Below are 144,179 nucleotides of genomic sequence, written 5' to 3' on the forward strand. Positions count from 1 at the left end.
GAAAAGTGCATTGCCATGCAAGTGGGTGTACAAGTTGAAGAGTAATCATAGTCACCCTAAGCCAACGTACAATACTAGATTGGTTGCAAAGGGTTTTAAGTAGGAGCATGGTGTTGATTTGATGAAGTCTTTTCTCCTGTAGTTAAGGTGACTATCATGTGCTTAGTCTTGGCCTTATTTGCTCAATTGAATTTGGAGCTTTATCAAATGGGTGTTAAGATGAAATTTTTACATGGGAACTTGCATGATTAGATTTATATGTAACAACTTAAGGGATTTGGAGAGAAAGGCAAGGAATGTCTAGTGTGTAAATTAAAGAAAAGTCTTTATAGGCTTAAGTAGGCACCTAGGGAGTGCTACCATAAGTTTGAGGCTTTCATGCATTCATAGGGGTATTTCCATAGTGATATGGATTTGTCCTTATACACAAAGAAGACTTGCGATGGTAGCCTTATCATATTCATGCTTTATGTTGGTGATATGCTTATTGTTGAGTGTCCTCATTTTGAGTTGGATGCTTTAAAGACTCAGCTCAAGAAGAGCTTTGAGATGAAGGACATGCGAGAGTCCTCACACATACTTGGTATGTGCATTATGTGCAACTGCTCTAAGGGATTTCTCTCCTTATCGTAGAAGGAGTACGTACATAGAGTACTTGGCTAGTGTTTCGTATGCATCCATAATGGGAAGTTTGATGTATGTCATGATAGCCACTTGTCTTGACATAGAATTTGTAGTGGGAGTTGTGGCACACTATATGGGTACACCTGGCAACCACCATTGGGATGCAATGAAGGGTGTGCTACACCTAAAAGGCATATTCAATATGTGCATTTGCTATAGTAACCATGATATAGGAGTCGTGGGCATTGACTTAGATTATCCAATAATGCATATAGTAGGAAGTCTATCTCTGGGTATGTCTTTACCTATGTTGGAGATACTATCTCTTAGATGTCTAGTGCATAGAAATGCACAACCTTGTCTACTACAAACGCCGAGTACATTGTAGCGATTGAAGCTTGCAAGGAGGCCCTATGGTTGTAAGTCTTAGTATGCCTATGACTTCTACACTGTATTCGGATTCAATGAGTACTATAACATTTGGATAGGGGGCTTTGCCTTTGAGTCGCTCTTTTTACTTGTGGAGGAACCCTACTTGTCTAAATCAATGCATAATAAAGGCTTGAATATATGGTGGATATATGGGATGTGGAAGCTTATGCTTTCTATAACTTAAAAGGTCTCCACAATAAATATTAGCTCACAAGTAATGAAGTGGAGTGTTTATCCTAGGTTATGGACATGAAAAAAGCATCTAGAATAGTCACCAAGATTATGGTGCAACTAGCAAGCTCCTGATTAGGGATATACTGATGGGTAAAATGGTAGTTGGCCCAATGTGTGTTGCACTACAAGGGTACACACATATAGCGACGCTAAGTAGCAACGATTTTTTTTTCTGGCATCACTATTTACGTCGCTAATCCTCGAAATATTTTAAGTCAAAAAATGTGTTGGTATTAGCATCGCTAAATAGCGACGCAAATAGTGACGAAAATAGGGACGCTAATAGCGACGACTTACTCTGGTAACATTTCACGAAAACCCGAATGTTTCTTTCAAACGTGCATGCAAACTGCAGAAGCAAGGCGAAGGCGGAGAGAAAGAGAAAGGGAGGTGAGCAAGGAAGCAAGCTGCGAGCCGCACATGAGGAGAGGAGCGTCGCCCGCACGAAGAGGTTGTGGAAGAAGAAGAGAGCACGACGGTATGCCCTGTTTTGGTTTCTTTACAATCTTTGTTTTGCTTTGCAATGTAGGTTAGAAAGTGTTGGTTTCTCTTTGATCTTTGTGTTGCTTTGCAATATAGGTTAGGAAGCATTGAAAGAGAGAGAAATGGAAGCGAGTGTTTTCAAATTTTTTGTTGTGTTGGTTTTTATTCTTTGCAATGTAGGTTAGAAAGTGTTTGTTTTTCTTCAATCTTTGTGTTGCTTTAATTTGCAATGTAGGTTAGGAAGTATTGAAAGAGAGAAATGGAAGAGAGTGTTTTTATATTTTTTCTTGTGTTGGTTCTCTTCAATCTTTGCAATGTATATAAGGTAGGAAGTGTTGAAAGAAAGAGAAATGGAAAGGAGTGTGAAGGGGGATGCTTGTTTTGCTTGATTATAATTTTAGAGAGAGAGTGAGAGAGATAGAGATGTAGAGAAAGAGAAATGAGATACTTGTTTTGTTTGGATTGCATCTTTTGCAAGATCTTTCTAAATTACATATTCATCCACAATGATATTTCTAGATGTAGAAATACTTCTTTTTCTAGGATCATAAAAGTAAAATGCTTTGGTGATGTTACTATTACTCATGAGAATACGTTTGAGAGATTTAGAGTCTAATTTCTTTCTATGAGCATAAGTAATGCTTCCAAAAACTTTCAAACAACTCACTACTAGCGTTTGACCAATAAAGGCTTCAAAAGGAGTTGTGCCTTTCAAGGAATAGTGGAAGATCTATTAATTGTTATAAAAATGTACGTGTGTGAGTATAGCTTAGAGCCGACCTCAAAGATAGATAAGTTTAGAGCCGAACTCAAAGAGATAGGTACGAAAATTTAAAAAAAAAAGACCTGAAATATATATAGTGGAGTGGTCCCAATATACAATATAGAATCGTTATTAAATTATCATTCCATTACATCGCAGTCAAGATGTCTAGCACTCACGACCAACATGGTGGGGATCGTGAGGCTTGGCTTAATCAACATGTCCCCTGTCCATGCACGCAATGCAAATTGGCCATTCGTCGGAAATGTCGTTTGTCTGTAGAGCATGTGCAGCGGTATGGAGAGTTTCGAGTTGAGATAATCGACCAAGCAGTCTTGAATTACGAGATTGCGGTAAGTTCTCTCATTACTATATGACATGTAATTGATTTAAGTATAACAGTTTGGGGTTATCTTAGAAGTTAGCTCCTTAACGTCCTTTACAGGGTTAGGGCCATGTCGATACATTGCAGTCCGCAGATCTCTTGCGTCCAATAAGACGGGTTCGTCCGTGCTCTATACAAATGCTGTCCGAGATAACTAACTGTCTCATAGAAGGTGATAACTCTCAACCCCCTTCTATGGGTGAGAATGCTAGAGACATGGACGATCCTCCTGCTTTTTTGGAGCTCGAGTTAGAGGACATGATCGAATCATTGCTTCTGACGGACTCGGAATCCCAAGATCCTTTAATTGCGGAGGCTGCCATTCCATTGTATGATGGAAGTCAGGTATCCCGTTTGAAGACACTTCTTGCATTGTTGAGCATACAAATAAAGTATGGATGGAGCGATGCGAGTGTGATAGAGCTATTAAGGTATATTATGAAGTGTATGATTCTTTATTGAAAGCCATTAAAATGTGCTATGTAGTACTTTAATAACGTGCTTCATTGCAATTTGTAGAACGTTGAAATCTTACATTTTGCCTACCCAAAACACGATGCCTGAGTCTCGTGATGATGCAAGATAAGTGCTGCGAAAGCTAGGCATGGATTATAATTGCATTCATGCTTGCCCCAATGATTGTGTTTTCTTCTGGGGAGAGTTTGAATTGTTGGCCACATGTCCCAAGTGCGGTGCGGACAAGTATTGAAATGACTTGCAAGGACAGATTGTTCCGCAGAAGGTTTTGAGGCACTTTCTGCTGATACTGCGTGTTCGTCACATTTTTCGGACCAAGAGTTTTGCAAAGTTGACTACAAGGCATGCGAAAAATCTATCCACTGATGGTGTACAACATGCACCAGCTGACTCAAAAGCATGGCATCACATTGACGAGACTTTCCTTGACTTTGCAAAGGAGGTGAGGAATCTACGATTTGGTCTTGCCATGGATGGGGTAAATCCTTTTGGTTTACGTTCCACCTCCTATAGTGTATGGCCCGTGGTCCTTGTTAACTGCAATATACCGCCATGGCTTTCCACCAAGAAAGGACACCTTTTGCTCAGCTTGCTTGTGCCTGGACGATACAAAGTCAAGAATATGGATGTCTACCTCTCTCCACTGATTGATGAGCTAAAGGAGTTGTGGGAGGGAATTGTAGTGGAGGACATAAGCAAACATATTGGTAGGCGATCCGCAAGTATAAGGGAAATTCTTATGTGGACCATGCATGACTTTCCAGGTTATGGAGAATGCTTTGGTAAAGCGTGTTTTCTTATTTTTCTTGCACTCCTTCACGTACCCCACCGATCACTCCTAGGGCCGACAAAAAGTACACGAAACCCACTCCTCCAAGTATGTATTTTCGCATCCTTTTTTGCAGTAGCACTTATCAATTTAAGTTGTGTTTGACACATTTGTATTAATGTCATGAAAGTACCCATTTGCAAAATCTTGTAGGTTACTCGTATCTCATATATAAGGCCACTGGCCATTTATACATGAATGATGAGGGAAAAGCTATCATCTCTAGAATGCATGAGTTGTGCCAACAAGTATTTTGGCACAACATTACAGACAAGTGGAAGGAGATCCCAAATGCCAGCAAGGAGTACATAATCGATACATTGTATCGAGAGTTCCCTCAGCCCTCTAGCAATGATAGATTTTCGAGAGGGTGGATGATGACGCGTATGCGTGACTATTAGTCGCATAGGCAGTCTGATGTACGCGAAGCAGTCAAGTAGGGCAAATCGAAGCCAGAGTGGCTGGATACAGAGGACTGGAGTAATCTCCAGGATGAGGCGACATCCACTCTAGACAAGTGGAAGCAGCAGAAGGACGCAACAAAGGCGTGCTTGGACACAGGATTAGTGCATCACCTTGGTAGCGGCAGCCACACAACATTCCTAGCAGATTTCGTAAGTATTAATAGGGTAGAGTACTCTAATTTAATGACATCCATGTTGATGTATGTATTTTGAACATGAATCTCAAGTACGTTGTTTTTCAATGTTTGTGTGTCACAACAAGGTTTTACAAATCGCGACCCGACTGCACTAGAGGTGACATACGGGGAGAGGCATGGCTTGAGTGCCCTGATCGAGAAGCTCTATGCTCGCGGAGGTTCAGTAAGTAGTAATAAATATCATTCCTAATTTGAGAAATCTATCATTATATGACAGTTTGTATTTGGTACTCACAATTATATATGTATTTGCTGTTGCAGGCTCCCTTCGGTATGCCATTACAGCGAGAGGAGTTGTTTGATGCGGATGAGTCGTAGAGAGCAGATTAGGCTACATAGGATTACTCCCCATCTTGTATTATGCAAGGCCTTATGGCCTCTATCCTCCATATGTAATAGCTAAGTGTATATGATTCGGACTTCTATGTTGTAGCATGACTCCATATACACATCTCCATGTTATTCACCACATATTGATGTACAGGTGTATACATATTTGCTTTGTCGCAGTAGCACTTTTCAATTTAAGTTATGTTATTTTCTTTATCAATGCAGTGCACATTTGTGTTAATTAATGTCATGAAAGTACTTGTTTGCAAAGTCTTGTCATTATTTGGGATCGATTGTCTAACTTCTTTGACAACAAGAATTGTCTCTTAGCCCTGTGTGGCTCTAACTGTGGCAGGGCTGCATCTACAGCGCTGCCACAAATTTTTTTCTGCAATCGTTGGTATTAGCGTCGAAAATTCATCTGTAACCGTCGCTAATCTGTAATCGTTGGTATCTGCAATCGACGAAATTAGCGACGAAAATAACGAGGCAAATAGCAACGGTTTTGTAGCGATACTAATAGCGACGACGGGGATATTTTTCATATATAAAGAAAACGTTGTTATAGCATGTATATGTTGTAGTGTTGTGTGGAAGGAAGGAGGAGTTAATAATTCATCTATTTTGGCAATACGTCAAAGTTAGGCCTATGTGGAGACAAGCAAAGAAATGGCTGGATGTGGCTAATTTTGACTCTTGCCTAGATGTGTGAACAACTCTTTTTGGAGACTAGAGGAACATTGATGAAGAATAAATTAAAGTCATTTATCTTTTGACATCCATGGTAATCAAATGTACTAGGCAGCATTGGAATGACCTTGTTTTTGGTAGGAATAAATATTATGAGCTTGTGGAACTACTCCCAAGCCTTAAAGACGACTTGATAGTTTTGCTCAAGAATCTAAAATGCAAGGCACTTACGTTCAAGGTTATGTACTAAAAGTTTAACACACAATCTTTTGCTTAGGAATCTAAAATGCAAGGCACATGTGTTTAAGGATATGTACTATAAAAGATTGACACACTATCTTTGGCTTGGGCATGGCAAATGCCATTTGGCATTATGATGTAATTACTTTACTCTAACATAATATAAGTACAGCAAAAAAAAAAAAAAACCTCTCCTCTAAGATTGCTTTCTCTTTGTTATCTTTATCACCCTTGTGCGTGCTAGACCTTCTCTCTTGTGCTTGCCACATGTATACCTAGGGTAGAGGGGCTATTATTAGAACCATTAAGTCGTTGCACGAAGCTCTCATCAACGGATATGAAATGGCCTTTTGCTCTGGATTTATTTGCAACGTCATGAGGAATCAACAAAGTAAATCTTTGCTTGCACGACGATGGACATTACTGATGTCCCACACATTGAAAATGAAACGATGTTTAAAAAAAAAAGCCATCCAAGTATTGGTTGTCAAACAATCGACAAGGTAGATCCAATAGTAAAACACGGGTTTGAACCCACGTTCATGCACAATGGCAATAGCCGCATATGCGTAATCCAATCACCACTCATGTGCTTTTGTGTTGCAAGTGATCATAAAGAGTTCTACTACTAGGCCCAAAATCAGCCGCATGACCTCAAAATTGGGCCCATTGCCCTATGAATTTATCACCGATCCAAGGGTTAATAAAATGAACTAAATCTAGGTGAAGTCAAACAATTGAAAGAAGTCAAAGGGAAGGGTTTGATTAAGAGGAGGATCTAAACATTGGAAGTTGGGGGGGATCAAGGCAGGCAGGCCTAGGCTAGTAGCCTAGTAGTAGGATCATGGTCCCCCGAGTTTGAAATATAAGAGGAAAAGGCAGCCAAAGAAAAATGGAAAAAAAAAAGAAAGAGGGCTAGCAACAAAACAGAAAAATGGGAGCGATGAGAAAGAGAAAAACATTAGGCGTAGGGGCCAGAGGCAATGGTTAAAATTTTGGAACTGTGGTGGCACTCGAGTTGATCCAGGGAAGATGAATGTTGGGTCATCGAGCACGGAAGCAGCAGCAGAGCAAGCAGCAGGACGCTCTTCTTCTCCCGCTGCTTCACCTTCCTCGTCTTCTCCTGCCGCAGCATCATCAATATCTTCATCATCATCCATATCATCATCACCATCACCATCACCATCAGCAGCAGCAGCAGCAGCAGCAGCAGCTTCCTCTTCGTCTCCCCCTTCATCCTCTCCCTCTCCCTCCCCTTCCCCCTCCTCGTGTCCCTCTGCCCCTGCCCCTGCCCCTGCCCCCGCCCCGGTCCGACTCTTTGTCCGGCGCGAGCCCTTCGAGTATGGCCTCCTCCCCCTACCCTCCCTCATCTTCTCCTCGCCCGATGCCGCATCCTCGGTTCTGCGGGCCCTGCGCGCCAGGCTTCTGCAGCAACCGGCCCAAGGATCTGCACCCTGGCCCCGTGTCAGCACCCCCGGCATCGCCCAAACCCTAGAGCTCCCCCTCTACCAAGCACGCCTTGTGCTGGAGACCTTGGCCTCCGTGCTGCCGGACCAAGGGCCTGACACAGATCCCCTGTGCCATGCCTTACCGGCTTTTATCGACTCTGTGGGAGCAAGTATCGACGACCTGCTGCTCTTCCTTTACCTCCAGAGCTACAAGAAGCCCATCATTCGCTCGCACAAGGATGCTGCTGCAGTTGCAGACGTATGGCCATCCAATTCAGCTTTTGATTCGCTGTTCTCTACCTTGTCGCCTCTCCAAGTAAGCTCCTTTCTAAGGCTATGGTTGTTCAAGGCTTTGAGAGCCGAATTTTAATGGCTTAAACTTCAGATCGAATGCATTAGGAAATGCATGTAAGCCTTGAAGCCTAAGCATGTGCGAGGTTTAAAAAAGTTGGAACATAGCAAAAGCAAAAATTACGACCTTCCATTCACATAATAGTTTGCACGATCAGGCAGCTCTGCATCAAATCGACGTCAGCATTTGGATTCTGTGTCCAGTTTTTGCTTGGTTAGAGGGGAGTGTATGCTGACAATAATTTGGGTGTCCTTCATTGCTGTGAGCAAGTCTGTCATCTTAGCAAACTGTGGCATTCTTCTTGCAGGTGCGAACAAGCAAAAGAAGTATGCCTTCTCAAGCAGATGAGGCAGCTCACCAGCTTGCTTATGTGCAGAAGCATTTGCCAGCACTGCTTTCTTTGTTGGCTGAGCCAACAGAAAACAACGATGCCAATTCACAGGTCACAGTTGATCGCTACCAGTCTTCGATATTCTGCTTGAAAAAGATAACAATAGCTCTTTAGGGCTGTGGTATTAAGTAGTCATTGTATGCTATGAAGTGAATCCTGTTCTTAAGTCATGTACAACTTTGATTCAACTGAGTCCCAAGACTTGCAGATAACAGTAGCTCCATGGAGCTGTGCCAATAACTAGTCAGTGTTTATTACGGGGACTTTCGTGGAGTTGTTGCAAAACTTTGATTCGATCGAGTTCCATCACACATTAATTATTCAAATGGCTTCGTGGTAGGAATCTTGGAGACGTGTTTTGTCTGGGGTTGATTTTTGGGGGAACCACCAAATATTTTGTGTGAGTCTAGCACTTGAAGTAGTTTACACATGGCATAGTCTTTGGTGCACCTATTGGAGACCAATACGTGCATGAAGTTTGGCAAGCCTTTTGTTGCCAGCTGCAAGGGTTGGCTAGCATCCTTACAATTCCAAGTTTGACAAGCCTTATTTTGATATGACTTTGGGTCCAAGAGCTCCCCAAGTCTTTTTGTTACTGGTTTTACGAGTGCCAAGCATCCTTACAACTTTGTGGAGGTTTCACAATGGACACTAAAGGAGATGATTGTTGGCCTTCCATAATCACATTGCTTTTTGATATTGCATATGCCAAAATAATTAAATCTAACTAGTGTACCTCTCGTGCATTCCCCTTATTGCATATCATGGGTTTGATACTTCAATACCCCCCTTCAAACTCATGATATACAGAGTTTTATGTATGGCTATCTTTTGCAATAGCTTGGTCACCACATGACTTACTTAGGGACACCCACCCACCTTTGAATAGCTTAGAGGCTTATTGGCTTGTCTACTCAAGATGATCAAAGGCATTCTTGACTTGATCACTCGTGGCTTAGAGGTGTGGATGGTTTAGCATACTAACATTAAGAGGAGCCTTTTGAGCTCCCTTCTTCTTAAAAGTCACGAAAAGTGTTTCATTATGCTTTTCTTCTTTTGGTTTTGGGTTTTTGTCTTCTTCTCCTTCTTGATCATTCTCTTGAATCATCTTCATAAGGAATACCTCTTGGGGTCTCTCTCTATTAAAGGAGTTTTTCTCCTCATGGCCAATTTTGTGACAAAAGTCACACAATCGGCTCATTGTGATTGATCTTGTTCTTCCCCTTGAATTTGGATTTGGTGTAGAGGGCTTTATGCTTAGGTGTTGCATTGACTTCTTGCTTGAACTTCAGTCTTTTCTCTTTGTCTAGAAGAAAGGCTTCAACTTCAACTAGCCTAGGAGGGGCATGTTGATAAGAGTAGTGATCACATGGTCATTCTCGGAGTTACTAAGCCTTATATATGATCCAAATGAGATGCAAGAGATGAGTCATGACCGGGGTTTCATTTTCAATCTGGAAAATTCAATGAGCAAGCTAAACTTTGAGCATTTGGATCGAGCTACAAAAGGTTTGTTGAGCTGGTTTCAAGTATCCTTTGCAGTGTCACATCCATCTACATGATGATTCATGAACATAGGTATCATTCAACTCTAGTTTGATAATGGTTTGAGCTTTTCATTGTTGACTCCCAATGCAGCTACTTGAATTGCTTTCCATGGCTTCTTCTCTTTCCCGTTGGCAATATTACATATTTTTTCCTTCATAAGAATTATTTTCATTCTTGTGTACCAGGCGTGAAATGCATACCCTTTGAACTTGGTAGTTCCCCATTGTGTATTACTAGATGACATGCTCGTTGTCTTGAGATGGTTGAATGTTATAAAGAACTTATGATACTGTTTTTAGAAACATAGGAGTAGAATAACATGGGCTGAACTAGCTCTGAAGTTTCAACAATATAGATGACAATAGTGTTGCGTATTGGAAATGGAGTAGCTGTAGCAAACAAAGTGATGATACTACATTGAAGATTTAGATGGAGTAACCATAGTACACTAATCTCATTTAGGATTTAGAGTCCAAGAGCTACCTTTGCAACTCTATTTCAGCAAATGATACCTTTCTTTTAGGGTAATCCAGCACGGCATTAAAGCAGAATACATGGCTTCAGAGAGGATCATCCAATAATTTTTGAACACACTATGAGTAGCAGCATATTGCAACTCTCTAGTGGAGTGACAACTTCAACACAGGAGGGTCCCCTCAAAGGGTAGTTATGGCATTATACTTTACTGTGACTGTGATTGCTGGAGCTATTTCATTTCAACTTAGAACCAATTGGGAATTTGAGAGTAGCAATGGCGGCTACACATCTAAGGTAACATCCAAATGTTTGAGTAGAAGCTAGACATAGCTCTTCAATGCTGAGTGATAAGGAGCATAGGATCTCGCCAACCATACCTCAATGCTATGCTCTAAGATACCTTGCTGAAATGTTGAGAGAGAGAGATGGAGAAGAGATGCAATGAGTACACAATGTGATAGAGTCAGCTTAAAATCGAAGCAAAGTGAATTGCTTATTTGTGAGAATGAAGTTCCTTTGTAACGGTTTTACAAATGGTGGTTTTGGAAGGTGGTTTTGTAGGTGCAATCTCACCTAACTAATTAAAATTTAAGTGGAACTAGTAGGTGAAAGGTGGGTTCTTATGATATAGTGGGTGTAGGGAACAAAGTTTGGGATAAAATAATTAAATCTAACTAGTGTGCTCCTTTTGCATTCCCTTCAATGCATATTATGATATTTCAAGATAGACAGCATGCACCGCACTCTTTTACATAAAGTTCTGTTATATCTTTCAGCCACCCCATTTGAAGAAGGGTTGTAAGGGGCTGTAAGCTCCCTCTTAATACAATGTAAGTCACAAAAGGAGTTGAATTCAGTTGATGTGAACTCACCCCCATTATCAGTTCTCAAGCATTTTAGCTTTCTACTTGTCTGAGTGGTCACAAATGCATGAAAAATTTTAAAAACAGCAAACACTGCACTTTTCTTTTTCAGCAAATACACCAAAATCTTCTTGGAACAATCATCAATAAAGGAGATAAAATATGCAGTACCACTCAACGATTTCACGGGCATACTACATACATCAAAATGCACTAAGTCCAAGACATTGGACTTACGTGAGACACTAGAGTAAAAGGAAAATTTTATTTGCTTTCCAATCTGACACTCATTACAAAAATCAAGTTTAGAGCCTTTTTCATCAACCCTCTTTAGAGAGGTAAAGACATCAAGTCCTTTTTGGCTCATATGGCCTAATCTCTTATGCCATAACTCCAAGTGGCTGCAAATTTCAACAACTGCAAGAAGCTTGCCATTCAAGGCTATACAGTGCAAGCAATACAAAGTGCCCTTCTTGGTTCCTTTTGCAATCAGCATGGAATCCTTTTTCACTTTGCACAAACCACCACCAAACAGTGTAGTGTAGCCATGCAAGTCAAGCTGACCAACAAATAGTAAACTCTTTTTAATGGCATACACATATCTGACATCTTTCAACACAAGCTCTTGACCATTGTCTAAAGACAAGTGTACTGTGCCAATCCCATGAATGCTACAAGCATGGTTATTTCCAAGATACACCTTTCCATAACTGCCTGCATTGAACATAGCAAAACACTCTAAGCAAGGAGTCACATGGAAAGAGGCACCAGTGTCTATAATCCAAGTCTGAGTGACACCATCATTAACTGACAAGAGTGCATCAATCACATCAGGCTTGGTAATCTGCATATCTTGCATGTGACATACAAGGGCATCATAATCAACTGCACACAATACATTAGTTTCTGTATTTGAAAGCTCTTCTATGACCACGCTAGAGGCCACATTGGCCTTCTCTTTGCCTTTGGTTGTCTTCGATGCATTTGACTTTTCTTCCTTATTCTTTTTCTCTCCTGCATTCTTCTTTCTCTCTTGTTCCTTCTTGTAATACCTGTTGTTAGGTTTCTTGTGGCCCTTCGAACCGCAATGAGAGCAAGTAATGTCACTCTTTCCTTTCCTTTGCTTTTGCTTCTGTTTCTCTGTCCTGCATTTGCATTTTTCTTTTCAGCCCTGCCTCTTACATTATAAGCTGAGTTGCTGTCTTTTCCACTAGACATACGTCTAATTTCTTCATTCAAGATAGAACCCCTCACCCCATCACATGAGAGATTGGGGTTATTGCTGAGTGAAACCACCAAGGTCTTCTAAGAGTCAAGCAGTGTTATGATAAAAAAGATCACCCTCAACTTATCATCAAAGTTTAAATTTGCATCTTTGAGTTGATTTAGAATCCCTGTAAATGCACTCAAGTGCTCAACTGTAGGCTTTGACTCATCCAGTTGTCTATTCACCAACTTGCGTATTAAATGGACTTGATTAATAGGTGTGGTGATCTCATAAGTAGTTTTCAGCTTCTCCCATATTGCATAATGTCATGAGGAGATGTATTTTTGAAACCTCACCTAACATGTGGATTAATTTTTAATCACATGATTAAGTAAATGATGCATATGTGAGGTGCAATTGGGATACTAAATTTATAAGCCCGACACCTGAAGAAATCACGAGATGTCAAAGGCAAAAGTTGCTATAAGTTATGCTGCATAGGTACTTGGTGGTATCTGGTGCTAGTTGTTGGCCTAGGTCATCCATTTGGCCATAAGTGTCAGTTGTGGTGACACTAGAGAAGTGACATTTAATGGTACCTAACACCAATCTGATGGTCGAAGATGGCCTAGAGATACTTGGGAATGAAAGTTGCCTAGCCAATTTAATTATTGGCCAGTCAGATTATTTTTCAGGGCATTGAAACAATTATTAGATTAATTTTCAGTATTTAAAGACTGAAAATTAATGTTTAATCATGAAAAATGCTGGAAAAACCATTTGAAAAGGCTGCCACTTGTCAAAAATGCCCATGCAAGACTGAAAAACGTCTTTAAAGGTTGGAGAGAAGCATTTCTATAAATTCAGCCTGCAAGGGAGAGGGAGGGGAGGCTGCTGGTTTGATTTGCAGCCATTGGAGGACGTTTTGAGGCAGCTAGGGTCAAAAGAAGACATATCAACAGCAGGAGACAACATCTATAGGTTGTTAAGGTAGGGCAGCAGTAGTAAATGATTGATTTTCTTCAGTTCTTTGCATCTACATGCTGTTGTGGTAGGGTAGCAGCTGCACTTGACTGATTTTCAGTCATTCTTCGGGACAAAACTCTGAATTTTCTCTCTATAGCTTTCGCTCTTATCTCCTAGCCATTTCATAGCGTTGTTCCAAAGATCTCAGCATTTGGACCCTTGGAGGCTGAGAAATTGCAAATTTCTCTGCTGTAAACTCTAATTTATAAATTAGGGTTTAGTAGCAGCCTTGGGAAGTGTGCTAGAAATTGGAGTCTCCAAGACTTGGATTCAACAAGGCCGAAGGTAAATTTCAGCTGAATTCAGGTGGAGGACTAACCAACCATTGAATTTGGGGCATTTTCCATCGTCTATGAAGTGGGTGAAGGCCAATTGAGTGCTCGAATCAAGGGGCAAAATAGATTGAAGACTTGCTGGTCGCTTTGGACAGCAAAGGGGAGTTGAAATACCGAAAGGGATTGGGAGAATCCCATTGTAAGTTAACTTTTTCTTCAATAAAGCTAAAGAAATACTAAAAGGGGCGCCAATTTTGGGGCCAATCGGGTGTGCATTGTCCAAGATCAGTAGGTAATTTTGTATTTTCAGATTCGCATTTATTGTTTGCTGTTGTAATTAAGTTGTAATCAGGGATTTACCACCCTATCTGAGGACTCAGGAGGAAGGTTGGTTTCACATAACATGTAAGCCCTTAATGTCTGTCAGAATGTCATCAGTGGCACCGATCTTTATGTAAGCCACAGCCTTTTTATTCACTCTGGCCCAATCTGCATCAGACATTAGTGCGGGTTTATCTTCCTGCAAAGTATCCTTACAATCCTTTAGGAACAAAATGCTCTGCATACGGTCTTTTCAAAGGTCAAAGCCATGACGATCAAACTGTCTGATCCCCATCAAACTCTTGATGTCTGAACTGGAAGAAGTTGCAGCCATTTTATCACGAACACAGGAGTAAATGCACTAATCTGCGGAAGCCCAAGCTGAACCAGCAAAATACATTACTGTTCTTCCTTAACCAAAAATAAATCTCTGCTGTTTGTACATGAACTAGCCACCAAATGGGCACCGAAATTTGCGCAAATCCCCAAAATTTCAAGTCCAAAATTGCATAAATGTCAGTCAATCCGACCTAGCTAAGTAAAGCTTTGCCAATACATGAAAAGCCCCAAGTTTCTGGGGTCCAATGTCAGGAAATTTTGCTCAAAGGGTCAAAATTTTGACTAATTTGGCAAAATCCCCAAATTAATTTGGGTCACCGCTAGCGATGTCTGCAATTTTTGACTCGATAGTCACTAACAGGCATGAATTATGTCAAATCTGGGAAAAGCCCCAAATTTCTGGCTCGAATTCTCATAGATCTGTGATCTGTGCTTTTGATGTGTGAACTACCGTAAAAAAAAGAGAGTAATTGTAAAATTAAAAGAAACTTTTAATTTTGGGAGATTGATAGGAGGACGTTGACCATTGATTGTCGCGTGCTTACACGCTACGTTGAAGTCGTCGTCTGCGTGTCACCCACGTGCTCGCCAGTCACCCGCATGCCCGCTGGTCGCCCGCCTATCGTGCAGTCGCCGCTTGTCTGCAGTTCGCCATGATGGTCCCTGGTCCCCTTCGTCACGACACGACTGCTATTCGAGTCCTCCGCGCACGCAATAGTCGGCGCCTAGTCCACGCTCGTCGCCCAGTCGCGAACAATTGCCGCCTGGAGTTACATCATCTGCTTGTTGTCGGCTCTGTTAGCTAGTCCCGTCAGGTCAGACCAGACTTGCATGCACAACCTGTGCTTTGATACCAGTTGTTGGACTAATAGGGGCACGGCTGAGAGAGAGATGGAGATTGAGCAGGAGTGAGCATGTGTGTGTGACGACTGAAGAGAGTTTTGAGTAGAGTGAATAGTACCAGACGATTAGAGTGTACAAACAATGTGTTGGTACACAAAGAATAAAATGTATTTATACCTAGGGCACGTAAAGGGTGCATTCACATGTATAATGTGTGTGTACTATACATAGAGGTTACTGGGCCTTTCTATCCCAACACATAGTGCCTCAAAGCTGCCTTGCTGATCCGGATGCTCTTCTTGATGGTCACAATGTTGGTTAGCAATCTACACATGTTGTACTTACATTCTCCATAGTCCTTGATATGTGAATGTTTTTGTTGGTGCATTGCTATTGTTGAGTGTTGGGATTGGTGACAAGTATGACACAGTCTTGAAGGTGTTCATGGTGTCCTTGATACCATTCTTAGTTGACCTCATTCTCGGTCCTCCACGTCAGAAGTGGATGCGGTGATGGAAGCATGGAAAACTGTTGTAATAGATTGTTGAACACAAGAGACAAAGGAAAGGAAAAAATAAACACTGCAAAAGAAAAGGCACTGCATAAAGTACTCAAAAGTGAAGAGATACTCGGGAAATGGAATCCATATACCAAGATATGAGACGATATAGAACCAATGTGAGTCACTAAGGCACTAGCACCTACTCCTCTCCCTCCACCGAAACCTGTTAGATGATGAATGATAGATGATATATGATACTTAAATGACTATGGAGGAGGAGCGTGAATAAATAGGCAAAAATTAATGCCATAAATGATGTCAGATCGGCTAGCATTAAATGCTGGTTGGCCAGCAATAAATGCCATAAACACCATCAAAATGACAAATAAGAAATGCCTAAAATATCTAGAATGTGCCCAACCCTCTTTGGTATGCATAGACTCAGCCATGAAGTGACATATTTGCTAACACCCTCTCTCAGATCAAGGGTGATTTGATACAATAGAATATACAATGATAATGTTCCATCATAGTACATACAACAAGGACCAACAGAGTAGAACCATGGATACCCAAGCAGTGGGTGCACAAGCCACCACCAAGGTGCCTTGAAGAGAACTTGATGTCGATGTCGATCGTATCAATGCTTGAAAATAGAGAAGAATCATAGCAGCTCTCAATATCTGTCAACAATGTCTCGTAGTAGCATACAAGACCAGCCTGTTAAAAATGCCTTTGAATATATGCGACCATGGGTTCCCTGCCTGCCTTTGGCCAACTGCCAAAGGATCCCCTTAGGTGAGCTCAGACTAGGAGCCAATCTCTATCTCTGTCAAATAACTAGCTCATCATGAACTTGGATGCCAATCCTAGCTCCAGGATTTGAATATGCTAGACTTTGGTCCATGCATCAGGGAAACCCCTCTCAGAAACTTGGGCACTTGTATACTTGTATAGATGAGGTGTACCAACCCCATCTCACCACCCTCTCACACTTCCTCTTTGGTATTGGAGAGTTGTGACGGTTGACCGCATCATTTGTACTAGCAACCTAGAAGGGAGGCCCTTGCAGCCATTGCCGGGGCCACATAGTTGGAGCCTAAACCTGGACATGGAGAGAAGGAACACCCACCGAGAGAGTTGTCACCCTTTGTCACCGTTTGCTCTTGCTCGTGTTGTAAAGTATGTAAAGTTGCTAATGTCTTGCAGTCCTTGCGATGTTGGCTCTTCTTGCTACAATAATAGCATTGAGATGTCGTCGTCTTCTGTCGTATGGCACCCTTCTCTAAAAGTGGAACATTTGAAGCACCAAGAGATAGCATCCTCATAGAAACTTGAAGCTAAACATAGCAAGTCTCGAATAGAACATTGGTAGATGAAGAAATAATGTTGGCATGCCGACCATTAGGAGGAGGTGTTGGAGGAGCCATGAGGAGGGAGATACAGAGAAGATGAAGAAAGACACCGGATTTTCAAGGGGAAAAATATGCTAAAAATATAGACTTACAAGGTTTACACAAGTTCAAAGTAGTAAAGAAAGCACATAGAGAAAAAGAGTAACTAGAGAGTAGTGATGAGAACACGACAATCGGATGCACACGAACTCCCTCTAAAGCTAGGCAGTGTATCACAGACGGAAAATTCGAATCAAACGGCCAAAAAATAGCCTGAAACCTATTGCCCAGCAGCCCATAGAAGCATAAAAGCAAAACACAGATGCTGGTCGGGAAAACACAGACAATAGCTGCATTAAAGGAAATCGACCTGCAGGAAAACAGGTCGCCTCAGCCTGCTGTCCCCAAAATGCAGATTGGGAAGGGTCAATAATAGGTCCCTACCCTTGAAATAGCCCTAGAAATCGGTAAATGCAAATGGTTGACTGCAAAATTGCAGCAGAACAGGCTGAAAATTAGCAGAGGAAGGTCACCTAGGCTGTAAATCAGTTGCAGCAGCAAGAACAGGTCCAAACAGCAGATGAAAAGTTGAAATTCAGACCTGAAACAGTGCAAAACAGCAGCAGGAACAATGATCTGCAATTTGATATCATGTCAGAAGTGGATGTAGTGATGGAAGTGTGGAAAACTGCTATAATAGACTGATGAACAAAAGAGACAAGGGAAAGAGAAAGAGAAACAGAAACATTGCAAAAGAAAAGAACACTGCACAGAGAACTTAGAAGCAAAGAGATACTTGGGAAATAGAATGCATATACCAAGATACGAGACAATACAGAACCAATGTGAGTCTCCAACTGTGTAGGCACTAGCACTTACTCCTCTTCCTCCTCCAGAACTTGTCAGATGAATGACAGATGATGCATGATACTTAATGACTGTGGAGGAGGAGCCTGAATGAATAGGCAAAAACAATGTCATAAATGATGTCAGGTCGGCCAGCAATAAATGCTATAAGTACCATCAAAATGACAAATAAAAAATGCCTAAAATATTTAGAATGTGCCCAGCCCTCTTGGCATGCATAGACTTAGCCATGAATAGACATATTTGCTAACACTTCAAACATGGAGGTTTGAGGCCCCTAGTTGTACGATACACATTCGCATTCATTCATTTTCATTGAGCATTCTACAAATTGTGTTTTACTATTGTATAGTTTGCATTTCTGTGTTTTCCCTAGTATTTCTTTACATGGTATTAGAGCTACGTGGTCTCAATTGACACCCGAGCCTCGATAGAAGGCTTAGCATTCGAGAGACATGAGAATGCAAGAAGAGATATATTAGTTCTCATCACCAAAGCAGTCTCTTTGAGCCTCTTTCCTTGGTGTTGATATCCCCCTCATTGCAGGTTTTTGAGAGAATGGTATTCACATTTTCATTCACAAACATAAGATTTTCATGAGTTGAAAGGTATTTCTCCAAGGTCCATGTATCTTCTTACCCAAGATGAATAGGTAGTGATTTTGAGGCAAAAATGTGCGAGTCAAACAAGGTTATAACCCTTATACTCAAGATTCACCTCATCATAGTCTTTTCCCTTTTGGGTATCATCTTAATGATCGGGTTTACATCTTGGAGGAAGGTGAGCCGCAGTCTGAGTTTGAAGTTGCCTCTCGACAAGTCTTCTTGCTTAGAGGTCTACTCCATGTTTCCATGTAGCCATTAGGTCAAGTGCATCATGGACAGTGGAGCTACTAATTATATGTTTCCCCTTCCAAGACATTTGTCTCTTGTGAGTTGGCATAGACAATGAATGTTACATGAAGAGTTTCTTGGCCAAGATTAGAGGCTTTTGTATCATTCGATATAAACTATGCAAGAGAGTCATCTCAACAAATGCTATGTGAAATGGAGTTCAAAATGCTTGTTGTCATTTTTAGGGTTTGGCAGGCTGAAGTGTTCACTTGCAGTTTTGAACCCTTTTGATGCAAGGCAATGAATTGCATTCAATTTGTGCCAAGCCGTTGTTACATCCACTTCAAAAGTGTTTGTGAGCCATTGAGAAGAGAAAACTTGTTTGAATTGCACCCATGTTGTTGGTGCCTTGCCTTGCATCAAAAGGGTTGTCCACCTCTGAAGTGCATTCCCTTTTAAGTGTTTGCCTTGTGCACTTTTGAAGGCTTTGAAAAATTGCCCCAAGAGTAGGTTGTATCAAATTGTTGAATGAAAGTCAAAGCCTTCAATCTAGCCTGCATACCATTAAAGGTTTCAAATTTGATTGCTGCCCCACTTTCTTTATAGTTTTTAACTTTATCCAAAGGAGTCAAGCTATTGTACACAAGTGGTTGTAAAAATGGTGCTCTTGGTGATGCCATTGCTGCATTTGCATTTGACATATGCTGAGTAGTGCCTCCCAAGTGACCGAACATTCCAGTTTGCACATCTGGCTGCATACTTGGCTGCGTACCAATGTTACTATACATGCCAATGTGCATTTGGGGCTGCATTGCCCCATGATAGTTCCTTGAATACCTAATATAGGTGGCTGAAAACTAGCTGCATTTTGCATGTCAACATTGGTTGGTGCAGTGGCATCCATAGTCTGAACACTAATCCACTCCCAAAATAATGTGGATGTGTAGATGGTGGGGGAATTGTTTGCTGTCCATGAGGAATATGTTGCACATTATTTCCTAATAGATGATCATGCTACTAAATTGAAGTTCCTTGCACATTTGGCATTGTAGATAGACCTGATAATTTACTTCACCATGCACTTGTATGTAATATCTTTGGTTGAAAAGTTTGCCTATGAGCCACACTTGGATGTTTAGAACGTGAAACAACATTTTTACCTTCAACATTAGGAACTGATTGCATAAATTCAACAAATTGAGGTTGCTGAATTAACTGTTGCAAGTTCATAACAAGACTTGCTAATTGTGCCATAAACATTACATTTGCTTCCTGAGCACCTTGGACTTGTGGAATTACATGTGATTGAGCTGTATGCTCATTGATTACATTTGTTGCTCGTTGTTCTGAAGTATGTTCAAGATTTGGAGACTCAAAACTATGTGTTAAGTGCCTTTCAAGAGGGGATTCATGTTGCTCACTCCTACTACCATTGTTGTGTGACATCTTTTACTGTTTGCCCCTTGTTGTACACAGTTTTCAGTGAGTATAAATCTTGTTGTAACTGAATTATTGTAAACCTAAATGCATGTGTTTGCTTGAGATAACCACAAGCTCACCTCCTTTAGAAAGTTGGTGATGTTCAAGCAACAGAACCATGAAACCAGCCTTTGGAAGCCCAAAGGGTAGTAAATGACATTTTAGCAAATGTTTAATTTAGCTTAACAGTAAATTCAGCAAGAAAATTCCACACATAGCTAGAGCTAGAGTGCTCGTGCTCACCACATTGACACTTGTTGGCCCCAAAGCTTGGCGCCCCTTTCAGTATTTCTTTGGATTATTGAACTATGCTCGAAATTGGTTACAAACGGTTGTATCTTAGTGATTTCTCGTAACATAATTGATCCACGGATGCATAATGGCCTTGACATCTTCATTACTAGCCTCCAACCAATTGTAGAGTGTTCAAAACTGCAAACGAACACTTCAGCCTGCCAAACCCTAAAAATGACAGTAAGCATTTCAACCCAATTTCATGGAGCGTTTGGTAAGATAACTCTCTTGCATATTGCATAGTCCCTATGCAGTCTCACGCTGTCTCTCTTACAAACAGAGAGGGTTTCTCATGAGGAAATTGTGAAAAGGTCTATTTCTTTGGGACAAAATTACGTAGAAAGTGCACTAGGCTTGATATCTCGAAGAAGAAGAAAGGATCTCAGCCCGTAGTACTGTCATAACTTGCTTTTGTGATATTTAGCTAAAAAACAGCAGCATACCTTACTGTACATGGAGTTACAAGACTACCCAATGAAATCCCTATGCCAAGAGGAGAAAAATTGGATGTTGTCCACACTTCATCTACGCTGTAAACTCATTCTATGGTTGAAATTTGCAAATTTTTGCGGCAAGAAAGAGAAGAGTGGTTGTCTCTAACTAAACTTGGGTTGTCCCAAATGAGAGAGAAGCCGCTCCAAATAGCCAAGATAAGCTTTCCAAATGAGTAACCACCCGCTCCTTAATCATATAATGTTTTTGATTTAACTAATTGATGTATCAATAACTCAAAATGAGATTCGTAGCCAAAGTGGCCTAGCCTATGGTGCCAAAGATGCTCATCATTAAAAGGTGATTTAGCCAAAGCCAAATCATATATGCCATGAAGCCTGAAGCTCTCAGTGGATGATCATAAAAGAAATTGTGACATCAGATAAAGGCCATAACAATATACTTTGCCTCAAGCATGGTTGTATGGAAACACATTCCTCAAGGTAGGAAACATTTGAAACAGTTAAGAAACATTTCTTGGTTGGAAAGTGATATTTTGGCCCGAAAAGTGACCCCTATTATGGAAGTATCTTTTTGCCTTGTGAAAGTGCTTGAAAGTGGCGTTTTTTTCCTTGCAATCATGTATTCTACTTGAAACTTTGGGATTCATGAATCGTGATAGACTACAACCCTTTCAGTCAATACGTGACAGTTTGCAATCTACGAACTTATGAGGAGCTTATGATACATCTTCGAGCTATAAGATACAACAACTCATACTTGTAATGTAGCTAGCAAAAGTATCATTGTAGCTACTGATGAGGATCTACTTGAGAGCTCTAACTCTTGCAACGAGAGTGATGAGGAGGATGAGAGATTGAGGACAATAAGGAGGACATTCAACCTGAGTCATGACTCATGATACATTCTCTAGGACTTAGGATTGACTTTTAGTAGTTTCCATAATCCATTTTGATAGAATCAGCCAATTCTAGGAGTAGTACCCAATGCTTTTAGTCTTTAGTTTTTTTTCAGTTCTTAGTGTGAACACAACAAAAGTTATAAGTTGTGTCACTACTCTTAAAGTGAGAGTTGGAGTTGGTTAACTCCAGTTGAGTTAGAGCTAGGTTTATCTTAGATCTATCTTGCACCTTTCATTCTCATTCTTTCAGTTTATGTACACTCTACTCTTTTGCTTTAGCACACTCTCATTGTCTCTCTTTTCTCTCCTCCATAGCTAGCTATCATTTTCCAACATTTGGTATCAAAGTAGGTTCTACGTGCGGATTTAGTTCAGCCACCGTCAGTCAGTGCCGCCTCGCCTAAGGTCATGTTGTTGTCAGCTAGCTATTTGCTCAAGGAAGAGAAGAGTGAGTTGCTGCTATGTGCAGCCCTACGTGCAGTCCGCACGCAGCCTGAGAAGCCACTGTTTTGGAGGAGTTGTTGCTGTTTTCAGCTCTGCCTCTTATTTTCTCACCTTTGCCTGCTATATTCTCAGCCTTTCCTACGATTTTTTGCAAACCCTAAAAAGTGCAGAAACCCTAATTTTCAGATTTGGGTTTTTTTCAAAATTTTTGCAATGTCCTATCTTGGCTATCTCTTTCCAAATCTCAGCTTGTGCTGGCCAAAAGTTGAGGCTTTTTGTCAATTTTCACTCGAAGTTCAAATTGACAATCAATTCGAAGAAATTTCACAATTTCTTTGACATTCACGCCAAAAAAATTTGGGTTTTGGCATGGTCTGTAGTCCCAGATATGAATCTTCATTGATAACGTCGACATTGCACAATTTCATAGACATTTGTGTAAGAAATTTGGGGCTTCTTATCCTAGAGCCATCATGTATCTTAAGGCAGATTTCAACTGTTGTTTGCTGTTGGCACGTACCCCAAGGTGACAATACTGCAGACATTCAAGCTGTAAGGTACAAAATTCTTTAATTTCTTTGAAATTTTTGGATGAAATCTGGGGCTTTTGATCAATACACATTCCAAGATAGCAGATAAGCGTTACAACAACATTTAATTGCTGTTACAATCAAATTGAGCAGAAAATTTGGGAAAATTTAGTAAATTTTGGTAAGAATATGCATTAATTTGTAATCTCTACTTTTGAGGATATGCATTACAAGGTAGATGTGGTACAACCATAATTACACTCGTACCTAGTACGAACTGGTTCGTACTATACGGTTCGTACCGTACGAATTTGTAAAAAAAAACAAGCGTTTTTTGTTTTGTTTTGTTTTTTTTTTTGCGTGGCTGGTGTTGTTGGTGGTGGTTTGGGTTGTTGACTATTGTTGTGGTGGTGGTGGTGGTGATTTTGTAGCCTTGATCGATCGACCAAGAAAGGGGGTGGAAGCTTGATTAGACTCCTCATACATGTTTTGTTATGATTTATCCTAGAGCCAAAGGCCATGCATAAGGTATTCAAGCAGTTCCAAACGTTTCTAATTGATGTCCCATCATTTTTCATAATATGTTAGTGTCATCAATAAATAAATTCAGCACCATTTGAGAATCATCAAGTAGCTTAATTCTATTGATTTTACCTTTGTTCACAGTTCATTTTGCACCACCCAACCCAAAGCATTAGTATACATTGCTAATAAAGCTAGGCCAGAGGATAGCTTGGCCTAATGTACCTTTCGAGAGTACATGAATTAGTGAATGTACCATCGGTAGCTACTTTAACCTTAGCAATGCCAAACAAAACCATAACAAAATTCATAAATCTTTTACCAAAACCTTTGGTGGTTTGTTTGGTAATTGTTGGTCTCACAGGTCATTTTGGCCTCTTGTAGACGTTAATAAAGCATCTCATGTCATTTCATCTCTCTCTCTCTCTCTCTCTCTCTCTCTAGCCTCTCCCTCTCTCTCAACCTTCTCTCTCTCAAGCATACATACCTTTTATTTGTATAATCATTCATGTATGATGTATCCACTCTTATGTATGTACTTGTAAGTTGTAGCGCATGTTGCACATGCGGCATATGCCATAGAGGTTTTGGCGTGTTACCCTCAAGTATTCATCTTATATACTCCAGTCTCCAATAGCATTGCTATTTAGACTTTAAACATTTGTTCTATCATCTATAGTTCAAAATAATGAAGTTAAATTTTTTTTCGTACTAATATCGTACCGTACCTTATAAAATCTTAAGGTACCATTTAGTACCGTATTTTATCGTACCGTACTGTACCGTACTTTTGGTACCTGACAACTATGGACTAGACAAACTTGTATGTTAGCTTTGTATCGAAAACAAAGTTTGCAAAAGAGTAAGATTTGAAATCATAGAGGTCAATAGTGAGATGCTCTAAAAAGAAAAACAAAATTGAGATGAAAAATGAACGGAATGAACAAATGCAATAATGCAAATGTGTATGTGTGTGTAAATGTAGCGAAAGACTTGAAAATGAAAGGCTAAGTATGTAGCAACCATTGGTGGGGAAGAAGGCCTAGAAGGTGCAGTGTAGTTTCTAGGAAGGGATGCGTAAAGTGCAATAGGATCGATGCTAGCAGACCAATCAGTCAACCCCTCAGGAGGAGAGTAGGATGGCCGTTGAGGCAATTCGTGTGCCACATGCCCAACAGCCGTGGGGGCTGAATGAGTAGATGGGGCAGCAGTGAGAGGCATAGCCCCACTAGACTATGTAGTCGTAGTAGTCTACTAAACCCTAGGAGGAAGACCTTGGGCCTTAGTACATCTCTCCTCGTCCACATTGTCCAACCTCTGCCAGTGGGTGCGAAATCTATTTTCTTGAGGAATTTGTTGCCAAAGGGATTGAGGTTCTTTGTTTCTATCGGAGGAAGTGGTGTCACTCTTGTTTTGGCTTGCCTTTGTATCTTGCGAGTTTTTGCCACTGTTGGTTTTCCCTCTCGAAGAAGAGGCAACCGACTAATGTACTGGATAAAATTGAAGTATTTGTCAAGCAACTTGTTTAAGAATAACATGACTTGATCGTCATTTGACTTCGGAGAGCCAATAGTGGCGAACTTGGCTAGTAACCTTCGATATTCGGCCAACTTAACTTTTAGATCATCCCCTTTCTTAATGGAAAATTCTCGAAGCTCAAAGTTGATGTTGATACGTCGAGTACGATCTCTGGCCACATAGCGGTCAATGAGATGACTCCAACTTTCCGATGCAAGAGGGAAGTGCTGTAATTGAGAGTGAAACTTAAGAAGCAAACCCTGCATCAGCTCGACATTGGCTGTGGCATTGTGAGCTCTGCATAGACGAACATAATCAAGGCGGGCTAGGTGAGGGTGAGGCATAGGCTCAAGACCAACAGCAAGGTCCCAAAGACCTTGAGACTCAAGCACTTGATGCACATAGTTCGACCAAGTAGTGAAATTTGACCCATTGAAACGAGTCTTATTTGTGAAGGCATTCTTGGCTGAGGCAACAAGAGTGGTAGTGCTTGGATAAGGTGGATAGGGTGGGTATTGTGGTGGAAAGGAGTACACTTGGGAATGGGTCCCATAGTGCCCGCTAGGCATTTGAGAAGCGTGCATGGTGAATCCAAATGTGTGCACGGGATGACTAGGCATGGGCATTGTGACTGCATGAGGACCCCATGGTGGAGGGATAGGGACATGTGGAGCAGAGGATGGATATCCTTATGTAGGAGTGACCCATGGAAAGTGAGACAAAGCACCATAAGTAGAGGAAGAAAATTTGTGCATCTGAGAGGTCATGGTATGTGTGTAGCTAGGGGTAATGAGGGGGATGCCCATCATAGTTGTCCCGGTAGGAAAATATATATCTACATGAGGAAAGGTAGAGGAAACTGTGTTAGAGGGTGGCATTCCTTGTAACGAAGTCTCATAGTGCGGAATGGCTTGTAGAAAAGGGTAGGTGACAATGTTATTTTCTAACATTAGAAACTCCTCACCAACATGCATTCCTATGTCAAGCCTTGAGTGGCTCTTCTTCCAAAAGTTTTTCCTTGAGCAACTAGAACAACTTTCCTTTGAATTTACCATGAGAAACAACTACATAAAATGACCACCACAACTCTTGAAAATACACTATAATTGGGTATAAGAGAGTGAATAAAATTCTCAATGTCTTTCAAAGTTCAGTGTACAAATCAGTTTCACTTGCTCTAAAGACAACCTATGTTTCCTAAACTTCATAAGAGTAAGTAATGCAAGCAAAGAGGTGGAATGCCCCTAACGAGGCATCATGATGTGAATATGGAATAGAGATTGAGAATGTGTTAGGAGCGGAGATAGAAGGTCCAACTTCCAGTGTGGTAGAGGGAGATGTGGAATGCAAGACGAGGTTTTGAAATGTGTGTGATATGGCTTCAAGAGAAGAGGGTGGGGTGGGAAGGAGAGAAGAAGAGTAATTGACTTGCTCAAATAAAATAGGAGAGGGTTTTGGTTTGAATGACTCAAAAGGGTTGTACTTGATATAGGGCTTGGCAAAGATGATGAAGATGGATTGCCAGTTGTTCCAAATGTCATATTGCCTCCATGATTAGAAAGGTGGCCAGCCTTACCAACCGGTCCAGAAGGAGTAGCAAAATTGGAAGAAGGGATGTCTTTTGGTCCATACTTATTGTGTAGGTACTCCTCAAATTGCTCCTCTGTGAGTTAATGAAATCTGGCATATCTGGCATGGGTGTAAACATAGAGGGTGTGGTTAGGGTGAATATGGAGTATCGTCTTCCTCGCCGAGCCCATAATGCCTCCTCAAGGCCTCCAGTGATGGAGAAGCCTGGTAAGACATCATGGGGTCACGAGAAGGTCTTTGAGACATTATGATTCGGTTATGAGTCGTATTGTGTGCCTCATGCAAAGACTAGCACCCCACAATATCCGTAGGATACTCTTTATAAGAGCACTAGCTCTGATACCATGTGAAAAAGAGTGTGGAGGCACTACTAGGGTTTGCATTGAGAAAACACAGTGTACGACCACGATAGAAGCACAACGAGAAAAAAATAGACATAGAAAGCAAAACTCAAACCCTAAACGTAAGACTCAAAACTCAAACACAAACAGAAGAAGGGATAGAAAGAACACAACTCTGAAGTGAATGAATGCTGTAAATGAATGTAAGAGTATATAGTGTGCCCAAGGGGAGAGCAGTGTGTTGGAGAGTGATGTCCATTGCAGACAGATCCCAAATGCTATGACGATGACTCAGTGATAGAGTGAGAGAAACATTGAACGCTGATCACGAGTGTGAGCAGATTGATGCGACTGCAGAGGATGATGCTTGATGATGTGGACGAAGTAGCAAAATATAGCAGTAGAATGCCGCAATAAAATGTGGTAGTAAAACATAGCAATAGGATGCCGTAGTAGAGGAGCAAACGAGGTGATGGTGACAGTTGCGAAGGCTGGACCGCCACGTGGTGGAAGATTGATGGCTGAGATCTGCACACAAGGGTGAGAAACTTGCACGGAAGAGATGAGATTGAATGGGTGCAACTTGTCTATTTATAGATGAGGATGGACCCTACCAAATTAGTGTTTCACTGAACTCTCTCGAACCGCTCCTTGTTTTAGGGTTTTTTATTAAATTAAGCTTGTTTTGGGGTTGTTTAAATGGCTTATCAGCATGGAATGCATTTCTAGGGTGAGAAACCTGCACGGAAGAGATGAGACTGAATGGGGGCAGCTTGTCTATTTATAGATGAGGATGGACTCTACCAAATTAGGGTTTCACTGAACTCTATCGAACTGCTCCGTGTTTTAGGGTTTTTCATTAAATTAAGCTTGTTTTGGGGCTGTTTAAGTGGCTAATCAGCATGGAATGCATTTTGTAGCATGTGTCCTCTCCCCCCCCTCCAAAAAAAAAAAAAAGAGGAAACAGAAAATCAACCAATTAAGCCTCATCAATGAATTTGAAGCATTTCAGCAGTAAATTTGCTACTTATAGACTTGATTTTAGTAGAAATTAGGGGCTTGGGATGCATCCCAGCAATCTTAGCATGCATGAAGGATTGTGGTTGTCAAATTGAAGATCTGTAGTAGATTTGAAGAGATTTGGTCATTTACAGACAGTAACAGCAAGAGTGACCTGTACGCAAATTGAAGAGTTAGTTTGGCTCTTTGAGCCTAGAAACAAGGGACAAAATTGAGATTAATGATGCTGGTCACTACCTTTAGACTGAAAATTAATGCTGGTTAGTGTTTTAGAGCTGAAAATCAGAAATTTCTCTCTCTATTCATTTTCCTTCATTTATGTCACATGCATGTTGAATTCGGCATTAGAAATTGGAGATTTGATCCTTCTATCTGAACTTGATGTGTTGTGATTGGGAATCTGGTGATCCTAGTCTGAAACCAGCAAGGTTTAGGGCTTTCATGGCATTGTTGGAATCATAGTTACCAGGAATGGGGAATGGGAACGGAAACAGGATATATATATATATATATATATATAGAGAGAGAGAGAGAATCAACACTTGAGTCTCAGAATCTAGAGAGAGATATCATATCAACCATAATTGGTGAAATTAGAGACATAATAATCAAGTTTCATCAATAATAAAGATTCAAAACATTGTAATCAGAAATAAATTATCGCATTCATGATTCAACATTGTAATCAACAATGTTGCATAAGTCCAACAAGTGTACATTGCAAAGACACAAAATATGCACTAAACTTTAAAGTCTAAAGATCCAAGTTACAAGAGCCCCAATTTCCAAGTCAATACTCTTAAGTTTCAAAAGGCTAGCTGCTAAGGCTTAAGCACTTTGATTCATGGAAGATGGCTCCACTGTGCCTGAATGCTCATCCTGCTGAACAACATTCTCGCCATCACCATCACCATCATCATTGTCATCGTCATCTTTTTTCCAACGTATAAAAGAATCAGCCTTTGCAAGTGATGTACGAGCTAGCAAGCAAAGATTGGAGCTCACATAAACTAGGTAATTTGTCTTCATTGTACCAAGACGATTTCTCTTCTTTGAGTGAATGTGATTGAATGAGCTCCATAGTTGCTCTAAACAAGAAGAGCTAATTGTGTGGCTAAGAATACGAATAGCCAAACTCTGCAACTCTGGAGCTTCTGCCCCATAGTCCTCCCACCATAAAGCAGCCCCAATATTTCTCCTATCCTCTAATGTATGCTCTGTACCAAACATCCCTAATGTTTGCCGGTACACAGAGAGCCAATTTTTAATTTTGCGTTGCATTTCACGGCTAAGATAAAGTCTGGCAAGCAATGTGTTCCAAGCCTTGACCACCTCAAGGTCTCTTTCTTGCATTTTTCCTTGAAACTCAGGATCAAGTACATATGCTGCAGCATGCATAGGAGAGTCATACTCATTCCATCTGTTGATGCATAACTCCTTGATCTGCTCATACTTGTCTGCATTTGGTTCCAAACTCTCCAACCTCTCAATCATGTGATCCATACCTTCATAGATCTTTCCAATTCATGGATCCATGCCATCTGCAAGCCTCAACATGTGCATAATAGGATCAACCATTTTGTTGGTGCAATTCACCTAATCCCAAAAATCTCTATTAGAGACAAATGCATTGCATAACACAACTGTAGCAATGGCAGCCCCAATCCAATTTTCATACTCATCACTAGCAAATAGCTCCCTAATTACACCTTTGCAATAGTGCAATCGACCAAGCATAAGAAAGCTATATGCAAATCGTGTATTCGAGTATTTGAGAAGTTCTTTGTCACTTCTCTTGCGGAACTCAGCATGCAAGTATTGATGATTACATATAAATGTGATAATCTTGTTGCCTTTCGTAACAAGAGATGCAATCCATGGCAAGTCCCCAATATCCTTCAACAAGTTATTCAAGCAATGCGCCATGCATGGACTAAAGGTGATATGTGGATACATTGCCATTAAAATGTTTCATGCTGCCCTGTTTGTAGGTTCACCATCTGCCACAAACTGCACTACATTTTCTGCCCCAACAGCCTGCACTGCCTCGTACCACTCGGATGCCAATACATCTGCACTCTTTCCAGTCTCTGAAGCATCATGACTATCAATAAAGTATACATCTCCACGAGAATATGCGACAATGCTATGTATGGACCTATGGCGTGTGTCACTCCATCCATCTGCTATCAATGTCACTCCATTTCTTGCCCATTGATTGCGAATATTTGTTGTTGCAATCTCTATGGCTGCTTTCTCCTTTTGAAGCAATGTAGTCCTCATAGTTTCTGATGAAGGGGGCTTATATGTGGATCTATACTCTGCAATCTTTGTCAGCATATTTAAAAAATAAGGTGACCTGGCTGATTTGAATGCAATATGGTCATGGTAAAAAAAGCGTGTCACTGTTGCATGTGTTTCCTCTTTTTTCTTTGGTTCCCATGAAGTGTGCAATGAACTCTGTCTAACACCACGACCTACTGCCATTGATGGCCCACGAGAAGGTTGTGTAGCCAATAAACCTGGTGGTCTTCTACATGAAGCACCATGCCCTACTGGCCTTGGAGTCCATGTTGTTGGATCCACTGCTATATTTGGAGTCCTCCTGGCATGTGAATTCCCCATAGAAGTGGCTATGCGGTCAAGTAACTCCTGCCTTTTCTCAATTGATACTCCCCTCCTCGTGTAGAAGATGGGCTCTCACTTTATCAGCTCCACTAGTGTGAGCATAAGAGCAAAGTTTGCATTTCCAAGGGCGAGCCCCTCCACCTCTCAATGGCACCCCTGCATCTACCTCATCCCACCATGACCAAGTAGTGCTTCGACTTCGTCCAATTGTTGACGAAGTACCTGCTGAGGATAATGAAGATCCCATAGATGTCAATGCTGCCATCTATATAAAAGTGACAAATAATCAGTAAAGTTCAATAAAATTGCAGAAATTTGCAGCCAAAATTTCAACATGCGTGTGTTAAATTTTTAGCAATGCTAAAAATGCTAGAACTTTGGTGCTACTTCAGCCTGCATTCTTTTTACTGAAAATGCCACAAATTTGGGGCATTCTAGCCTACATTCCCTTGCTGAAAATACCCCAAAATTTGGAGTATTTTCAGCTCCCAAACTTGGGGCAATGACTGACTCAAAATGCCCCAAATTTGGGGCATTCCAGCCTACATTCCCTTGCTGAAAATGCCCCAAAATTTGGCTCATTTTCAGCTCCCAAATTTGGGACAATGATTGATTTAAAATGCCCCAAATTTGGGGACATTGCAACCAAATTTAAGTCCCAAATTCCAATCCTTGAGAAAGGCCCAAATTTTGGGGCAACTACCAACAATTGAAGTTTGACCCAAAATGCCCCAAATTTGGGGGAGAATCGAGATAACGATCCTCCAGATCTCACTTGATCGCAGGCAGGAGTCACGCCAGGCAAGAGAGGTGGGCCATGTAGGCGGGTCCTGAGAGCAGGTGGGAGTAGGCAGTGGGGGCAGGCGAGATAGTTGGTGGGACAGTCGGTAGGGCAAGCGGAGCAGGTGGAGCGGTCGGCTGGATCAACGTGAGCCAGGGATAGTCGGTGGGAGTGCAATCGGCAAGCAGGAGCAACAACGCAGTTGACGGGAGTGCAGTCGGCACAGTCGGTGCGAAACGGGCCAAGCAGTTGGCGCGAAACGGGCAACAGGCGTCAAACGAGCCCGCTCAAATAAAGGTAAAAATAAAAAATTAAAAAAAATTCTTGTGTTGGAACAGTTGTTCCAAACAGGGAATGGCTCTGGAACGGACAGGGAACAGACCGGAACGGGAGGGAATGGGTCAGGAAACGGGCTGGAACGTTCCGCCAGTGTTTCTTGGGCTCAAACCTCTCGGAACGCGTTAATCCGTTCCTATGTGCTGGAATAGGTGTTCCTTGTCTCTATGGTTGGAATGCATGCATGTGTACATTAATGATTGAGGAAGTTGTTGATGCAAATTCGGACAGTGGACGATAGAATTGGTAAGATTCTAGAGGTCTATAGGAGGGCTGATTTGCATGCAACACACACACACACACACACACACACAGACTCTCTCTCTCTCTCTCTCTCTCTCTCTCTCTCTGTGCGACACCCAAAAAAAAACTCACGGGGACATCATTTGTCTTTGAAACTCTTTTGGCTTGTCCAAGACATTGCATAAGTTGTGCTGGACATGGGCAAGCCCATCAGTTGCTACGGTTTTGTGGATTAACTATAAATTAAGTGATGTTAAGTTTGTGTGCAAATTTAATTCATTCAAGTTAATGAATCTTAATGAGGAAGTCTCGTATAATTCATCAAGTCTAGATGTGGGCCAAAGTTTGGGGTTGGGACTCTTAAAATTCAAAAATTCATGGCTGAATAATTAAAAATTTTCATTGCATTTAATTCTTTAGTCGAAAAGTTGAAAAAACACATGGAAAGCAGGAAAGGGCAATGAAAGGCATGAAAACATAGCTTTTTTCATTGTGAAGATTTAAAAGATGGATTGTGGTTGCCAATACACAATGTATTTCTTGCTTTGCTGATTATGCTGATCTATAAGCATACGGTGCTGTCCTCCAATGTCGCGAAGCTGTCCTTCATTTTGTTGTTCTACAGGTTGGCGATGCTGTTTTAGGGTAGGGGAAGGGATCTTTGGGCAAGTGATCAATATCCCATACAGGGTGATGTTGTTCTGGGCTGAGCACTTTGGAAATGTTGATTGGTTCTAGAGCTGTTTTGGACTTTCCTGCAGGATTTTGTGCTTTTTTAGCTGTGATTCGTGGTGTCCTGGTCCTCTTATGCCTTCGTGGAATCATAGTTGTGTTTTCCTTGGATCTAGTGTTCTTGGTCTTGGCTCATGGGAGCAGTGGGAGATAGCTATTATAGCATTGTAGGCTTGTGAGTTGTTTTATTGGATTGGCTTGTTGATGGATGAGTTTGCTATCTTGGCTAAAGACCTACAAACTGATTTTTGAGCCTATTGCATAGAAATTGAGGCAAAAATTGTCATGAACAAAGCAAAAACTGCCACAAAGAGCCATGAACTTGTGTTAGCCAGCTATTTCAAAGCTTGTTTGGCTTTGGGGAGCTTGTGCACTTCTGAAGAAGGTAATATGACAATGATGATGATCATGCTGATGATGGTGATTTTGATGTTGATGATGATGATGCTCCTATTGATGTTGACTTTAGGCTGAGGGATACTTAATTTTAAAGTTTACAACCTTATTCTTTCTCCGCCTATGGCCTATAATTTTCAGCTTTTAGATTATTGTGTTGGTAAGTGTTTCCTAGACTTATCACTTCTCTTTAAAGTTTTTGGTTTTATGATGCTTCAATCCACTCTCAACTCTCTGCCGCTCTCGTAAATGAAAAGCAAGAAGATAAGTATACAATATAACATAAGCTATGATTGAGATACTAGTTGTTAAATACGATTTGCATGGGAGGGATTCCAGATTTTAAAAATTGATGTCCTAAAAGTGTTATAAAATTTGCTCTTTGACAAAAAATTTGTGGGCTTCCTTTCTTGAGCTTCTTACTCGACCAGTGATGTATTTGGTGACAAATGTTTAATGAACCATCAAGTGGCAAGTCTACTGCCTCCTAATGTTTTTGGATTTGTAATCTCTTTATGGTTTAAGATCCATTTTTGCTATGCTTAAAGTATAAAATTTTTTAGGGCCTATGTATGTTTTAGTTGGGATAGTGAATCATATTTTTTCCTTGCTTCCACACTGATATGCATTTTCTACGTAGAAGTGTGTGGAAAAAACTATAGTCTAGATGCCATCTTTCCCACTGTGAGGCCTAGGAAGATCGAAAATAAGAGCCTATAACAATACTCCCTCATGGGCTACTTGATATCGATAAAAGCTGAAGTATACTAGGAGCTTTTTCCCTACCATACTTCACCTTTAAACATTCTTGCACAATGGAATAAACAGATTGTCTCAAGGTGGGCCAATAAAAGAGAGCCTCCAATGTCTTCATTATTACTTTAATGCTCTTGTGGCTTGCATATGGTGGTGCACGACTTCCAATAATGGTCTCCAATCTCAAAGGCCTAGTGATGTATAATTTACCATGCAACAACAAGAATTTGTCTCTAAGCATGTAAAATTATACTATTTCCCACTAAGACATTTGATCATAGACCATGTCAAAGTATTTCTCTTGTATTTGATTAAGCTCATGATACAATACAAGGGAGACTATTGAAGATCGGGGCTTCCTAGACAATGCATCAAACACCTCATTCTTCTTGCCATCCACATGTACAAATCCAAAGAAACATGGACAAGAACCTCACATGCTTTTTCGACAACTTAGATCAAATAAGGAAATATCTAGAAGTTTGATAATTTGTATGTATTGTGAAATCAACTCCTTTAGCATGTATATGGCATAGTCACATGGAACTAGAATGTAAAGATGAAATGAGAATCCTTTTCAGAATGGGGATGAGGGTACTAAATATATTTTGAAATGCCACGTCACTATGATATATTAGCAAGCTTTGCAACATAAGATGATACAAGGCCCAAAACATGTAACTATTCCAATGTAGCATTGTACGACATGATTAAGAAGTGATTTAAGTTGAGAATTCCATCCACATACACCCTAAGGTAGCTTCATCACACTCCATGATTGTGATGCTTATGATATGCTCCCATGTTTCTTCAGTCATAGAATGGAGTTCCATGTGACTATGGCATATGGTGGTGTATGACTTCCAATAATGGCCTTCAATCTCAAAGGCCTAGTGATGAACAATTCACCATGCAACAACAACAATACATCTCTAAGCATGTAAATATGATACTATTTTCCACCAGACACTTGATCATAGACCGTCTCAAATTATTGCTCTTGTATCTAATCAAGCTCGTGATGCAACACACGAGGTGGTTGAAGATTGATGTTTCCTAGATAAAGGATGAGTGATGTTCCTTTCCTTCCCTTCGGGGCGTAGTGGATGCAGCTCGTCTTGGAGCTATTGTCTGACTTAGAGTTGCTACCCACATAGTCGGAGGTTTGCCGAGTCAGCTTGTGCTATCACCCACAATGGTAGGCAGCTGCCCAGTCCATAGGAGCAACTGCCCACCCGCATTTTTCAGGTTCTGCGATCCTTGAAGTTGTGTTCCATCAGCTCTTGTAGTTGCCACATCATCAACATCTTTGTTTTTCATCTTCTGCCCATTTTGGAGGCTATTGCTTTTGAAGATATGCTAGGGTTTTCTTTGAGAAAACTCAAGAGTGTACACACATGACTTTAATTTTAATAACTTGGACAAAAATACTAAAATGCAAAGAGAGAAGAAAGATAACTCTCAAGTAAGCGAGGACACTCCTTTCGGTATTTCTTTATTGTTTTTCAAAGCTTGCTGCAATCACAAGTGACTTGCTATAAAAAACTATCAGTCTCTCAATGCCAATGATTCCCCTTTGTTTTGCTCTTGAATTAGCCAAACTACCTCTTGCATGGTGTCCTTAGTAACTCAATTGCTCTCAGCAACCTTGACCAAATGCATGCCTAACATGTTTGTTCACACTTTAACAAGTGTAATGTATATTAAGACATGCTGTTCTTAGTCTAGTTGCCTTGCAAAGGGACATGCTGTTCTTAGTCTAGTTGCATTGCAAATGATGTGTAATACATGCAATCTTAGCTCCACATTGATTTGAGAGCTTTACGAAGCCTTAGACATGCTTATGCTATTAGCAGATTAGTCAGCTCATGGGTGAGTTTGTGCATGTGTATTTGTGGGTTGGGCACAAGAGATTATTTAAATCACTTTTTTGGTGCTTATTTTTGTGGTTTCTTGCATTATTTTATGGCTGACCAGCATTTTATGATTATTTTATTGCTGGTTATGCCTATTAATTGGGGCTCCTTCCTACTCAATCATTCACTTGCAGTCTTCTAGGGTAGGTCCTATTGGAGAGAGGGAACCAATGCTAGTGCTCACGCAGCTAGTGACTCACTATTGTACGTGACTGTCTCATGTTTGGTATATGGATTCCGTTTCCGGAGCATTTTTCTAAGTTCTTGTTTGCAGTGTTCTTTTGTTTCTCTTCTTTCTTGTGTTGTGTAGTCTATTAAATTAGTCTTCTATGCTTCCATTGCTGCACTCACTTTTGACGTAGTATTAGATGTCTGTGTTTGGGCCCTAGGTGCTGTTTTCTGCTGTGGACAGTTTGCCCTCACACCTTTTTGCTGTTGATCAGCTTTCGACTGCTAGTTGGTGCTAGGTGACTTCAATCTGCAGCGAATTGGCTTGTTTTTCAGTCATCTTGACTCTGTTTTTTGTGAACAACAGCTTGCGTTTCTATTTTTTGCATTTGTTTGATCTTGTACGGCTGCATTTAATGATCAGATTGCATTCATTTTTGCTACAGCTGCCTGTGTTTTCCTGTTTTTGGCTTTGTGCAGGTTGGGTGACAGTATTTTCAGGCTTTTCTCAGTGTTTTTGGTTGCTATCTTCCTTTTCTATCCTTTGTTGTTTGTCTTTGATCAGTTTTTGCCTTCTTTAAGTAATCGTTTTCTGATCAATTGTCTATCCAATGCGTGTGAACTCATGATCTTTTAGTGCAATCGGTGCTATGTTTGGTTGTACTCTCTCTCTCTCTCTCTCTCTCTCTCTCTCTTTTCCTTAATCTTCTCATCCTAGCCTCTTTGAATGGCACCTCCTTGTTGCTCTATTGATGATAAACTTCATGGCCTCGAGTATTTAACTTGGATTGTTATCATGAAACCATGGTTTGTGCACAATACGTGGTTTTAGGAGCTATTGAGCTCTTCTTTTAGATGATTGGGACCTTGTCAACCAAGAGAAAGTTGTGCTTACATAGGATTATGATGATGCGTGTGCATACTTTGCTCTTTTCGGATGTATCTCTAAAGAGGCTCTATCAAGGATTACCTCCCAGAGAATAGCTTCAACGGTATGGAAGAAGCTTGAGACGTTGAACGAGGCTCCATTGACTATGCGTATAGTTACTCTCTATGGACAGCTCGAGTAGATCAAGTTTGAGCCTAAAGATATTGTTTAGTCTGAGGCTCATCTTGTGGGGATTGTGCTCTTTAAGTTCCCTTCAAAGTTTGATGGAGTGACCAATGCTTTGTGGGCCTAGACATCATCGATGCTAGTGAGTTTCACACATATGTCCTTGATGTTGCTTGAGCGTGAGGGGTCATTGAGATTACAAGGGAGGTTGCCATCTCAGTATGGTGGCCATGATGGGGCATTTGCAGCTTCAAAAGGGGTGATAGGAAGAAGAAGTCGAAGGTGGAGTGCTATCAATGTGGTAAGAAGGGACATTTGCGCAAGGATTGTAAAGAGTTAGTGAATTTGTGGAAGAAGAAGGGGAAGAAGAAGAAGCAGGATATGGACTGCTTAGATGATTCATCCTTATCCTCCTCTGACTCCGACTGAGATCCTTTGGCCAAGCGAAGGCAAAGGTGCGGAAGGGGTCATCTTCAAAAAAAGGGGAAGGGCTAGTTGCCTCTCTCTTTGTTGCTTTTTGGTGCAAGTGATGTGGTTATCCCTCACGATACTCTAGTGTCAAAGAGGGAGTGTGGGAGGGTGGTGAGATGGGGCCGGTGAGCCTCATCTAGATTCTATGAAGGTATATAGGTGCAAAGGATCTAGAGAGGGACTTCCCTTTCTCATTGACTAAAGTCGGACATGTTTTGAAATCCTAGAGTTGGGATTGACATCCAAGTTTATGATGGGTTGTTTTATGACAGAGAGTGGAATTGGCTCCTAGTTTGAGTACACATGAAGGTACACATTGGCAGTTTGGCCAAAGATGGGGAATCTATGGTCACATGTGCTCAAAGGCATTGCTGACAGGATGGTTACATATGCTATTGCAAGGCATTGTTAACTAACATAGAGAGTTGCTATGATTCTTCTTTATTTTAGGAGTTGGTATGATCGACATTGACATTAGGTTCTCTCTGAGGCACCTTGGTGGTGGACTAGCCACTCACTGCTTGGGTATCCATGGTTCTATTTTGATGGTCATTGTCGTATGTACTATGATGAGTCATTGTTCTTGTATCATTGTATCATATCAAATCACATATGGTTTGAGAGAGGGTGTTAGCAGATTAGTCAACTCATGTGTGAGTCTGGATGCAATTTAGTGGGCTAGGCACGAGTATATGTAATTTTTTTGGTGCCTATTTTTGTGATTTTATGTCATTATTTTGTAGCCTACCAGCATTTATGAATATTTTATTGCTGGCTGACCTGATTCAGATTTAGGCATATTTTTGCCTATTTATTGTTGGGCTCCGTTGTCCATAGTCATTCATCACTTGTAAACTTGCAAAGCAATTTGTATTGGAGAGAGGGAGCCAATTCATATTGGAGAGAGGGAGGCGGTGCTAGTGCCCATATAGGTAGCTAGTAGATACTCACTGTTGTAAAGCAACTATTTCATATTTGGTATATGGATTCCATTTCCCGAGCATATCTCTAAGTTCGCCCTTTGCACTGTTCTTCTCTTTTGTATTTTCTCTTGTGTTGTGTAGTCTATTACAACAATCTTCTACACTTCCATCGCTGCACCCACTTCTGATAGTTGTGGATTCTAAATTTGCTTCACTCTTTGAAGGAGGATCTTGGAACCTTTGTTAAATAGATTCCCCAAACGGATTTCCACTTTGCCCTCTTCTTGAAACTTGCTTGATTTTTCATCGTGCCTAAAATGTGTCCATTGCTGCACCCACTTCTGATAGTAGTTGATTCTAAATTTACTTCACTCTCTAAAGGAGGATCTTGGAACCTTTGTTAAATAGATTCCCCAAACGGAGTTCCACTCTGCCCTCTTCTTGAAACTTGCTTGGTTTTTTGTCATGCCTAAAATGTGTTGTGTTGTTACATTACCATGGTCTTTGGCTAAAGTTCTTGGCACATTCAAAATTCTTTTCACACATGTGCAATAAACATCATCATCATCATCATTTGCAATGTCTTCCAAAGGCTGCATCACACCTTGTTCTTATTTACCAAGGGATGGCTGCTCTTCACATCTATCTATGGATGACTCTTGATGAGAGTCGAAATAATCCATTTATTCTTTGGTTAAGGATATGTGAACCCAACCAATGCATGTTCATCCCCTTCAGAAAGCTGATGATGGTGACCATTATCAGCAATGAAACCTATATAATTGGTCTTCAAAAAATACAGGGTAGGAATGCTAATTCCGTCACTTAGAAGACCACAAAATAGATGGACCTAGGTTTGCCCCTCCATAATTGCACAAATTCACCTAGACACCAACATTGTATTGGCCCAAAACCTTTGTACAATGTGAGATCTCTCTTCAATTTGTTGCCAAGAGAATGGAGTACAATGGATGATTGAATATGCTCTTTGATCTTTACAAAGAAAGATCACCAACAGTAGACTGATCTTTAAGTAGGTGCCCAGAGGTATGCCCAGCAACTCTTCCCCTTAGTATAGAGATCATAGGCTCCCACTTCTGGCATGATCAATCTAGAACAAAGAAATCTCATGGAATTTCTATTTTGTCAACAGATTACAAGCAGAATCCTAGATCCCTATACAACCACCTCAAATGTGTGACCAGGAGTGTAGATTGGCACCTCATATATGTCCATGTAGCAGCATGCATAACTAGATCTCTTGCCACTTGTCCCCACAATAGTGTGTATGGTGCCAACAGTCAGGTTCTGCTATTTTGTGCTTGTAGCAAGGAAAGTTGATCTCGCCATGATTCTCTTCCAAAAGTAGTAGCTTTTAAATGAAAGAAAGACATCACATTTAGAAATCAAATGCACTTTTCTTTCTTTTAGAGTCTTAGAAATCCAAACCAATAAACTTGTTAACATTTTAAAATTCAAATGTAGCTTCCTTGATGCCGCATCAACAAAGTTATGTATTTTCCATATCACAATACTAGGTCATCATTATGAAACATGGTCATATTTATAATCAAATGAACTATCTTGAAATGTTTTTTCTACTTGTGGGATTTTTATAAATAAATTCTAGTTATGCTACAAACCTTGATTCCTCAACTTCATCAATGTTTAGTTACATTGTTCACTGTGCAATCTTGTACTCTTATCTCATAACCCTACCATTGTTATAAATTAGGGTTACGCCCTAATGCATTGGGATTAGTATATATATACAAGTAAGTTGTGAAAATATCGGTTTGCCAAAATTTCTTAAGGTTGTTCCAATGTTACTTTGTGCATGCAGTCTGTGTTTCAATAAATACATGGTATGGTGTTTCAAGAGTGGGGGTCTTTATGTTGATGAAATCAATGGTTTTGCTGTTTTGTAAACGACTTTGCCAAGGACAGCTCTACCTTCAAGTTGTAAGAGAGAATTTTATAAGCCAACTCTTTCATGAATTTCTACTGTTTGGCATTGTTTGTGGTTGATGAAATACAGCTTGGTGTTTTGTAAGTGAATTGCCATGAGGTCAAGGACCACATTATGTTTAGCGAATAAAGATGCTTGAAAAGTTGCATGGAGAAGTTTTAAATGTTTTTATCTGCTCTATCTATTTGCTCTTTTTTGAAGTTTGCTCCCCCGTAAGCTATCTAAAAGTTTATCCTCTGGAATTCAGCTGAACCTTTTTTGGACTTGTCTACAGGTCTTAACTATAGAGCAGTTCAATCATCTTGGGTTCTTATTTAGATCTGTAAAGTCTGGCTCTGAGCTGCTGCCACTTAGCCAAGCTGCTCCCTTTTTTGCAAACTCGGATCCAGACATGCCTGCAGCCCCAGTTTCTCTGTCTGAAGTGCTTGAGTGGATGTTAGAGCATCTGTGTGTTGCATCAGAATGCCCTGCAGAGAGGTCTAATTTAAAGGAAAATGGTCCACCTGAAATTGATGTGACAATGGATGATGCTTGTGGTAGCATGTCAGTGAGTCAAGGCAATACTCTCAATGGTGGAAACCAGCAGAAAAATTGGTGCTCAGAGGGTCTCACTTTTATTGATGGAGTAGCCAAGTCTTCTGTTCTGAAGGAGGAAAGTAACATCAATGGAACCTCAGTAAAGGTGGAATACTTGTTCTTTTTGTAGAGAGCTCTAGTTTTAATTTAAAGAGTGCTGTTTTTTCAAATTGGACAAGCCATCTGGCTAGTGAATTGCAGTCAGATGGTATCATTTTGATAGTGTACAACATAAATATGTTGGGGAAATATAATTAAAAAATGATGTGTACTAGCTCATTGAAATACCTTATATATTGAAATGTGTGTAGAGTGGTTATGGACGCTTAGCAGGACCCCTATCGAATCACCCTGGGACATGTGCAGTATCTCACCTTGTATATCTAAATTAGTCTAATGTTCACACTTTTCTCTTTGATGTGCGGCATCAAGCAATCATTCTCACCTTTGTATCTAAGGCTTCAAAACCTTTCTCAATCCAAACTGTTTCCAAGATGTAGTCGTAGCTGCATTCTTGCCTTTTATGCAAGGATTCAGTTTTCAATACTGAGATTAGACCCTCATTTAGCTTTTGTCCTCTCTTCTCCTCCTCCACATGCACAGTAGCAAGTGCCATCACCTGGTAACAAAGTTTGTTGTCACTGGTATCTATGGGTTGTTGACTTTTGGATGTGTCCAACTTTCCACTCTAGTGTATTCATTACAGTTTGTTTACTAATGACAACTAGTCCTGCAGCTTCTCACTTTCATTGCTTGCAGCCACTGCAGTCTGAAATGCTTAACCAGAATTATAAGGCTGCCTACAATCAGTGTGCACTCTCTCCAAGAACTGATGCTGCTGCAGTCCTGGTTGTGACAGCCAAATCTGTTATTGTGACTGTACACCTTCCTCTTATTCTCCACTTTCTGCTCTGCATCACCGACAACCAAACCTGTAAAGGATGCCCACTCACTTGAGTACCAAAAACAAGATATCCAAGCTGGTTTTGTAGATGGCTGAAACTGCTTAATGCAGGATTTCTTGTTGTAGGTGCGTTTTGAACAAAAATTTCAGGTGGGCTTGGTCCACAGAGATGGAGGCAGTGGGCAGATAAATGGAGCACAGGAGGGGGATGGCACACCAGATGTTGCAGATGTTGCACAAGAGGGGGATGAGGATACTATAGTGGAGGCCATTGCAAGGGTAGAGTCTGCATCATGAATTAAAGAGGGATATTATGATGGATGACATGCATGGGAGCAGACTCTGATGATGATCTCTTGTATAACCAAAGCAACACTTGGTCCTACACCCATTGTATGTATAGCGTTGGGATCTGCCTATTGCAATTGAGGCCCTATTCAAAAGACTGCTTTTTATGCTGATTATGGGATACCTCTACAGAAATGGACTCTAGACTATCCTTTGACTCCTCTCATGACAACTAGCAGCAGACATGGACTTAGGGTATTGGTATTTACATGTTGATATATGGTTTGGTCTACATGCCTTCTGTGTGTGCATGGACTAGGAGTCATCACCCACTGTTCTTACCCTGTTTTAGGGCATAATCTCATCCCTTGCCACGTAGCAGCCTTGGCAGCATCTTTTTTCGGTTGGGCAGCCAGTTTGGAGTGTCTGCCAGCCCAGGCAGGGCTGTTTTCCAGCCCTTAGCCTATATTAGGCTGCCATATTTGAGCCTCCATGACCAACAAGAAATTTCTACCTTAGTCTCATCATCATCGACTGCATTCTCGTCATCTTTTGCTATCAGTCCACTGCCCTCGCTGGTGTGGCATTCACACGTACATAGGCTGATTGTTGGAACTTGGCAGCCTTGTATTGGGTTCAGATCAGAGTGTTATGGGTATTGTGTTCAGATCAGAGTGTTATTCCTTTAGCTTCATGTGGGGTGATTCTTCTCTCATACTCTTCGCTCTTGTCTTTGTGGTCCTTTGCTTCCATCACTCACTCTTACAGGTCAGGTCTTCCTTTTTCATCCAGTAGGTTTATTTTCATGGTGGATTGCTATGTTGGTGGTTGTCCCTTCAAATTCTTAATCAGCATTGGAGCCATCACTTTAGTTTAGGCACACCTACCACACTTAGTCAGCACATGAGCCATCTTTTGAGATGAGCACACGAGTCATCTCGAGGTAAGTTTCAGGCACACTTGTGACATGTAGTTAGCACATGAGCCATCTCTCGAGATCTAGTATATGCACATCCTAGCCCCAAAGGCAGCTCATTCTCCTTCCGACTCTACCAACTGAGGCGTGTGAGGTCTTCCCTCTACATCAAGCTACTTTAGGCCTGATTTGCACTAGGTTCAATTGAGTTTTGTTCATGTGAGTATCTTTTTCCCATTGGCCTTTGCAAGGGTAGAATGGCTCTTCTGCTTGTATATGGTAGCCAACTCCAAGTGTTGCTCCAATGGAGCTAGTCTTTGTGCCTCCTCAGCTGGAAGGTGGTGCAAGAGAGTGTGAATTTGGCCTTTGCTTGGTGCCACATACAATATTCCAAGGGCTCTTCATGATGAGGACATGCATGAAAATATGCCTCTTGCTGGTTTAAAGCAGTTAGGAGAGAGATGCACTGAGAATAGAAATTCAAGTAAATAGTGGACAACAGTAGGCGTCGATGCAAAATACTGAAAAATAAATAGATAACTATACAGCCCAGCTGTGGCAATTTGTCTTCAATGTCATCTTTGATTATCACAAACTGATCAGGGATGACATGCTGAATATGCGGAAGCCAAAAAAGAGAATTCAAAGTGAAACCAACTTTCCTTCTCAAAAGGGTGGTAATTACCTGATTTTACACTAAGCAAGCATAAAATTCACATAAACTGAAGTACAAATGTTATCAATCAATTGTAGACATTGGATACCTAGTTGGCCCCAAAATTGGCACCCCTTGTCTTTAACTTATATTGCTGAAGGTTGAAGTACATTGAGATTCAACTCGATCTCCTCCAATCTACAATACATCTTGTTGTCCATAGCAACCAGGAAGCCTTCAAACCAATTTTCCCCAAATGTTACCAATCAATCTTGGATATTGGACACCTAGTTGGCTCCAAAATTGGCACCCCCTTGTCTTTAACTTGTATTGCTAAAGGTTGAAGTACACTGAGAGATCTTCAATACATCTTGTTCTCCATAGCAACCAACAAGCCTTCAAACCAGTTTTCCCTTTGATTTGCTTGGGGATTGACCAATTTCAAGTATTGAATTTCAACTATTGAGGCCTTGAATTCTGAACACTCTTCCTAGGGTGGTTGGTAAACCCTAATTTGTGTTGTAAATAAGGGTTTAGCAACAGAAATTCTTCCATTGCACCCTCTTGGGATTGGATTTGGTTGAGGTCTCTCGAGGGAAGCTATGTATTGACTGAAAGAATCGAGAGCAAGTTGGAGAGAGAAATTTCAGAGTTTCATTGCAAAAATTGGCTGAAATTAATGTTGCCCTACTGTGAATGGTTGATTGATTGCAGCCAATGATCAACAAGAGCCCCACGTGCAGACACCTATCTTTATGGGCGCCAAACTTGTTGTCACTTGATTGAAGATGGCCTACAGGGGTTGTCACCTGTCTCCAATGGCCTCTTGATTAGTTGAGGCCTTTGACAACCTCCAATGGTTGGAAAATTGCAGCAACAACTCTCTCTCTTCTTCTCCCAATCTCCACAATGTTGAAATGAGGCCCCAATAGTGTCTAATAGCCTTTCCCTCACTTGCATGGGCAAGTTTTGTTGAGTGGAAGCCTTTTAATTGCATGTTTCAATGAATTTTAAGTCCAATTAATTTAATTTTTAGAATATTAATTTTTAGACAACAAGTCGTAGAGACAAATTTCAGAGTTTCATTGCAAAGATTGCTTGAAATTAATGCTGCCTTGCTATGAATGACTAATTGATTGCAGCCCACAATCAACAAGAGTACCATATGCAATCACTTGTCTTTGTGGGCCCAATACTTGTTGTCACCTGCATGAAGATAGCCTATAAGGGCTCTTGCTTGCCTCCAATGGCCCCTTCATCAGCTCGGGTCTTTGACAACTTGTGATGGCTGAAAAATTGTAACAATAACTCTCTTCTCCTCCTCTGCCAACTTGCATAATACTGGAATGAGGCTCCAATAGGCTTTTCCTCACTTGCATGAGCAAGTTTTGCCGAGTGTAGTCTTCTAATTGCATGTTTCAACAACTTTTGAGTCTAATTAAATTAATTTTCTGCTAGCCAAAATTAAATTTACTAGGCTAATATGTCACCTAGATATTCTTGAGTATTTAGTAGCCCTTGAATTGGCATTAATTAGTTATTCAATTTGTAGTTCCTAATGTTACGGTTCACCATTGAGATTAATGGCTAGTAAGATCTTTTAGGCCAAAATCTAACATCAAGTGCCATTTACTACATTTCAAGGATAACTTATTACAACTTTTGCCTTTTGCACTCATTGACTTCTAAGGATCTTTGGTCGTCATTGTGAAATAACAAACTTACACATCACATGTGCATCTCACATTTGCACATTTGATTAACGCTTAATCAAATGCTAAGCAAAGCATCGAAATTTTGCATCCTTCTAGAGGAAGAAGCTTATAAAGTTTGCACTCTAAAAATGTTTCAAATGGTTAAGAATTTGAGATAGTTGTCGAAGACAAAATTGTTCCTTGCAAAATTCCAGAGTTTTTGATGGGAATAGATTTTCAATTTGAGTAATTTTTGAAAGTTGTAACCTCCTAAATATGAATCGCCAAATTTAGATTTTTGAGAGCTTAATTGTATAAGTTCATTAGTTCATGGTTTGTTTCTTTAATTATTAGCATTTGGTTTTACTTTTTGAAACCACTCATTATATGGGTTTTTAGTAAATGTGACTACCGGAGTGAAAAAGTTTTTATTGTCTTTGGGCTTTTTGGTCCATAATATCGCTCTACCAAACTTGCAATTTCTCTTGGACATCTCGTCAAGAATGATTCGAGTATAATTCTAGGCCTTCCTTGCATAGTGTGCATTGGATGCGTCTTATTGCCTTAAGCATAAAAATTTTGAAGTCAGTGCACAATAAACTTTGTGGCTTGAAAGAGAGAGGTGGCACAATGAGTGCTTGGGGGTAGAAGCATATACTCCAGTGATGTAGCGAGTAAAGGTCAATGTGGGCAAGCATCAGTGGGGGATTTGGTGATGCTGGAATGGGAGCACCCAATGGTTTGTCCATTTGCTTGTGGAGAAGTCACAACACCGGAATGGCAAACACTGAGAGGGAAGAGGAACTCAAAAACACAAGAGAACAAGATGATGAAGCATTGAATCATGCTATGTGAAGAGAAGCTGATACAGTGGAGCCAAAGCTTAGAAGATGATTGCACTCTCTTGTGTGAAGCAAGCAACAACAACTGTGGGGAATTTCCACAGTGAAGGGAGCGAGATGCAATTCTCTGGTGTAGGGGGTAATCGAATTAATCACTAGAAGGTGAAAAATAGCTGTCAAGGAAGCGCATCACTCTCCATTGATGGTAGGAGGTGGGCCAGATAGCAAAACGCTAGAGGGAGAATGATAACTGAAGCATGGGAGCTGCAAAGGTAGATATTAGAGTGTGATGAGCTGCAACGGTAGATGTCAGGAGCTCTAAAATGTTGATGTTAGTGATGTGTAAGATGATGCTAGGCAAGTGAGAGAAGATCTAGGCTGAAAATGTAGACAGCATTGGAGATGATGCTAGCAACTTGTAGGAGTGACGCCAAATGGTTGCTAGGTGGGATAGAATGTTGCCAGCAGTCTGATGATGATGCCAATAAGGTTGGAGCCTTCAAACGAAGTGTGAAGAGGGGGACGGGAACATGGCACTTGAACGAGAATGAGAGGGGTGGCCTATTGGTAGGCATTAGCTATCTAGGGTGGCGCACCCCTATGTGGGCGCTCATTGATTAAGATCCTAGAATGTGGGTCCCAGCCCTTTTTGGGGTGGTTAGTGCAAAATACTAATTGAGGTTGATACACAGAAGAAGTGGTTTCTCCTCAAGAACCGTTGGTGAAGCTTCTTTTTTGGTGGGAGTCATTTGGCTACGGATTGTCTCACCTCGAAAGAGTAGCCTTACTCATTCTTGCATAAGTTTGAAAATCTCTTAGTTTTTTTCACTTGATTCTAGTTATAACTTGCAAGTTTGAAGTCTAAACTTATTTTCCCTTCATATGATTTAGGATAGTTTGTTGGGTTGATATAAGAGGAATTGGTCCGTCTATTCCCTCATGCACACCAAAAATTCATAATAAGCTTAGCGTGTGGCAATTGGAGCGACAAATTTATTATCGCTCTACTTTACAGATGCTGCATAATATGCACGAGATATCTATGGCAAGACATGTATACTATATTTTTATACTTTTTAGTCATAAATTTATTCATAAAGTATGTAATATATTTAGAGATGTTTCATTTATTTTTTCATCCTTTAAATGTATGGGCAAATGTGGATGCACTCAGGCTCTCCCCTAGCACACTTGAAAGTGTGACTCAGGAGAGGGACTTACAAGAGGAGCAAATATTTAGGGAGCTTTATTTAGAGCTTGAGAAGAAAGACTGGCGGGTCTCTCGCACTCGTGCACGTCGAGCCTATGTTGTTTGCTTGCGTGTCACTAGTGGTGGAGCTTCTACTTTGGCATCCACATTGGCTGCCCATGATGCCTGTGGGGCCCTCAGATGCTACATGAGATGTGGGAGTGGCTTGAGAAGCACTCCTAGCCTAGCCCATGAGGATATACCTATCACTACCTCTCACATAGAGCTTAGAGAGCCCAAGTATGATGAGGAGGGCAATGCCATTAGTAAGGGTAATTTTGTTGAGGGGCGTGATGGCTCCTCAAGTGGTGACGAGGATGCTTCTATCTTTGATGCCAAGAGTGATATGAGCACTTGAAGCCTAGGATTTGTCATTTAATCATGTATCTTGATTCAGATTGAGCTATGGCTTTTATCTCAATCCATTTTAGTATATCTTTTTGTATGAGATTGCCAATTTGGCTTATAATAAAGTTGGTTTCATTATGCACAAATCATTGAGTCATGACTCATACTATACTCTTGTGTCTTGAGTCTTGTTTCAACCCTTTTCTGCACTTACTTTTGATTTGAATCTCTAAGTCTATATTTTAAGTCCAAACATTAAGTGTAGACTTTAAATTATATGATTTTTTTTTCATCGAATATAGGTTCAATATTTATTAGTTTGATTAGTATCGTACTAGTATTGGATGGTCCTAATTGAACACCATTAAACATGACAACCTTGCTTCAGGTTTGGGCAATGTTACCAATAGACAGTTGCAAGAACGATGAAGTTGTTATTGTGTAGTCCTAGTGTAGCGGGCGGTGCTAGAATTAGATTGCTATGGTGACATTGTTTACTTAGGCAATACAATATGCAATAGGGGTGGTGTTGATGGAAAATAGTTGAGGAAGGGCGGTAGCTAGTTCAGGTGGTGTAAGTCATGACTGGGAATGGGCGATGTCTTTGTCAGTAGGTGACAATCCTGTGCGGTGTTGGCAAATCATGCAATGGCATTTTCGCATAGGTGGCAAGGGCCTAGGTGGCAAGAGTAGAACTTTAAGCGGTTTTGGTGGACCTTGGATAGTTCTATTGTGTTGGGCAGTGGAGGAGAGTGAAGGTTGAACAAAGCTATTCTTGGGCGGTTGCAAGAGGCAACATTGGGTGGTCATATAGTTGGTAGAACCATTGGTTGTGGTGGCAATTGTTGGCGGCAATGAGCTGTAGAGTGGCTATTGTGGTGGAACCCTAGGCAATGCTACTTGTTGTAGCAAAGTGTCATACTATATGTTTAAGAAATGGCAGCAACAATGGCATCACGATGATGTACGATCACTAATGGCCACTCATCACTAATCGAAGGAATTAGGAATGCCTTGGGTGGGAGATGGTCAAGGTGTAGCACTCAATGGCAATGGTTGTAGGCAAGTGACTATGAGCAATGACCCTGGACGCTTTGATGCCACTGTTGGCCCATGTGTAGAGTAATTGAGAAAGAGAATACAAGCATAATGATACTCAATTGCAAATGGAAATGCATGTACTCGATAAGTGAATGGAAATACAATAATTAGACAATCACATTGAATAGTGGCCACACTGATGTGCTAAAATGCACAAATCAGGTTTAAATAGATAACCAGAGCCCTCATATCTTAACCGCTATAAAAAAACTCTAACTTTAGGAAACTGGGGTCTTAAGTGTCCTAATTGTATCCTAAGTGATAGTTTAGGCTAGCTAGGGCACCCAAACCATTGGACAAAGGGCATCAATGTAGAGCTCTTGAATGATCTTCAAGTTCTTTATTGTATGCGATAGGGACCAACGCAGACGCCAATAAATGACCTTGATCTTGACAAGCTCTTGCTTGTGTACAAGCAACTGGTGGAAGGGACTGCTTGCTATCCTTTAAGTTCTCTAGCAGCTGTTGGCAATGCAGCATGTTTTTCCTCCAAAGCATCATGTGGAATATCAGTCATTAAGTGTAAATTGGGCTGCATTTAACACTGTAGTTCAGGCTGATTAGGTAGCTTAGAATGACTTGCAATCAGCGGAGTTGAAGCCCTTGAAGGCTCATCAACATTCTAGCTATTTTTGAACAAAGAAAGAAGTCCATTGAATAATCACAAAAACAAATATTGGGCGGGTTTTGATAGTCTAGTACGCTGGATTTGATTGTTCATTTAAGGTATATAATATATTGGAATGCTCAACAAAAGTTGATGCTAACTATTACAAGGATAGAAAATTTTGATGCTTTACTTAGCATTTGATTAAGTTAATTTAACCAATAAGTGTGTATGGAGTGTCACCAGAAACTAGTCATTAATCAATTAATCAATTCCAGTTCAGGGCTCGAATAATGCACATGACTACTCGGGGGGCAAAATGGCCTAGCCAATTTGATTGTGGATGGGCACGATTAATTTTTGGGCTCAGATTGTTATGGACACGAAGAAACCTAATATCTTTTAGAAACTTGCAGAAGATTCGAGAAAGTTCTACAAGATTTTGAGAATGTTCTTAAAGGTTCTAGAAGGGTACTTGTATCAACGCTTGCATAAGTTGTAAGACTCCCATTTTGAGGGGAAGCCATGTGTGAGCTTGGACATTAGTTGGGCCCCGACTTGTATGTTAGATACGATCTATGTGACAGGATGGGAAAAAGGTGACCTTTTTGGATTTAGCCTTTGGGTTAGATAAAGTAGTTACGTTGGTAGCAACTTGAGGCACAATTGCATCAAGTTGTGAGGTGGGGGAGTTATCAGGGACAAGACTACCTTCTCGGGCTAAAAAAAAAAGACCCCTCCAAAGCCAGCGTCAATCTATCTTTCACCTAGTTAGAGTTCTTCCAGGTAGCCTTAACTTCTTTCTCTATTATCTGTTTGGATCATCATCTAAGCTTCATAGTGGAAGCACATGGGTGGATAGAGCCATCTTTATATCAATTTGTTTGGAATTAAAGAAGTTTTTGTTCTTCTTACATTTGCTATGTCTTTTCTACTCCTTACTTAAATTCTGTCCGTTTCGCGCGTAACTTTTACATGGGCTACAAGCCTTTCAGTTTTTGCTTACGCCAGTTGTGAGGCTCATACAAGGTAAGTTCTCTCGTCTTGTCTTGTTTTGCTTTTGATCTAGTATTGTATTGAGGCCTTGCCTTGTATCAATTTTGTATCAAGAAATGTATTGTTGTACTCCATTATTTTTAATAGAGAAATCATAGTTGCTTGGAATGGGGAGCGGAAACAGTAACAAGACCCCTTGGAATGGGAGGGAATACTTAAGATCAGGGAACAACAATAGGGGAACAATACGTCTTAAGTGTCCCAAATTGCCCCAAATGTTCCAAATAGACTTGCATGGCCCAAATTACGACAAATTGGCTCAATAGCCGTCCAATGCTACAAATTGTCCAAATTGCCTTGAATATTGTCTCAAATTGTTCTCAATGTCCCCAAAATGCCACAAAGGTTTCAAATGCCTCAAATGCCCAGAATGCGCCTCTAATTGCCCCTATAACCCTAAATACTCCATATTGCTCCAAATACCTTAAAATTAGCTCTATTATCCCCATAGCTTCAAATTGTCCTAAATTACCCCAAATGCTTACATTACCCCAACGAGAGGGAGAGTGTGTGTGCGTGTGCGTGCGCGCATTAGGTAATGGAGATGGATGAACATGTAGCAAGAGAAGCATGACACAAGCAATAAGAAAAAATAGGAAAAAACATCAATTTTTGACTAGTAGGTGTGGAAACCCCCTTCCAAACAAGTAAATAGTAGAGGGAACAACAAGGAACGGGTTGGGACAGTTTGGAACGTGTTAGGCGATTTCTTTAGGCCGGAAGGTCTGCTCCTTGTTTCTATGAGAGAAATAAGTTATTCTTCTTATTCTTTTTCTTTAAGTCATTCTCTTACAAGTTGTGAGGTAACAATCCTTCTCCTCACGAAGTTTTTGTTGGCCTCATAACAGTTTGGCAAGATTACATACTTGATCTTGTGTAGTTATGCTGGATGTTGGATATAGTGATGGTAAGTGTCATCACCACTTTACAAAATATTCAAGAATAAATTTAAAAACTTTGTGAGAATAATATTCGATTACAAGTGAAGAAACCCCAAGCTTTGGGATTAGCCATCCAAGACCTTTAAAAAAATTGCTCTAAGAACTTCGAGAGGCAAGTCTACATCAAGGCGGCCTTTGAACATCTTGTAGCTGCTCTTCTAGTTACGAGAGTGAAAGGTTAGCCTACTTGAAGAGTTGGATGGAATAAGATTAAGATTTAGAGATTTTTTGCAGCAAGTTTAGTTGCTCATTTACATGTAAGCTAAGTGCTATCATGATGATGCTTCTCAAATGGGGCTTATCGACACACTAGTCTTAAGTACAACCCTCTCTTTATTGGCACCCTTACTTGAGAAGAAATCTCCTCTCCTTATTGATTTTGAAGATTTTTGTTTGAGAACTCTTGTTACCTTTGGAGACATAAATAGAGCTAGAGTTGCCGAGATTTAAATAAAAAAGATTAAGAATCTAGACTGGCATTAGTTTATGGATTTGAGTTTTAATAAGTTACTTGTGATTTGACTTTGCATGAGGATTATTTTATTAGCCAATTTTCTTGGTGATTGAATAGTGATGTGAGCTCTCTTTTGTTGACAATGCCAAAGGTTTACACACTAAGTGTTTTAATTTCTCAAGCAATAGAATGTGATAATCGACTATTCAAGAAACATCAAAAGAAGTGCATAGAGGCTTCATCAAGTCTAGATGCCACGACAACAATGACCTCCCAAGGAAAACAAGAAACTAATATCAAGGCTATGTAGATTGATTGGGCTCGATTCAAGCCATTGTTAACTCAAGAAAAGCAATGACGATACCCTCAAGGATTATGTTTGTTTTGTGGAGGACTCCAACATTTTGCTCAATGTTATGTCAACAAAAGGTTGCAAGTAATGAAGCTGTACTACTCCCGAGAAAAAGAAGAAACTAATATCAAGCCTATGCAGATTGATTGGGCTCGATTCAAGCCATTGTCAACTCAAGAAAAGCAATGACGATACTCTCAAGGATTATGTTTGTTTTGTGGAGGACCTGGGCATTTTGCTCAATGTAATGTCACGTTCTCATACCCAGGAAATTCTAAGATGACTTTGTGATCTACAGTGCTTCTTGGGATTCCTAAACTTTGATCGAAACTTCATTTATGATTATTCTAAGATCACTATCCCACTCATGGATTAACTAAAAATGATAAATTTATGTGGAACTTTGATACTGAGATAGAGTATCTTTCTTTTTGGATTTGATTTTTTCATATCATATCAACCTGGTAGTCTTGAATGCATTGTCTCAATACTCCTATCTTGTATTGAAAAAAGGAGATGCAATTTAGTAGGACCTTGTTCTCTTAAAACTAAGATAATTCCAACTATGCATAATAACAAGCAAAGCTCTAGAAGATCAAACCTTTCTTCTACAAGTCAAGAAAGAAGTTTCCAAGGATCACTTTGTCGAGAATATCAAGCAAAAACTTCAAGAAGTGTATATAAGAGTTGAAGGGTTTGAGAAAGTTGAAGGCTTGCTCTATTATCAGGGGCTATTGTAAATACCGCTCGAATAACTTTAGTTATATATACTTCAAACAAGACATGACTATCCAATTGCAAGACATGTTGGATTAATAAAATAATAGAGCTCATCTCTCAAGTAGCCTCAAATGTGGAAATTAGTTAAAAGAATTGATATTCACATGTGATATATGCAAGAGAGTCAAAGTTCCTTGTCGCCAACCTCATGGGTTGTTTCACTTGTTGCTTACTCATCACCCTTGGTCATCTGTATCAATGAGCTTAATCATTTATCTACCTTTCTCCACGGGTTTCAATTTCATTCTTGTGATGGTTGATAGATTTACCAAGATTGCAGGCTTTATCTCCACCCACAAGATGGTTATTAGTGAGGGCACCGTCGCGAATCTATCTACTGCTATCACAGGTTACTAGATGATATTGTTTTAGATTGAGGATCACCATTTTTGTAAAATTTTGGAGTAGTCTACTCAAGCTCCTAAGTGTCCAAACTAACCTCTCTTCGGCCAACCATCCTCAAAGTAGACAAACTCCATTATTTTCCACCTATGGAAGAGATCCTAAACTGGACATTTATATGAGTTACTCAGTAAAGAATCCAATAGCTACAAATCTAGCTGAATACTTGTTAAGGACTCATAAGGAGTTATGGTCACATATTCAAGAAGCCTAGGCAAGATATAAAGACAATGCTGATTGACTATGGATGAAACATCCAACTTATAGGGCTTTTGTGGCAAGATTTATGTTCCCTCTTCACATTTAAGAAGTTGGATTATCAAAGACTTGGGCTATTCAAGATCATTGACCAAGGGAATTCACTCACCTCTTGTCTCCAACTACCACACTCCATGAGAATTCATCGAGCCATATCTCAGTCTTGGAGCCTTGCCATATATTCTTAATAAGGGGGAGGAACTCCCACTTCTAGTTGAAATGGAAGGTCACCTAGAGTACAATGTTGAGACTATCCTTGATTCAAAAACTCTCACAAAAGGATTGAATGCCTTGTTTATTGAAAGAGCTATGATGCTAGTGGCCAAACATTAGAATGAGTCTTTTGCCTTTGTTGAGCAATTGCTAAAGTAAAGGAGTTTCATTAATGACATCCATTGAAGCCAAGAGCCTTACCAAGAAACTCTAATGTTCCTTATGGAATTCGTTGCTAAAGGAGGGGATAATGGCATGGATGCCAAGAAACCTACTATTTTCTAGAAACTTCTAGAAACTTCTAGAATATCCAAGAAAGTTCTAGAAGATTCTTAGAGGTTGTAGAGTTTTGATTGGAAGGTTCCTAGAAAAGTTCTTGCATCAATCATGTCATCGCGTTGTCTGTGTAACCAAAACCCCGAATCTTCTTGAAATTCCTTAATTTCAGCTTCTAGAATTCAAGTCTTAGGCCCTGAATTATGAGCATGTATCTCGAGGTGACTGTCAAACCCTAATTTTTACCCTAAATTGGAGTTTACAGTAGAGATTGATTGAAATCTCTTCCTCTGATGGATCAAAGTGCTAGAAAATGTTGAGATAACTTGAGAGATCGCTGGAGAATGAGAGTGTTGTAGAGAAAGAAATTTCAGAGTTTCATGGTGAGAAATGCTGAAAAGCTACTGTTGCCTCGCTCAAATAGCCATGAGAAATGTCACCTATAGCTTAGGACCACCAAAAACATTGGTGCTTTCTCTTGTATGTGGTCATCTACACCAGAGGGACCTTGGGCTGTTGTCACTTGCTCCTGGAGGACACTAAGCTGTTGTCACACACTGTAAGATTGATCCTTGTGTCTGCAAATCACATCAATCTCTCCTTGCTTTCTAATAGCCTCCTTGCCTCTCGCAATGGTTGGAGTAAACTTTCACTAGATTCTGAAAACTTTTTTTTTTCACTTGCATTGGCAAGTTTTGCTAAGTGGTAGCCTTCTAATCCCATTTTCCGGCATTGCCTAGCTTATTAAATTAATTAATTAATGCCTAGTCTCTAATGTCACTATTGACATTAGTGGCTAATAAATTGGTTTAGGTGCAAATTTGACATCGAGTACCACCTAGTACTTGTCAGGCATAACTTATTACAACTTTTACCTTTGGCATCAATTGATATCTTGGGGCCTTGGATTCCACACTATGAAATGATTAACTTGCATCACATGTGCAAGTCACATTTGCACATTTGAATAATTTTTGTCAAAGGCTAAGTAAAGCAATAAAATTTCACATCCTAGTTATAGACTATCCCCTTGAAATCCTTGTAATGGGCCTCAATCGCACAACAATGTGCCAAAGCATCTGTTGCCACTATTGGAAATACATACTGGCATCATAGTTAAACAACATGTACACCTATTGTGTAGTGAAACATATGTCCTCTATATGTGAAATTTCAGTCAGTTAAGCCAGTGACATCCATACACATGCATCATAACCACTGTGAGAACCATAAGGGATGCATCCACATGTTAAAACTCAACACTATTTTAACAACTGAGGCATTGTAACGCATAAACTGAGCATAAACAACACCACATAGCAATGATGTACTAGATGATAGTGATGTAAAGTATACATAAACTGAAATTACATGTAACCTATGCAATCATACTTCTCTTGCATCACTTGGAGATGTTCATTGTATACCATTCATGTATTCCATACATGTGTCGCAAATGTATATCACATCTAAATGTACATTTCATGTATTCCATAGAGGTCAAGCTACAACAATTGAGAGTAGTTTGCCAAGTCTCTCCATCCATTTAGGATACATTGATAAATAATTTTGTAACTTGGCCAAATATCTTCTAGAAATGTTACCTCTCTCTCTCTCTCTCTCTCTCTCTATGTGCCAAAATTTGCTTGGGTATCAATATCTCATCTAGCACCTCAACCTTTGGTTGAATTTCAATAGAGACATCGTATGGCACATCATTGTGAATAGGCCTCAACAAGCTCGCATGAATGGCATTATGTATATTGTTCTTCAATACCTAGAAGGGGCCCATAGTGATGTGTATTCAGCTTTAGATACAATCTCTCTTTGGCACATTACCATGAATAGGCCTCAACAAGGCCACATGAAATGCATTATGTATCGGTCACTATGGAGATAATTTTAGCCTATATGCAACGTCTCTACTCTTCTCCAACACCTAGAAGGGCTCATAGTAATGCATATTCAGCTTTGGATACAAATTCTCTTTGCCCTTTATCTTTTCCAAACTTGCCTTTTCAAAATGAAGGAATACATAGTTGCACTTTGCAAATTGCAAAGCACATCTATGGTAATTAGCTGCCCTCTTTTGCATTTTTTGCGATACCCACATCTACATTCTCTACTTAATGATGAATCTCAAAGATCTTATCCTTAGTGTGCAAATAGAAGGTACTTTTTGGCTAGTCTCCATAATCTCAAATGGAGCCTTACTAGTGAAACTATACCTCAGAGATCTAAAACTGTGGAGTTTGCCTCTTCAAATTGACCATTTGTATGTGGATGAAAGGACAAAGAAAGTTTGAATGTGGTACCCATATTCTCAAATAGTCCCTTCCAAAACAAATAAGTCATCTATTGATCTCGATCATTGATGATCGACTTTGGCTTGCCATGATGCTTATAGACAAGTTGCAAACATAATTATACCATATGATCAACCTTTATCTTCTTTCTCATCTGAATGAAATGAGCTTGCTTACTGAACTTGCAAATGATAGTCCATATCCTATCATTCCATATGGGTGTCCTTAAAATATCAAAGATAAAAGTCTATAGCAATGCTTTTGCCAAGGCCTAAGAGGTATGGGCAAGGCTGCAATAAACTTAGTATCTTTTGTCCATTATACTTGATTTTTTGACACACAGTGCATGTAAGTATAAATTGCTCTATATCGTGTCTCAAAGCTAGCCAATGGAAAAAGTGCTCCATTGCCTTAACTATAGTATCAATACCTCTATGTGTGTATAAGGAGGAGCATGACTCTCTATCATCATCTTTGGCCTCAACTGCTTTGTAATGCACAACCGCCCATGCATCATTAGAAAGCCATCTCTAAGTAATGGGAACACAGACCTTGAAAGGTGCGAATCTTAGGTATGTTCTTCAAATGTGGCCATGAACGCATTGCTTCAACCTTTGTAGGGTCCATACGTATATCATCAACCAATACTATATGCCCCAAAAAGTGGATTTTCTTTAAAAAGAACTCACTTTTTTTTGTTATTGATCACCAAACAATGCTCACACAGCTCATTGAATAGAATGTCCAAATGCCTTCTATGCTTCTCTCTTTGAATGTTTTTGAAGTGGCGGTTGTCGTAATCCATTTTCAGCAATTTTCAGCCATTTAATTAATTTTTAAAATTGTCCCAAGTTTAAGTAGTAATATCTGTATTTAATTCCAGTCCTTGTTCTTACCTAGAAAAGTAATTATGCCCATCCACAATTAAATTGACAAGGCTATTTTGACCCCCAAGTAGTTATGTGTATTATTTAACCCTTGAAATAGCATTAGTTAATTAACCGATGACTAGTTCTTAGTGTCATTATTGACACTAATTGGTCAAATAAATACCCTAGGTCCAAATTGATACGAGATACCACCTTATGCATGTGAAGTACAACTTATTTCAACTTTTGCCTTTGGTACCCACTAACTTCTCAAGGCCCTTTGCTTGTCATTGTGAAATAACTAACTTGTAAATCACATGTGCAGCTCACATTTGCATGTTTGATTGACAACTTAATCAAATGCTAAGTAAAACATTAAAATTTCATGTTTTCATGACAATTACTTTATTGGGAGAAGAGTGGAAGACACAATAGCCTTTGCTTCCATGACTATAACCAATGAAGGTGCATTGGACAATCTTGTCATCAAGCTTATGCCTCTTTTAAGAAGGCACATGCATGTACAAGCCTTGTGAGGGCTTCCTCCAACAACATAGGAGTATCAAAAAGAGCGATGACTTGCACTTGACTAGTTCATTTCATGGCATATGAGGCGTTAGTTGCATACATGATAGTGCTCTTCTTAGGTATATGAGAGAGATAGATAGTTGTCTGTGCTTGGAAGCACCACTATCAAAATACCAAGAACTTGATGCATTAGAAATAGATAACAACTATCATGAATGGATGGATTATACATATCTTGTACAATGTGAAGAGTATAGTGAAGTTGATAGTCTCATGGGTTGCATGGCTAGTGATGGGCTGGACGATGATTCTTCTTCTTTGAGGCAATGTGCTTATGACATATAGTAATGTTGTTCTTGGATCTAGCACTTGTTTGGGAATGGGTTAAAGAGTGACCGGTATAGGAAGATGCTGATTTTGGAGCGGCATGAGAGGATGAGGAATCATGACCAACATGTACAGTGGCTGGTTTTTTGCTAGCATACTTGGATTTGCCCTTTCCTTTATGGTGCATGGAAAAGGCTGGATTTGAAGTCAGCGTGGAATTGTGATTTTGATGGTTTGCTCTTCTTGCAATAAGAGAGAAGCAAGCTGGTTGAAGGTGTAGTGAACTTAGTTTCCCATAGTCACTAACCTTATGGTGGTAGCAAAACCTTGATGGGATTCATGGAGACATTTAATGTAGTAGACACAAGCAACACTTGAACTTGTTCTTGAGTAGGAGGGGGGAAATATGGAGGATGATTTGGGATCATAAGCACCATCACTTGTCGTAGAGTCGGAAGGAGGAGATGTGGAAGGAGTTGGAGATACGGGCCTCCCCTCAATGCTAAAAACAATGCTCTAGAGATTCCTTGTGACAAGAACATGGCTCAACATATAAGCCCAAATGGGACGATTAGTCCCATCAAGCTTATCGTTGGCCGTAAGCATGCAAAGAAAGTCATTATTGTTGCTGGTCATTGTGACAGATCAGTGAATAAAGATGCCAATAGATGGGGAGAGAGAATATATTCAGCTTGAAGCACATGTGTGACCTACCATGAACACTTACACAATGCCTTCTTGAATTGAAGGGACAAAGAGAGAGAGAAAGTACAATGAAATTGGAGAGAGAAACTTTAATGTATCTTACGTGGTGTTTTGAATGTTGTGATGGACGAATGAAGGGTTGATGAAGTGGGTGAAGTCTCCTAGAAGGAATAGCAGCAGCAGGTAGTTGACCTGATTGCCTTGTAAAAGATCCCCAATGGCATGATTTTACTCCAATATGTCCAAATGAGCTCCAATGGACTCAAAAAGGACATCTGCAAAGCTTGAGAGCCAATGCAAGGTGAGATGAACAGATGCCCCAAATTCTTGCGGGCTAAGAGTGTAATGTCAAATTAGACAATTTGGAAGTTAAAGAAGATAAAATGGGCAAAGACCCAATTTTTAGAGAGGGCTGATTAGGAAATTTACCAAAATCGAGACTTGATGTTCTGACAGCTTGCCTGATGTTGTTGGAATGGCCGTCACTGTTGCCCTGGTGTCCATGAGAACCCCGAATTCTGGATAGGTGTCTGCAAATTTGGGAAAAGCCCCAAATTTGGCAATGAAATTGAGCTAAAAGAGGGAAAATGTTGAAAAGGCCCAAATTTTGAGACCATGTTTTGCAGATTTTTCAAATGTGACCCAGGTTTCTGCAAATTCTTTTGCTGATGTCAATGCCAGAGAGGGAAACTGAAGATACTGCCAACTCGCTGAGTTGGGGTTGGAGGCACTAGAGGTACCCCAGGAGGCAATTGTAAGGTGGCAGCAGCTGCAGATGAGGCAGTGCTCCTGAACAAAGGTGGCAGAAGTAGGCAGCACTTCAGGAGGAATGGCAGCAGCTGAACCTGAATAGTGTGAGCACTGGTGGCTCAGGACAACTGGGTGACGAAGGTAGCAGTTCAGAGTAGGGGTGGCAGACTGTGTTAGGACTGCTGGCTGAACAGGCAGCAACAGCAGGATTGGGCAGTGCTAGCAGTGCCAGAATTGCTATTGCATGACACTCCTGCAGGTGCAGGGTAGCAATAGGTGTATGAAACCAGCAGGTTGGTTCCTGGGAAGGTGGTGCCGAAATGGAAGAGCTTATGGCCAGAGCAGTGGAAATGGCAGGAGCTGCTCTTGGTAGCAAATGCTGGTTGTATGATTGCGGAGATTGGAAGTGAGAGCTGTCTCACAGGCAATGGATTGGAATAGTAGCCAAACGAGGATGACGCTCAATGGTAATGGCTGATTTGGCTGTTGGAAATAATCTAAAGGGCAGTGATCATAAAGCAACTTGCACACGTGAAATAAATCAGCAAATAAACAAAGTGTTGGGTATAAAGTTCATGAAGATGGACCAGCAGGCTATGGAGAGTGAAGCTCCATGATTTGAGAGAGAGAGACAGAGAGAGAGAGAGGGAGAGAGAGAGAGAGACCAGCACGCCAAATCAGAGAGAGAGAGAGAGAGAGAGAGAGAGAGAGAGAGAGAGAGAGAGAGAGAGAGAGAGAGAAGGTTGATCAAAAGCCAGTGTGGCTTAGAGGCATTAGGCACGTGACCAAAGGTCAAATACATGGGTATATCTTTTAGGAGCAACACAGAGGTAATGCGGTAAGTGGTTACAAGCCCCCTTGAAATATAGCTCCGAATAGAATTATTAAAGGAAAGTAAAAATCTTTTTGGATGAGAATCCGAGTAGAGTACCCCACATAGTAAGTCTTTGGAAAGGTCGTAACACAAGCATTGGTATGATCAATGTCTAATTCCAAAACACATTGTTTATTTATTTAGGATTTGGTTCAAAAAGCATATTGATAGGGTTCATCATTGCCAAGAGACAATGATTGAATAGATACATTAAGGGCCTTATCAGAGGTGCACTAGAGAAGGTATTAGTAGTAGCATATTGGGTGTGTTGCTTATCTTTCTTCTTGTAGCATTGATCAATAGTGTGACCAATATGCTTGCAATATCAGCACTTGGGCGGTTGTTTCTTAGTGTAGAAGGCTACCGGTGCTATGTTAGCATCTTTGCTGCACCTTTCGTCATCCAAAATGATGGCGATTTTATGCAACCTCACATTGCTCCGTCTACAAAGAGAGGAATTTCTCGCAATGAAACTATGAGAGAATCACATTCTTTGTGACAAAATTGCTTAGAAAGTACATTGGGCTTGAGATCTTAGGGAAAAATAGAGGATCTCAACTTGGAGTGCTAAAATAACTTGTCTTAATGGGAATAAGACAAAAACGAGAAGCATACTTTGCTGTGAATGGATTTACAAAGCTACCCAATATATTTTCCATGTGAAGAGGAGAAGATTGACTATCGACTCTATATGTGTTGTCAACTCATGTCTCATGGCTGAAAATTGCAATTTTTGCAGTAAAGAAGAGAAGAATGACTGTCTCCAATCTTGTGCTTCTTAAAATGGGAGAGAAGGATCCCCAAATAGCCATGTTAAGCTTTCTCAATGAGTAATGAGCTGCTCCTTAATCAGATCTTGTTTTTGATTAAGGGCTAATTAATGACTTGATCATTAAGCATAAGTGAGCTAGTCATGAGCCAAACTTAAGCCTATGGCCATTTGCTTTATAACTTAAGTGAGTTGCTTATTGGGTGAAACTTTCAAATGACCATTAAATGTAAGGTGTAAACTTTGAATTAATGAAAGTTCCATAGATTGCACCTTGTTCCTTTTGCCCTATTCTTGCATTACATAGCTTGCACACTTGTCTTCCATGTGCCTTGATGTTGAATTCGTCACTTTTGGTACAATGGTCATTTTGCCAAGAGCTAAGGATACTAGGATTAAAGTTTATCTTTATTAATTCACTAAGCCCTTTTCTCATTTTGTTGACATGTCCCCTCTCAAAACATTGCCAACGACCCCGGTTGTGTAGAACAAAGATCCAGTATGGCATACAAAATGACCAGTACACGTTTTCCAAAAACCAAACATACTGTCATTGCATATATTGTCAATATATAGTTGTCCATACATGTTTGCAAGTAAATGAGCATATTATTGTTACATATACTAGCAATGCACAAATGTCTATATATGGTTCCTAGTAACCAAGCAGGTGGTTGTTACTACATGTACTATCAAATGTACAAATATTTCAAGTAACCGAGCTGTTACTCCATGTACTACCAACTACAATTGTGCAAGATGGTAGTCATTGCGCTAGTAAACAAGCAATCACAACTATACAAATGCATGGCTATCAAAGTGACACCATTGCACTAGTGAATAACGAAGTAGAGCTGTAGAAATACACGTGTCAGGCACATTGATCATATTGCACTAGTGAATAACAAAGTAGAGCTGTAGAAACACAAGTGTCAGCCACATTGATAATAGGAAGTCTCAAAGCTCACTATCTACTAAGACGAAAGGGTACAACAAACCCAATAGTTTCATTCAGGCATTGCAAATTACTTACATAAGCACCCATTTCTTGTCTCAAAGTTTGCCTAAGAAAGCCTTAAGTCCTTTTTCAGAAGCATCAATATGTTGATGCTTTGCAACTATAGATCACAACTTTGCTTGATACCAAAGACGACCATATATTTTAAAGAATCCATGTCATTCAACTGTCAAACTCAATAGATCATATGCTTTATGTGCTAGAGGTTCAAACACACTAAGCTGCCACAATGAGAGATTAACCCACTCCCATCTAGTGGTGGATCATCCTTGATGCTCACATCTATGATCAATAGATTGGGTGCACAAAAACAACGAATGAACATATGCAAAAGGCCTCAATATAAGTTCGTGATTCAAGCTCGCAAGATCATGAACACAAAGGCTTTGGCAAGCTATAACCAATTGGACAACAATAATTCATGTCATAACCAATTGCACAATAATACACGTCCATTGCATGCCTTGATGTTGAATCCTTCATTGTTGGTGCAATTGTCACTATGCCAAGACCTAGGGTTATCAGAATTAGAGTTCAATTTAACTAAATCATTAAACCCATTTCTCATTTTGTTGACAAATGGTGGAGAGCAAAGGTTATGGGGAAGCTGGCTCTGATACCGTTCTTGGCCCAAGTGTGTGAGGAATTGTGTCAGAGAGAAAGAGAAATAGAGCACACAAGAATACTCAACACAATCATGATCAATCGATGTACTCAATTTAAACAAATCAGAGCACAATCAATCTCTCACAATGATCATAATGATTCTCCATGATGTGCTAAAACATACAAAAATGTATTTGAATAGGAAACTTGTGACTAACTGTACAAAGAGTCTTAAGAAACCCTAGCCTGAATTGTGCTAGGTGTACTATTTGGCTTAAGTGTCTTAAGTGACAATTAGTATAGCTAGGAAGCTTGTACCAAGGAACAAATGGCATCAGCGGGTAGCTCATGAGATGGCTAACAAATCTCCGCATTCAACAGATATCTCCACTCTTCCTTTAAGATATTTACTTCTAGAAATATCTGACTACTTATAATAAACATATTAAGGGCTTTCAGATGCACATGTCTGCATGCATTATTTGCCCAAGCTGTAGACATTGCCTATGCCACCAAAGAGAGGCAAAGGGAAGGCAATCTTAACTGAATGTCAGACCTTGTATAGTGTTTCGAAAATCTCTAATCTTCTTGCAAGTCCGCATGCATCCTTTGCTCAAGTACATTGCCTAAGCCATTACAGAGAGAATAAGGGAAGGGGTTCTTAACCGAATTTCAGACCTTATGCAGTGTCCAAAATTATTAATTTTCTTTGAAGTAGTGCTGTAGATCAATTTGTGCATGCACATTAAAGACACTAGGATCATTAAAAAATTGTTTCTTTCTAGACATTGTGTTATGTGGATTTTGGGTGCCTTACAGGTCAAGCTATTTATTTTCAATGCACTTCTTGTTTAACTGGTTAAAGCCTTATTTCACACACTTAATTGGTTCAAGTGCAGGTTTCCAATTGCCATGATGCTGCTGTTTATATATTGGCCCCTATGAAGTATGTGTCTGTTTATGGATGCTCAGATTCCATAGTTGTTCTTGGAGCTGTTGGAAAGGTTAGCATGTAGCGAGATTAGTTAACTTTTTCGGTTTTTATGTTCCAGAGTTACCTGGAAGAAAAGTAAATGTGTTAATGATTTGAGAATGGTGAAGTTGGTTATAATTGGTTCCATGTTCATACAATGATTGCTGGTGGTGTACTGCAAGTATGGATTTGGCAGCTAGCTGGCACTGAATTTGGCCATACATTCTGGAAAAATTAGTGATGCATTTTCATAGTTTATTGAGGAAGAGATGTCCCTATGCTCAAGTTTTTGACTATGTAATGCAGTCAAATGTCCTGTTTGTTATTGTATGTAACACATGGTAGGGCTGCTAATGATTGTAGAACTTCCATTACTTTTGGCTTTTTGAAAGTGATACCAATGAAATGAATTCAGATATTCGGTGTGTGAGTGAATCTGAATCTCTTGTATGAGATGTAACTATTGCTTTGACTTTTTGGAAACTGGTGGGGAGTGGTCCATTTTCCAGAAAAAAATTTGAAGTTTGGGAAATCATCTTTTGAAATTTCTGGCATTTATTCTGGGCTTCTAACTTCTTATGTGTGAGACCAAAGCAATAGTTGCCTGTGAAACCAAGGCCCTGTAAAAAGATCACAGTGCTTAGAGTGCCTTTTGGGCCCCTTTTCTTTGGGTACAGCACTGACAGGTCATCTCGTATATTGAGTAGGCCACTCGTTTAATAGGCTACCAGCTTTGATTAGTAGTTTATTTGTGAAGGGATACACATGGGTTTGATTGGAAATAGTTCTGTTTTTATGAGTTGTTGCTTTTAGCTTGAAGATAACATTTATTTGAGTTTATTATTCTGCTCCATATTCCTCAAACAGTTTGCTTTTGGTGACAGGCGGTTCGTGTTGAACATTGTGAAAGAGTGCAGCTGATTGTTGCTGCTATGCGCATATATATTGCAAATTGTCGGGAGTGTCTTTTTCATTTGGCTGTTAACCAAAGGCCTCTTCTTGTTGGTGATAACCATAATTTGCAGGTATACACAAGCACTTGCATTATCATGCATTGCAATGTTGGGACCCTTGGTCAAGTCTTTCTTAACTTAGTAGTGAGTATTTCATTGGCTTTGGATCCAAGACTACATGTTATAATATTATGTCTCTTCAATGCAGGCCAGCTATTGTACCTAGGCCTTAAAGTTTGGTTCAATCCATATTTTAGCATTGTCTCTCTGTCCTGATTCTTGCCAGGGTTTAAAATAGGCATTGTTTCTATTATAACTAACATCGTTTTTCTTATAGCGTGCCAATTTAAGGCATTACAGTTGGCCGGTATGGTAAACCGATGTGGTTTTTTTCAAGAGATCACTACTTATAATCTAGATATTTTTACTATAATACGGGTTTGATTTCTAAATGAAATAACTACTTTAAACCGTTAGGATGCTTAAAAGGTGGTTAAAGTATTTTGTAAAGTTAAGAAAGATCCGTAACTCTATTTCTTTTTCAATAATGCAAATGCAAAAAAAAAAGTTATGTGTAACCATAAGCGAAAGGGAAGAATATCTACGCTCATAGATATGTTTTCAAGATGCTCTATATCTCTATTGGTTTGGATTGGTTCATTTACATGCTCTGTTCTGCTAGGATTTAAGCACCAAATCCTCTAAATATAAGTTAAAGTTTGATCACTTTACCTAAGAAACAACCATGAAGATTAATAACAAATGCTAAAACGAAGCAGAACACAAAGACCAAATGATGGACTACGATCCTTCCTTTTCAATTTTACTCTCCAAACACACTTTAATGGAGTCAATCCCTTTGCAAAACTGGGATATATTTGAGCCATAACATCTTGATCAAGAATAAGTTCGCGAGGAAGAGGTATCTCTTTGGGATATCTAAAAGTTGTTTGATGGCTAAAGAAACTACTGAAGACTTTTAGTATCACTATTTTGACAAGAAATAGAGATACGAGGATTGACTATAGATAAAGACTTATAAGTTTTCTTGGGTTTGGATTATAATTTAGAACACAAAAGAAAGACAACTAGACAACATATTTTTGATAACATATGAATACTATGAATGCTTAATCCAAAACTCAACGTTCTATTCTTGCCATGCTAATCATAAACAATTATTCTTTGAAAACTTAGCATTATATTATAAACAATTAGACAACATAATTTTAATAACATATGAATATTGGAGACGCTTTATCCTAAACTTAACATTCTATTCTTACCATGAGTCTTCTCACGTACGGCTTGTCATAGAATAGATAGTGGATTTCTATTGGTCTCTCGTCTAATTTGCCTCATAGCTTGATAAAGAATTTGATAAGCCAATAAATTTTTTCCATCCTTCATGATTCGATCAACTAGCATGTTTACCATCCTTCATATTAAGCTATTTGTGGAAATATTTAAATGTAATTCGCAAGTATACTCGAGTCCTTGAGGTGTGGACATGGACTTGTAGCAGGTTTTTACTCTATAGCTTAAACTAATTTTGTTTGCGGATAAAGCAGAGCTCGTACTAGAAGTCCTCCAGAGAGCAGTTAATGGTGGCATTATCAAACTCTAGAATGTACTCTATACCCGTAGCCTTCATAAAAATCTACTTGGTTTGTCCTGTTTCTACATAGGCAAGCTCACATGTCACTTCATCTACTGTATGAGATTAGACTAGGCTGTTCAACCCTTAGCCGTGACAGTTCTCATCCAAGATTGCTCTTTGGGTGCATGTGAGAGAAACTGGAGTTGCCTATTCTCTCATAGACACAAAGGTTGACAATTGATTTATTACATGACAATTAGAGGGGCTAGTGTATTACCATACTAACTGGAGAAATGATACGGGTGATACTTAGTATGGGTAGCACCATCCGTTAAATACAAAACCATAAGTCTTAAGAATATATACTTAAATTTAGTTTGTTGTTTTCAAATTCACGCTTTACAATTTACGAGTTTTATCTTTATGTGTATATGAATATAGATATCTTCAAGTTGACGGGTGACACTCTTGCAGTGGCCAAGGGATATCAAGTTTTACATACAAACTTGTATGGATATGTATGGTATAGATCTTATGGTATGATCTTGTCTGTATGTTGTATGTGGGCAACTATGCTTCAATTTGTCAGCCATATCACCTATCTTCTCTCTCACTTGAAAAGGCCCATAATGCCTTGTAGACTTATTTTTCCCTTTATCTTCTTAGGCCTTGCCTTTTCAAAGGGCAAGAACACTTGATAACATGTGATAATGGTTTGTTGCTGTTCTTGTGACTTTTGAAGAGCCCTCTTTACTTTCTTATACACTTCATACATACTCCAAACATATCATTGTCAACTACCTCAAATAGAGCCTTACTGTGAAACTACGAACAATTTTATATTGCCTACTTCAGTACTAGAAGAAACAATTTTCATGTGGTCTTATGCTCAAAGACACAATATGTCTATGCTCAAACTCCACTACTAGAAGAAATAGTTTCCATGTGGTTTTATGTTCAAAGACATAATATGTTCAAAAATCTAGGTGAATAGACTGATCCTCTTTTAATTGTTCTTGTCTATGGATGAATGAAACTTCAAAGAAGTATACATATTTTAAAAAAGCCATCTTCAAAAGATTTAATTTAATTTTTAAAACTTTGTTTATTTTTGTAATTCTATTGCTGATGATAGATTGAGGCATATCGTGATATTGAATATATTATGCATGAACAACTTCACCATATGATTTGCTTTTATCTTCTTTCTCACTGGAGTAAAAATGAACTTGTTTATTAAATAAGCATATAATTGTCTAAATCACATAATTCAATATAGGTTTCCTTGGAACAAGGTAGTTAGGTACGATTCATCAGATTCATCTAGTCAATGGATTTTTGTATGATATCAAACGTACACAAAAAATGTTCAATGAAACACAATGATAGTTGTTAGGTATGAAAGGACAAGCCAAAACCTCTATGGCATATGTTGCTTGTGTAGCATATACTACAACTTAGAAGTAGATAAATGGAAGTGGATTAATGGTACACCTATATCAATAATCATATAAAAAGAGAAGTGTAGGGTGGATGGAGAGAAGGGCCTAGAATGAGCTGTTACTATTATCATCATCAATGCCGTATATATTAGAGTGCTCATCAAGAGAGTGAAGATGACTCCGTAGAGGCGGATGGTGAAATACTTTCGGACTTATACTCACTAGTGAAATTACAATCATCACTAAATGATGATTTTATAGGCAATTAGATATCATCTTGAGACACTTGATTGAAGCTCCTAAAGCCCCATCTCACATATGTTTGCATGCCACTCAAACGTCTCCTTGTCCATGTCGAAGCTACTGAATGATCTACGTTGGTGCAAAAGGAGAGTAGAGATTAAATAAAAGAAGGGAATGCACAAGATTAGACATGAGATTATAGGCACACAGTTGCTTCTATTAGATGGTGGTATCCATATTGAGCATTTTGTTTACATCATGCACAAGTTAGTATGGCAATAGACTAGCTACTCTAAGTTTTGTGTGCTAAGTCGTGAATCTTTTTGTGAGAGAGAAAGAAAGAAATATTACCATTTGCATCAGGCCAAAGTAGCCTATGAGACTCGAGAATACAGTAGAACTATAGTGATGTTTGATCAAAAAGTCTAATTAAAGTATACCTAAATAAGTGAATTGAATGTCTAGATCTAAACTAAGGTACTGAAAGAAACATGCAAGTGCCCGGAGCAATGTAGTATGCTTAACAAATATAATATTCACCTGTTTTGAAGACTTCACATTTCTAGAAATGGAGAAAACAAATACTTAAAGCTGAATATGATAATTTTTAAAAAAATTACAACCGTATTTCCACTGCTCGGGGTGAACAAATGTATTTTTGCTCAACCCAAGTCTTTTAAGAAAGAGCTCAATTACAATCAACTTGAGAGTGAGGACAAGTATTTCTCACCTCCAGAAGATTGTGTAAAGATGTATATGCATCACTTACTATGTAATAAAAATAATTGATTTCTTTACAAGATGATAGTAGCAAAAGGAAAAATCAGCCTTTCTTTATTGTTGATTACCAATACATCGTTGATATAACTTGCTGCTTGTTTTTGGAATGCAAGAAGTGCTTAAGAAGCAGGGGTTGTAATGGATTTATAGGCTTGCTGTCCTATAAAATAGCAACGAAAAAAAAGGGAATATGGACGTATTCGACAATGATGGAGTGGAGGATGTTGATGTAGATGGATGGGGCTAACTTTAGGCTATCTTGAATTGTTGTATAAGGGTTTATAGCTAATAAAATTGGTGTAAAATGAGAGAAAATGAGTTTTTTTTCTTGGAGAAAAGGGAAAGTTTGTGTAGAAAGGGAAAGTAGAGTAGTATAAGGCACATGTCTAGCCACATGCCATGATGTGTGACAAGTGGTGGGACATATAATAAAACATGGATCTTGGATATGGCTATGGAGGTTGAAACTCGAAGAACAAACTCATGGAGACATAGACTAGAACAATGATAGTCACACAAGTGAATGAGGTTCCAAGATTAAGTGCTTGGACTCATGACCACAGACTTGTGTGCACAGATAATGACATTGACTCTTGGTCAAGCACAAAAGTACAATAGGATTGCATTGAAAAGTGAACCAAGTACATGCCTTTATAGCTTTCCAGCTTCTCCACTCTCCTCACTGTGCTTATGGGATACAACTCTCCTCATCATGCAGTATACATCATTTGACCTATTTTCCAACAGGACGCTCGGAAGATTGGGTGATAAGTGCCATGACACTTGTCTCCTTTTTATGGACTTCCTTTTTGGGTTGAAACTTATCAAGAATACAAACAACCAAATTTAGTAAGTATTACTACAACACAACTTACAATTTTTAGAAAGCCATCCCTATTTTTTACAGCTAGCATTTATAGACAAATCTGAGGCTACTAAAATTTAGAGATTAGTATAAATGTTATGTAAAAGCTCTTTTCCAATACATTACAAAAACTTTGTTGGAATCTTCATATGACTTTTTTGTGCTAAGATATATGCATTTTAAGCTTTCAGCTTACACATGCATTTTGTATAAACATTTCATGATTATGCCATCTTGTTGATTGTAACTATCTATTTTGGTAGATTTAGCTCACATTTGAAGGCACTAATCTTTTTTGTGTGTAAGTTTGACTCTAATATACTTGTTCCGGTCATAGGCGTCCAATCGGGTCATATAGGTGAAAGTGTATATTATCTTTTCTTTAACCTGTTGCGTGGGTCCACCATAATCTATGACCACTTATCAGTGGCGAGCTCTAATACACTTTTCTTCGTATCTAGTAAGTGCAAAGGAAAAAACTGTAATAGATATTTATTGCAAGGATACAAGTTTTTTTTCTACTCTTGGTCGAGATATGCCACCGAGGAGTCCCATCAATAAGAGGGAGAGGGGAATGGAGGAGAGTCCTCTTTCACAGACTTATTAGATGAGATTGTACACTATTTCAAAGAGTGAGAGATTCTCATGGTAGGAGATTTTAATGCTAGAATGCAAAGCAGACTGTGATATATATGATTTTGAGGATCTAGGGAGGCTACATGTGATGGATATAGAGGAGGTTAGCACATGTAAGATACTCGTTGAGATTGGAGGGGATAGTACTCGCTACAATCAATACTTACTAGAGCTAGGATCGCAACACCATCTGATCATTTACAATGGGATGAAATGGCTTGGATGCGGAGCTTTGACTTGCTTCTAGCCCAATGACTCCAGTACAGTAGATCATATACTGGGCTTCATTGAGACGATGGAACTAGTTAAATCCTTCACCATCGCCCCTTGTTTGATTGGAGTAGACCATACCTGTCTATCCCTCACCATATCCTTCTCTCCACACCCATAGATGCTGGCCATTGCCTATACCTAAACCACCACTTTTTATTTTAGGCATGAGCTAGTTGACATATATAGTCATCACATATCCGATGGGCTCACATAGTTTGAACATATTGCGCCCTTAGAGACACTCATCTCCTAGCTCATTTCCATCCTCCAGTTGGCTACTTTCCAAAGCTTTTCACACACTCCACACGCACTATTAGATTTACCTGATTGGGCACCATGCCATGAAAACAGATGGTATGATGATGAGTGTTGAGATTTGTACATAGATCTTTGGATTTAGAAAGGACTAGGGACCACCATAGAGAGATAAAACCGCAGGGAGATGAATACCTTGACTCGTCGTAAATGATAAGCATATGAGGAGGCACAATATTGGGATTTATATAATTTATTCATGAGCAGAGATGTAGCTACTATGTAGAGGGACTATATGATATATCACACTAGCCATTGATTCCCCACCCACTAGAGCCTTGCCTACCACATTCACCTTCTTCACACATGATATGGTGAGCAGAGTGATCGATGGATCACACAGGGATATAGGGTGAGTACTTCATTTATGTAGTCGACATTTTGGCTCCTCTCCTTGCCTTAATGTTCAATAAGGCTCTAGTAGAGGGCTTCTCGGAGAAGTGGATCATGCATACCATCGTGCCCATCCACAAGTCTAGAGACCCTTTAGATCCAAGTAACTATAGAACCATCATGGTGGGCCACACATTGGCAAAGATATATGGAGCAGTGCTAGAGGTAGATTTGAGTGCATATGGAGAGGGAGGAAGGTTGCGAGCAGTAGGATAGGTCGGTCTTTGTCAAAGGTTCTCTACACTCGACCATATCTTCACCTTGAGGAGCATGATTGAGCAAGCGAAAATGAGAAAGAAGAAGCTTTATTACTGCTTTGTGGATTTTCGGAAAGCCTTCGATACAATTCCACGAGATAGACTATTATGGAGGGTGCATACACTGGGGATCCCATTAGACATGATTTGGGGCATCTATGCGTTGTATGAGAGGGTGGTAGGACGAGTGAAATGCCCATGAGGACTTTCAGACATGGTCTCTAGCACCATTGGAGTGAAGCAAGGTTGTCCCGTCTCCCCAACACTCTTTGATCTCTACATAGACGAGATAGAAGATCACATCACACGAGGGGATGGCGATGGGGATGCATGGTGCACCTCTTTGGACCCTCGGCTTGGCTACATACCTATGGACATAGATCGAGAGACCACATGTCATTATGCTCTCACGGGTGATCTGCAGCAAACCGTCAGCACTATATGAGATTATCAGAGCCGAGTTTGCTGGACCCCCATGATGATGGAGGCCCTCTTTCAAACCATCAGCTTCATACACAGAGTATGTGATACGCACCCAGATAGACTGCCTAGGAGGACCTTTGAGGCCTCTAGGCAGCTAGCTCAAGCAAGACAGGAGACTTCATGGTATGCACAAGTCGAGCAATGGCTTATAGGGTATGTGATCGACATGGACCTTCTCCTCCCCTTTCAATATGATCCGGACTCCCCCTTCATACGCCTCTCCCATGTAGAGAGGAACTTGGTCATGTGACACGATCTCTATCAGTTGTGTCTACAACATACATGGCTATCACCTAGGCAGCCCCTCCCCCAAAGTTGTTTTACTACAAAGACCACTTCATGAAGACTAGTGTGGATGGCCTCATTGAGAGACTTGGATACCTAGATGTATACATGCCACATGAGAGGCGGGTAGCCATTGGCCAGCTTAGGGTATCCTCTCAACAGCTTGAGGTTAAGACCAAGAGAGTAGCCCACATCCCTAGTGTTGAGTGGATTTGCAGATTATGTGAGGAGGTAGAGAGGAGCACTACATCTGTTGATTTGCAGATTATGTGAGGAGGTAGAGAGTGAGGAGCACTACGTCTGTAGATGCAGAGCCCCAGTACAGTCCATTCTTTGGGCAGCCTGCTGGTGCCCCAAAAATGGATTATAGCTTTTCTTTATCTTACATGAACAATAATTTACAATGGGGCTATTTGATGTATTTAGGTAATTTTTACGTGCCTTTAAAATTATAGATACCTTACATCTCGGACCATAGCAAATACCGTACCTTTATACTGAACATGTACATAACAATATGTATGGTACCAGCCCGGACTGTTTACAACATGCGCGATTTGACACTACAGATTCTGTGTGTGTGTGTGTGCGTGCAGATTAATGAAGCTCGTCTGTCTTTCTCTCCCTCTCTTTGAAGGCTTTGCAGATCACAAACTCCCCCTCTTTTGCAGTACATGGGAATACCTAAATTTTTCTGTCTTCCTTCTTTCACAAAATAAAGTGACATCGTTGCATTGTGCAATATGTTGTAGTTATAGTGGTAGTCACTGCTATGGGATGCAATAAATGGAACAGTCTCTTGCTTATGCACATGCGCATGCACACACAGATGCAGACACACACATGCATGCCTGCATGCATGCATACACTCAGATGCAAGAACAGACACAGTGCACATGTGCGTACGCACTAAGCACATGTTATGCTCTTATCTGTTCTATTTTTCTGTTATCTTGGTATTTTTGAATCAGCAAGTAACGCCTATGTGCTTGAGCTTTGAAGATGTGACGTTTTTTGGAGGTTTGTATAGTGGAATTTGGTCATTAGTCAGGTAGGTATGAGTAACTAGGGTTATTTCTTTGACTTTTTCTTTGATCCATTTCTTTTGGTATATTTGTGGGAAACCATGTAGATGTTTCTAAATAATTACCGTTGTCAACTTGCTTCCTACCTTGCCGCATCTAAAACTTCTGACTGCTATGAATCCTAGAGTGGCATGTAAAACCTGATTTAATTGTGCAAATTCATGTGCTTCAAAGAAGCAAGGAATGCCTATGGATGAGCTATTAATGATGTAACATTGACATTGGCTGCTGTGTATGCATGATAAAGTTGTAATGAGCTATTTATTTGCCTTGAAACAGATAGCACCTTATAATACATTCTATCCCAGATTAGAGGTGCACTTGCGGCAAGTTGGTATTGATTCAGGTGTGAACCGGTGGGATGAACAATTAATACTGGGTGCTCTAGACCCTCATGATCCACTCACACATGCAGCTGGTGTTGCGGATGCTCAAACAGAGGGTGCATCACTTTTACCTCCAGATCGCCTGATGAATTTTGTGGTGTGTGCCCATTTTGCTGACGCTTGGTACTGTTCCCAAGTTTTGACCCTTGTATTGAATCGGTACTTTTATCTGTCAATTGCTCATGCCTTAGCAGATTCCAAAATGGAGCGATACTGAAGGTCACCAAGAGCCTTTGACTGTTGGCAATCCATTTTTGTTGCCAAAGCCATACCTGCTAGCTCAGCAGCAGAGGGTATGCTTGTTGTGTCCTTCATGTCATTTGGAGTACGTGTATAGATGTAGGTGTGTGAAGATAGTTTTCTTTACGTCAGTTTATAGTTTTTGTGCCTGTTAGAATGTGGAAAGTCATTCTATTTGGGCATGTGCAGTTGTCTGGCTTTGTGAATGGGAGGGTGGTGTTCTTTATCAGGATATGGAATGTCTTCTCATTTTGGTCTGGGAAAGCTGTGAGCTTCTATGTTGGTTAGTATACATTTTATGAATGTACCTCTGTATTGTGCAGAGCAAGTCTGTTGAGATGCTGAAGCAGGCACTTAGGACTGTCTCACTTGATGAAGGGAGAAAACAAGATCTATCGCATGCCATTCATGTTCATTTTAGAGAATGGCTTTATGGTGAGAATCCATTTGAAGGTTCATGATTTCAAGCTGCATGCTTATGCCTGTGTTTTTGATTGGTGTTACTTTCTAAATTATGTCATTGTGCAGCATCTGGCAATATTCGGCAGCTCTATGAATTTGAATCTATTGATCGGGAATCCAAGAGCATGGAATAGGACATATGGTCTGATGTGCTTCACATGCTCCACTCGAGGCAATCCATTGGGATGCAATAAAGTCCCCTGGTTGTGCGAATCTCTCTACTTGAGTGTAAGCATCTTGCCACGTGCAAGTGCCTGGCAGGTTGGGCTTTTGCACTTTATGTCAATCCAATGAGTTGATTCTTGGTGTATTGGTTTTGCAACATGATGTTTCTCATCTAATTTGATTGTGGTTCTCAAAAGCCTGATGTTGTATCATTTGAGCTGATGTGTAGCCATTGTGCTAGACACCAGTTTGTTCTGTACTATAGAATATCGAAATAATTACCTTTCTCTGTATAAAGAGAGAGTGATGGAGAAGGGCCATCCGTTTTTTTCCTGGATACAGGTCATGCGAAATCAGCAAGATGGAGATTACCATGTAATGCCAGTCACGTGTCCTTTTATCAGTAGACCCAGTTTGTTAAGTCCAATCAGGGACAAAAGTAAGATTTTAAATTGGATTATAGAAGCCAGTCAAAGCAATAGGTTGCAGGGTTCCATTTTCTCACATGTATTCATAAGCAATGATCAGTTGCCCTCTTGGGGTGAACGGTTTATTTTAATTTTCTTTTATTGAGAAGAATAATTATGGTAGCATGAAATCTTCTCACTGGAAACTCAATGAAAAGATCTATGCGAGGAGAGAATTAATCAGTTTTTCATTGCATGGGTGTTATCATCAGGATAGACATATCCTTTGTTGTATTTGAGAATAAAGATCAGAGCTAGGGTTGTTTTCTGATATAGGCTAGTGAATGTCACTCCAGTTGACCCCGAAATTTTTAGTATAATTTTAGCACAACCTTCAATGGCTCAGTTCCTAGCCCACATCCTTACATTCTTGGTTGTTTCCTTGCTATTCTGATGGAGAAGACTGAAAACAGCATTACTTTTGAAGTATGTCCGTTCTATTGCTTTATGGAGAAAACTGAAAACAGCATTACTTTTGAAGTATGCCCGTTCTATTGCTTAAAATGAGAGATATTTTAGTGATTGTCCATCCTCCTTGCTTGCTAAGAGAAAAGAGAGCTAGAATGCCAAAGCCTGTTATAGCTTTCTTTGTTTAATCAAGATCTTTGAAGGAGACAGTTCTTTGGTATGTCTTTTGGTAGAAAGTAAAAATCTTCCTATCTTTCAGTAGTTGGGAGCTTGTGATAATGCAAGGACCATGGATGTCCTAGTTGGGCGCATTGATTGGGTATGCTCGAGAGAGTCCAAGAAGACTCTTTAAAGCTGGGAGCATGGGTGGAAGACTTGCTTATGTAAGTATGGTACAGGAGCCAATACGGTGTCACCAATCTCCAACCCAATCAAAGAGTTTCCATGGTTGATTGTTTGACCTTATGTTGCTATTGCGAGGGTCGCGAAGTTGGAGGGAAGTATCAAAGTTGTTCCTAGAGCAACCTATCAACCCTAATGTAGGCTTGCTTTACTAAAAAGAAAAAATTCATTGTGCAGCCAAAAAATGGACACAATCGAACTTTTTAGCAAACAATTGCAAGTTGAGATCCAAATCGCCGTCCAATCAAATCTCCATTTATCTCTAGACAAGCGTGACTTGTTTCCACCCTTGTAACCTTTTTGTGGATGGCATCCCCATTGGCCTTGGTACCTTACTAGCTCACCATTTGTCCAAGATAGGGGTGGAGGTGTATACTTAGCTTTGAGAAAATATCCGTTTAGCTTTAATGATGTGCAATGATTATATGTATATTTAGTTGGGTTTTTGTGTTTTGAGTGTTACTTAGTAACCTTTTGAGAACAAACTAGAGAACATAGCATGTTCTATAGGTAGCTTGACATAATTTGGTAAAGAAGTTCATGTTTTAAGAAAGAAGTGGGTCAAGCTTGATAGGAAACTCAATTGACTAACGTCAATTTGAACAAAAGTTTGCCATGAAAACCAACATTTAAACAATCTAGGAGTCCACTGGTGGTGGTGCAACTTGGTCCTCTTGGCTTTATTTTTATTTTGGGACTTAGGAATTCTTTTCATAGTAACAATCTAGCTCGTAGACCCCAAGAGTTGATTGCAAAGGTTGGAGGAGAAATGTGATATATTATTCTAGATGATGCTTTACCTCTTTGTTGATGTAAGGTTTGTCACCAAATTGGAAAATGTTCAAGTGTTGCTCCACAAAATTACTTGTTGGTGAGCCAATAATTCCTTTCCAATTCCCAAGGACACTTGGTGCCATTTAAAATGTTCGTAATGCTCTAACCTAGAGGGGCCATGTGAGTGCGATAGAAAATGCTTTGTTATGCCTTATCACTCGAAGCATTTTAAACACAACCCTCTTTCCATATGCATCATTGAAAGGCTAGCATGAAAGTCAATTTCAGATCATTTGGCACGATCTTTCTTAGAAAAAGTTAATGGTTAGCATATTAAACAAGAAACAAATCCAAAGTAAAATTAGGTATGATTAACATGTTCTAAGCTCGAAAAGGCGATGACAAGGTTAAATGTTTATAATGGCTTAAAAGAAATTGCCTCGAAGATATGCTTTTAGTGAAAGTCTACTGCTATCTTGAGGGCAATATACCATTGTTAGTTCTTTTCAATACTAATGGAATGGTGGAGGTTGTAAGAGAGGAGCATAGACCACATTTAAGGATTGTGGAAGTGAAAATTAGATTGATACATTAAAAACACCTTTTGGCATTGTGATCTTATATATCAATTACCAAGAAAGGAGCAAGAAGGGCATAATCATTAATCAAACCATGCTTACCTCTACTTTGATGTCCCTAAAGCATGATTGAAAGTCTAATGCTTCAATATCATTTTAGTAGTTTAGTGAATTTTGAAGAGTAGTTTATTATTTCGCAGCGTGGGGGGTAGTGTGTGATGTAATCATCATAAGAATGTTAACAATTGTGGTAATGAGAATGGAAATCATTATAATGAGAATGATGTAATCACTATAATACCAGCTAGCAAAGTCTCACAATGAATGAATGCTCCAAAATGCGATTTGGTTTAAAGTGCATACATATGGAAGAGTATGTAGTAGAATGATGCGTAGACGTGAATGGGGTTGCTTGTATGCATGCCCACAATTGGGGATGCCCTAGAGTGCTAAACCCAATTGTTAATTCAACCAAAAGTTGAGACAGTCTGGAATAAAGAGAAAAACAAGGCTTCCATATGGCATGAAAATAAATTTTTGAGATTTATGCAAATTTTGAACAATGTTGACCTTGTCAAAGGCATAAAAATCCATGAGACATGGTAATGAGGTTGGAAAGCATAAGTGGGAACGAAAAAGTTATTGGTTTAAGGGGAACTCAAGATGAGTAAGGTAAGTATGCTTAAATTTGAAGGCATGTGTCATCCTAATGCTAGCTAGCGAATAGTCTCACAATGGATGAAGGCACAAAACATGAGCATAGCCAAAATGCACACACATGGAAGAGTGTGGTAGAGTGACATGTAGAAGTGAATGTGGTTGCTTATGTGCATGTCCACTAATGGGAAGGTCTTAGGGTGCTAAATCCAATTGCTAATTTGGCTAAAAGCTGACATGGTTTGGAAATACTCCAAAAAAACCTCTATATGGCATGAAAGTAATTTTTTGAGGTATAGGCAATATTTTGAACAATGTCAAAATTGCCATAGAAACAAATGAGACATGAAAGAATACATGTGGTTTAGTAAGTAGCAAATTTTAGTGAGTTTCTATACTAATACAATTTATGTGAAAGCTATATTGTATATAATTGGAAAAACAATATTAATGGTAAATAAGAGCTTCTTCGTGGATAATCTTTTTACATGTTTAAATTGAGTCTATTTACTAGCTTTGAAAACCATTGTTAATAGTGGGTATCAAGCTCTTGAGGTAGAGCTAAGGAACTACACAAATTATATTCACTGGATAGCACACAATATCTCTTTGTAATGTTGAAAGCTTCAAAACTCTAGGTGCAAGTAGCTTGGAGGGCTAAGGTTTATAGTCAATGCTATTTCATGTTTCTAGCGGCTTGAATTAAAAAACAAACGTGAAGAGTCTCCTATCGTTCAACTCCTTATGGTAATTTGAATGTCACTTCTTGATCAGGATAACATAATATCCTCTATAATATTAACATAATGATATATGTTGAAGTTCTTTCATCACTACCTCATGAATATTTTGTAACAGACTTTAACTTTCCCTTATTACACCCTTCACACAATTGGTTTGAATCTTGAACTAGGTTACATGGATAAAGCTATGGACATATATTATGTAGGGACACTCATAATTGGATTCTTGTGAGTGGCTTTTTGAATGTTCTTTGGATTGTCATTGTGGCTTGACGTGGAAGTTGTACATTCATAGTAAAGTCTAATTCATACTATATGGGCATGAAGCGATATTCATCGTCCTCAATTTTGCTTCTTAGCATATACTTTGATTTATATTGCACCCTTGGAAAGTTGGTGGTCTCAATCTTGTAAGTAGGTTACCGAAACATAATGAGGGTGGGCCATAATTACCCAGGGGGAGTAAAGTGGTGATCCTTGCCAAAGGAACTTAGGGAATTATACATATATCGTATATACTTTATGGATGCAATAAACTATGTTAAGATAAGGGATCTAGCAATAAATTTAGCTTGATAATGTGGTGGGAAATAGAGGTTTCGCCTTGCTCCTAGTATGAAGATGACATTCCTTGAAAAAGTGTGATAAATTGGTGGTTGGTGAATCTAAGATAGCAAAGAGCCAAATCCTAGGTTTTTGAAAATAAACATGCTTTCTCTTTGATATATAAGCCATAATCTCACACCACTTCTTGTATTACACCTCGAAGGAAGCCATTGTAATTATTTAGCTTTGGTTTGTCTCAAATATACAGTATCTCAAGGAGGACGCCTATTGGACTCTTGGCTTTACATTGCAAATAAAGGTCAATGGTTGGTATGGCAAAAAGAAATGGTCCTTGCAACATTAACAAGGTAGATGCTGAGATATGATGATAGGGATGGCAATCAGGTTGTGCCCTTGAGACTTGCAATACATGGTTGTTTGCATTAGTTTTTACTAACTCACTTCCTAGTCGGTATGTAGGTACGAGGCATAATTCCTTTGCATCTTGATGTGTACTTTCACTCAATAATTTCTGCTATCAATTCCTAACCTTTATTGTAGAAGCATTGCAAACTCAAATTTTTGAGATTAAATAATGACATGAAACCCATTTTTCTTTACACATCTCTTGCAAAGTTTTGTTTGAAGATCTTTTTCTATTGCTTCGTTGTCACACACACACACACACACACACACACACACACACACACACACACACACACACACACAAATACTAGTTTCCACCTTTGCCCCTATGTAGGTGTGCTTTTTTGGATAACCATACATTGTATAATATTGGATAATTTAATGTAAAATGATGTCATTCTATTGCATACTTTCTTTCTTGTAACCTTTCAATTTCTATATTCATTAGTTGATAATATGAACTGGAATGCCTTTTTTGGGAAATTGTTGTAATCAAATGTATGATGCTAAATGAGGATTAGAATTTGGGAAGATAGGGTAAGTATAGAGTAGATAAAGAATCCAAATGCAGGATAAAGAAGCATAGATAGTAGGTTTTGGGAAAGGGAGGCAGGCAGAGGCGAGTGGAAAGAAAAGGGAGGAATTTGATGAGGCGGATGATGAGGAAGGGTAGATGGGGATTTGGTGTCGTTTCCAAATATAAATAAAATCCTTGTCTTCAATCACTTCACCAGCTGGCCCCCTCAATGCAGCACTACAAGAAAACGATTGCTTCATCAACCCCAAGGCCGTTAGCGAAGGCTATTTTATATAACTTCATCAACCCCAAGGGATGGTGATGATGAGATAGGGAAATCTAAATGATTCCAAGGCTTCTTTAAGTGTTTATTCAAACCCTTAGTTTCATGCTATTACAAGCCTTGTCTTTCACATGCATCATCATTAATCCGAATGCACGGAATACGAAATCATAATCTTAAAATCAGGTCAGATTATGCTGCTAGTTTCTAAACCACACATGTTACCCTCTTGTTAGAACCTTAATAGGGGTCCTTTTACTAGTAGTCAATTGAAATCTTAGGGGTCCATTAGCAACCCTCTTGATTGAACTTGGGACTTCCAATCCTACCTAATAGGGAATGATGGATGGTCACACTAAAACCAATCTAACTCCCATCTAGAAAAGCTCCCTTTGTCACCAATCAAAGATGACAATAGCTAACATTCAACTTGTTTTAAACATAGTGTGTAATGAGGGGGGCTTCACAATCAACCCTAGGTCATAGCATAGGCACATATTCAACTCCTAAAATAATGTTAGATGGAGTTCTTATTTCCTACACAGGTGGTTAGGATCACTCAACTCTAATTGTAGTTACATAGAAAGCCATTCGACTAATTGGGCCAATTGTTTATAGGATGGGGTCATCAGAATCTCCACCCTCTTGCAATTTTAAGAAAAGATATATAAAGAGTTTGGCTTTAATAACTAATAAGCGATTATTAACATGACACTCTTTACAAAATGCCTTAATACTTGATCCTTTTGCTCCAAAAGCAAGGCTTATTGTGAACGTAGGTCCACACCAAAGGTTACCATCCTACTCCAAGATGAGAGCATTGCCTTAACTACAACACACTTGACTTATTCTTAGTCATTCCTAGCCATATGCATGACATAGGGGGTGAATATGAAAAAGATGAACATTGGTAGTTCCACCACAATTTAAGCACGAAAATAGAAGTTACAATGCATCTTTCTTTCATATGAAAACATCATGTTCCAAACATCACTGAATTTATCATTTGAGGCATAGGAATTTCATCATGGGATGGAGCTATGTTTGTCATCTCTCCACTTAGTTGTCGCTTGCATCAAGAGCATTTGGTGACAACAATATTAGCATGAGTGATGGTAGGTAGCATTTGAGTGGTGTTTTGGGGCCATGAGGTGTCTATACATTAATTTTCATAGCAGTAGCCCTTCGGCTTTTGCCTCAGTAGAGTTTTGTCTAGGGAGGGTCATATGGTGAGGTGGATCTTGACATTAGATCCTCCCAATACCTTGATTGAGTACTAGTGGAGTGGAGTGGGTTTTTGGGAGTGGGAATAGTATATGTTGTGTTGAGGATGATGATGCTAAGGGTCTCAAGGTCCCCTTTCTATAGGCTTTCTAGATGGCGTACGTAAGTATGTCGCTTTCCAAAGACCAAAGCTCAAGTTAATAAGCTACATTTTAGGTTGCATTAATGCCATAATGGCTTGAGCATGCATGTTATCAAAGCAACCTTTTGCTATGCTTATTGGTAGTTGAGAGCATCATGCTTCAACTTGTGGTTCATGGTATTGTTCGCTTTTGACTATGTTTCGATGGCAACCTAGACTTACAATCGATAGCCTAGCATTGGCAACATGTTGTTTGATGGCCATTTTTGAATGATGGTGGTGACCATGGTGTTGTCAATGTCATTGTTTGTCTATCACGTTTTCTACTTCTTTTTATGCGTGATTTTGTAACTATAGCTGGTTCTTATGCATACTAAGTCAAGAGTTAGATGTAGCTTAGTGTTTGATACTTGAGTGAAAAATGGAAACATTACATCTACTCCCCCTTGAAGAACTCCCAAGTGTCCTCTTCTCGACAAGATTTTGGGGCAATCTTTTACAAGGGAGGATTCATCAATGCATGTACCATCCCTACTTTGTTTGTCCATCCATTTGAGGATGCTTAAAATATAGTCTTCCAAAAGTTGGAGGTGAACCTAGGTTCATGATCACTAATTATTCTTTGAGGTATGCCATACTATTCAAAAAATTCCTTGAAGGGTCAAGTAATATCTAAAGACTTAAAATGTGTTTTTCATTGGAATAATATATTTTGCCTTAGTGAGTAGATCCACCACTACTACACTCCTTGCATGGTGTGAAGACTTTGTGATACATTTCATACTGACACACTCCCACTTCATTTGTGGTATGTTTAAGGGTTGTATTTTGCATGGCATCTATATCATTTCAACTTTAATCCATGACAATATAAGCACTCTCTTGCATAATGCAACACATCTAACATTAGGCATGGCCAATAAATCTTTCTTATTACATTTAGGATTTTTGCATATCATGTTTTTTTCTCCTACTCCCCCCCCCCCCCCCCCCTCTCTCTCCCTCTCTCTTTTTCCCAATTTTCTTAATTTTCTCTCTTCCCCCTCTCCCTCTCTTTCCGTCTCCATCTCTCCTTCCCCTCTCTTTCTTTCCCCTCTCTCTCTCACTCTCAAATTTCTTAATTTTCTCTCTCACTCTCCCTTTCCATCTCCCCTTCCCCTTCCCCTTCCCCCCCCTCTCTCTCTCTCTCTCTCTCTCTCTCTCTCTCTCTCTCTCTCTCTCTCTCTCTCTCTCTCTCTCTCTCTCTCTCTCTCTCTCTCTCTCTCTCTCTCTCTCTCTCTCTCTCTCTCTCTCGTGTGAGTAGGCGCCAAAACTAAAGCATAAAATAGAGCAATTGCGGTCAAAATGAAGAGGCGTTGGAGTTTTAAGAGAAAATAGGTGGCCTAAAATGCATTGGAAGCATTCGTTTGTCAATTAGAGTTCGTTAGATGGCCATTTAAAACGAGACAAATTTTGTGTTACAAAGTAGCTGCATGATCTTGAAGTTGAAAATAGTGTTTAGGAGGTCAAGTTAGAATAAAATGACATTAGGAATGTGGTGTTTTCAAATCTTGAATTCGAGTTCATTTGGGCCTTCGATTTCAACTGAACCACTTTGCTGGTAATGCAAACGCAAAAGGGTTGCACTATTATTTGGTGCATTAAGCTTAATGAGCTTAAATAACCAAAAATCTCATTGGGGGGGGGGGGGGGGGGGGGTGTAGATACATTTTTTGACGCACCCCTTCAATCCCCATGAAATGCCCTTTTGGAACCAACAGAGATGTAAGCAACGACCTTAGCCATGGGATGCTGATTTTTGTCACTTTAAATCGCCACAAAAATTGTCGAGAATGATGCATTCTTTCAAAAGTTTAGTTTTTGGTCTTTCTCTTTGAACAAAATTGCTGTTCATACGGGCTAAGAGGATGAGTGGGAATGGCTCTTGAACGTGGTACAATGTGAGAAATGGAGCAAAGGAGTATAAAGATGGCTATTAGTACCTATGTGGAGCATTAGGGGCTGCCTTAGAGACTTCGAAATCATAAAAGATTTAGCGGTTTTATAGAATATTTTGACAATAAGTCTTGGTTTTAAAAGAAAATTGATTCTATTTCTGCTTTCATCCTAAAATTGGGGTGTATATGGATTGAAATTGGATATGGAAGGAATATGTATTGTTTTCAAGTGTTGCAATTTCAAAATTTATAGTTATTATAATGCAAAAATCAATGATTCAAGTCACGTAAAATTTATGAAACTAAGAAATATGATGATAGTAAATAAAATTGATGAAAATAATAACACACATGGGGCAAAATAATGCATGCTAGTTACCATGGCTGTGCTTTTGTTTTTTATGATAATTAGAAAGTGTAGATTTATTAGTAATTATGATGATAATAATTGCTAATGATAATAAAAAAGTAAGAACAATTAGGAAGAAATGGAGTTTTGAGCTTAGAAAAATAAGAGAAATGTTGATGAACATGTAGTGAGCAATAGGGCATGGGGTTTTTAACCTTATTCTACCCTCGCTTTTGTGTTAAAGTGGTTGAGTAAGCGTAGATTCTATGAAAAATGACACACAAAAGATAAAAATTGATATATACAAGACATAGACATGAAATGAATCCTAATATTTTACATATTTTCAATGAAGAACCAAATGTTTGTGCATCGTGGTAAGGCATTTAGGGTTTTAGTGAATATTTATAGGAGTGGAAGTAGGGGTAGCTTGGTTTCATCTTTGCAACGCTGTATTACACTAGAATAAATCATGAAAATAATGATTTTACATGTCACTTGACTATTTTATTTTTTGTTTAAGCACTATGTGGCATGACACATCGCATAAGTATATAAGGATGGTATTAGAATAAATCTCTTTGATGCATAGCAATTGTTTACAAACCCCTTGACCTACGTGGAGTAGAAGAGGATCTCGAGCTATAGCTTAGAGCATTTATTTATTGGAAAAAAATTATGTGAGGTTATAAACAATTTTCTTGAATGATACTATCAAGAGAGAAGCATGTTACGATGTGTTATATGTTTTAGCTACCGTATCCTAGGGTCAATTCCTAGAGTATAGGAGAGCCATAGGGGCCACAATAGTTGGCTAGGGGGGGCTCTTTATGCATATGATTTGAGGTGAGATAGTCACCTACATGGGAAAAATTCCTTTGCTTGGAGTTGGGAGGGGTAATTAGTTGAACTATAGTCCGAAATTGTATCTACAAATGCAAGAGTTAGAGCAATTATTTATAGTACCTAGACACTCTTGGCCGGGAGGCTGTGTAGTGTTGTTTGGTATGCTTAAGAGATTGGTTAGAGCCATTAGAGCTAGTGCCAAGTTCATTTTAGGTCCTAATAAGTGGTGCCTTTGTCGAGAGTCTTTAGGATTCCTATAAGGGCCTAAGACTTGGTTCTTAAGTGTATGACTCTTTGCTTAGAAATGGGAAAGGAGCTATTAAGATAGAAACATGAGTGCATGTTAGAGAGATCTCTCGAATTCAACAAGAGTAACTTGAAGATCGGATATGGAAATGCACATTTTTTTTTCCGCAAATACTCCTTGGACCATACTAGTCATGTACCCCTTAAAGTTAGGGGCCTTATAGCCCCTCATAGTAAGAGCAGTCCCAGTACATGCACGAGTGGAAGCTTACCTTTAACACCTAAAGCTGGGTGATTGAATCCTTCTAGGAGTAGTCAAAGTGGTGTATCAACACCACCATCTAGTGGTGCCATTATCAGCATCAAAGTGATCCCTCTTAAGCCTATTTCTACATTCCTAGGGAGGCACAACCACTCTTAATATCCCCTCAAGCAATATGAATCCTAGTGGCCACGCTTGCTCTACCCCCTTTAGAGTATGCATTACTTATCTTTAGTGGAAGTCCAAATGAAGATGCATAATAAAAACTTATGTTTAACTATCAAGTGGATGAGGAAGCACATCATTTGATGTTCTTTTGCATGAATTTGAAAGAAAATGTAGACTAATGGCACTACTAACTTGTGACACATTCGATTGCCACTATGCAAGCATTCTACATTGCGTTTCATAGAGATTTCTCTCTTGAAAAGGGGATCCAATATTGGCTGCATGTCCTTAATGAGACTTGGCAAGAATTCAATGAGAGTGTAAAGGCGTATGCCCAAAAACTACACAAAGTCTTTCGGTGTTTAGGTAATACTATCCAATTCCCCCTACCGCTTAGTTGTAATTTTTCTTAAGAGGGTTAGATTTCATGATCCAATTGCACTTGAGTAACACTATACTAAATGATCTAGACATGGCTATAATAGCAACAGAGGGAATCAAATCAAGGATTGAGGTTGCCTACATAGCAAGAGGGCAAGCCTTCTCAATGACTAGGATGGTGCTGAATGGAATACTAACATGATAGAACTCAATACATGCACCACCCAACCAATAATATAATGGATCAAAGTGAAGGGACTCAATTACCTACACTTGTAGGGCAATGTTGCCCAACCAAGTCCCATGATGCCTATGAGCAAAAAGGCAAGGTCCCATCGTAAACCAAGGATTTGTGTAGCCACCAACCCCTTTACAAATTGTAAAACCTAATGTGGGGATGGCTCCTGATACTAGTGGCTACTAATCTTTTGCATCAAATATTGTTGAGGAAGTTAAGGATATGATGAAACATTACACCGACATGATTGTTGAACAGTGTCAACAGATTACTATGGATATTAATTTCCTAAATTGTCAACAAAATATGATGGGCACTAGGAAACTTAATGAGGTGGGTCCAAGATTCAACTGTAAGTGGTGTGGTGATCAAGATTTCCCTTGAAACTGCCTCAGTGTTAAATGTGACGTATGTGGGATGTCCAATCACTTAGCCAATAGTTGTTGGAGCAAGATTAGTTCCCTTCAGCAAGGAGGTAGACAACTAGATCCTATTAATTACCACAGACAAGGAAACAATTTTAATCAAGATAAGGGATTGAAGCAAATTTTGCAAAGAGGAAAAACTTTTGTGGAAGAACTACCAAGTGGTAGTGGTGTAAGTTTGATTGAAGGAGTGCGTGTTAATGCCATTGATGCTTCTAATCTATGAGAAACTAGGAGAGGTTGGAAGGCCAAAGAGGGAGATAAAGATAATGAAGAACCTATTGAGGAAACCCCTAAATAGGATAATAAGGGCAAGTAAATCCTTAATCGTGATGTACAAAGTGGTCCTTTGAGGGTTGCTGACGGTAGAGCTAAATAAGGAGTTGACGAAGAAGAAAGTGAAGGCTAAGAAAGAGGTGCCTAAGCCTATGAAGTGACTAAGAGAGCGAATAGTCTGGTGGGAGAAGAGAGCGGACAATCTGGTGGGAGAAGAGAGCTATTACTAACTTTCAAGACTTTGATCTAGCAAGTTCCCTTTGTGAGGTCAAGCCTAATGTTAACCTCCTACAGCTAATTAAACTATCACCAGGAGTGTGTAAGGATTTCAAGAAAATCCTTCAAATAGGATATATTGGATATATTGTCGAACCCTTGGGTATAGCCCATGTTGGTGATGAGTGGTTTGAGTATGCCAAAAAAGATTATCCAAGGGTGCCAGCTTATGTTGATGGTATATTGGTGGACCATGCCATTGTGGATATAGGAATCTTTGTTAAGATTATGAGCTCAGAATTGATGGAGAGGCTAGGATTAAAGATTCAAAAAGATGCCTCCATAATTCTAAGGATGGATGATGATAATTGGAGACAATTAGAAGCTTGTATTACTAAAGTCTATGTAACCTCCCTCCCTCCCTCCCTCCCTACCTCTATATATATATATATATATATATATATATATATATATAAGGAAAGGGCTTACCTTGAGGCTCAAAGACACACACTTGCTCCCTTGAAGCCCTCCTTCACGATAATGTTGGAATGAGGCTCCACTACCCTCTAACAACATTTCCCTCACTTTGTCAGGTGGTCCCAATCTTCTAAATGCATATTTAAGTATTTTTGGTCCAATTGAATTAAATTTTAAAATTTATTAATGGTTAATTCTTCCTCAAAAAAGTAACTAGACTAGCAAATAATTAAATTGGCTATGCCAATTTGTAGTCCAAGTATTCCTAGGCATTTTTTAGCCCCTCAATTGGCATGAATTACTTAACTAATTCCTAGCTACTAATGTCATCATTAACATTGATGGTTAATAAAATCTTATAGACCAAAATCTGACATAGGGTACCACCTAGTACCTATCAAGGATTATTTTTAAAACCTTTGCCTTCTGCAATCCCATTGACTTCTCAAGATGCTTGGTCCATCACTATGAAATAACGAACTTGCAAATAATATGTGCATCTCACATTTGCACTTTTGATTAATAATTAACCAAATGCTAAGTAAAGCTTCAAAATTTCATGTCTCGGTGGTAAACCTCCCCCTTGAAATCATTACAATTGCACTATAATTTGTCAAAAGCATCCTTTGCCACTATTGGAAATACATAGTGGCATCATACTTAAGCAACATGTGCAAATATTGCTTAACCATGCTCATGCCCTTTGCGTGCCTCAAATTCTAGCCACTTAAACCAATTATGATAAGATTCAAAGAGAGGGAGAGCGTGAAGAAGGAGAAAAGTGAGCGAGTAAAGTAGTAGGAAAAGGAGAAGATTGCAAAGGACAAGTGGGCGAGGAAGAGAGAGCTACTGTTGCAATTTTCCAGCCATGGGCGAGTAGTCTAGCCATTGAAGGATGTCAAAGAGTTGCCCCTAGTAGCTGATCAGGAGGCCATTAGAGGCAGATGATAGCACCCATAGACTATTTACAAGTAGGTGACATCAGTTTTGGGGCCCACAAGGACATGTGACTATATGTGGAGCTCCTATTGATGGTGGCTTGTAGCCAATCAACCATTTACAATAGGGCATCATTAAACTTCATCCAAATTTAGTGATAAAACTTTGAAATTTCTCTCTTTATCTTCTCTCTCTATGCTCTTAGCCAAGTTATAGCTCCCCTCATGAGGTCTCAACCAAATTTAGTCCCAATAGAGAATGGTAGCTAAAATTTAGGAATTTTAAGAGGCTGGCCAACCAACATCAAGATTGGGGTAGAATTTGTCATCCAAGGAGAAAATTCAAGAACAATCCCCAAGCAAACCAAGAGGAAAATTAGTTTGAAGGATTGCTGGTTATTATGGACGACAAGATGTATTGAAGATTGAAAGAGATTAGGTTGGTTCTTAGTGTACGTTAACCTTTGGCATTACAAGTTAAAGAAATACTGCAAGGGGCATCCATTTTAGGGCCAATCGCGTATCCTAGTGTCTAAGATTAAGTGGTAATATTTATATTTTTACGTTGTGTGAATTGCATGCTTATTGTAATTAGCAATTAATCAAATTATTTACCATCCTATTTGAGAAGGAAGGTTGGTTTCAAGGTTCCAATGCCAGGATACAATCAATTCCCTTGATTTGGTGTACTTCAACCTTTTGCATTACAAATCAAAGAAATACCACAAGGGGCATGTGTTATGGGGCCAATGGGGTGTTCGATGTCCAAGATTAAGTCGTAAAATTTGCATTTCAATTTATGAATTTATGCTTTTAGTAATTAATGCTTATTAGGTTATATACCACCCTTGTTGAGAAGGACAACTGATTTCAAGGTTCCATTATTGGGATACCATCAAACTCTTTGAATTCATTGGCTGTGGCACCTGATTGGAATTCAAAAGTATTGCTTTATTACTAAAATTGTAATTAGGTGTGCATTACATCAAGAATGTTTTCATACAATGAAATGGGATCAAACAATGATAATGCATGTCAGTCTAAAAATCGATAAAGTGTTGGGGATAAAGGCGCCTCTGCCTAGCCGCCCGTGTATAACTACACTGACAATCACCGTCACTGCACACTGTAGGTGGCAGGCGCCCATCACCGTCACTTTATTCTTTATTCTTTTAGTGACAGTTTGAATAAAGGAAGGCCTGGTCACACATTGTGACTGTTGGAGTTCCCATTTCTTATATCTCTCTTTCTTGCTCTTGCTCCCCCGCCATAGCTCTCGAGTGCAAGCTTAGATCCTTCTCTCCTTTCAACTGGTATCCGAGCACGGCTTCCCGACTCTTGAGCTTGGCTCGTGGCATTCTCAGCTTCCCATCGGCTCCCCACTTGCATTGGGTCTCCTTCCTTGTAGCCATAGCTCATTCTCTTGGGTTCCCGTCACTCCCCGGCTTCCCGAGCTTCTTTCCGCGAGCTTCTTCTTGGCCTATTGAGGCACCATCAGGGCATTGACATTGAGGTATTGCTTCATTATTTCAGAGATTTATATCAGTCCACAGGTCTAGGTAAACAGGGTTTTCACAGGTTGTGGGCAGCCATAGCTCACACCTCTTGGAGCTTCCTTTACCTGGATCTTACTTCTAGCCTATCAAGGCTTGCTGAGGCTTGGTGTAGGCCTTCTTTGGCTCCTAGTTGTGCCCCCTTTGGGCCCCATTGTTGACACGTGGGATAGCAGACCCCCCTAGCTAGCTCACGTTTTTTTTTTTTGCGATTGTTTCAAAATTTGGCCCAAAAATCACTCTTTTTGTCATATCTCGGGCATTCGGAACCCGATTCAGGTAATGTAAGAGTATAAGTTGGGGTTTTGGCACGCTCCGAACACGATGGTGATGTTAGATTTGCCAAATTTTGATGATAGAATATTCTGCACTAGATTCTATGGCTTATGTGATGCTTTTACTGATGTCTATTGATACTGGATCACTTGTGGATGTTATGCCTCTTATGTGAGATGCATTTGGAGCTGATTTAGCTCAGCCATTGACTATTTTGAACAATCCCAGATCTGTCCAAAACAGGGCAGCCACCTGTTACTTCAATTTTATGCTTACAGGTCTTGGCATTTGATGTCCGATTATGCCCGGTTGGTGCCTATGCATACGGGAATGTATGCCTATGGTTTGCCTATGGATTTGAGCTTGGATTGAGCACTGATTTGCTCAGTTTACAAAGGTTATATGCTGCTGAAAACTTCAGGGCTGAAGCTATTTATACTACAATTGGGTTATGCCTATTGGTCACGGGGTGCTCCTGGCTACTCAGTATGATGTCATGATGTATTTGGACTATGCCACATGTCTTGTTTATGCTCCGGAATGCTTTTGAGCTGAGATTAGAGCTCGATTTTGGTTTGACTATCACTTCTTTGCACTTGGCATTTCATCTATGACATAGTTTATGTCTAGGCTACCCAATACGGGTTATGATATCTTGGTGAATGCTTTATGCTTTGGCTGTGGATGGCAGTTGTTTGAGCTCGTCTCGACATTCATTTGAGTATTCCCTTGAGCAATTGGACATTGACTTGGATTTTTTCATTACGACGATAGGGTTGTCAGATTAGAATGCGATTGCGGTGCAAGAGAGGCATGTTCATATGGAAAAAATAATAGGAAAACACACTAAAAAATTAATAACATAAAATTAGTGGACCAAAACATGATGAATAAAAAATAAAACTTGTGTATGGAGTAAGTCGGACAAGGTTATCTAATCGAAATTAATTTTCGAGTAGAATAGGGCAAGTTCAGATGTGAAAAGAGCAAAAATCATATATGATACCCAAAAACATAAAAATTAATAATTGACAAACTGTGCATCAGAATGACAAGTAGTAAAAAGAAAAAATGTAAAGAGGAAGGTGTAGGTTAGGATTGTTACATCGGATTGTTTTTCTAAAGTAAAAAAGGCACATTCGTATGGAAACACATTCTAATCACGTAAATTTTTTCAAAAATTAATAACTCATGAACCATGGCTCGAAAGTGAGGGCCATAAAAAGAAAAAGTGGCCACTTCGAAGGAAAAAAAAAGGCTATAACATCATATTTTAATTTTGGTAAACGTAGGATGTGTTGGGAATGTGACACAATACCTCACATTGAATGGCTCACAAATGGGCATATGAGGGATGTCAATCATCCTTGTCAGAATTAAGTAGAGGATGAGATTGGTAACTTTGACTTGGCCATTGGCTTTGGGGTATTAAGGTGCGGACTTGTGATGGTGGCAGATCTTGTACAACTTTGTCAATTCTTCTATAATCTTGTTAAGAATGTGAGCGCCTCTATCAGTGACTAGCTTTAGGGGATTACCAAAATGGGCAATGATGTTCTCGTATAGGAACAAAGCCATACTGTTGCCATCATCCCACTTGAGAGCTTTGGCTTCATACCACTTTGTCATGTAGTCCTCCGTACATACCAAAATGTATTTGTTCTACTTCCTTCTGGTCGGTAGATTGATGGGGCACATGAAGTCAAATTTCCACTTCTTGAATGGCTTTAGGAGAAGGATGGCTATAGTGGCATAGTGCTAGATTTGGTAGGATTTCCCATTTGTTGAAAAGCATCACAATGTTTGTAGTAGTCATAGGCATCCTTGTGGAGGATCGGCTACCAATATCCCACGAGCAAGGCCTTTTTGGCTATCACCTCTCCTGCAAAGTGTCCTCCACAAGGCTCATCATGGTATCCTTTCACCACTACTGCAATCTCATCTCCTGCCACACAGCTTCGCAATATTTTATCCTTGCCTTTCTTGTACAGAGCGCCTCCTTACAGGGCGTAGGGGGCTGATTCCAACAGAAGCTTCATCTTCTCACTGTGGAGATACCATGGGGATAGTGTTGAGTAGCCAAGAGATTGGCTATGTCTGCATACCATGGGGTTACAGTTTCGACTAGAAAAAGAGAGGCTTTGAGAGATTCGTAATAGATGATCGACTAGGACATGTAAGTGACCTTGTTTAGTAACCACTTCAAAATTGAACTCTTGAAACAGAAGGAGCCATCTCATTATTCTTCCCTTCACATATCCTTAGTTCATCAAGAAGGACAACGCCTCATGATGCACATAGAATTTGAAATGCATCGACAACAACAAGTAGTGTCGGAATTTCTCAAAGGCAAGCACCATTGCCAAGCACTCAAGCTCTATCAATGTATAGTTTTGTTATCGATTAGTTACTTTTTGACTTACATAATAGATGGGTTGATCTAACTTTGAGAAGCCCTTTTGACATAAAACTACACCTAGGCCTTCGACTGACACATTAGTGTGCACATGGAATTCCTTCGTCTAATTAAGCGGCTGCATGAGATACTACTTTTGGATATTGAACGCCTCGTCACAATCAATAGTCCACATAAACTCTATATCTTTACTCAAGATCTTATGCAAGGGAGTTGCCTTTGTTGTAAAGTGTGTGATAAACCTTCTGTAATAGCCCACATGGCCAAGGAATCCCCTCAACTATTTGAGGTTAGTTTGCACTGTTAAAGTTCAATCTTCTCAATCTTTGCAAGATTTGTTGCTATGCCTTGTGCAAAGACGATGTGGCCCAAAAGAATTCCTAAAGAGACTCTGAAGACACATTTGTCTGGGCTGAGAGATATCTCATACTCTCAACATATCTGTCAAAGTACTACTCTAGGTGTTCCCAATGCTCATAGATTAGGCTATAGATATAAAAGTCATCTAGGTACACTTCAATGAAATCATGCAGATGGTTTTGAAATGGAGCCATCATCACTCGTTAGAAGGTAGAAGGAGCATTACAAAGCCCAAATGACATCACTCTGTAAGCATAAGTTCCTCATTCTGTTGTGAAAGTTGTTTTGTATTTATCTTCTTTTACAATCTGGACTTGGTTGTATCCACTGAATTCGTCCAAAAGGGAATAGAGCTCATGGCCACCCATTGTATCTAACAGTTGGTTTGTGTAAGGAATAGGAAAATGATCTTTCTTAGTCTTGGAGTTCTAGCTTTCGGAAGTCCACACATATTCGTAGCTTTCCATTCTTCTTGGGTACTACCACAATGGGTCAAACCCATTCACTATTGGCCATTGGATAGATAAACTCAGCTTCAAGGAGCTTCAACAATTTGGCTTTCACTAGGGCAGAGTAATTTGGATTCATATGCCTCTATTTTTGCCTCACAGGTTGGCATGAGGCTCTAGGTCTATGTGACGCTAGAACACTATGGGATCAATCCCCTTTAGTTGTTTGTATGACCATGCAAACACGTCCAAGTTCTCCTTCAGTAGATCATGCAAAACTGACAGTTCTTCTTCTAGAAGATTGATACCCACCTTCAGGAGACGTTCAATACCATCTGCATCTACAAACATTAATTACTTTTTACCTTCCACTTTGCGGATAAAGATCCCACAGACTGCTTTTGGGTACAAATCCAACTCCTTCAAGGGACTGGTCTCCTATTCTAAGGCACCAATAGAATTGACTTCCTCTTTCCATGAGGACCTTGCTTGCTCCTTGGGAAGTTGAAAGAGTATTATGGCTATTTTGGGTTTGGCTTGGAAATCAATTACCTCTTGGCTTGAGGACTTGTCTTTTGAGGATGCCTCCAGGAACGTTACATAACAGGGACCAGCTTTCTCATCCAGATAGATTCTTCTAGCTTGCTTTTATAGTCTTCTTCTTCACTGTCATCTTCGTCCTCTTCAAACTTTGTTTTCGTCTCTGTAGGAGCTTTGTAAGACAGGAATAGATTCTCTATGGTATCCTTTACCTCTACTTCTACATTTGTCTCTGTCTTTGTCTCTGCTACTACCATGTAAAAGGGAGAACAATACATCTATGCCTCTATCTCACTGTCAAAGGTGATTTCAGAAGTCAATTCAGGTTCAGGTAGGAGGTATTCACCCATTGACAAAGATATTTTTTCTTTCAGAAGTTGGCTTATAGTGCCCATCATCATGGACTGTGCCTCTATTTTCTTGGAAAAGATCTGTTTGACAGCTTCTTTATCTCCTGATGTGCCATCTGTTACTTTGTTGGAAGAGTCTGTTAAGACTTCAATGGAGGTGGATCCATTATCTTTTTGTGATCCATACAACTTCAACACCACTTTGTTGGGTCCTCTATCTAGGGTTAGGATTCCTTTGAACCAATTCGTTTGTGCCCTTGCTTAAAAAAGCCATGGTCTTTCCAATAGTAGAGGATATGAGGTCTCGTAGGAATTTGGTTTTACCACGAGATAGGTCAGCCAATAGTCTCTTCCTGTGAGGATTGCCTTCACAAATGGGACAATGCCCAAAGGCTTAATTCTACTTTGGTCTGCCACTCTGGTAAGCCACTACGTAGGCTGCATACCTTGCAAGCCTAGATCATTCATTGTCACATCCGTCATTATGCTCACTAATGAACCTCCATTAATCAATGCTTTTGCAATAAAGTATCATTCAATTCACACACCGATCTCTGGGGCACCAAGATCCAAGAAGGCATTAGCCACATCTACTTCTCTCACACAGACTTTGGGGCTTTGACTCTATTTCTATTAAGGGTGCAATCCTTAGCCCTCTTCTTCTAGTCAATATGCTTTTGAATTTATTTCGATAGCTAGGGGATAACATCAATAACTATCATAATGTTAGGTTTGGTTTGAAGGTGTCTAGGTCTTTGACCAAGTCATATTATTTGATGGGATCTACGGGCTTCTCCAATCAGCTAGGGAATGGGGCAACCCCCACTTTTATCTTTCCTCTTTCTTTCAGAAGTAGCAACACTTGCACTTCTTCTACTACTAGAGGTACTTTAGCATCCTTTATCTCTTGGACCTCTAGTCTTGTCTTTGTATCCGTCTGTACTGCTGGAATGGCTCTGTACTATACCAATCTGTTATGTATTGTTTTGTTTCTCCTTTGGAAGATTGAACTTCACCGTTTTGGGATAGGGAATGTTCTCTTTTGGAATTGTGGGTTCTCTTTTCTTAGCACATGTTATTGCGGTAACTTCCAATTCCACCAAGTTGGAGGCAGGTTCTTGGATGTAGCTTTCACAAGACTTGGACCAGGATAGTCTTTTGTAGTGTGACCCTCTCCTTTGCATCAACTGCATAAGGGTTTGAAGTCCATGGACCTTCTAGGGTTTGGGTAGTTTGGTGAGATATGTCTCTTTTCTCCACATCTATAATACTCAACTTTTGATCTTCGGCCACCTCTAGATTGTCATCCTCTGTAACTTTGAGAGGGAAATCTCCTTGGGACAAAATTAGGATCAAACTCTCTAGGCTTTGGTTGGTTATCTTGAGTTATCATCTTTGATTCCAACAAGTTGAATCTTGCTTCTTCATCTTTCTTCCTTCTTTCATGCATCTCCTTCAGAGAGTATATATCCTTTGTATGGTTCTTCCTTAAATAGTATGAACAATTGGATCTATGAATAGTTGGTTTTTGGGTACATTTAGTAGCTAAAAGTCCTGCTTCATGGCACTTTCTAAGCCATGTATTAGATCACATCACATCTCTCCCACCTCCTGCAAGACTAGATATGTTGGCGGTATTCACCTTTAGCATCTGCAACTGTTCTGTAATCATGTCCATGAACTCCTCGATGCTTGTGATTGAATTGGATAGGTAGTCCCTTAATCAAGAATAATCATACATAACCCCTCTTTGGTCATAGATACCCCTTCCAAGAGGTATGCCTACTATGAAATGTCACTAGAGCCATTACAATGTCCTTTCGTAGCTCAACAGTGTCATTGTCACTTCAGTCTTTTCTTGAGTTTTCAACAGCTACTTCTTCCACTTTTTTGAGCTATTTTAAACTTTTATTCATCTCTTTCAAAGGTTGGAAAACTTTCCCAAGCTACACATTCATCCCACATAACACTTACAGAGGCATACAAAACAGAAACAAAGGCTCTACAGATGGTCAACAGTACCATATAAAAGATCATAAAAAAACATTTACCTCAACTAAAACCATTCAAAACCATCAAGAATCATTCAATAAGATTTCAAACACTCTCAAACTCCATCAATCATTATTTCAACCTCTCATACAGAAAGAAAACAAAGCAAAACAGAAGCTCAACAGACTTAATAAGAACTAATCAAACACTATCAGGACATCAACAAAACATGTCAAAACATCATATCTCTACTAAAAAACATTATGCGCTTTTCAAACTTAATCATGCTTATCCAAAATACTATAAAACACTTACAAAAGAATCAATCAAAAATCAATCATTCAGTCCTAAAAAACAACAAAAATCATTCGAAAAATCAAATCATTTCAGTAGTCAACAGAATGCCACATCAGCAAGACTAGCGACTTTTAGCCATGAGTCAATCTATAGCAAGTAACCCATGGGGGATGGAATTTGGAATACAAGCGCAAAGGAGAGAGAAGGAAATGTGGGTTGGTAGGGAAGGGGCACTAGAAACCTTCCACATGATAGTGGTACAGTCAGAATTCATTAATAGGCTTCAACAATAGCTTACCATGTAAATTGTTCAGATGGAAGGAGTTAGTGCCGAAAACATGAAAGACCTAGAGAGGATAGTTCATCCACTTGGTGCTTTTTCTGATCTTGGACTTCACATAGAATGTAGGTGATGTGGATTCAATCTTCTTCTAGTTGTGTAATGGTTTCCATTCAAAATGGAAGAGAGTCCTCTAGGATGAGCCGATCTTGTACCCTGAGTTGTAAACTTGGTACTAGATACTCTAAGTATATAATGGCTTCTAGACCGAATGTTAAATTGTACGGAGTCATGTTGCTAGTGGGATTGAAGAAAGTTTGGAAGGCTCATAATGGTACGGGGATCTTAGTATCCTAATCTTTTTTGTTTTGATATGCCAACTTGATTAAAATTTTACATGGGACCTTGTTGGTTGATTTGGCTAAGCCATTGGCTTGCTAATAATAAGGAGAATAATTTTTATGGACAATGAGAAAAAATGAGGTGATCTCTTTGATTATCTTATTCACAAAGTGTATATCTCTGTCACTAAAGATATCTTGGGATGAACATTTAGCAACTATCTAGTAGAGCCCATGTTTCAACTCATTTCATGCAATAATTAATTGTGGTCGGGATGTACTTGTTTTTTGTGTAAGTAGTCACTAGAGAGATTGGACCAATAAAGTCCAAACCCTATTTTTAGAAGGGCCAGGTTGACCCAATCTTTGGTAGGTATCACAATGGTGGATCCAATTTTGGGCAGCACTATGCATGGTTGACCACCATAAGCTAGCGTGTTGGATTTTGCAGATTGTTACTTTAGCACTGAAGTGGCTACTGGCAATCCCTTGATGAGCTTCCTCTAGGATAGTAGGCTACTCCATTGGGAGTACTACTCTTTGTAGCACTCAAGAGAGAGTGCAATAATACAATTGGGCCATAATAACCTCAAAATATCATTTCTAGAGAGTCAATCATTTTTGTTGGTCCTTCTAGAGATGGGTCAGAGGCATTCATGTCTCCAAGAAAGCCATCATTTCTTCATACCATGACCATGGAGGATTTTGGTGGCTCAGGCTCTAGTGGATCCATTTTCGCTACAAATAATTGTGCATTTGGAAAGTCATCTTCAACATCCATTGGAGGTTCTCTCAAATCAGGGCGGGATAGAAAGTCTGCGATGATACCTTGGGTATCAAGGCGATGTATTGCTGTGTACTCAAACTCTTGCATCATTAAAATCCATAAGGAGAGTTGTCTAATGATATTTTTTTGCTTGACCAAGTAGACTAAAGATAAATGATACATATGGAAAATGAAAGCATGTTTAAGTAAATTCCAAAACTTCCTGATTGAGTAGATCATACCAAGACATTCTCCTTCGGAGGCTAAATAGTTTCTTTCTACATTGGACAATCTTTTGCTTGCATAAAACATTGGATGGAACCATCCATTACATCATGCTGTATAAGCACACTACTAATTGCCATGTTAGAGGAATCAACAAAAATACATGAAAGGTTTTCACACAATCCAGTGGAATCAAAATTGGGGCTCTAGAAAGTAATAGCCTAAGGTGATGAAATGCTAGGTTGGTCTCTTCATTCCACTGATAGATAGGTTTGGCCACATGTGCCAATTTATTCAAGGGGATAGCCAAGTGTGTCAAAAGTCATAGGTGGTAGCCGTGCCACTAGATTTGGTCCATGAATTTGAGTAGTGTGGATGGTGAATCTCGTACTACGGATTCCATGATTGCTACCATCTTGGTGAGGTCGACAATGATGCCATCTTGAGAAATAATGTGGCCCAATAAAATGCCACCTCTAACAATAAGTACACATTTTAGAGGATTATTGCTTAAACTTACCTTGCGGCAATGTGTGAGGCAAAGCTAGAGATGCATCAAATGGAGCATGGCTTTTCCAAAGATACTAAAATCATCCTAAAAAACTCTCATAAAATTAGCTAGTTAAGGCCCAAAGTTCTTTGCATGTCTCTTTGAAAAGAGGCCAAAGCGCTCTAGAGGCCAAACCACATCATTGTACAGATAGGCACTCCCCATGTAGTGATGAATGCTTTTTTAGGTTGATCCTTTGAACTTGGTTGTATCCATTGAAACTATCAAGAAAAGAGTACATCTCGTGGCTAGCCACTTCATCCAAGATACTATCTAGATAGGGGATGGGGAAGGGATCTCACACTGTGACTGTATTAATCTTTTTGTAGTCCGTACATATTTGTAATTTCTTGTTCTTTTTGGAAACTATGAAAATCAAGGAAATCCAATTTGCTCGGTCTGCTAGAGCTATAAACCCACTCACAGTAATCGATCTGGCTTCTCTTTGCTATTTGGCAGTGTGAGGGTTCATCCTGTAGCATTGCATCTAGATTGGAGAAACATGTGATTTCAAAGGAATTTGGTGCTGATAGAAGTGAGGATCCATTCCTTTCATCTTTGAGTATTCCTAGGTGAAAAGCATCTTTAAACTCTATTAGCAAACCGATGAAGAGTGATGTTGAAAGTCTAGGCATTGATCTTGATTGGTTTAGTCTTTTATGAACCAAGATATACAATGTCCAATTCATCCTCCTTTACCTTGTGACCTTTTGCATTTGGTGCCTCAAACTTGTGCCCTTGGCTTAGGATTTCCTTTGGGTTAGCATCAACAACCTAATTAGCATCAGTAGTTTCCATCTCATAGTTTGGGTTATGGGTTTTAGAACTGTTTGAAGTGTTGTTCTTCTCCTACTTCTCCAGGACTTCAATGTGCAAATTTTGTGGTTTCATGTATTGTTCACTAATCTACAACACATTAATGAGATACTAAGGCTATAAGTCAGAATTAGCCTTCAAGAATTCCTCCTCATCATCATCATCATCATCACTTAAGCTTTCTACCATTGATTGTTTCATAGTGATAGCTGATATGCAAGCACTGAGGTGTAGGTGGGGAAACATTGGTCAAGAATAAAGTCACTTTGTGTTGATTTGTATAGATTGTAAGTTTGTCTTTATTTGAGTTATGGCTTGCTTGGCGTAGCCAAGGTCTTCCCAATAATAGGTGGTAATCTTCGTTGGCATGTTCCATATTCAATGCCACCAAAGAAACCAAGATTCGAATTGTAGCAATTTCCAAAAGGACAGAGCATATGATTTTTGATTGGCCATTCTTATTATTCTTGACGAGTTGTCAATTGGATGATATTGACACTCAATTTGCTGTTGAGGAGGACACTCTAGATGATCTCGTCCTTGCATCAAATAGGAATAACCAGAATGCTCGGATCAGATAGGGGGCTTGATAGCAATAGCTCTTGCTGAATTTATGAATGGTTGCCTTCATAGCATTAGAAATCATAGTTGCTACCTTTGGTTTTGGTAATATAGGGCACTCTAATTGAATCATCTTCAAGAGGTGATCCTTGAGAGTTGGGACAAGTGTCAAGAGGTCACCTAGTGGCACAATAATATTCACTGGTTCCCATCAAGTTGATACTTATAGATGACTCCGAAACAATCAAAATGATTGCTGTGTTCCCTTATGCTCATGTGGGCTTAACATCAGTCTGTTGGGTTCTACTTTATCTATGATTAGTGCTTGGGACTTTAACCTGTCTTTGTTCAAGGTGATCTTTTGAATTCATCTTGTTATCTTTACCAAGGTTCTCATCCAGTAATTGGCTCTTCTATTTGTCAAGATAAACTAATGGTCGCTTCCTTTTGTGAATCCCAGGGTGACCACTTGGATTCTTCACTCCAACTAGGTTGCAGATCCTCTCTCGTAACTTGCTTGTTTTTCTCGTACTTTGGTTTACTGCTCCCCATGTAGATTCTTACTGTGGTTTGAACTTCACAAGCTCTGGGTCTATGACCAATTTGGGGTTTGAGTGACTCCATCCTAGGTGTGGGTTTATCTTCACCCCTTGTTGCATTCTTGAGTTGGTGGGGGATGTGCATTAGACGGTGGATGTTTCCTTGGGTATGGGCTATCCGACCAATTTTTGGGTTTAATCTTTGGATTAGATATTAGGGCTAGATATTTCATGACCCTTGGCTAACCATCTAGCCACATGAAAGCATGCTTTCTCTTGTTCTGCCCCACACAGTTCTTGTGGGTTGTAATGCAGCATTTTTTAATGTTTTGTTCGATGGGGTTATCATGCGAACATTCCGTTCTAGTAGTTCTTACTTTTCACTATGTTAGATCTAGGCATGTGAGTCGTCGGGACTTGTCCTTGCCTTTTCTAAGAATCATATGATTGAGCATCTAGACACTTTGATCTCTAGTGACCTTCCCACATGCAAAAGAAATAATGTTTAGAGAAGGGCTAGAAATTTCCTTGACCTCTTTCTCCTCTACCATGCATACCATGTGCCCCTATGGGGTTCCTGGTATTCTTGATTTGTGTAGGCAATAACCAATGTCAAAGATTGATTGGCTGGAATGGTGGTCCATTGGCTAAAGAGAGATGCTCTAATACCTTGTCATGCTTCTGGATGGGCCATTTGGTACCCACCATTATACCAGTGCAATATTTGGTGTTATGAGTAGCCATGTTGCAAATACTGCACCATCATTGGTTCAAGCTTGCATTCGGCATTGAAAGTGTTCAAGATTGTTGTATTGTGTGTACTAGAGATTTTTGACTTCATTTTTCTTGGCATTTTTTGAAGTTTTCTTGATCTTTTCATGCTTCTTACTCTTGGTGGGCTTTTTGTCCTCTTTTTTAGAGTCAAATTCCTTAATGCTAGATTCTTCCTCTAGGTTAGAATCAAAATCATAATCACTATTATCATCATTGTGGTGCTTTTGGGTTGACTTATTGGATTTCCTTCATTTTCTTGACTTTTCTTATAGAATTGATTTATGCTATTATTGGATAAATAATCAAAAGTAAATGCTTTTCAGATAGATTTATTGAAACTTTGAACATATAATGTATTCAACATCTCATCTTTTGATTGAGCATTGGGGTCAATTCTAGTGTTGAGAATAGTGAACTTGGTGTTATATGATTGGTCTCATCAATCCCCTTGCTTAAGGTTGTAGAGCCTTTCAAGCTTCTACGCATATGTTCTTTTAGGTTGAAATCAAATATGAAATGTGGTGAGTGTGTCATTCCATTTTGGCTAGCCATGTTGTGTCACTAGCTAGGTTACAGCTTTGTTGGATCCTCATTGGAAGATCCACAATATTTGAAAATGAGATAGTGGGTAGGTGGGCCATTAGAATCGAAAGTGAGGGTGGAGTTGAGGAATATTGAGGGGATAAAAATTGGGTTAATAGAAGCTAAGAAATGACTTGTTAGATTTAGTGAAGTAGTGGGAGCAATTAGGGGAAGGGCAGATTAGCTACCAATTGGGGGAGTGGAATGCAAATGGTACCTTTGGAACTGTGAAGAAGATTGTTGCACTTGGGATACATAATCGCTAAGGATTGAAGAAGCCTCAAGAGATGGTATTGTTTGGGGCTTGACCTAGAACGTCGTGCTTGGCCTAGAGCTCGGGTAGGTATTTTGTAAACGTGTATGCATTCAGCTTAGCCTATGTAGGAATGATGATCATGGTCTCCATGTGTAATCGGGTCTGAGCACCACTGCCACAAAGTAGTGCAATCATACTAAGAGTCGACACAGGTGGAAAACGACATCCTACTCTATAGTCAGTGTTTGGTGTGCAGAGCTCGAAATAGTCACAACAATGAAAATAGATACCACATGTACTCAACAAAACAATCCCAAATGTATATTGCTATATGAAAATAATACAACTGTCTTAGTAGAGATAGAAAGTGATGGTGACATAATACTCATGGAAAATCAAAGAGGGATCATAGAATCTTCATAGACTTAAGACAAATTATGAATACAAAGAAGATGATAGTATTATTGCTAGATATTGTGATTGAGGACAACACAAGTGATAGCTCTTCTACTAGATAGCACTCGAGATGCCAATCAAAGAAGTGCTTGGAGGGACATAGGAAAGATCTACCAGTCAAGCATGGGAGCCCTTTTCTTCAAGTTCTAATTTCCATTGGATACTTGATCCCTTGCTCCCTTGGATTGTGCAACCCTTGATCTCCTTATTCCCTTCCTTATATAGCTCGTTGCTTGTTGTGACATTCTCTTTGCCCATGTGCCGTGCCAATTGGTATTCATTGCTCCTACACCTGTCGTCTCATTAGAGCACTAGTTGGCGGCCCCTAGCTTTAAAGGCCGCTAATTTCCATCACCTTTAACAAGGATAGCAATTGAAATGTTTGCGCAATTGTCAAATGATCCTCAATTTATGCACTTTTTGAACTCCCCAAAGGAGCAAAAGGAAAAAGAGGAAACTGCCTTCTAGAGCTTTGGGACAGCAATATGTACCAAAGGAAGAGCTAATGAATCAACATGATGTTCCAAATTTGAGTAATGAGCATAAGCAAATGATGCTAGTGGGGTAATTGATCCATATGAAAGGCCAAATTGGAAGTGCCAATCTAATGCTTTTTTTGGACAATAGGGCATGCATGCCAATGTGGGGTATTGAGGACATTTTGGTGATGGTTCACTTTTCCAAGAAATGGCTAGTGATGCTTCAACCATGGGGATCCAAGAACCAAATGCATTTGGTATGTAGCCACCTATGCATTCAATGTTAGGTCCAATGTATTGGATTATGGCAAGTGGGATGCACACATTTGCATATTTGAAATTTCATGTTCTTGTAATAACAAACCTCCCCTTGAAATCCTTGCAATAGCCCCTTATTACATTGTAATTTTTCAAAAGCATCCATTGCCACTACTAGAAATACATGGTCGCATCCTAGTTAAACAACATCTACATCTACTACTTAGGCATGTGCATGCCCTCTACATGTTTGAAATTCCAATTCCTTAAACTGATTACAATCCATATACATGAATCATAACACCTATCAAAACCATAAGGGATGCATCTACATGCCAAAACCCAACATTGTTCTTACCATGAAGGAATGACAATATATATCTAAGCATAAACAATGCCTCATAGCAATGAATTACCACATGATAATAATGTAAAGCATACATCGGTTGCAAACCACATGTAACTTATGCAATTGTACTTGCATCACCTGCAAATGTACATTACATACCATCCATGTATCCCATACATGCCTTACAAATGCGAATCATATCCAAATGTACATTTCATGTCTATACATGTCAATAATCTTGCAAATATATAGCTTTAGAGCCTAGATGCAAACTATACACATCCCATTCCAAGTCACACTGATTATATCACTGAATAGTAATCCCAATGACAAAAATACTATTAGTATATATTACCCTAGATAGAAACCAGGTATATATGGGATCCACCACATAATCAAGCTTTACATCACTAGTTAGGGAAGTTGAAGTAAAATCTCCTCCTTGATCATTAGGTAATACTCTAAACCCTCTATGCTTTGTTAAACCCCATTGAGCCCAATCCACTATCAGCTCCAATTCCATTTGCATCTATCATAGGTGAAACAATGCTAAAGCTTGACCAAGAAGCATATGGAAACTTTACTTACCTCTAACCCTTTATGCCACAAAACTTACACTACATTCTTGCCCTTTATATCTTTAGGCTACATAGATCCTTGAATCTTTCACAATCTTGCCAAAAAGAGTACATTGGTTGCATTTCCCACATGACCAATATTATATGGAGCATTTGTATGGCCAACATGAATACCATGAGTTTGAAACATACAGAGCTACATAGATGAATTAACAATATGTCACTTTTTGCCCTAGCTATCATGCCAATATGATGCACATGTTATATGAAAGTTAATTATTTCACAATCATGAGCCAAGGACCCTAAAAAGTCATAACTAGTATTGACATTAGGATTTCGGCATTAATTGAGTAAGTAATGCCAGTTTGAGGGCTTATAAATGCTCAAGAGTACTTGGAAGACAAATTGGCCTAGACAATTTAATTGTTAGCTCATACAATTACTTTTTGGAGGAAGAAGTAAAAATTAAATTAATTTTTAGAATGGCTATTTTGAAAATTAATTTAATTAGAAAAAAATTATTTAAAAATGTATTTATTTCAACCAAATTTAAGTCTAGGAGGATGCAATTGAAGAATTTATTTTGTTAAATCCTAATTTATAGTAGAAATTAGGTTTTCTAGTCACCCTAGGAAAAGTGCTCAGAAATAGATGTCTAATACTTGAAATTTAGTAGCTAAATTTTGGTGATTTTAAAGAATGTCAAGAGGGTAGCTAGCTAACATTAAGTTTGGGCATAATTTGTCACCTAAGAAGAAATATTTAAGGATAATCTCTGAGCAAATCAAGGGGAAAATTGGTTTGAAGGCTTGTTGATTGCTATGGACACAAAGATGTATTAAAGACTGAAGGAGATCATACTAGATCTTAGTAGACTTCAACCTTCAAAGATATAAGATAAAGAAATACCACAAGGGGTGCTAGTTTTTGGGATCAAAAGTGTATCCATTGTCTAAGATTAAGTAGTAAACTATGTATTTTCAAATTTTATGATTTTATACTCGCTATAATTAGTGCTTAATTTGGTTATTACCACCCTATTTGATGAGGAAGATTGGTTTCATGTCATCATGAGTTTGTATGTGGATGCGTATGGTTTACACCTAGGCTCTAGAACTATACATTTGCAAGGTCACTAACATCTACGGAATACATGGAATGTATATCCACTTGCAAGGCATGTATGGGACACATGGATGTATGCCATGTGTATTTGCAGGTGATGCAAGAGAAGTGTAATTGCATAAGTTACATGTGGTTTGCACAACTGATGTATGCTTTACATGATTGTGATGTGGTACATCATTGCTATCATGTGTTGTTAATGCTATGATTCATGTGTATGGACCACAACTGGTCTAAGTGGTTGGAGTTTCAAACATATAGAGGGTATGAGCATGGTTAAGCAATGGATGATTTTGACAAATTGGAGTGCAATCGAGAGCAATTGCAAGGATTTTAAGGGAGAGTTTCGTCATGAGGATGTCCAAATTTTGATACTTTGCTTCGCATTTGATTAAATATTAATCAAATGTGTAAATTTAAGATGCACATGTTATGTGAAAGTTGGTTGTTTTACATTCACGAGCCAAAGACCCTTAGAAGTTAGCGAGTGCCAAGGGTAAAAGTTGTAATAAGTTATCCTTGACAAGTACTAGGTGGTGTCTAGTGTTAGCTTTTGGCCTAGAAGATTTTATTAGCCATTATTGTCAGTGTGTAGTGAGCCATTAATTAAGGCAAATAAAGTCCCCTTGAAATATCCCAATAAAAACTCAATCACATAGAGGCATGCAATAACATTATGAACTATGGTAGTGCAATAATATATGCAATCTTTGTAGTCAATATGGATATGCCCTTGCAAGATGTTATGCCATCTATGTTTGTAGCCTGGCAATAGAAACCACCACGAGAGACTATAGGAGAGCATAACACACAAGAAAAAGAGATGAGATAGAGGGAGGAAACAAAAAACCCAAATCCCTCAATGATCTAGATAAAAGGAAGAAGAAACAAAGAGAATAGATTGAGCTTTACTCGCCATCTTCATCAAGAGAATTAGATGAAGAAGAAATGGAAGAACAACAAATGATTGTAAAAACTGCCAAAAGGAGATCAAGGAAGGAGTCAAAAAAGTTTGAAGCCAGAATGAAATAGAGCCAAGAGAAACATGAGAGGGCAAGCATGGATTTTGTCAAGGAGGTCTTATATAGAAATGATCAATCAATTTTTCAACAAGTAGTGTAGATCTTGGTAAAGAAAGGAGAGTCACACAAAGGGAAAGAGAATATCTCAAAAGAGTTACAATCATTTGAGTCAATGAATCTTCATAAGTTAATGACTCAGTTGAGGATTGTGAAAGCACAGATTGATAAACTCACCAAGGCCAAGGAAACCACAAAGAAGTCAAGATAGCATACCATGTCTAGAAGAATCATCAAAAGGTACCCATGGACCACCTATAGGAGGACAAATGCACCAATCAAGATGCAAGATTTGGAAATGATCATGCAAAGAGCTTAGAAGAGATAAAGCTAAAACCTCAATGGCTAGATAGAACCTACAGAAAATACTAGATGAAACTCAAGAACCTTATAGAAGTTTGGAATGATTATACAAAGAGCTGAGAAGAGATAAAGCTAAAACCTCAATGGCTAGACAAAACTTGCAAAAAAGACTAGATAAAACTCAAGAATCTTATAGGAATTCTAGAGTGTCAGAAGAATAAGTGACAGATCTCCAATCTCTTATCAAGGAAAATAATTGCAAGCTGTAGGAGAAGGATTTTGAGATCCTACAAAAAGATTAGATATTCATAGTCAATGAGAAAAAAATAGAAAAATTGTGCAATAAAGTCTAAGATATAAACAAAAAATGGATGGATATTTTTCTAGAGTTGAACTAAGAAAAAACTAAGACAAGACTACATCAGATGCTAACATTGTAGCATCAATAAACATAAGCCCAATGGAAGGCTACATATGTAGAGTTATAGGAAATAATCTGTCAAGATTGTGGGAGAGAAGGAAGGAGTCTCACTTGTAGCTTTCTTGCTTGCACAATGGGGGAATACACACAGAGGTGGAGGTTGAAAATAGTTTTCCTCTTCTTAGTTGTGTAAGGCAAAAAGAACTCTCATACAAAGAAATAGAAGAACCCTATATATGGGTCTCAAACCAAACTCAAATAACTAAGGTGGCATACTAACTGAGCCACGAACTAGAGTAGATAAGGATAGCTGTCATCTAGCTATTATTCATGGGCGGTGTACCAACCGCATTTGCAAACTGACAAGTCGGTGACATAAATGAACAACGGTCACCCTAGCATATCACGAGTAGAGCTCGATCTCTCAACACTCCCCCTCGAGCTCAGTCCCAATTCCTGCACACCAAGCAGGTCTCTGAACTTGCGCGGCTTCTCTGCGCCCAATGCCTTCGTGAATATGTCAGCTACCTGATCCTCTGTGCTGACATAAACTAGATCAATAAGACCTAGTAAAACCCTCTCCCACACATAGTGATAATGCACCTCAATGTGCTTTGTTCTAGCATGATAGACTGGGTTATTTGCCAAGTGTATACTACTCATGTTGTCACAATAAATGACAACTGGCCCATCTGTAGACTGATGCATATCATAAAGTAGCTTATGCAACCAAGCTACCTCACATGCAGCCATTGCTGCACCCCTGTACTCAGCCTCTGTGCTCGACAAGGCAACTGTAGGCTGTTTCTTGCTGCTCCAAGTGACTGCAGCACTCCCAAAAGAGAACACATACCCACTGGTAGATCGTCTATCAGAAATACTACCAGCCCAATCAGCATCAGTGTATCCATGCAACTGTATCTGAACCCTAGTCTCATAAAATAGTCCATACTGCAATGTGGACTTCACATACCTGACTATGCGTCTAGTTGCATCCAAATGCGATTTCCTTGGAGCCTGCATAAACTGACTTACCAATCCAACTTCCTACTATGCGTCTATACATAGTAGGGTCTTCCAGAAGTTCACCTGCATCTGCGCTCAACTTCACATTCTGCTCCAAAGGAACTGAAATAGGCTTACAGCATGTCATCCCATATTTGGACAACATGTCCAATCCATACTGCCTCTGCAAGAGATGTATCCCACTTGGTGATCTTATCACCTCAATGCCCAAGAAATAACACAGCTCTCCCAAATCCTTCATCTCAAACTTTTGCTTCAATAGCATTTTCACATGAAGGATATCTTCATCACTGTCACCTGTCATAATCAAATCATCAACATAAATGACAAGCATCATAATACATTTCTCTATTTTTCTCACATAAAGTGAGAAATCTGCCTTGGAAATCTGAAAGCCAATAGTGACAAGATACTGCCCTATCTTGTCAGACCATGCTCTAGGTGCTTGCTTCAAGCCATACAAGGCTTTCTTCAACTTGCAAACAAACTCAGGATGAACATCATGCACATAACCTGGTGGCTGCTCCATATAGACCTCTTCTTGCAAATCACCATGCAAGAAGGCATTCTTTACATCCATCTGATGTAAAGACCATCCCTTTGATGCAGCCATAGCAATGACTGCTCTTACGGTTGCCATCCTTGCAACTGGACTGAATGTTTCTTCATAGTCAATGCCATATGTTTGTGCATACCCCTTGACTACTAATCTTGCATTGTATCTGTTCACAGAACCATCTGCATTGTGCTTCACCTTATAAACCCACTTACAGCCAATTGCATTCTTACCTTTAGGCAAAGGTACCAACTCCCATGTAGCATTTGCTTCCAAGGCATCCATTTCTTCATCCATGGCTTTCTCCCATTTTTCTTTTCCCATGGCTTTCTCAAAAGAAGTGGGTTCTGGTTCCTGTATCACTTTGACCATATATGCATAGTGAATGGCTGTAAATCCATCATATTTCAGCCTATCCACAGGATACCTAGCTCTCGTAGACCTACGCAAAGTAGGCTCACTTCTAGGTGCTCTCAAAACATCCCTGGTCTTCCTTACTCCAGGTGTAACAATAGAAGGGATACCCAACTCATCATCAATGCTCTGTTCTGAGCCACTCGATTCACCATCCACATAAGAGTGACCTGCATTCACATCAAACATGGGCTGATCTACCTTCTCTTTTCCTTTTCATGATACTTGCATACCACTATCTGCATTGCTTTGAGAAGATTCTCATGATCTCAATCTGCCTGTCCATGGCGAAGAATGTGAACCACTCCTAGAGGACGCTCCGGGTCCACTAATATTTTGTGACTGCTGCTGTGAATTCTGTGCAGCATTACCGTTTTGTGCATCTACATCATCAATCACATTTACTGGTTTATACGAGCTACTCATCTCATTAAAAACAACATCTTTGCTCACTGTAAACTTACGAGTAGAAGGGTTATAACATCTATACCCTTTCTGCTGCAGAGAGTAACCAATAAAGATGCACTTCTCAGCTTTTGGATCCAACTTGGATCTCAACTCATCGGACATGAACATAGGCAATGCAGCCAAAAATCTTCAAATGAGAAATATCTGGTTTCGTACCAGTATACCTCTCCTCTAGAGTCATCCCATGTATTGCTGCAGTGGGAGTCCTGCTCATTATGTAGACAGCTATAGCAACTGCTTCAGCCCGGTAAAAATCTGGCACGTCTTTTTCATTGAGCATGGCACGAGATACCTCTCCAATATGCCTGTTTTTCCTTTCTGCAACTCCATTTTGTTGTGGGGTATGGCTGCATGAATATTGCTGCTTTATGCCATGCTCCTGCAGGAACCTTGCAAACTCATTTGAGAGGTACTCTCCCCCTCCATCAGACCTTAGGCATTTTATTTGCAGGCATGTTTCTTTTTCAACCATAGATTTAAGAGTTTTGAAATGCCCAAAAACTTCACTTTTCTTTTTCATAAAATACACCCAAACTTTTCTGCTATAGTCATCAATAAAACTGACAAAATAATGACAGCCTCCAAGAGATGCAGCTTTAGTAGTCCACACATCAGAGTGGATTAATTCCAATGGCTTCTTACTCTCTTGAACATGTCTAGGAAATGGTTTCCTTGCCTGTTTTCCAAATTGACAGGCTTCACATACCTTATGCATTTCTACAACCTTGAATTTAGGCAATCCTGCAACAATATTTTGGGCCTGCATTGATTTAAGTCGCTGTACATTAACATGACCAATGCGTTTATGCCAGATATCAATATCTGCAACTACACCGGTCCCATGTGCAAACATTGCTGCACTCAATTCAGACATGTTTGCATCCAATGTAAACATTCTGCCCTTCTTCTTTCCTTTTGCTATCAAGCGACCTTTATTTTTCATATCCTTAACAAAGCATCCATGAGGATTAAATCTGACCTGCAAGCCTTGCTCAACCATTTGACCAACAGAAACCAGATTCTTGGTGATATTCGGGACATGAAATACATCTTACAGGTATTTCTTTTTCCCATCCTATATAGACAAATGAATTTTTCCAATCTGCACAATAGGATGTGTAGTATCATCACCAGTCTCCACAAATCTTGGTTTTTCCATTTTCCTTGCATCCTCCATCCATTCTGCATGACCTGTCATGTGGTTTGATGCACCTGAGTCAACATACCACACTTCGTTGCTTTCTTCTGCACTTGTCACAGAATAGTTTATGTGTTGCACCATAAACAAATGTTCATTTTTGTCATCACCCTGTCTACTAGAAGATGCATAATTTCCTTGTTGCAGTTTTCCATTCATGATGTCATTCTGCTTTTTATAGCAGTCTTTAGCCATATGACCCATTTTACCACAGTAGTAGCATTCAACATTACTGTTTGCATTTTGGCCTCTTTGCCATCCACCACGACCTCTTTGGCTCCCCCTGCCTCTAGAGTTACCACGTCCTTCTCCATAGGACTGGTTTTCTTGAGTTTGCTGCATATTCTGATTTCTACCACGGCCTCCAAATCGGCCTCCTCTACCTCTGCCTCTACCTCTTCCAGCATTTGAGTAGAAGATAGCTTCTTTTGAAGTTCCTCTTGAAGAAGATGCACCACCATTTATTTGCTGCTCAGAAATTAGAAGAGCAATCAACTCCTCAAAATCAGAAAATCTTTCACGGACGGAAATGGATGTTCGAAACAGTGCATAATCCTTTCCTAGACCATTCAAGGTCACAGAAACTAAATCATCATCTTCCACTGGCGACCCAATGGAAGCAAGTGCATCTGCAATCTTCTTCACCTTCATGCGGTAGTCATTGATGCTCATATTTTCTCTTTGCACATTATGCAACTCTTGCTTGAGCTGCATTTTCCTGGCTTGAGTATTTGTGCTATACATTTTTGACAAAGTATCCCATGCCTCCTTTGACGTACTTGCATCCTGAATATGCACAATCATAGAGTCTGAAATACTGATAGACAGCCAGTACATAACTTTCCTGGCTCTCTCATGCCATGCTTTAAATGCCTGCATTTGCTGTTGATTGGGAACATCAGGAAGAACTGGTTCTTCTTCATTTCCTGCAACAAATTCCCAATATCCTTTTCCCATAAGGAAATTCGTCATTCTAAACTTCCATGCTTGGAAGTTGTTCTTGTCAAGCTTTTTAGTGACAATCTATGAGAGAGAATCAGATGCCATTACAGAACATTGCAGAAAGTTCTGTCATTGCAAAGAACACAGCTTCAGCCTCACAAGGGCTAATCTGCAAAACTGATGAAAGTGGTATTTGACCACACAGTCACTTCCTAGTGACGATTTTGCATCAACAGGCAACAAGGATGATTCTGTAACTCCCAATGTCTCTGCGCAGAAGCATACGATGCAATTTCTACAGTAACTTTTCACCGACCTGTAGAACAGTGCCTGCACAGTATAAAACTGGGCCTTTTCCTGAGTGCGTGTAGAAAACTTTCGCCTCCAAAACAGGCCCCGAAATGGCCTCAAATAAAAAAAACAGGGTCGCCTAGGGCTAAAGCCCTTTCCCGCAACATATACTGCCCTCTTGCTTCACCGCTAAGGGCGTCTCAACCTGAGACAATGCACTCTTGCAATTTCCGGCTGTGCTACCTGCAGAGATCTACTCCCAAAACAGAAAATGAAAGCAACACTGCTCCTCTTACCAGAACACCGCGAGCTTGGCTTGCTTTCTTGAGCTCCTTACCACGAACAAGGTTCTGATACCATGTCAAGATTGTGGGAGAGAAGGAAGGAGTCTCACTTGTAGCTTTCTTGCTTGCACAATGGGGGAATACACACAGAGGTGGAGGCTGAAAATAGTTTTCCTCTTCTTAGTTGTGTAAGCCAAAAAGAACTCTCATACAAAGAAATAGAAGAACCCTATATATGGGTCTCAAACCAAACTCAAATAACTAAGGTGGCATACTAACTGAGCCACGAACTAGAGTAGATAAGGATAGCTGTCATCTAGCTATTATTCATGGGCGGTGTACCAACCGCATCTGCAAACTGACAAGTCGGTGACATAAATGCACAACGGTCACCCTAGCATATCATGAGTAGAGCTCGATCTCTCAACATAATCTCTATAAAGTGACACGAGATGTTGGTTAGGTGGAGAATGAAACACAAAGGCTATATAAAAGAGATTTGATGAAGCTCTCTAGCAATGTAGATCTAGAATTATTCAATAAAACCTAGCAAAAAGTGCAATTGGAGGCTTATAAATTTGTCATGGCTAAGTTGGAGGAATGCTTTAAAGAAGCAATACTAGTGGCCCATATTCCATGGAGTCCCAAGAGGAACACAAAGAGAAATGATGAATCTATTGCAAGAAAATCCATCTTGTCACACCAACAAGCATTTCTTCATATTTTAATCTACCACAAGAAAAGAACAACACCAATATTCACAAATCTTCACACATCATCATATAGCAATTCTCCCACAAAATTTATCACAATAAATCTTCAATATATTCTTCATATTCCTCATAGAAACGATCAAAGAACCACAATGACACAAAAGAAAGATCAAACTTGAATAGAATTCATCACATAGTATTCATCTTCATTATCTCCATAGTCTTCTCTTAGTCTCTCATATAGATACAATGTTTTTTAGCATAGAAATGACTATCTCTCATACTTGATCTCTTTCACACATGCTCTCTCTTAATAATACCTTGAAATTAAAATAAATAATTCTCAATAACCCTCTCTTGGTCATAGATACCCCTCCCAAGAGGTATCTCTAATATGAAGAGTCACCAGAGCCATTACAGTGTCCCTTGAGAGCTCACTATTGTCATTGTCATTGTCACTGTAGTCTTCACTTCAAATCTTCTTGAGCTACTTCTTTTGCTTCTTTGAGATATTTTGAGATTTTATTCTTCCTCTTTCAAGATTGCAAAACATTCCCCAAGCTAAATGTCCATCCATCACAGTAGATACAGAAGCAAACATGGACTTACAGAACAGAAATATAAGCTCTACAAAACACTACAAAGGGTCAACAAAGGGCATAAAAACCATGTAGCTCAAACCAAAACCACTTCAAACCATCCAAAACCATTCAACATTCTCTCAATAATTTCTCAAAAGACACACTCACAGTCTCAACCTCAGAGAAAGAAAGAGTTCAAATAAAAAATGAGACAAAAGAGACCCTATCAGAACCAAACAGACACATTACAAAACCTATCAAAACATCAAATCTCAAACCAAGAATCGTCATGAGCTTCTCAAACATACTCAACCCATCCTAACACTTTCCAAAACACTTCCAACTCAACCAAAATCAATCACTAAACCTTTAAAATCAACCATTCAGCTCACAAAAACAACAAAAATCAACCCAAAAAAACAAGTAAATTCAGCCCTCAACATATCCCCACACTTAATTAGGGAGTGTCCTCGCGATCGTGAATAAGGAAGAATGCTAAGCCCAAAAACTAGCTCAACATTGCTTCTCAAACATTGATCGTAATCAACATTCACAAACAAACCTCAACTCCATCAATCTCCATCAACCTTAAAGTATAGATGAATCCTTAGTGGTCAAACTAAAATCAAATAAATTAGTGAAGGAAATAAAAGTGTTTTGCATTGCAGCACATTGTCACGAGAAAATATTTAACTTCAACGTGCAACTAGCTTTGATCAGCTTCTTCAATAGCAACTTCATCATCACTATGTGACAAGGATAATGCACACACACCACACATATCACAAAACATAGAATACAAAACTCACAAATACACAACAAAATGTAGTCTGAATAGCATTGGTCCCCAAAAATGGAGAGCTAAAAAGAAGAAGAATTTTCATTAAAAAGATGATACATCTAAAAACTATGCCACTATGGTGTAGAATGAAGATATTTCTTCTTAAACTTCATGCTAAGCTTGAGACATTCTAAGGCTTTACTCTCATCTACAAAGCATATGGGCACGTTCTGGAGAGGAACTGCAAACAACATGTCCTTTCCAACAAGATAATGAATCTAGTAGAAAAAGCATGTGCAAAGTAGCATGACACATCCAACTGAGCAACAATAGTCACGTCCTTGTTAGGATTTATTGTCATTGGAATGGTCTTTCAAGTGTTCAGATTGGACTGTTGATACATGAAGGCAAGATACCAACAAAAATGTGCATCAAGAATCACAGAATTATCCTAAGACTAAGCATGCACGCGAGCAAATTGAAGATAGGAGTTTGAACATGCTGAGGAAGTCTCATAGGACCAAAGAATGAGAGGCCAATTAAATATAGATCTTGTGACAATGAGGATGGCAACGCATGAAAAGATAATAAAAACATATGAAGAGACTTTGCTGAAAAGATAGATGAAATAGGAGGAACAACATGGGAAGGCTCAAAAGGAGTAGGAGAAGATGTAGGATTGGCGATGAATGGACAACTTGTGAAAATAGGAATTTGAGGGGAGTTAGCAAGAGTGAAGGATAAGATGGGAATGGTATCTAGGTTAGAAGTGAGAATAGAAATGTATAAAGGTAGGTGATAAGAAATCAGGGAATATGAAAGAAGGTCGTTGGGATCATATGGATAAATAGAACAATGAAATTTGAAATTTTGAAAGAAGTCAGTTGTGAACAAGGGATTATTCACCACATGGGTTAATACTTGAGAAAATAATGATTGGATATCAGACTTATGAAAAAACACTCCATCGACAGCATGGGTCCATGACACCATCCTCCAAAAGAGGATGCCAAGCATGTTCTCTACACCAAGAAGTCTATTGATGATAATTTTTAGGGCCATCTACTAAAAGAATCGTTTTAGATATATGACATCCTATAAGATCACATGACCCATATAGAAATTCATGTCCTCTTCATCAAGAATCTAAAAATCTCCTTTTAGATACATGAAATAAGATAATTAGGCCTTATGAGAAATTAGCTCATCCACAAATACTACCCAATTAAACTTAATCCCCTCAAGGATTTTGACAGACATAGTGAATATTTCCCTAGACAAGCACTTGGATGCATGCTTACCCAACATGAAGTGATCTTGTAGGAATTAACACAAGTGCTTCCAGAGATCGGTGAAGAATTGTGGGCCACTGACACTCTTGAACTGCTAATAAGTTGAGTTGGTACCTAGAGGACAAAAGCTCCTTCTGTAGAAGGGCAATGATCTCTTGTGCTATTAACAATTGATTACCGCTAGGCACAAAGGAGGCTAAAAGGGGTAATAACAATGCCTCCATGACGTTGGCGGGAGATAAGTAGAAATTGCACTCATACACCAAGCCATAATGGTTTTTATCGGATGCCAAAAAAGGATATCAAAGCTTCTCATCCAAGGGAAGAAACTTCAGGGAAACAAACTAATGAAGGGCACCCCGACGGATACAATCAGCATCTAACAGGAGGGAGTAGTCAAGAATTGGTACTGGGACATACTAAATTACTATTGATGGCGTGGAAGAGGATGCCATTCAGACTACATGGGATAAAACACACACAAAAAAACTAAGAAAAAGAAAAAATTCTTGCAAAAATCAAACATACCACCACTAAGACAAATATAAAAAAAAAGAGGACAGGCAGGGACTGGACTAGACTTCCCCAAGAAAACCATAGTCTAAGGAAAAATTTCAATATGACCTATGCACACATGCGACTGATAGTGTGGTGATATGTAGACAGACGGGCCCATGATCCCCGGTAATCAAGTAATTGAATCAAATAGAAGCACAATCATGTCACATCCCTGACACTGACTAGACCAAACATATCAAAATGAACATTGATTAATACCTAGAATAGACAGGAAGGACTAATAAGACTAACATATGACGGATAAATCCCATCCCCATAAGTGCAGTGCGGTGATGTGGACATGTAAAAACTACATAGATTTCTTTTAGCAGATGATATTAGCAACAATTCATTGTCAAATTATGCCCTTAATGCACAATGACTCGACTGGACGATGGTCTCTACAAATGCACTTCCTTGTTACAAATTAAATGATATTTAGCACAAAAAAGTGCATGCATGAGTGACGACGGGGGATTTAATTTTATTTACAATTTAAATGTATCTACAATGCGTGTGTGCGTGCAACATCAGGGGTAATTTACAAACTTATGTGAGTGATTGTGCAAGGTGTGCGTGTGATGACATGATTCCTTCTACAATTAATGGTCCCTTCATTTTAATTGAAAGTTTATGGGATGCATTTTGCTAATTTGGTGTGTGCAACAATCAGATTAATTTTATATACCATTAACATGTGTGTTATGGTGCACATGAAAGAGAGTAAAGAAATTGAACTTGGTGGTGTGTGGAACACCTACAAGGTTTGTCAGCACGCTGGAAAAGAAAGTAAAGATCCTTGGCAAGAATAAAAACACCATGAACGGAAGAACAACCTGCCAACTAGTAGAAAGTCGATAACCTGGACAAGAGGAAAAACACCAACGGCTAACCAAAATACCAAAAAAAAAACTATAATGGGAATAGATGGAGTTTTGTTGTTATTTTTTTTAAATAAAATTAAATTTTGTGTCATGTTTATTTGTGATGTTTATGAGGGTGTGTTGGTGTTGATCGTTAGTTTGAAGTGTTATTTTTTTAAAGTTTTAACCAAATCATATGGTCATAATGGATGTGTATGATAGGTCATTGAATTTTAGGTCTCATGGGTTTGTTTGATTTTCTATTTTGGTTGATTAAGAAGTAGGCATGTATGGGTTCATGATTGTGTGTAAGGGGTTTTTTTTCTTAAATATAAATTTCTTTCAAATGTGGAAAAAAATAAAGAAAGCCCACATTTCACGACCAATCAACAACAAAAATGGTGGAACTTTGTAGTTATTAAATTTTAACTTTATTATAATTATAATTATAATTATAATTATAATTTATTTGGAACTTTAATGGATTTTTTATTTTTAGTATTTTTCACATTTTTATTTTTTATGTTTTAGGTTTTTCTACTATTTTATAATTTTTAATATTTTATTTGAATTTTTATATTTTTTGTATCTTTGTTTTTGTTTTGTTGACATATTTTTTGTTTTCTAAAATTTTGTAAATTTTTAATGTTTTGGATATTTTCAAGAATTGAAAAATTGCAAGGATGCATGTACCTCGACTTGGGTGCATATTGAGTTGCTTTTAAATAACAACATGTGAACAACAGTAAGTCCACTATGAACAAAGAAAACCACACGCGTATCCTCACATGGGAATAGGGTGTAGATGGCAAACACACACAAACACGACTAACCATGAAAGCGCAACATGCGAACATTCACTAAGAAAAACATGCAAGAAATTCCCGACAATACCCGCACGTAAACGACAACTAGTGAAAAGGCAGGGCATGCTAAGGAGGGGGTGAAGGGAAAGGGGGGGGGGGGGGGGGGGGGGAACCAGGAGGGTAGGGTTGGGGGTGGGAGGGGACCAGTTGGGGTAAGGGGGGGTATAGTTTTTTTTAAAAGTAAAGATTGGGGGTTTTTAAAAATTTTACATCGTCAAGAGCTAACATGGTGCGGGGGAAAGTATGCATGGGGTGGATGAGACGCGTTGGATCCACAGCACGTGTAACGAGGAGAAAACCATGCGTTCACAAGACACACAAGGGCAATGGGTCAAAAATTCACAAAAAAATGGATTCGAAAAGAGTGGAATGTGCAATAAAAAGCAAAAATGGACAAGGCGACAAGGGGAATAGAGGGTACCACTCGAATGACATGTCTGATGGCCAAGCTAGACGTTCACATGAAAAAAACAAAAAAAATACACATAAAAATGGAATCAAAATTATAATGAAAAATCTTTTGGCTAGAACAGAATGTAATGAAAAGAAAAAATGTTTGGATTGAGAAGGCAAACAAGGCCATCAAGTCAAAACACAGATCTGATGAAAAATGGGGGCTTTCACATGGGAAAAATGATAAAAATACATATGAAAAGTAGAACAAAAATCAATTCGAGACAATTTGTTAGTCAAAACAAGGGGCAACAAAATGAAAAATTTTCAGTGCAACAATGTTCGATAGGGCTAGCAAGTCAGAAGGCATTATGTGGGCCAGAATGAGGGGAGGAAAAAGAAAAAGTGTCCGATGGGATCAACAACTTGAGTGCAGGATGGCATTCTGATGAGAAAAGAGCGTGTTCACATTAAAAAACAAAAAAAAAGTGTAAAAAATAAACCCGCAAACACGCAAAATAAATAATGACCAATATGTGCATCAAAAAGACTGTTTAAAAAAAGTGTCCTTGAGAATTGAAAGATTAGGGCTATTAGGTCAAACTGTAGTTCTGGCACGAGAAAGGCGTGCTTGCATAAAAAAATATCTAATTCGTATAAAATCCTTCAAAAATTAATAACCGATGAATTGTTACTCGGAATAATGGGCATTATTAAAAAAAAGTGGTCAATTCAAAGGGATGAATAGGATTGTAAGGTCAGACTTCGATTTTAGTGAACATAAGATATGTTTACATGGAAGATCAGTAAAATGATCAAAAAAGAGAAAAGGCAAGGAAAGACCACTGAATGGGGTAGAATAGGATAGGTGGATGAGGAAGGGACCTCAATAGGGCATAAATAAAACATGATATCAATTAAGAATCAAATAGTGGGGTGTTCATAAATATATGTAAACAAGACGTGCAAAGACACGGTTCCATATTTAAAACGTGAACAAATTGGTTTGTCTAATCAGCAAAGAACCTAGTACTCAACCATGACTCACACTTAAAATATCACACATATAAATAAATGCAAGAGGTAGGGTTAGAAACACTTGGCCCATGCAGTTGGTCAATGTGGACTCTCGTCAATGCATGTGGAGTCGGAGTTAGCCACAAAAGGTATCACAGCTCACCGCAGTATGCGTCTAGCATGGCAAGGAGCATGTTGTAGCACCCAAGTAGGTAGCAATGTTGATGAAGAACCAATTAAGTTGTTGGGACCAAAGAATATGATACTCTGCTTAATGGGTGCTTCATATAAGAATGATAGATCAGTTGCTCGCCTCACAGCTCACATCACTCAAAGGGGAAGAAAGAAAATCCCATATCTCGCACTTGGTTGAGAAATTGACAAGGAGATTGATCCAGATGAAGTATGTGAGCGCACACAATTGATGGTGCAATAGTGTGTTCCAACCCATCTAGAATAGATGGAAGAATGCAAGAAAGGGAGCCTTGCAATGTAGTACACAAAAATAGAGTGATGTATTATGTGGTGATGGTAGAGGCTCGTCTTGTGTATGCATAGGTTATAAATGTCCCTCAAATCTCAGCTCTCGCTTGATGAAAGGGAAAATCAATCATGCTCAATCCCCCTCTGTCTCACACTCCATTGATAAATATAGGAGGGCAACTTGATTCATCATACCCATTGATATAATCATTGCCACTTATACAAATGTTGTATACCTTGTGCACAATTGATGGTACAATAGTGCATCCCACCCTGTGCTAGCATACAGTGCAAGAAGAAAGGCCAAGGAGCCTTATAGTGCTATGCACAATAACAAATCGTGCTTTGTCCCATTGGGAGGCTTAACATATACATACAACACTCCATTCATACATTTGACCTCTCATTTGGATTAAAAGGGCAAGGACTAGTCACTCACCCTACCCTCTAGCATACACTCAATTGAGAGATTCCAAAGGTAGCCCATACACACATCCCCATCTTGTTAGAATGAAAGCTCACAACACTCAAGGGGTTGGCAATGAAGATCATCTGGACTTGTTGATGATGGAGAACAATATCCATTGAGAAGAAGGCATACCAAGGGAGGTAGCTGACAAATCAAGAACTTCTTGTGAATATAGAAGGTTATGTCTACTAGAGGAGTCAAATGCTCTATAGAGTCACAGGACACAGCGCATCAACAAGGGAGGCGGCTTCGAAACTACATGTTGAAAATTTGACTAATGAATCAACTAGTCTAGATTGTGGAGTGTTGTGATGGGACCTAAAATGGGTCGGCACTGGTTATGGCACTAGTCGGACCTCATGCATATGACAGACAACCCCACCACATGGCCTCGCGGGCCAGAAGCGTCTAAAACTCACTTTGCACTAAATACTTATGACGATTTTGCGTTTGTATCCAATATGTAGTCCAACGTTCACCTTCCCTTCTCCTCAGAGGGAGATTCCATAACATATAGGCATAGTGCCTCCTAATACACACATAGGGAAGCACCTCTCACTGATTGCTGTGGCTCCACTGCGACTCTCCTACACCTCGGGGATTGTCCCCAAGATGCGTCACTCCAACATATATAACATAACACACAAACTCCACTCTTTCATAATTCATCGTTCCAGGAGATTTTGATTTTTCTCACAAAACTTTCCCCAACGGAAGCACTCGTCTAACCTATAGCTTAGGTTTCCTGCGCTCTCAGCGTTGGTCAAAGTTTATCAAACAAGTGCAATGCATTCCAGGAGATACCACGTGGCATGCTTGATGCAAGGTGTATGACAATTGTGCACAACCATTTTATGATTAAAAAACTAGCCATGTGAGGTGCAAAAAACATCCCTTTCATGAATTTTAACTAGGTGTTACATGTTGTACTGCTTTAGGGACTAGCACCACGACTTCCGTGCTACTAGTTACCTATATTTAATTATGGAACAATCCCTAAATGCTATGCACAAAGAGGAAAATCAGAATTTGTATCTTTTCATCAATTAGATCGTCGTACAAACTTCATCCTCCCCTCACTGTTTAGGTGTTGCTGCGGTGCATAGGTGTAAATGGTGGTTTTGTATCATTTTTGTATGTAAAAACGATAAACAGAGACTAAAAAACAAAGGACAAGGCCAACCTGAGGCTTAACCTCATGCTTTAACCTCACCAAACATTCACACACATAAATCTTATTTTTCCATATTTTTTTAGTGCGAAAATCCCAATTTTCCCAATTTTTCACTATTTTTCCCTATTTATTATTTATGAAAAATAGGAATTTTCTGATTTATTTGTATTGGCTTATCATTTTTACTAAAACTTAACATTTTCTCTGATTTTGTTCCATTTCCATCCCCTTTCTCCAACTCAAAATCGAAAAAAACCACTAATTTCCATTGAAAATGACATTTTGCGGGTTTTAAAGAATTAATAACAACTCTAAATCATTACGGGTTTTGTATTTCTATAGTTATTGCCCTCAATCATGATGTAAACAAGGTTCAAACAAAATTTCATTGCATATGAACAACATTTGGACCATGAAACAACAAAAACAATCAAATTTCTTTGTAAAATTGAAGCATACTGCGTGTCTTGCGTGTTGTGGGTTTTTTAATCATTATTCTAAGCAGCCCACAGACCGACCAGCAACCATTCTTCAGTGCTGAACCTCTTTCTTCAACCTCCTCTTCATCTTGAAGCAATCCGATCACAACTGAACAAGCATTTTTCATCTCCTCTTCTTTTTGATTTCTTGCACACGAATTGCCTCTATGCAGGAGAGAGAAAGATAAAAATCGGAATTTCATTCCCTTCATCATATTGCACGTGGTTACCATCAAAATCTTGCCCTCTCTGCATAGACCAGGGATCTTCCCTTCTCCTTCTACATGATTGAATATCCAAGAGGCACATACATCCCCAAAAAATGGGGCGTCAATAAAAAAATGCCCCTCCCTGCATCACAACATGTTTTTGCATGTTTTCTTCATTTAGAGTTTCATTTCATTTCATTTATAAACTGTCCACTTCAAAAAAAACCACTTTCACACTTTTATGGAAGGGGTTTCAGCCAGTTTGGGGGTGCAAATGGACTTTGATTCACGATCCGATCGGACGGATGGCTCCGTGGCATGGAAATCTACAAAGTTGGGCTTCGTCATGCTCTTCTCAACTTCTAGATCCAGTAGTCGCTTCACAACCCCGAACCTTGCGGGGATTAAATGGGGGATCAAACGACCTCGGAACAGAGATCCGAGACTTGCGTTGGATTCCTGACGCTATTTTACATCTAGGAAAACTCCAGCTCAACCATCCGCCATTGTTTGATTTCCATGAAAATAAGCACTAACGCTTTAGGGACTTGCCGCTTAAAATCGTACTGATTGCCACCACCGCCTTCGATGAAGTCTATTTTTTCCCTGATATTTGTAATTTTTGGCTATTTTTAAGCACTTCTCGGCATAAAAAATCATCTGTCTCATTGGCGACCACGGGATAGGGCATCAAATTGATACAAAAAACACACATGAACAAAAAGGAGCATCAAGTTGATACAAAAAGCACACATCACAACTCATACCCTACCCCTTGACAAAACCAAGGCATGAAATCCATGAGGAGTAGGCCCAGCATAATCTGACAGAGAGTTTGAAGCCAGTCGCTAATCAACTACTGCAACACAGCCAAGCTAAAAAGAACTATCAAAGAGGTTGCCCTAAGTGGTGGTCTGAACTACTTACCTAACTAAGGACAACTCAACCAAGAGCTCCTCCTAGGCGAGGACACCTATAGCCTGATCAAGAGATAGTTTATTTTAGCACATTTCTTGTTCTAAGCTTTTATTTTTCCATACTCGAGCGTGTAAAAAGGAGGGAGTTGACCGTAGTGACCCAAGGAGAACAGGGCATCGGCCTCGGGACGTGTCTCGGTACCCAAGAACCTACCAAGCCCTCGCAAGGCAACCCTTAATCCTTTTCCAACACTCACTTTTATTTTCGCTCTAACCTTTTTCTATTTCCTTTATTTTATGGCAAGATGCCCCAAGGAAGACAAGGCATCGGCCCTAGATCTTACTCATCCCCAGGGACCTACCAGGCCTTCGCAAGGCGATAAACAACAGCTCAAGGATTTTTCTTTCTTTCATTTTCTATTTTTATAGGGGTTAGAACTCCTTTTTACACACCTCCGTATATATATACTTTCTTTGAGATATTCAAGGGTTTTTTTTCTTTTTATCATCATCATTTTTCTGTAGCAGGCTTCTCTAACTGCCTCACAACTAAGCAATAACTCCTAGAACGGCTGCCTAGCCGGCTGGCAGAAAAGGCTCACTAGAACTACCTTCTAAAATAGGTATTTCAATGCTTGACAATGCCTTGCAGGAGGCAATGACTACTCAAACCTCCCCCAGACATTCCTAGCCTAAACCTAGGACTTCATGCCTCAAGTGCCAGTCCCCAACAAACAAAAGAAAGTAACCCTCACCCGCACATATATCATTAATTGCTTAAGGGAAAAACTAAAAAAGGGGACGAAACCACCTGGAATGGGCACAAGAAGCTTCTTCGCAGCAAAGGCTCCCTCTAGCGACTTCGTCAAAATAACAAAGCATTTAACGTACCTGCACCAAATAGAGATAGGGCCCTCTTAGCCTAAAGAAATAACACATTTCACAGCAAACTAATTGGCCCTCTTGGCCTAAAGAGATAGATTATTAAAACCTAAAAACAACTGGCCCTCTTGGCCTAAAGAGATCAGATATTAACTACTTAAAGCAACTGGCCCTCTTGGCCTAAAATGGATAGTTCATTCTAATCCATGCAATATATGATTTCCTTGGCATATACATCACATCCTATTAAAATAATCAGGATACCAAGGATAGCATAAAACAGGAGGACTAGCCTCATGCTCCTCATGTGAGTAAGCTAAAAGCTTGATCTATACTCTTTGTAGATTTACTAGCCCAAGCCTTTCTACTGATATCTCAGTAATAATGGCCATCTCTTCTTGGGTACTATGAGCTGAATGAATGACATCATTAGGTTGATATATCTCATCCCCTTGGTTGTCATTCAAATGGATCGCTTGTCCCAACTTTCCAGTAACTCCTCCTACATGGAGAATCATGGATTTAGGATCATTCAACTCTTCTCTAATTGGACCATTACATATGTTAATGATATGATCCAAACTAGACAGAGCTTCAAGCCTAGACCCATCACATAGATGCATCTCAGGATGATGGTCCCTATTGTCAGATGTCGCATTATGGCCTTTAGTCGCATCCTCTTGGGAATCCATCAAAGCATGTCCACATGCAATTCCTGGCCCTTCATCTGACACACCAACAATATTTTTAGGGGTTTTGGGCCTCCAAACCCATCTTATATTCCTTTTCATATTCTTAGATTGCCTCATCTACCCACATTGGTCCAATGGGCATGCTGCATCTTCTTCATATGAGATGTCTTCCCTTTCCTTTGTCCACTCTGCAACTGCTTAGCCATAGGAACCATGCTTTTACTAAAAGGAATAGCATCTACTCAAAAGCATGATTCATCTATAAATTGGAAAGGTCTCTCACGAGCCTTACTAGGAGCACAACTAGAGCCACTCATAGAATGCTCATCTAATCTTGTAGACCTAATGGTTCCATCAATTCCACGCTCACAACTACCTCTCATGGAAGTGTTGCAAGCCTTGATGGGACTTACTAGGCTTGGAATCTTTTTATCCCCAAGGGGTATATTATCCCTACTATTGCCATTTTCTGGCTTGGAGATTTTGGCTACCAAGGTTCCTCTCATAGGCTACCTTGGTATCATCAAGTGAGCTATCTCCTTGTAGAAATGGTTGGAAGCTAGGATGCACTTGTAGTGAGCGGGGAACCAAAAGTTTTCCCAACATCTTTGAATATGTCCCTCATAATCAATGGCATGCATCTTTGGTTCCCTTAACGATTTAGGATTCCGCAATCCCACTTGGATTTGCATGTTAATCTCTAAGCCACTCAAAAAGAGCTCACATAGCACATCACCTGGCAATGTAGTAGCTCTTCTTGGCCAAAGCCTCAGAATATCATCAAAGGCTCTAACGTATTCTTTAATAGAAGGATAGGACTCTTGCATAATCTGCATCAGTTGCCCTAAAAATTGGGTCATAGGCACCTTCTTCTCATATTCATTTAAAAATCGATCACTCAACTCCTTAAAGGATTTAATAGACCCCCTTGGGAGGCTCCAGTACCATTTTCTAGCCTCTCCCTTTAGGGTACTTGAGAATGCGAGCATCTGATGAATATCATTGAACCCACTTGCAAGGTAAGTTAGGCCGTATTCTCGTAAATGCACCATCGGATCCTCATTAACCAAGCCCCCATGAAACACTAGGAGATCCCTATAAGGAGGAGGGCATTTAGTCCTTTCCTTGATCAGCACTGGGGCATTAAAATCTTGTAATCATAACCCAATTCTAGTGGCTTAGGGTCTCCAAACTCTTCCATTTCCACCTTTACTAGTGTAGGGAGGTTAATATTATCCTTAATGTCCCTTTCTGCCAACTCATAAAGTGGTCTAGGGAGACCTATAGCTCTTAGCATGTCATTCGGATCCTTTCTTAGAGGATCTTCCATATCTTGCCCCTTCCTAGGCAATTCCATGATGGCTTTATCTAGGAGCTTCTGCCCCTCATCAAAAGCAAACTTATCCTTAGCACTTAGGACCTAGGGATCGTGTCTTTTAAGCAACGGTTTTCCCTTTACATCTAGGGCTTCTAACATCCTTGTGATACTTAAAATTTTGGCACGATGCCCCACCACATGGGATGTTTCAGCCATAATTGCACTCTATTGTGTGTCGAGTTTTTCCCATGGCACTACGGCTTTAGCATAATCACTTGTTGATGCCATAACTATCATAGCTTCCAACATACTTATTCCATGCCCTCTAGGTTGATGGATGGTTATACATGATTTCTCTTGGGTAGAGACCACACCAAGGCAAACCTCGGCCCATGCCATCGCATTAGAGGATGGGGTAACCACTAACTGGTTACTCTTCTCATCACCTAAATTCTCTTCTGTAGAGGACTCATGCTCTACATAACTAACTAAGTCCATTAGTAAGTTTTGTATAGGGAAAGCTCCATCCTTGAACAAAACCCATTTTATGATTAGCTTAGCATACTCCTAATGGAAATTATAAACTTAGGTCCCTTTACAACCTAGATTCAGAGACCGCCACTTATAGGCAGCTCCCAGCAAACGCACCACTGATGGGACTTAAAATGGGCCGGCACTGGCTATGGCACTAGCCGGCGGACCTCATGCATACGACAGACAACCCCACCACACGGCCTCATGGGCCAGGAGTGTCTAAAACTCACTTTGCACTAAATGCTTATGACGATTTTGCGTTTGTATCCAATATATAGTCCAACGTTCACCTTCCCTTCTCCTCAGAGGGAGATCCCATAACATATAGGCATAGTGCCTCGTAATACACACATAGGGAAGCACCTCTCGACTGATTGCCGTGGCTCCACTGCGACTTTTCTGGCATAATAATTTTTATTTTCTTTCTTTCTTTTTTCTTTACCCTACTCTCGAGGGTGTTTCCACCTTTTCTTGAAGAGTAGGTCGACATGACAGAGACCAAGGTCATTTTCTCCCATAACCAATTTTTTTTTTTTCACAAGACTAGAATATTACTTATTAGAACCATCCACACCACCTCTGTAAGATTAGACGAGGAGGTAGTAGAGTAGGGGGTGGGAGGTGGAACTGAGGGGATAGAAGGCGTCACCCACCTCAACAATATCAAAATGAAGACTGTTAGTAACAACATCAAAGGCAAGAATGAGGTATATCCCAGTGGGAGAGTGAGTATCAACTATGATTGTTAGGACCTTAGGGAGGGAAGTACTTCTTTAGGTGATAGCCATTGATGATGAAGGGATCTTTAGATGCATCCATGGCATACACTTGGACAGAGCCATTAAGGTTGACAGCAAGTACCTTGTAGGGGCCCATCTAGCGCTATTGGAGCCTGATTGGAAACTTGTCAAATCTTGAATCATAGGTGAGGACTAGGTCACCTTTCTTGAATTCTTTGTACTTGATAAAGCTTTTATGGTAAGCCTTCCATTGAGCCTATGTGGCTTCCATACATTATAATGCCATCCATCGTGTTTCATCTAAATATTCAAAGTGTAAGAGGTGGCATTGTAGTGACTCATTATTTCCTAGGCCTTGGAATTCAGCTTGCAAAAGTCCACACATATTTGTAGTTTTCCATTCTTCTTAGGTACTACCATGATGGGTGAAACCCATTCACTATTGGCCACTGGATAGATAAACTCAGCTTCAAGGAGCTTCAACAACTTGGCTTTCACTAGGGGGCTGAGTAATTTGGATTTATGCACCTTTGTCTTTGCCTCATGGGTTTGGCATCAGGCTCAAGATCTGTGTGATGCTGACACATCATGGGATCGATCCCCTTTAAACCTTTATACGACCATGCAAACATGTCCAAGTTCTCCTTCAGTAGGTAACACAGGACTAACAACTCATCTTTGGAAGACTGATACCTTTAGGTGATGTTTAGTGCCATATGTATCCATAAAAGTTAATTGTTTTTCACCTTTCACTTCAGGATGAAGGTCCCACAGACTGCTTTTGGATATAGATCTGACTCCTTCAAGGGAGTGGCTTCCTCATCATGATGCTCCACTAGAAGTGACTTTTCCTTTTCCTTGGGGACTCGGCTAGCACTTTGGGATGCTCAAATGGTATCATGATTATTTCAGATTTTGTGGTAGAGTTAATTATCTCTTGACTCAAGGACTCATGTTCTAAGGATGCCTCCAGGAACGTCACATAACAAGAACCATTTGAGCTCTGCTTAGGCTGCAAGACTGGTGTTTGTTAGCAATGTGCATCATCATTTTCCTTTCTTGAGAAGGGTAAAATAGGGAAACAAGAGCCACTATTAAAGGAGGGATTATTCTACTTAATCTATTTCTTATGGAGGTTTTGCATATGATGTGATTCATTTACCAGTCTAAAGGATACTAGAGTCATTCTATTCAACAACATGGGAACTTTAGCTTCCAAAGCTTCTGGGAGTTCTCTTCATTAGTATTCTCCTATCTTTGTATAGCTTCCTCCATGACATTTGCATTATCTTCATCTTGACTTTCATCATCGTCCTTTTCAAACTCTAGCTCTACCTTTATAGGGTTCTAGTAGGAGAAAAGCAAACTCTCTATTGTCTCTCTTGCTTTTGATTCTACCTTTGGCTCTACTTTTGTGTTTGTCTCAGTCTTTGCTTCTATCTCTAGCTTTGCTGCTATGGCCATGTAATAGGGAGAATAATACATCAATGTCTCTATCTCATAGTTTGAAGTAATTTTGGGAGTTATTCCTGGTTTAGGCAGTAGGTATTCACACATCATCAGAGACTTTGCTTATTTTGGGAGTTGTCCTATAGTGCCCACTGTTAGGGACCTTGCCTCTATTTTATTGGGAAATATCTATTTGATAGCTTCTTTGTCTACTAATGTACCATCAAACTGTCATCCTTTGTAACTTTGAGAGAAAAATTTCCTTGGTTCGAAATTAGGATCAAACTCTCTAGGCTTTGGTCCGATATCTTGGGTAGTCATCTTGGATTCCAATAAGTTGAATCTTGCTTCCTGATCTTTCTTCCTTCTTTTATGCATCTCCTTTTAGAGAGAAAATATCTTCTATATGATTCTTCCTTAAACAATACTAACAAAAGGCTCCAAGGATAATTGTTTTTTGAGTACATTTAGTGGCCAAATGTCCCACATGATGGCACTTTTTGCACCATGTAATAGATCGCATCACATCTTTTCCATCTCCTATAGTACTGGGTATGTTGGTGGCATTCACCTTTAATGTCTGTAGCTATTCTGTAATCACATCCATAAAATCTTTCTTGATACTTATAGCTGAATTGGACAAATAGTCTTTCAAAATTTCTCCTTCTAGACTACTCACAATAGGATTTTGGGAAGTCTTTGTAATCACTACATAGGCTGGTTGGGTGTTGTTCCAAAGGATCCTGTATATTGATTTTGATTTAGAGCTCTTATTGAGGCTACTGGTTGTTGGCTCCATTTGGTAGAGTTCCACTATTGTTGAGTTTCCATTGGGGAAGCTGTTTGAGGCTACTATTGTTGTGGTTAAACCATCAATTGAGATCTTGATGTTTGTGATGCCAACTATGGATTTGGTGTACTATATTGGAACTTTTTTTATATCTAAGAGTGGGGGTAGGGAACAATCCCTGGGACTACATTTGGTGGGTATACCATTCCTGGCATAGGAGGAGGTAAGATTCCTCCTGAGGTCATCAACAATCTTGCTTCAACTTCATCATACAATCTCGCACCTTCCACTATAACTTGTAGGTTAACTAGTTTCCTCAGCTCAAAAAACTTACTAACTTCTGGTTTTAAGCCGCTAAGATAATCCCACTTATATATCTTCATCCAAGAGATGGTTGGTCCATCTCTTCAATATGGATTCCATTCTAGAGACATATGCTTCCACCCATTCACCAGGGGACTGACTTACATTCATGAAATCCTTTTGCATCTACTCTTCAAAACCTTTGCACTTGAATTTGGTGAGAAAGGCCACCTTCAAGTCATTCGATGTGCCAAATGTTCCTACTGCTTGTCTCTTATACCATTGAAATGCCTTGCCTTTGAAAGTGGCAAGGAATATCACCAACCAATGCTTGGGGGTTCTGGCATTGTTGTCTATACACACTACCATGAACTCGACTATATGAAGATCAAGGTCTTCATTGTACTCTCCCTTAAAGATTGGAAATAGGACTACATTCATTAGCTTGTCATAAATATTTCTAGGATGGATCTAGCTAGGAAGGGGAACTTGACCCACCATGGGGACTTCTTTAAAGAGTGCTGCAAGGGCATCAATAGAGGCTTTTATTGTTAGCTTGTTCTCGGCTTTGATTTTTGCCTTCTCTCTTCTCATGTATCTTTGGATTCCTTCTAGTGCTTGCCTCTTGATCGCATAATTCATTATGGAGCTAGCTCCATCTAGCTTGTTTTTACTTAATAGAACAGAATCAGAAGCGCTTGAGTCTCTGGAGGAATCTCTTGCCAACATTTTTTCTACTTCCTTCTTTTCAACATCTCTGAATTTTTCTTTCATTCCATTGTAGAGGGGAAGATATTCAGTTCTAAAGGTATCAAAACTCATTATTGTGAGGATCACCATAGTGCCATTGTCTTGATAATACTAAGTTCAGAGGGCTTCAATAGCATAGGTTGTGAACAATACTCTATCTACTAGCTTCCAATGGGTTTCCAATTGGACAAATAGAAGGTTATCAATGCACCAAGTATCCCACATACCTTGCTGTTGAGCATCCATGAATAAATTCCAACTCTATTCCTTCTTATTCTTGTGAACTTCAACTAACCACGACTCCTGAAGCTTCTTCACGATCTCCCACTTAATGATGTTTGGAGATTCTTCAATGAGAAGGAAAAAACTCCAAAGGATGATCATTCTCTCTATTTCTTCTTTACTTTTTAGTTTTGTAGGAAATAATTGGCTATTGTGATATAACTTTTTGTAGCTTCAAAAGATCATGGGATCAATTTTTTGTTGGGGGTAAAGGCGCATTTGCCTAGCCACCCGTGTATTACTACACTGACAGTCACCACCATTGCACACTGCAGGTGGCGGGCACCCGTCATTGTCACTTTATTCTTTATTCTTTTAGTGATAGTTTGAATAAAGGAAGGCCCAGTCACACATTGTGACTGTTGGAGTTCCCATTTCTTGTCTCTCTCTTTCTTGCTCTTGCTCTCCAGCCATAGCTCTCGAGTGTAAGCTTCGATCCTCTTACCTTTCAACTCGTATCAGATCACGGCTTCCCGAATCTTGAGCTTGGATTGTGGCATTCTCAGCTTCCCATCGACTCCCCACTCGCATTGGGTCTCCTTCCCGGCAGCCATAGCTCATTCTCTTGAGCTCCCGTCACTCCCTGGCTTTCCGAGCTTCTTTCCTGTCTATTGAGGCACCATCAGGGCATTGACATTGAGGTATTGCTTCATTATTTCAGAGATTCATCTCAGTCCACAGGTCTAGGCAAACAGGTCAACCACCATTGAAGCTTCCAACCTTCATATCTCCTTGCCACTGGTAGTGGGCTGCTAGAGGCTTGTTCCGAGGCCTCTTGTAACGTGTTCACTTGTGTCCGCTTGTCCACTTGTGGGACACGTCTTAGCAGCCCATCAGGAGGGGAGTCTAGAAAGTGCCACCTGGCACTCACAAGGAATGCCACAAGGTTTGTGATCTAGGTCTTCCTGAGTCTACCCCGAAGTGAAAGTATCCCGCCATTCCCACTTAGGAGCGACCTGAAATCAGGGTTTCTTTCCTATCAGCCAAGTCTCTAGGAAGTAGCTAGCATCGAGCTCTAGATGAACCACTTTGCGTAGGAACAACAGAGTTGAAGCAGATTTATGGTGCACTTGGTTCATGGAGAATGGGAAACAAGAGAGATGCAAAGCTCAACCTCTCTGCCCATAAGGCATAGTCCCATTCCGCTCCCCTAAAACAGCATAAAGCGGGATTTTAACTCTACTGAATCTAGGTCTTCACAATTTCGTTATCACATCTTTTGGAGAAAAGTTTCCAGCTAACTGGGACCACCCTTCCGTAGGATGAATCCAAGTCACATCCACCACACTTTCCTCGGGTTGCTTAGTTATCTAATTACCTACCACATTATACTTGACATGCAAAAGCAGCTTCCTTAATTACCCAATTTAAACACAAGTTCCTTCATGCAACTTAGGCACTGACATTAAAAAAAACAATGTCGAGCAAGTTCCTTTTCCAAATATTTGTCCTTTATTTATCATAGTCTTGGAATACATCAAGTATCATGCCCAAAGGCTATCCCAGCAATCAACAAGATTGTTGCTCCAAGTTTCGCCCGTAGACTAGTACACGGGCCTCGAGATTCCATCTTGAGTCACGTCGGCCTCTTGTGCGGGGTCCGGAGGCAAGGAATTTAAAGCTAGAGCCTCCCCTGGCACCCAAGCTGTCAAGATTGTGGGAGAGAAGGAAGGAGTCTCACTTGTAGCTTTCTTGCTTGCACACAAGGGTGGAGGCTGAAAACAGTTTTCCTCTTCTTAGTTATGGAAGCCAAAAGAACTCTCATACAAAGAAAATAGGAGAACCCTATATATGGGTCTCAAACCAAACTCAACTAACTAAGGTGGCATACTAACTGAGCCACGAACTAGAGTAGATAAGGATAGCTATCATGTAGCTATTATTCATGGGCGGTGTACCAACCGCGTCTACAACTGACAAGTCGGTGACATAAATACACAACGGTCACCCTGGCGTATCACGAGTGGAGCTCGATATCTCAACACTCCCCCTCGAGCTCAATCCCAATTCCTGCACACCAAGCAGGTCTCTGAACTTGCGCAACTTCTCTGCACCCAATGCCTTCGTGAATATGTCAGCTACCTGATCCTCTGTGCTGACATAAACTAGATCAATAAGACCTAGTAAAACCCTCTCTCGCACATAGTGATAATGCACCTCAATGTGCTTTGTTCTAGCATGATAGACTGGGTTATTTGCCGTGTATACTACTCATGTTGTCACAATAAATGACAACTGGCCCATCTGTAGACTGATGCATATCATAAAGTAGCTTATGCAACCAAGCTACCTCACATGCAGCCATTGCTGCACCCCTGTACTCAGCCTCTGTGCTCGACAAGGCAACTGTAGGCTGTTTCTTGCTGCTCCAAGTGACTGCAGCACTCCCAAAAGAGAACACATATCCACTGGTAGATCGTCTATCAGAAATACTACCAGCCCAATCAGCATCAGTGTATCCATGCAACTGTATCTGAACCCTAGTCTCATAAAATAGTCCATACTGCAATGTGTACTTCACATACCTGAGTATGCGTCTAGCCGCATCCAAATGTGGTTTCCTTGGAGCCTGCATAAACTGACTTACCAATCCAACAACATAGCTCAAATCTGGCCTGGTAATAGTCATATAAATCAAACTTCCTACTATGCGTCTGTACATAGTAGGGTCTTCTAGAAGCTCACCTATATCTGTGCTCAGCTTCACATTCTGCTCCAAAGAAACTGAAATAGGCTTACAGCCTGTCATCCCATATTTGGACAGCATGTCCAATCCATACTGCCTCTGCAAGAGCTGTATCCCACTTGGTGATCTTATCACCTCAATGCCCAAGAAATAACACAGCTCTCCCAAATCCTTCATCTCAAACTTCTGCTTCAATAGCATTTTCACATGAAGGATATCTTCATCACTGTCACCTGTCATAATCAAATCATCAACATAAATGACAAGTAGCATAATACCTTTCTCTGTTTTTCTCACATAAAGTGAGAAATCTGCCTTGGAAATCTGAAAGCCAATAGTGACAAGATACTGCCCTATCTTGTCAGACCATGCTCTAGGTGCTTGCTTCAAGCCATATAAGGCTTTCTTCAACCTGCAAACAAACTCAGGATAAACAACATGCACATAACCTGATGGCTGCTTCATATAGACCTCTTCTTGCAAATCACCATGCAAGAAGGCATTCTTTACATCCATCTGATGTAAAGACCATCCCTTTGATGCAGCCATAGCAATGACTGCTCTTACGGTTGCCATCCTTGCAACCGGATTGAATGTTTCTTCAAAGTCAATGCCATATGTTTGTGCATACCCCTTGACTACTAATCTTGCCTTGTATCTATTCACAGAACCATTTGCATTATGCTTCACCTTATAAACCCACTTACAGCCAATTGCATTTTTACTTTTAGGCAAAGGTACCAATTCCCATGTAGCATTTGCTTCCAAGGCATCCATTTCTTCATCCATGGCTTTCTCCCATTTTTCTTTTCCCATGGCTTCCTCAAAAGAAGTGGGTTCTGGTTCCTGTATCACTTTAACCATATATGCATAGTGAATGGCTGTAAATCCATCATATTTCAGCCTATCCACAGGATACCTAGCTCTCGTAGACCTGCACAAAATAGGTTCACTCCCAGGTGCTCTCAAAACATTCCTGGTCTTCCTTACTCCAGGTGTAACAATAGAAGGAATACCCAACTCATCATCAATGCTCTGTTCTGAGCCACTGGATTCACCATCCACATAAGAGTGACCTGCATTCACATCAAACATGGGTTGATCAACCTTCTCTTTTCCTTTTCGTGATACCTGCATACCACTATCTGCATTGCTTTGAGAAGATTCTCCTGATCTCAATCTGCCTGTCCATGGCGAAGAATGTGAACCACTGCTAGAGGACGCTCCAGGTCCACTAATATTTTGTGACTGCTGCTGTGAATTCTGTGCAGCATTACCATTTTGTGCATCTACATCATCAATCACATTTACTGGTTTATACCAGCTACTCATCTCATCAAAAACAACATCTCTGCTCATTGTAAACTTACGAGTAGAAGGGTTATAGCACCTATACCCTTTTTGCTGCAGAGAGTAACCAATAAAGATGCACTTTTCAGCTTTTGGATCCAACTTGGATCTCAACTCATCTGGCACATGTACATAGGCAATGCAACAAAAAATTTTCAAATGAGAAATATCTGGTTTCCTACCAGTATACCTCTCCTCTGGAGTCATTCCATGTATTGTTGTAGTGGGAGTCCTGTTCATTATGTAGACTGCTGTAGCAACTGCTTCAGCCCAATAAAAATCTGGCAAGTCTTTTTCATTGAGCATGGCACGAGATACCTCTCCAATATGCCTGTTTTTCCTTTCTGCAATTCCTTTTTGTTGTGGGGTATGTTTGCATGAATATTGCTGCTTTATGCCATGCTCCTGCAGGAACCTTGCAAACTCATTTGAGAGGTACTCTCCCCCTCCATCTGACCTTAGGCATTTTATCTGCAGGCCTGTTTCTTTTTCAACCATAGCTTTAAGGGTTTTAAAATGCCCAAAAACTTCACTTTTCTTTTTCATAAAATACACCCAAACTTTTCTGCTATAGTCATCAATAAAACTGACAAAATAATGACAGCCTCCAAGAGATGCAGCTTTAGTAGTCCACACATCAGAGTGGATTAATTCCAATGGCTTCTCACTCTCTTGAACATGTCTAGGAAATGGTTTCCTTGCCTGTTTTCCAAACTGACAGGCTTCACATACCTTATGCATTTCTGCAACCTTGAATTTTGGCAATCGTGCAACAATATTTTGGGCCTGCATTGATTTAAGTCGCTGTACATTAACATGACCAATGCGTTTATGCCAGATATCAATATCTGCAACTACACCGGTCCCATGTGCAAACATTGCTGCACTCAATTCAGGCATGTCTGCATCCAATGTAAACATTCTGCTCTTCTTATTTCCTTTTGCTATCAAGCGACCTTTATTTTTCATATCCTCAACAAAGCATCCATGAGGATTAAATCTGACCTGCAAGCCCTGCTCAACCATTTGACCAACAGAAACTAGATTCTTGGTGATATTCGGAACATGAAATACATCCGACAGGTATTTCTTTTTCCCATCCTGCATAGACAAGGGAATTTTTCCAATCTGTTCAATAGGATGTGCAGTATCATCACCAGTCTCCACAAATCCTGGTTTTTCCATTTTCCTTGCATCCTCCATCCATTCTGCATGACCTGTCATGTGGTTTGATGCACCTGAGTCAACATACCATACATCGTTGCTTTCTTCTGCACTTGTCACAGAATTGTTCATGTGCTGCACCATAAACAAGTGCTCATTTCTGTCATCACGCTGTCTACTAGAATATGCATAATTCCCTTGTTGCAATTTCCCATTCATGATGTCATTCTACTTTAATAGCAGTCTTTAGCCATATGACCCATTTTACCACAGTAGTAGCATTCAACATTGTTGTTTGCATTTTGGCCTCTTTGCCATCCACCACGACCTCTTTGGCTCCCCCTGCCTCTAGAGTTACCACGTCCTCCTTCATAGGACTGGTTTTCTTGAGTTTGCTGCATATTCTGATTTCTACCACGGCCTCCAAATCGGCCTTCTCTACCTCTGCCTCTACCTCTTCCAGCATTTGAGTAGAAGACAACTTCTTTTGAATTTTCTCCTGAAGAAGATGCACCACCATTTCTCTGCTCCTCAGAAATTAGAAGAGCAATCAACTCCTCAAAATCAGGAAATCTTTCACGAACTGAAATGGATATCCGAAACTATGCATAATCCTTTCCTAGACCATTCAAGGTCACAGAAACTAAATCATCATCTTCCACTGGCGACCCAATGGAAGCAAGTGCATCTGCAATCTTCTTCACCTTCATGTGGTAGTCATTGATGCTCATATTTTCTCTTTGCACATTATGCAACTCTTGCTTGAGCTGCATTTTCCTGGCTTGCGTATTTGTGCTATACATTTTTGACAAAGTATCCCATGCCTCCTTTGGCGTACTTGCATCCTGAATATGCACAATCATAGAATTTGAAATGCTGATAGACAACCAATACATAACTTTCCTGGCTCTCTCATGCCATGCTTTAAATGCCTGCATTTGTTGTTGATTGGGAACATCAGGAAGAACTGGTTCTTCTTCATTTCCTGCAACAAATTCCCAATATCCTTTTCCCATAAGGAAATTCGTCATTCTAAACTTTCATGCTTGGAAGTTGTTCTTGTCAAGCTTTTCAGTGACAATCTGTGAAAGAGAATCAGACGCCATTACAGAACACTGAAAAAAATTCTGTCACTGCAAAAAACACAGCTTCACCCTCACAAGGGCAAATCTGCAAAACTGGCGAAAGTGGTATTTGACCACACAGTCACTTCCTAGTGACGATTTTGCATAAACAGGAACCAAGGATGATTCTGTAACTCCCAATGTCTCCGCACATAAGCATACGATGCAATTTCTGTGGTAACTTTTCACCGACCTGTAGAACAGTGGGTGCACAGCATAAAACTGGGCCTTTTCCTGAGTGCGTGCAGAAAACTTCCGCCTCCAAAACAGGCCCTGAAATGGCCTCAAATAAAAAAAACAAGGTCCCCGCAACATATACTGCCCTCTTGCTTCACCGCGAAGGGCGTCTCAACCTGAGACAATGCACTCTTGCAATTTCCGACTGTGCTACCTGCAGAGATCTGCTCCCAAAACAGAAAATGAAAGCAACACTGCTCCTCTTACGAGAACACCGCGAGCTTGGCTTGCTTTCTTGATCTCGTTACCACGAACAAGGCTCTGATACCATATCAAGATTGTGGGAGAGAAGGAAGGAGTCTAACTTGTAGCTTTCTTGCTTGCACACAAGGGTGGAGGCTGAAAACAGTTTTCCTCTTCTTAGTTGTGGAAGCCAAAAGAACTCTCATACAAAGAAAATAGGAGAACCCTATATATGGGTCTCAAACCAGACTCAACTAACTAAGGTGGCATACTAACTGAGCCACGAACTAGAGTAGATAAGGATAGCTATCATGTGGCTATTATTTATGGGCGGTGTACCAACCGCGTCTACAACTGACAAGTCGGTGACATAAATACACAACGGTCACCCTGGCGTATCATGAGTGGAGCTCGATATCTCAACACAAGCATCCTCCCGCTCCAAGCAGCACCCACGGAGAGATCTCTCGCGGCGGGTTCAGTCCATGTACCCGGCACGGCTAACAACCCCCTTGGATAGGGCCAAGCAGATAGTCATAGGTAACTGAACTTGCCTCTCCCTCCAGGCTATTAACGTGAAGCATTAAGCATTTGGCCTTGAATTAGTTCCTTAAGCAAAGAAGTTCAAACAATGTACCTAAGTGTACAATCATGATCATTTCTGTGGTCGTTCATACGACCAACTGCTAAGGTGTGATTCCTTTTTTCCGAATACTCCCAGCATTCGATCATGGATCGTTCGTGACTTGGTGAGATTCCAAGGGCTTGGCAAGCTAGGTTGCTTGTTTCCCCTTTTTTTTTGGGTTAGGGTTTGTACCCTACCGACCCCAATTATCCTTACCTCAGGTCTCCTTGTAGAATAGATCTTAGACAACCCTGTCATCCTCAGTTGGTCAATTTGCTTCTTGGCAATTCACAATTTCCCTAAGTTTGACAAATCAGTCCCCAAGAGAGAGAGTTGTAGTAGGGCGAGTACTCGACCTCTTGACGAATCTAACTAGTAATTAGATCTCACCTCCCTTGGCCTATGACGTAGTAATAACATCTTATGATTTAGTTGCAATAGCATCTGACCTTGTGGACTAGTTGCACAAGATAGGTAGTAGTGCCTATCTTGAGAAATTACATTCCTTTTGTCGATATTACTAGTATTCATGTCCTAAGACCTGGTACCCCCTCATTACTTGCAACATAGAATGATCTAAGTATGAGAACGCTAGATTAACTCTGCAAGTGCAATACTAAGCAACATTTTAACTTATCTTACCCTATCTTTCATATTGAATGTAATTATCATTACATGCGTATTGTATCCTATAGGCTTTTCATCAAATGAAATATAACCCTTTTCCTTTTCATACATTTACTTATGCATGCACGTTATGCCATGTACAGTTACAATGATAGTGAAATAAAATATAATCTTTTCCTTTCCCATGCAAGTCACGTGAAATAGAATGCAGTTGCTTATGCGAAAATATAGCCCTTCTATTCCTCTCCATAGCAGCTACCTATTCTTTAATTAAACATCCTTCTATGAATCAACCTATTTATGATCGTCACAAGGGATTTTTTTATTGCACAAATGCATTGTGTACAACATAACTCATTCTTGCCAACATAAGTTACCCAATGTAAACCTTCCAATGTACATGAGCATCACAATATATATTTAACCTATGTGTGCGATGCAACTAAGACATTATTGCATGCGTGCATCTTTTAACACATGAACCATATATTCAAGAATGCAACAGCCTTTCATCATGATGGTGCGGGAAATATAAGTACCTTGTGATGCGATCTAAAACTTTCCTGAAACATTCCTATGATCTTTTTAAAAAAAAATGTCCAATTATAGTAAAATTTCAATGCGATTAAGAATAGCCTATGTGAATTTAACTTATTGCACCCATATCATGCGGAAAACGAAAAGGGTGAATTTGATGGAACCTAAACTTCCGCAGGAGGGGTATTATTGGCTTTCGCTCTTCGGATGGAGACTTCTACATGTGCCCCTCTTACTCCCGTGTGTGCTCCTCTCATGTGGTGTTTTGGGGCCATCGCTATCGGGGCTTGGGCAAGTGGAGGGTGTGCTGAAGTTCTCTGTGAACTGGCAGACCTTCCTTCCCGCAAGGGAACTCCCTTTGCAAACGGGTTGTGCCCTTTCGCAGTCTGCGGGTGAAAAATCCCCTAGGAAGCTTTTTTTATATAATCTTCTAGGAAGCTTTTTTTTTTAAATTTTTGGTTTCTGATAGGGGGGTGGGGGGCATCGTGCTGATGAAGACGAGATGATGATGATGATGGTGGCGATGGCTTTGGCAGCTCGGTGGTGGTTTCAGGCAGAGGAGGGGCTGACGGCGCTGCTACACATCACGGAGGGCAGGGATGCGACGCCTACTTCTGAGCCCACGAGGGGGGGGGGGGGGGCTCCCCTTTATAGTGGGGAGGGGGGGTATATGAGGGGGGAGATGGCCGTTTAACAGCCGCCAACCCTCCACCTGGGGGGGTGCATGCCCCCCTCCCCTTCTCTTAACTCCCCCTCTCTCTCCCCGACATGCTGTCGGCGGGGAGAGAGAGGGAGAGGTTAAAAAAAAATTTAATTTTTTAAAAAAAATTAAAAGAGGGGGGGGAATGCTACACCTCTTTAGCTCATGTTTGAGCCCTCCAACCTCTCCAAATCTGCCACGTGGACCAACATGAGTAGCAGCAACAACACGCAAATCTATGCCTATTTTTTGGACAGCCACCATTCAGCCACTTCAGCTCGAGCTCCAGCTTGGCATTCAACACTTGTTCAAGCTACATTCCGGGCTTCTTGCACATGTATTGATACTTGGCATTGATCGTTTGATATTAGGCATTGGTTGGTGGCTGAAAATAGTGTTTCAGGACTGTTATAAACAGTCCACAGACATTTGATGCTAGTGCTACATTCACAGTTTATGCCTATGCTTGTTTGGGCATGACTACGTAACCGATTTGATGTCTATTGCATCCCAATTGATTTGGGGATTGAAGCTACATGTAATGCTATAATTTTGGCCTGATTGTGGGGCTGGAAATACTCAGTTTATAACTGTAAATGCATGTTGAATAATCTTGGGCTAAAGCTATCTTTCATGCTTTGACATATGCCTATTGATTCCAGGTGTATGTCTTGGGTTATGCTATGATGTATTGATCATCTTGAGGGACGACTTTGAGCCTGTCATTGGATCCAGATGCTTTTGGAAGCTTGAGCTTATTTCAACCGCACTTATTGACATCGATCTATGCTTGACAGTGGTCACTGATTTGACAGTTATATGCTCTTTGGGTACATACTTACCCGACGCCTACGGCTTGATGTATTTGTCTTAGTATAGTGTACCATGTACTTGTTGAGCTTTAGTGCTCTCTGAATACTTGGCTTGGATTCTCATTTTCTATTCTAGAATTTTGTATTGGATGTCACTTTGGTTGTCAGAGATCTTTATTGGGATGTATGACTTGCTCATGGATGCTACCTACAATTGCCTTGTAGCCATCATGCTCTTGGGATGCTATTGAGGCATTGTCTTGGTTACCTGTCTTTGGTACTTTGACTTGGTTTGATTGAGCTGTTGAGCTCGTTTATCCACCTTTTGTGCCAATGGGAGCATCTTGTATGCTTGACCGACATTGAGCAGAAGGTTTATGCTATTTGAGCATTTTGCAGATACTTGAGACTTTGGGATTTCTTACACTTAAATGTTGCATGGTTCATGCACTGATATCTTGGAGTTGCTTTTGACCTGAGCTTGTGCTTTGCACTCTTGTGAGCATACATCTACTGGTGTCAAGTCTTGCCAATGTTATATATACTTTGCCGTACTGTCTAGGGGGTATACCTACTCACTGACGGATGCTTTGGTGACATGTTTGGGTGTTTGCTCAGGGTCTTGATGACTGTTTGGTGCTGATTTATGCCCGTTTATGGGGCTGGTCATGTCTTGGCTGCCATTTATTGACTTGGTACAGTGATTTGGTCAACCATTGACTCTCACAGTACCCTGCTGTCATTTATTACAGCAAGCATATAACTCTGGACTGACATGGAATTTTCATGTTGAAACCTTCTGAAATGATGTACTTTCACTAGTACTTGGTGGGCAGCAGCTTTGGTGATTTTAGTGATTTTTTTGTCATTTTTTGCAGTAAACATCAAGCAATTTTTAAACTGTATGCAGTCTTCTAGCTTGCATTATGGTGAGTTCGTCCACTGATCATGCTATTTTCAACATCACTAAGCTTGATGGTACGAATTACTCTTATTGGAAGAGCTAGATTTGGTAAGTGTTGGTGTAGAAATCGCAGATCAAACCTTTGAGGTTGAGCGAGCATCCGCTTGCAACAATGCCAGATGAGGAATGGCTTGAGCTTGATGAGTTATGCAAGTCCACTATTGTATTATCTCTCACAAAACAGGTTCATTACAATGTATTTGAGGAAGAACAGAGTGCATGGCAGTTGTGGGATAAAATCAAGAATCTCTATGATAAGAAAAGTCCAGCGAGTCAAATGTATTGGCTGAAGCAGCTTATGGATCTGCGCATGAAGGAGAATGTGACTATGTCTACTCACTTGAGCCAGTTCCATGCTATAGTCAAGAACTTGACTTTGCAGGACATCACTTTTGCAGAGGATGTCACTCCTCTTTTCTTGCTTGATACTCTAAATGAGTCATGGGATGTATTCTGCACTGCATTATGTGCCTCTACTGCTACCTTGAAATTATCTGATATTGAGAGTGCTCTTCTACAAGAAGAGGTTAACCGTAAGAATTTGGATGCCTCTCGTGTGTCGCATGCTATGACAGTTAGATGCAGGAATGATGGATATGGAAAGCATGGAAATGGCAGTGGCCGCAGACGAGATTCTTTGAAATCTCAGTCCAAGTCTCGTGGGAAGTCACGTAGCAAATCCCGTGGCAGGAATGCAGATGCTACTTGTCACCATTGTGGGAAAAAGGGTCATATTAGGCCACAATGCCATGAACTGCGCAATGAAAGACACACAAAAATAAGGGGAAAGACAAAGTGCAGGATAAGTCTTCTGAACGCAGCATAGTGCCTGCAAAGTCCAGTGTTAAAATTGAAGAGATCAATGTTATGCAACATGAGGATGTTGATGATGATGATTATATCCTTGCAGCTTCTTCTAGTGCTTCGCAGATGATAGAGATACACTCTATATATGCACAGTGTTGGCTCTTGGACTCAGGGTGTCCTTTCATGTGACACCTTGCCGAAAGTGGTTTCATTCATATCGTACTGTTTCGGGCTCTGTGCACTTAAGTGATGACAGCTCTCTTGATATTGTGGGCATTGGTGATGTTAGGCTGCAGTTTCCTTCTAGCAGCAGTTTTGTTATGTAGGATGTACGTCATCATGTACCTGCATTGACACACAGTCTCCTATCAGCTGGACAGCCTGATGACACAGGTTATCATGTATCTTTTGGAGACTCTTCATGGAAGATCACTCGTGGCAGACTTGTGATTGCGAGAGGTGCGAAGGCTGGCAGCCTCTATCCCTTGATTGTAATCGCTTCTTCCTTTGATCATTTTTGTTTGTGGGTTCTATCCCACATATATCTCTTTGGCATGCCCGTTTGGGCCATATGTCTTTGAAGAGAATGAAAATGCTTTCTGGTTTGCAGTACTTACCGCCCCTTGATTATGCATGTTTTGATTCATGTGAGCATTGTCTTTATGGCAGGCAGACTAGGTCTACGCATAAGAAGTCTGGTAGGCCATGCATGAGTGAGCCCTTGGCATTGGTACATTCGGATGTCTGTGAGCCCATGCCTTCTCAGTCTATGGGTGGTGCAAAGTATTTTGTTACTTTCATAGATGATTTTTCACTAAAATTTTGGGCTTATCCCATTAAGCTAAAATCCAATGTCTTGGTTGTGTTTCAAAGGTGGCTTGCATTGGTTGAGAACCAGTCTGGGTATAGGCTAAAATGCCTAAGGCCAGATAATGGGGGTGAGTATGTCTCA

General features: G+C 39.8%; 1 protein-coding gene across 3 annotated transcripts; it reads left to right on the forward strand.

The window, feature by feature from the left end:
* The first annotated feature begins 7,079 nt into the window (after positions 1-7,079).
* LOC148037976 (Tubulin binding cofactor C domain-containing protein) lies at positions 7,080-75,458 on the forward strand. 3 transcript variants are annotated; one of them, XR_015690736.1, is made up of 10 exons: positions 7,080-7,912; positions 8,256-8,390; positions 40,574-40,981; positions 63,863-63,967; positions 64,821-64,961; positions 73,826-74,029; positions 74,124-74,225; positions 74,496-74,607; positions 74,701-74,862; positions 75,142-75,458. XR_015690736.1 is itself a non-coding variant. In XM_087677008.1 (9 exons), the coding sequence occupies exons 1-9, from the start codon at positions 7,181-7,183 to the stop codon at positions 74,766-74,768; spliced, it is 2,007 nt and encodes a 668-aa protein (XP_087533134.1). In that variant the 5' UTR covers positions 7,080-7,180; the 3' UTR covers positions 74,769-75,458. The 3 variants fall into 3 exon arrangements, 2 of the variants coding, with proteins under 2 accessions (XP_087533134.1, XP_087533135.1); XM_087677008.1 differs by having other exon boundaries at positions 74,701-75,458; XM_087677009.1 differs by having other exon boundaries at positions 7,082-7,912; positions 74,127-74,225; positions 74,701-75,458.
* The last annotated feature ends 68,721 nt before the right edge of the window (positions 75,459-144,179 follow it).

Source organism: Lygodium microphyllum, chromosome 4 (assembly GCF_053477565.2).
Source record: "Lygodium microphyllum isolate KBCC chromosome 4, Lygodium_microphyllum_v1.1.10, whole genome shotgun sequence".
Classification (NCBI taxonomy): domain Eukaryota; kingdom Viridiplantae; phylum Streptophyta; class Polypodiopsida; order Schizaeales; family Lygodiaceae; genus Lygodium; species Lygodium microphyllum.

Excerpts from the sequence above, each read along its gene's own strand:
- LOC148037976 (XM_087677008.1), top strand. The coding sequence starts at position 7,181 with ATGAATGTTGGGTCATCGAGCACGGAAGCAGCAGCAGAGCAAGCAGCA. Across the intron at positions 7,913-8,255 it reads CTACCTTGTCGCCTCTCCAA|GTGCGAACAAGCAAAAGAAG; the intron begins GTAAGCTCCTTT and ends TTCTTCTTGCAG. Across the intron at positions 40,982-63,862 it reads TCAATGGAACCTCAGTAAAG|GTTTCCAATTGCCATGATGC; the intron begins GTGGAATACTTG and ends GTTCAAGTGCAG.